The sequence below is a fragment of the Bos javanicus genome, chromosome 15, assembly GCF_032452875.1.
Source record: "Bos javanicus breed banteng chromosome 15, ARS-OSU_banteng_1.0, whole genome shotgun sequence".
NCBI lineage: Eukaryota > Metazoa > Chordata > Mammalia > Artiodactyla > Bovidae > Bos > Bos javanicus.
Window position 1 is genome coordinate 21,801,526 of NC_083882.1, and position 121,896 is coordinate 21,923,421.

Genomic DNA, 121,896 nt, shown 5'->3' on the forward strand with positions numbered 1-121,896 from the left:
ACAAGCCATAGACCCCTTGACTGGGGAACCTGGTCCCGTCATTGGCGCGCAAATGGACCCTTCCACCGGGGTTGTGGTGCCCATTGTCCAGGTGCTGGAGGCCTTACCCCGGGGAGTGAGAGACCCTGGTCTGGTATGTAGGAGGCATTTACCCTATTTCTTCGTTCACTCAGCAAATACACATCAAGAACCTCCTGTGTCCCAGGCACTGTGTTAGGTGCTGAGAAGCAGGCAGCTAGACGGGGCACTGGGCAGCCATAGGTGCCAGCCATGGCCATGGTTCACAAGGGTGTGAAGGGAGCACAGAGGAGGGGCATCTAAATCACAGGGTGAGAGTTCTAGGAAGGCTCCCCAAGGGGCAGCCCTGCTGAAACCTGAAGAAGGACTCAGAGAAGGGCCTCAGGGACCAGCAAGAGTAAAGGCACCGGTGTGAGACCATGAGTGTTCCAGGAGAATGAGGAAGGCAGAGGGGCAAAGGCAGCAGGTGAGGCCAATGGGGAAGGCAGGAAACGAAGCATAAGCAGCCTTGGGTGCTTGGCTGAAGCCAAGAAATGTGATTTAGCTTGAAAGCCATTGAAAGATTTGAAGTGGATATGATCAGAATCCAAGTGAAATGATCAGACATGCATGTTTTCAAGGCCGTTAAATTTGGAAATTTGGGGACAACACAAAAGGAAAACAAATTACTCAGAAACCTACTATTAATACATTGTTTAAAGTATCCAAATAAAGAAAGCGCTTCCTGCTCCCAGTTCCTCTCACTCCATCTGCCATCAACAACTCCCTCCCCCCAGTTTGCTCCTCTATCCAGACACTACACACTTCTCCTCCCGTCTCTCCCTCCAAATGCAGCCACTGTTAACAGGTTGGCACACCTCCTTCCAGACATTTTTATGCTTGATATGTGTATATATGGGACTTCCCAGCTGGCACTAGTAGTAAAGAACCCGCCTGCCAATGCAGGAGACATAAGAGATGTGGGTTCAGTCCCTGGGTTGGGAAGATCCCCTGGAAGAGGGCATGACAACTCACTCCAGTATTCTTGCCTGGAGATTCCCATGGACAGAGAAGCCTGGCGGGCTATAGTCCATATGGTCACAAAGAGTCAGACACGACTGAGGTGACTTAGCACGCTCGCACATGTGTACGTATGGTCAGCATTCTAGAAAGTTCCCTCTGGCAGCAGTGCAGAGAACAGATGGGAGCAGGGCCAGACTAGAGCAGGAGGTCCCTGCAGTAATTCAGCCTTTGGCAGGTTCTCCACTGAAATGAAAATTATTTAGGGTCCTCCCATGCATTCTCAACCTAGTTACACTTTCAGAAACAAAGATGGACAGTCATAAAAGATTCTGGTTAGAAGCCAAGAAATTTAATGCTAGCCCCGACTCCCAGGGTCACAGACGAGCATGAAGGGGCAATACAAGCATCCGAGAACAGTTTCCCGCTGCCTCCTGCCCATCCCTGGCTCCCCAGGAGACAGGTGGGCAGGGGACAGTGACCTGGGAGAGTCTAGGTGTTAGAAATAGGGACGGAAGGCCTGGGAGCTTGCAGAAGGTGCATGGTGATTATTTTTCCATCTCCCACGGAAGCAACTGCCTCACCAAGCTTAGTCATGGATGCCCAGAGGAGGGGGGAAGGCCAAGGCTTAAGAGGCTTTGAGGGGTCTGAAGCCAGACCCCAGGCTGGGAGGAGAGAAAGTGTCCGGGCCCTAAACAAGCTGAACGTTGTAGCTGGACACTCTGGAGAAGGAGCTGAGAGCGCGGGAGCAGTACTGGCGCTGCCAGGAGCAGGAAGAGGTTCGGCTGGCGGAACAGCTGGGCACCACGAGCCGGGGGCTGCTCTCCACGCCCGGCGAAAACCCGGGGCTGCAGGTGAGCCCAGAGGCCCCTCCTCCCGGCCCCAGACCATACGGGTTTCTCCTAAAAGCGGGGAGCCCTTTTCTCCAGCCAACTGCAGAAATGGAATCCATCTCAGGGCAAAAAATGTCCCCAGCTCCAAGCCCAGACTTTGGGGCTTTTGGTGGCTCAGACGGTAAAGCTTCTGCCCTCAATGCGGGAGACCGGGGTTCGATCCCTGAATCGGGAAGATCCCCTGGAGAAGGGAGTGGCAACCCACTCCAGTATTCTTGCCTGGAGAATCCCATGGATGGAGGAGCCTGGCGGGCTACAGTCCATGGGGTTGCAAAGAGTCGGATAGACTGAGCGACTTCACTTTCACTTTTCTTTCCTAAGTGTCTCAGCAGGATTGGCTGGGAGGGGGGTCGGGGAGGAGGGGAGCTGGCCCAGCCCCCAACTCCTGCCTTCCCCTCCTGGACCCATCGCTCTGTGCCCCTCATCTCCCCCTCTCTCAGCTGAGGGCCGCTGAGGAGGCCTGCGCAGCCCTGGAGGCCCGCTGCCTGCAGGAGACTCAGAGGAGAGCCGGAGCCCTGAGCGGCCAGAGCAGCCGGAGAGAGCGGGACCTGCTCGCTCAAGGTGGGGCGCCCATCCTCGATCGGAGCAAAGCCTCCCGGGAGGGGTGTCACCAACCCCAGGTCCCCAGCCGGGGTCCCTCCTGCCCTCTCATGTGCTTCTGGGCCTCCCAGGTATCCAGCCAGTACTGGGCTCTGACCCTGCAGGTTCCTTCCCTGGGCTCCAATAAACCACCGTGTCTTTCCTTCTCCTCCCTCCCTCCAGAGGGAGGCGCTGCCACGTGGTTCTTCTCTCTGCCCCTTGCAGCAGACAGAGAGGAGTGGGAGCAGGAGGCGCAGGTGATGCTGGGCCTGCAGCAAGTCCTGCAGAGTTTAGGGCAGGCGGCAGAAAAGCTCAGGCAAGCGGCAGGCCGGCTGTGGGCCCAGGAGGAGGAGATGCGGCTACAGTGCAGCAGGGATCAAAGCCCACAGGTCTGGAGCCGCTCCAGGAAGGTGAGACTCAGAGGCTGACCAGGGGATCGCGTGAGACAGCGCGTTCACCTGTGACATCAGATGTGGCTCTTCAGCGGTGGGCTGGGAGGGGAGCAGGGAGAAAAAGAAAGACTCTCCCTTCTACTCAGAGCACTTCACTTCCTGTGTCCTAGGTGGTCCAGCATCTCTCCGATGAGCTTCAGAAGGTGGTGAGGGAGCGGCAGAGCGCCCTGGATAGGGCCCTTGGTCAGCTGCAGTACCAGCGGGAGCTGAGCCGCCTCCAACTCTTGCACATCCAGGTACTGACCTCTGGCCTTGGCCAAGGAGATGTGTGTGTCCAACTTTTGTAGGCTCCCCAACAGAGAGAAGCTCCAGAGAAACCACATGGAGCCAAGCACAGGACTCGCTTCTGACTGTTTCATCCTAGATTGTTGCCTCGGGGACCCCTGTATGTTTGGAGAATTACCCTGGAGACAGGTTTTATGGAACCATCACCACTTCTCCCAGGGACCAGGCTGCTGCCTGCCCCCTGCTGATTCCCTTCCTGAAGAGCCTCACTGCAGCGCTAGTGGGAGATCAAGGCCACGGCCTAGGACTGGAGGACAGGGGACCAGGAACAGGTGAGGTGGATCATGGGGCCAGCGTTTCCTTTTGCTGCCAGTCCTGATCATGTGTCATAAAGCACTAACACTACAGTTAGAGCTTCGAGCTCCATAAGAGTGTGGCGATGGCAGGTTCTTTAAGACCTAAAAGAAACTCAATGTATTATTTATACGTTGCTGTGAAACAAACTGCCCCAAAGTTGTGTGGCTTGAAACAATGAACATTATCTCACAGTTTTTCTGTGGGTCAAGAAGCTTAGCTAGTGGCCTCTGGTTCAGGGTCTCATACCAGCTCCATCAAGGGATCAGGCCAGGCTGCCATCATCTCCAGGTTTGACTGCACAGTCCGAGTTCACTCTCATGGCTGTTGGCAGAACTCAAGTCCTCACTGACTTGTGTCCAGAGACATCAGTTCCTTGCCACAAGGACTTCATAAGGCATTCACAACATGGCAACTGGTTTCCTTCAGAGCCAGTGAGAGAGGCCCCCCAAAAAATTGAAACAACAGCCTTTTTGCATCCAGATCTCATCACTTTTGCCATATTCTATTCATTAGGAGTAAATCAGTAAATCCAACCCACACTCAAGGGGAGGAGATAACCCAAGGGCACAGATACACATAGGGGTGCATGGAGGCCACTGTAGAGCCCCCTGTCACACCCGATGCTCTTTTTGACTTTGGCCACAGTCCTCTGCCCTTACTCACAATAGCTACTTTCTTCTCCTCTGTTCAGATGCAGATAAAGTTGACTTTATATGGGCCTCACCACTCTTCTCTGCCCTGAGGAAAGTAGACATCAGGTCCCAAGCTCACAAGGATGAAGCTGAACTGCAAGGACAGGTGCATCACAAACCAGGTGACCTCCTTCCCCTGGGGGTCCTGGTTTATAATTACCATGACACACTGAAGGTGTTCAGTGGTATAACCCGCAGGACCAGAAGTACCAGAATCCCAACTTACCAATCATCCCTTTCTCCCCACCCCCATCCTAAGATCCAAGGAATTTTCCATATGAGGAATAATGAATAGAAATCAAAAGTCCCACTGTAATTAAAAACTTGGCCATTTCCCCAAAGAGAATTCCTAAAGGCCCTCTATCTACCCACTAAACACTGAATCTAAATCTTCAGATTCTGTCCCAGTCATGTGTTACAAGCAGTTAATGGAAGAGTGTGAGATACAGGGAGATGGAGGAGACAGAGAGAAAGAAGACCTTGCCCCAGAAAGGGACTCCAGATTACTTTACCAAAACCACCCCCTTAAAACTGGAAAGGGAACATGGCTGGCCTATCTGAACTGAAGACTCGAGTCTGTTTCAACTCACCTACATCCCAGGTGGGAGAGGATTAACGGGAAATGAGTGTATGTCTTTCAGCTGACTGTGATGCAGGCCACTAGTACGCACAGTTCCAAAAACATCTTCGAATCTGACTTCACGTCAGCAAACCATTGCCCACAGGCCAACTCCAGCTTGCTATCTGTTTTCATGTGGTCCATAAGCTTAGAATGGTTTTATATTTTTAAATGATTAGAAAGTGAAAGCCAAAGTGGCTCAGTCATGTCCGACTCTTTGCGACCCCATGGACTATACAGTCCATGGAATTCTCTAGACCAGAATACTGGAGTGGGTAGCCTTTCCCTTCTCCAGGGGATCTTCCCAACCCAGGGATTGAACCCAGGTCTCCCGCATTGCAGGCGATTCTTTACCAGCTGAGCCACAAGGGAAACCCAAGAATACTGGAGTGGGTAGCCTTTCCCTTCTCCAGGGGATCTTCCCAACCCAGGGATTGAACCCAGGTCTCCTGCATTGCAGGTGGACTCTTTACCAGCTGAGCCACAAGGGAAACCCGAGAATACTGGAGTGGGTAGCCTATCCCTTCTCCAGGGATTGGGGAAAATGTCAAAAGCATAACATTTCTACAGAGTGCTTTACAATATACCCTGTGGTATTCTAAATCTTTGGTTCTGTTAGCTCATTAAATCTTTACAACAACCCAGCCAAGTACGTGGTGCTAGCCATTTCATAGATAAGGAAACTGAAGCTTCTGAATAGGTCAAGTAAACAGTCAAAAATCATATTGCTGATGAGGAGTTCAGCTGGAATTCAAGCTCAGAGTCTCACCCCCGAGTCTGTGTTCTTAACCTCTTCCCCACATGAAAAATTATCCAACATTCTAAAGGCAGTGCTGCAAGGGAGATGAAGGCCGCAATTTCAGTGAGTGCTCAGGAGGGCAGATCTCCGTGTCAGAGAAGCAAGGGAAGGTTTTGTAAGGGAATAAAGCCACACTTCTACCGTGATGATCGGGAACACTAAATGTGAACCCCAATCTTGTCTCTTGGTTGTAGAAGCCTAAAATATTTACTTTTTGACCCTTTACAGAATTTGCTGTCCCCAGAACTTGATCATTCTCAGTATTAATTCTGCCTCCCCTTGGGGTAAACTAAGAAGAATACAGGCAGAGAGTGAGCCTTCCTTTGAGGGGTCCCACCACTGCTTCATCATTCATTGTCTTTATAATGAAGTCTATATTGACTTTATAATGTAGAAAGCAATTTGTATACATTGTCTTGTTTACACATGGTAACCCAAATTCTGATTCTATGAGACCGTGGAATATTTTTTTAACAGTGGAATTTTTGTATAGATGAGATAACTGATACTCAAAGTGGTTAAGTGACTTTCCCAGAGTCTTACCAAACCTGGACCAGAACCTCTGTTACTGCACAGAATAGTCAGTGAAGTCTTACTGTCTGCAGCCCTCAAAAGCTCTTTGCAACCTCTGGGGGTTCTGGTTCCAGAATGCTCCTTCAGCATTCTTTCCTATACCATGCTACTCAAGTCTTTTTTTTTAATTGTCCTCTCAAGAATAAAAAGAAAATAGAAATGTTTTAAGACCCAAGGCTCAATAGAGACAATTTTGTGGGGGGAAGTGAGACTGTTAATACAATTAACATTTACTGAGTGCTTACTGGGTACCAGACACTGTTCTGAGTACATTACATTTTAATGCTCCAAACAACCCTATGAAATAGAAGAAAATGTGTTGCCATCTTTTCTGGACCCTCACTCTGTTGTTCTGGTGCCTTTGTTCCTAATGACTGGGACTCAAGTTTCTTTTCCATGAAGACTGGCAGAGGGCCTGAGCCACAATGTACATATAGGAGGCTTTAGCACAGGAGGATGGATGGACGGATGGATGGATGGATAGATCTAAATACACCTTTTCCTAAGTTGAATTGCGTCGTTGTTGTTTAATTAGTGTATTGTTACTGCACAGAATAGTCAGTGAAGTCTTACTGTCTGCAGCCCTCAAAAGCTCTTTGCAAGATCTCCCCAAACCTCAGATAATGCAGAAGGAAGAGCTGATATCTGTGCCATCCACAGACCTCTCTGCCAGGGAGTTCATGGTTTACCAACATGGCCTGTCCATCCTACACCTCCTCAGCCCCCAGCTTCAGGTGAGTCTGGTTCTGGTCTCTGTAGAGCAGTCATCCATGGAGTTTAGAAGGGCAGGGTCACCAGGAAGGAGGTTTTGAGGTAGTAGATATTCCTTAGGCTGAAGCACCGAGGACAGAGAACATTCTAAGTCTCTCTTCTGAGTGAATCATTTTACCAATTGAAAGCCTAATCTCTCAAATGATAGGATAATGGGAAGAAGAATACAGGCAGAGAACAGACTCTCCTCTGATTTGAGAGATCCCACCACTGCTTCAACATTCATTGTCTTTAACATGAAGTCTGTATGGACTTTATAATGTAGAAAGCAACTTTGTATACTTTGTTTTGTTTACACCTAGTAACCTGAATTCTGATTCTATGAGACAGTGGAATGTTTTTTTGACAATGGAATTTTTTTATAGGTGAAATAACTGATACTCAAAGTGAATGACTTACATGACACAAAATGTTCTATTGCACATGCATACGCATGCTCAGTCACGTCCAACTCTTCTGAGACTCCGCAGACTGTATTCCACCAGACTCCTCTGTCCATGGGATTTCCCAGGCAAAAGTACTGGAGTCGGCTGCCATTTCACTGTTATATTAATCTGTCTGAATTAACTCACTTAATCTTCACAAAATCCAAATGGCATAGATACTATTTTTTTTTTCTCATTTTAAAGTTAGGGGAAAAAGATACAGAATGGGTGAGGAAACTTTTCCAAGAACACACAACCAAAAGGGTTAGAAGGCAGGCATCCTGTCCCGATGCCTTCATGCCTAATTGCTACTGAACCTCTGTTTAGAAAAGTGGCAAATCAAACCTTGTAGTTAGCATAAATTTCCATCACCAAGTTAATAAATACTCCTTCCACTTTCCTGTAGTCTACACTGAATCCACTTATCCTGTTATAATTTAAATTGATACCCCAGTTCATTTACTTCCCATTATTGGTTGGTGCTATGAGAATGTTTTAGCAGAGGGATAGGTTTCGTTTGTATTTGTTTTTATTCTTTTCAGGCTCCAAAAATCACCCTGCAGATTGCTTCTCGTCTTCCTGCCATGGGAGCCTCAGACAATGCCTTCCAAGGTTCCTTCTTCTATCAGGTATTTCAAATTCCCAATCCCAGGTGTGAGGTTTGTCAAATTCTAGGTTTAGTAAAGACAGGAGCAAAAAAGAACAAATGTTATAGAATATTTTTCTCTCTAAGTTCTCAGATGTTTTACTCCCTCTAGGTAATAAGTCATCTGGCTAAGGCATAATAAATGTCCCCATGTAAGAGCTTTCTCTAATTAGTGAAATGGCTATGTCCTGGCTTGTGCCCAGAGAATCACAATGGCTTTGTGCCCATTAATGAATCTGTCCATATCGAAGCCAGTGGTTCCAGACTGGTGTTTCCCATAAGAGGCATGGTTCCAAGCTCAGGAAATCCTGCACAGTCAGCATCTTTCTATGGAGAAGGATCTAAATGGTTCCTGTCCTGGTAGTTCCTCCAACATGTAGACTGGCAGTGCCATGGTGGTCCGCTCAGCTGGTGTATATGGACCTTAAACACTATGACAGAAAACAGTGATTGTGAGAGGGGACTGCTAACCAAGGATAGAAGACAAGCAAGTGGCTTATACTTGGCTAGCAAGTTGTTCAGTTCAGTTCAGTTCAGTCGCTCAGTCGTGTCCGACTCTTTGCGACCCCATGAATCGCAGCACGCCAGGCCTCCCTGTCCGTCACCAACTCCCAGAGTTCACTCAGACTCACGTCCATTGAGTCGGTGACGCCATCCAGCCATCTCATCCTCTGTCGTCCCCTTCTCCTCCTGCCCCCAATCCCTCCCAGAATCAGAGTCTTTTCCAATGAGTCAACTCTTTGCATGAGGTGGCCTAAGTACTGGAGTTTCAGCTTTAGCATCGTTCCTTCCAAAGAAATCCCAGGGCTGATCTCCTTCAGAATGGACTGGTTGGATCTCCTTGCAGTCCAAGGGACTCTCAAGAGTCTTCTCCAACACCACAGTTCAAAAGTATCAATTCTTCGGTGCTCAGCTTTCTTCACAGTCCAACTCTCACATCCATACATGACCACAGGAAAAACCATAGCCTTGACTAGACGGACCTTTGTTGGCAAAGTAATGTCTCTGCTTTTGAATATGCTATCTAGGTTGGTCATAACTTTCCTTCTAAGGAGTAAGCATCTTTTAATTTCATGGCAAGTTGTTAGGGGATTTAATAAGACCAAAAATTACCCATGTATGATATTCTCCAGGTATTATTTCACTTGATCCTCAAAGCATCTATGAAGTAAGCAATCTTGACTCCCATCTTACTGATGGGGACACAAACTCAGGAGTCATGGAGTGTCATGTGCCAGGAACTTGGCCATATGTCTCACATGCATTATCTCATTTATAATTTATAGCCACCTAACCCCAAGGGTTGGGGAAGGGTACTCCTATTGTTTCCATTTTATGCATTAGGAAATTGAGTCCCAGAGAGGCCAAGTTACTTGCCCAAGATCACAATGTGCCAAGAGTCAAAACTCAAGTCCAGATGAATTTTACACCAAACTCATTTTTTAACCATGCATCTGTGCTGACACCTGCAGCTAATTCCAGAAACTGATCTCAGACTATCTGATTCCAAATTATCTAAGGTTTTTCCATGCCAACCTATCACCTCTTAAGAGAATTAACAAGGAGTTATTTCAAATCAATTAGGCAAGACAAGAGATTTGAGAACTTGATTACAAAAAAGGCATGAAAGACAAAGAAAATCTGAGAGCCGCATAAGACAATGCTTCTCAAACTGTGGTCCTTGGACCCTCGTCTATCAATCACCTGGGGAGTTTGGTAAGATGGAAATGGCGAGTCCACCTAAAGCCCACAGAACCAGAAATCCTGGGATGGGTCCCCAAAACAGAATCACGCCAAATGATCCTTATTCACACTAAGTCTGAGGACCACTGAGTAAGGAAACAGTACTTGGAGTTCATGGATTAAAAATAAATAAATAAACAGAGATACATGAATAGGTTTTCTCTGAATTTGCAAGTTTGTTTTCTGTATTTCTGTAAGCCAGGGGTAGCAAAAAAAAAGATGGGAGATGATGGAGAAAATGACTTATTCAGACAGTTAAGCTAAAACAATTTTCCCTTGCCCTCTGAATCTTCCCTTCAATAAATTTGCACTTAACCCAGAGAGTCTCTAACTTTATGATTCCCAAAGTTGTTTTAGATCAGATAAAACTAGAAAAAGAGAGAGGCAGTGGAAATATTCCCTGAGGTTGACATACCCATGTTTGGGTATTTTCTCCACTCAGAGAGCTGAAAACACACTGTTTGTTGGGAGAGAGTGTTTGGCGTCGGTGGGAAGCTTTGTTCTGCTGTTGATCCACTGTCTGGCCCACATCGCTGCCGATGACCTCCACCAGGACTCCAACCCTGCCTTTCTGAGGTCATTTTACAAGGTATTTATAACATGCAGAGGGATTTTTGCTCCTCTTACTTTATAACTCTCACCCATTCCCCAAGATAGTAAATGCTATAAGCTTTGAAATATTTCGGATCTACTTAAGTCCCACCGGTGGCCCTTGGTTCCTACTGCCTGGCTAAGATTTTCCCAAACAAATTTCCCATGGCAGCATATGAAAAATGCATACAGCTCTCTAAGAATTCTGGAGAGAAGTGGCCTTCCTCTGAGAACAGCATCACCCCTTCCTGTGGATATTTCATTGACAGTATTTGAACCTCACCAGAATTACAAGCGGGCGAGTAAAGATGGTCCATCTCAAGCCCCATTTCTCTTTCAACTGTAATTTTAAAGCTTCACCTGCCATTTCCTAGATGCCAGACTGATCTGCCGCTCTCACTTTTCCCGACCAGGGGCTGAAGGCCTATTTCAGGGAAGCATTCTCTATCACTCTACGAATGTCGACAGTTTCCCAGGACAGTAAACTTGGCCAAAGCATAAGTGCTCTTCTGCTGGGAGAGCAGCCCATCTCTGAAAGAGGAAGAGACCTTCTCTCTAAACTCATTGTAAGAAAGCATGAGCCGCACTTGGAGCCAGAGTCGTCGGAGGAGGTAACTGACTTTAACTTGTGTAGCCCGTGGTTTTGTTTTTGTTTGTGCTTTTTGTTTACACTTTCTATTTTATATTGGAGCATAGCTGATTGACAATGTTGTGGTAGTCTTGGGTGCACACAGAGCGACTTAGCCATACATATACATGAATCCATTCTCCCCCAAGCTCCCTGCCCATCCAGGCTGCCACGTAACACTGAGCAAAGTTCCCTGGGTAGCACATGGTTTTAAAATTGACTCCTTCACAGATTAAATGCCTCCGTGAATGACCTATGCAGGTGTTTCTTGCCTCCCTAGATGGCACATTGCCTTGACATTCAGGCTGCTTCTCAAACCACATATGACAGTATTTTTTAAACCCTGTGTTCTACAGGGCAGACAGGGGGGACCTGGCTCATGGGGATTGCAAATATGGCTCCACAGTTCATTCATGTCCCATTAACATATTATCAATAAATAAGCAGAATTCCATCTATAAAACTTGCTGTGACTTAAAGACTACATTTAGATGCCCAAGTGGTAGCTTGTTTACCCAAACTTACTGTATGCTCTTTTCTGTGCAAGTTTGACAATGGCATTCTTAATACTTATTAAGTACTTTTATAACAATATTATCTCAGCTTTTTAACTATTAAAATATAAAATTTGAATCTACGATGTTAAAAAGACTATCTTCTATTCTTCCATTAAAGGTCAATTCATTGAGTTATAAATGAGCATATCTTTTTTTCCTTATGTATATAAAATTTCATACATTTTCAAGGCATATATATGTGTGTATACACACACACACATACATAGTCTCATTCAAGCCACCGAGCAATCTTGGTAGCCTACATATTTTTAGTCACATTTGTATTTAAAGGTAGATTAAGCAGTTTGCTCCAAACCATACAGCTATTTGTAGTGGTAGAATTGAGACTAGATTCTTTATCACCTAAATGCTAAGGAAATAGTCCATATACATCTCCCTGTAATTAAATCTCCATTAGTTACTGATTTATCTTGTGGCAGTTGATGGTGATAGTGACGTTGGTCATCCAGATTACAAAAGTGTTGCTGCTGCTGCTGCTGCTAAGTCACGTCAGTCGTGTCCAACTCTGTGCAACCCCATAGACGGCAGCCCACCAGGCTCCCCCGTCCCTGGGATTCTCCAGGCAAGAACACTGGAGTGGGTTGCCATTTCCTTCTCCAATGCATGAAAGTGAAAAGGGAAAGTGAAGTCGCTCAGTCATGTCCGACTCTTCGCAACCCCATGGACTGCAGCCTACTAGGCTCCTCCATCCATGGGATTTTCCGGGCAAGAGTACTGGAGTGGGGTGCCATCACCTTCTCCTACAAAATTGTTACTGCTGCTGCTGCTAAGTCGCTTCAGTTGTGTCTGACTCTGTGCAACCCCATAGACGGCAGCCCACCAGGCTCCGCCGTCCCTGGGATTCTCCAGGCAAGAACACTGGAGTGGGTTGCCATTTCCTTCTCCAGTGCATGAAAGTGAAAAGTGAAAGGGAAGTCGCTCAGTCGTGTCTGACTCTCCACGACCTCATGGACTGCAGCCTACCAGGCTCCTCCATCCATGGGATTTTCCAGGCAAGAGTACTGGAGTAGGGTGCCATTGCCTTCTCCTACAAAATTGTTACAGTCTAGCACAAATCTCAGAAAACAGTCAACGCTCTGTCCTCACCTAATAGCAGCATTTGACACACCTGATCACTTTCTCCAATTCGATCTACCTTCTTTACTTGAGTCCCAGGACACTGGCCGCCTCTAGTTTTCCTGCTCCTTCTCTGACTGTTCCTTCTCCGTCTCCTTTGCTGATACTTCCTCCTCTCCCTGGCCTCTTAATGTTCAAGGGACGGGATTCAGTCCTGTCCTCTTCTATATTCACTCCCCTTGGGGATCTCATCCAGTCTTCTTACTTTAAACCTCATCTAAATGAGATCTATATGTCATCTAAATCTCATCTATATGTCAACAACTCTCAAATTTTTTCTTCACCCTCAACCCAACTCTATCTCAGCTCATATATCCAACTGCTTACTAACCATCTGGGCTTCCCTGGTGGCTCAGTCAGTAAAGAATCTGCCTGCAATGCAGGAGACCCAGGTTCAATCCCTGGGTCAGAAAGATCTCCCGAAGAAGGAAATGGTAACTCACTCCAGTAGTCTTGCCTGGAGAATTCCATGGAGAGAGAAGCCTGGCTGGCTACAGTCCATAGGGTTACAAAGGGTCGGACACGACTGAGTGACTAACACCCACACTAACCATCTCCAGGGGAATGTCTTATAAGTAGCTCAGACTCAACGTGCCCAAAGCCAACCTTCTTTCCAAAGCTGCTCCACTTAAAGGGTTCCCCATCTCCACTGATGGCAACTGTGTTCTGATTTTTCAAGCCAAAGTCTTCTCTTCAGGCCAAACATCTCTGTTACATACACCCCACAACCAATCCATCAGGAAATTCTTCAGAAACTCATCCTTCACAAATTGTACATTCAAGTATATCTATAATTGATCACTTCTCATCACTTGCACTGCTGCCAACCTGATGCAAGGCATCTCTTGCTTGGACTACCATCAGACCTATAACTCATCTCCGAGCCCAGGCTCGTCTCTCTTCAGTCTATTCTCAGCACAGTAGTCATAATCATCCTTTGAAAATAAAAGTTGGGATTGCTCAAAGCCCTGCTGTGTTCTCTCAGTTCACTGGGGTAAAAATTAAGAAGTCAGGTCCCCTTTGTGTCTCACTCTGTCACTTTCTACTCTTCCCCTCATTCATTTACCTCCAACCACATTTTCCTCCTTGCTGTTCTTCAGACACTCCAGGGACAGTGATCTTAAGGGTTCTACCTGCAATGCTCGTTCCTCTAAGGCAGTAGCTCCCAACAGAAGCAATTTTATTCCTGACAGGACATTTGGCAACCTCTGAAGACACTTTTGATGGTCTGACTCAGAGGAGCTGGTGCTACTGACTATTAACTAGTGGCTAGAGGCCACGGATGCCCCTAAACAGCCTACAGTGGATAGGACAGCCCCACAACAAAAAGTCATCCATCCCCAAATGTCAGTAGCACTGAGTTTAAGAAACGCTGGTCTATGCCTGACTCCCTTGTCTTCTTCATGTCTTTGTTCAAATGTCACCTCAATGACTATCCTGACAAGCCTGTCTTACTCTGCCACCCTCTTTACCTTGTTCATCAGCCTCTCTCTGCTCTACTTTTCTTTATCCTATATCATGTCCTAACATAGTACAGAATTTACTTTTGCCTGCACGTGTGCTCAGTCGCTCAGTCATGTCCAACTCTTTGCAACCCCACGAACTGCAGTCCGCCAGGCTCCTCTGTCCATGGGATTCTCCAGGCAGGAATACTAGAGTAGGTTGCCATTTCCTCTTCCAGGGGATCTTCCCAACCCAGGGACTGAACCCATGTCTCCTTTGTCTCCTACATTGGGAGGCATATTCTTTACCACTGCACCACCTTGCAAACCCCTCAGGATTTACTTACATTTGCTTATTCCATTTTTCCCCTGCTAGAATATAAGCTCCATGAGGGCAGAGTTGTTTGCTTTATCTGATATAACCCACATCCCAGCCTCAGAGCAGGCTTTTAATATGTTTACTGTGCTAATGAATAGATTTATGTGGACACTGATGCTATGTCACAAAACTTTTCAATCTAGGAGGCAGATACTAGCAAACATTACACATTTGCCATGTGTCAGGTGTTCTGTTGAGAGTTTTACATACATTATCTCATTTAACCTTCCCCATGCGACTTCACTTTCACTTTCATGCATTGGAGAAGGAAATGGCAACCCACTCCGGTGTTCTTGCCTGGAGAACCCAGGGACGGGGGAGCCTGGTGGGCTGCCATCTATGGGGTCGCACAGAGTCGGACACTACTGAAGCAACTTAGCAGCATGCTCTTATAGGGTAGATGTTACTTTTATTCTTAACTTACAGATGAGAAATCTGAAGCTTAGAAGTATTAAAAGCCTCTTTTCCAAGACAGAGATAGTTGTGGAGCTTGTATTAATTAGTACTCTGCCAACTACCATTTATGAAGAGATCTCATTTTATTTTAAGAAAGCAGAACTGTATATAGTACTCTGAGGTACTGGCGAGAAGATTCAAGAGTACTTAGAATAAATGAGAGCAAAGATCTTAAGTTTATTATAATTCATCTTTCATACTCTCTACAGTATATTAAGAAAAACAAAGATCTTCTCCTTTTTACCCACATGGAACACTTCCTAAAAAGCATCCTTGCTGCAGAGCAAAAACTCCCAAAAGAAACAAGAGATCAGCTTGCAGATGAAGATAAGGTGAGATGTTCGGGTGACCTACAGCACTGAGACCATACTTTGCTATATACTTTGCAACATTTTTGTTGTAAAGTATTCTGTGGTACAGACATATCTTAATTTATTCACCATATAGTGATCTACAGGTGGGTATTTTCCAGCTTGGGGTTATGTAAATAGTTCTGTGCACCTTTTGATGACTCTACCTGGTCAGGTATTAACTTAGGACAAGCCCTGCATCTGAGGATATGGAGATGCTCAACGCTAGTACCTACTATCAACCGGAGTTCCGAAGTGATCACACATGGCCACCAGCCGTGGATCAAAGTTCGGACTGCTCTCCATCCTTATAAGAACTAGCATTTCCCGTCTTTTTTACTTTATCCATTCTCCTGGGTGTGTGTTTTTAATTTGCATTTTCCTAATGGCCAGTGGAATTGAGCATCTTTCATGTATTTATGCAGCATTTGAAAGTCCTCTCTCTAGAGATGCCTATTCAAGTCTTTTGCTGATTTGTCATTGGATCAACTCTTTTTAATTGATTTGCAGGAATTTTTTATTTTGCAACTATTTTTCCTCATTCTGTAGACTGCTTTTTTATAGAAATAACTACATGTTTCTTTTACTGTTTTGTTTTTATATCTAGAAAAATAAAAAATAAAAGTCTGCATTTTAAAAGTTGTTAAATATGTCAGTATGCCATCCAATGAAGTTGTTAAGAGAACATGAATGTAAAAATCACGTAAATATATATTATAATTTGGGGTACATATATAACATAATGGGCTAGTTCTTGACACAGAAGAAAAACATGCTATTTTCACTATGACTAAAAGATTAAATCATGTATATTATTATTATATTCACTTAAAGATATAGGCTAAACCTCTTTATAAAATGTAAAATTTGTATATATCATCAATTTTCAGGCTGACTAACTTACTTAAAATTGTTTGTTACCAAGTCACACAAAAGGAGATGGATGTATTTGGAAAACATTTGGTGATATGTACTGAGAATACATAAAATATAGCCTTTGTGGCATGTGCAAAATTCACTTTGGAGGCCCTGACTGGAAAATTTCAAAGAGATAAGCAGTTATCCAAAACTGAAGCTTCAGGGTAGATTTGAATACTAATTAGGAGATATACAACCATGACGAATTCAATGGAAGCCAAAAAAATTTTTATACAGACTCCAAACCTCAGATTACAAATCTGATGTCTGCAATTCAAGCTGTTTCTCACATGGATAAATTTCTCATTGTATTTCAAGATGAGTAGCAAAAGGGTTTTTTTTTTTAATATCTAAACTGTTACTGATACCTTCTTGTATAAGCACTGTGCTAAAATTACAGAAACCAAGATAGCCTTGGTTTTTGTAATAATGCTAGCAGAGTATTACACAAGAAGAAGAGGAACTGCACTAGATTGTAAAGACTGGGGTGGACCTCTTTCTTAATGTCCAGTGTCCTTTGTCTTAAGATTTGGTGCAATATGTCATTAGACCAATCTAATAAATGAGTTTTTAAAGAATGTATAAACTGTTACTGAGTCTCTGAAGCAATGTAAGGAAGGCAGACAAGTGCAGAATTAAGAGTCTAATTTAAACAAGCATTATATGGGTGGATTATTTAATTCAGTGACTATCTTATAGTCAATATTTTTAGTCCTACAGGTCTTTGTCCTAATTACAACATGTTCAGATATGGCTAAGGATTTAGCTCTAAATCTAACCAATCAAAACACTAATAGTAAATTACTTTAGAGAAAAATCAAATCACAGACAACATGACAAGAAAATTTATAATTAAGTTCTAAATCAAGCCATAAGGAACATCTGCTCAGAATCAACTCACTGTATGTAGCTTCTCCATTTCTTCCACCTTACACTATCATTGAGTTCTCATTATTGGTTGCTAGAGACTGGTCACTTAGGCTTCCTAAATGATTTTGTTTAAATCATTAGATTAACCATCAGGCAAAGTAAGTACAAAATTTGTCAGCCTTTAAAACTGTTTCATTAGTTACGATCTCAGTTAAAATTCCGTGCTCCCTTCATAGATCAGATAGCGATAAAATGATAGTCACCCTTAATAATGGACTATGTGGCAACTTTCCTGTCTCTTTCATGAACTGGGAATTCTTATGTAAAGCATACTCCCCAAATCATTGCATAGTAACTGCATAAAATTAAAGACTTCCCCAATACTTTGAGAAGGTAAATCTTATTTTGATATGATAAATATTCAGTATGTGTCAAGAACGTCATCTACTCACATAAATTATGAAATGTATTTCCCAGAAAACACAGTACACATTAATTAAGTCAGACATATAAGACTATTTAGAATAGTTAGGTTAAAAGTCCAAGTCTTCAGAGAGGTGGCAAAGAAAAAAGTCGTGAAGAAATTAAAGATCTTTTTCCTATGTTCTTCATTCTTTGCTGAACAAAGCACCTACTAAAACATGATTCTATTAGCTTCCTGGCTGACTTCTTGGGTCCTCCATTTGATTCTATTAGTATACTAACAGCTGGGGGTTTTACTAAGCACATGCTTTTTAATGGAAATGCCACAGATTATAAGGCAGGGATCATGTTCTCCTTCCTGCTGCATTATGCGTTTATTGCTGAATCAAATCAATAGTACATTTTTGAAGTTTTGAGACTCTAATTATCTTTAAGGAATTAGTTTGTGTGCACGCACATACACAGACACGCACAGCCCACTGATGAGAAAGAATAAGAAAACCTCAGTAGACAGAGAAGCCACATTTTACCAACTACCAACGAAAAGAATAGTTCCCCCAAAAATACAATGCTTAAAATAATTCTTTTTAAAACCATTTTTATTTCAAAAGTGGTACAGACTTCTGTTTCCAGAAGGATGAAACAGATAAACTTTTCCCTACTCCTCCCACCAAGAACAACTAAAGCCTCTGGACATTATTTATTAAAGCAAACAAGCGGATTCTGAAATGTGTAGAGAAGAAAATAGACCAGCTAGGGACTTCATAACTCAGGGTAGGATATGGTGGTGAACTTCACAGATTCCCTTTTCCCTTAATATTCCAGACTTGTAAATAAAGAAGTCAGCAACCCATAAATACCAATAAGCACTGACCAAAAAGCCCCCCAAAAACCTGCTCTCTCCAGCCAAAAGACTACAGAAGGGACAGCTTAGCAAGACAGAAAACTTTGAGACAGTAACTGCTTTACTCCAGTTAAATATCAGAAAAAAACTGACTCCACCCATGCCAGCAAAAGTTGAGTGGGGAGTCCAGACTTCTACTCTTGCTAGGCTGTAATGAAGTACCCCAGTCTCCTTCTGGGATAGTGCCAGAGAAGACAAAGCAGATAACTAGGAGGTTTTTTCATCCCCTCAAGGCAGTAACAAGCCCCTCTATACCCTATGTTATCAGTGGTGACCACATGGAGAATCTACATCTACCAACATATGGCACCACCTCCCTGCTGGAGTAGCATGGGTGGAGGCCAACTGGAGGACTGGAGACTCAAGACTTCTACCATTGCACATTATTAATGGGATCACCTTCATTAAAGTATTAAAGGATACCTCATGAGGAGCTGGAATTTATGAGAAACCCCTTCCCTGTGTGTCAGTGGAGACAAAATGGGGAACCTGGATCTCTGTCTCTCTAATCAGGCAGGAACAAGGCATCATCTTCTACCCATCCCCCACAGTGGGTGGAATGGTGTCAAAGGAAATCAGGTAAAACCAAGCTTAAATAATCTCTCAAACCTTATAATATCAAAAATGTACAGGTTTCAATCAGAGAACCAGAAAGATATAAAACTGAGTGAAAAAAAGACAACAGATGCCAAGACCAAAAGGGCAAAATATTAGCATTATATTTCAAAGAGTTTAAAGGAGCCATCATAAAATTCTTTAACAAGCAATTATGAACATTCTTGAAACAAACGAAAAAAAAAATGGAAGTCTCAGCAACGAACTATAAAGTTAGCAAAAGAAATAGAAGATGGAGAGGAATCAAATGAAAATTTTAGAACTGAAAAATAAAAGCCAATGAAAACCTCAATGGATAGGCTCAACAGTAAAGTGAAAGGGATAGAGGAAAAAATGTGAATTTTTAGACAGAATAATAGAAATGACCAAATGTGAACAACAGAGAGAAAAAACCTGAACAAATGAATTCGTCAGTGCCTCAGGGACCTATGTTACCATAACAAATAATCTAGCATTCAAGTCATCAAAGTCTCACAAGGAGAAGAGAAAGAAGACAAACTATAAAAGTATTCAAAGAAATAATGGCTAAAACTCCTCAAATCTGGAAAGAGATAGAAATCTACAGATCCAAACAGTTGAGTGAATTCCAAACAAGATAAATCCAAAGACATCCATACCAAGATGCACCATAATTAGACTTCTGAAAATTAAAAGCAGAGAAAGACTTTTGAAAGCAGCCAGAGAAAAACAATACCTTACCTATAGAGGGTAAAAAAAATTATATGACATTAGACTTCTCATTAAAACCATAAAAGCCAGAAAGAAGTGGCACCTTTTTCTAGCACTGAAATAAAAGAACTATCAACCCAGAGTTCTATACTTGGTGAACATATTCTTTAGGAAAGAAGAGAAAAAATCAATACATTCACAGATAAAGAAAAACTAACCCAAACCACCTTAAAAGAAAAGCTAAAGGAAATTCTCTAAAAATAAAGGAAACAAAAGAAAAGATGTTGGAACAGCAGGAAGAAAACACAGTAAGCAAAAATAAGGGTAAAAGCAATCTTTCTTTCCTTCTCCTTTAAGTTTTCTAAAATTATATTTGACAACAGGATAATGAAATGAAGGGGGTTCAGACTTCTGTACTTCATTTGAGTTGATAAAATAACAATGATAGACTATGACAAGTTATATGCTTATAAATGCAATACCTAAAGCAACAAATGAAAAAAGAAAGTGAGAAGACAAATGAAAACAGAAAAAACAGAAAACAAAAATTAAACAGCAGACTTAAGAACTACTTATAATTACAATAATGTAAACAGTCATTCAGTCATGTCTCATTCTTTGAGACCCCATGGACTGTAGCCCTCCAGGCTCCTCTGTCCATGGGGATTCTCCAGGCAACAGTACTAGAGTGGGTTGCCATGTCCTCCTCCACAGGATCTTCCCAACACAGGGATCAAAGCCAGGTCTCCAGCATTGCAGGTGGATTCCCTACCTTCTGAGCCACCAGAAAAGCCCCATACTACTGGAGTGTGGTTGCCATGCCCTCCTCCAGGGGATATTCCCAACCCAGGGATTGAACCCAGGTTTCCCACATTGCAGGCAGATTCTTTACTGACTGAGTCACCAGGGATGCCCAAGAATACTGGAGTGGGTAGCCTATCCCTTCTCCAGGGGATCCTCCTGACCCAGGAATTGAACCAGGGTTTCCTGCATTGCAGGAGGATTCTTTACTAGCTAAGCTACCAAGGAAGCCCAAGATATTAAGAAGACGTGGCAAGAATACACAAAAGAACCATACAAAAAAGGTCCTAATGACCCAGATAACCACAACGGAGTGATCACTTACCTAGAGCCAGACATCTTGGAGTATGAAGTCAAGTGAGACTTAGGAAACATCAATATGAACAAAGCTAGCAGAGGTGATGGAATTCCAGCTGAGCTATTTCAGTTCCTAAAAGATGAAGCTAGTAAAGTGCTGCACTCAATATGCCAGCAAATTTGGAAAACTCAGCAGTGGCCACAGGACTGGAAAAGGTCTGTTTTCATTCCAATCCCAAACAAGGGCAATGCCAAAGAATGCTCAAACTACCACACAACTGCAACCCACTCCAGTGTTCTTGCCTGGATAATCCCAGGGACGGTTGGGCCCTGTGGGCTGCCGTCTATGGGGTTGCACAGAGTCGGACACGACTGAAGCAACTTAGCAGCAGCAGTAGCAGCAGGTTGGTCATAGCTTTTCTCCCAAGGAGCAAGCATCTTTTAATTTCATGACTGCAGTCACCATCTGCAGTGACTTTGAAGCCCAAGAAAATAAAGTCTGTCACTGTTTCCATTGTTTCCCCATCTATTTGCCCTGAAGTGATGGGACTGGATGCCATGATCTTCATTTTTTGAATGATGAGTTTTAAGCCAACTTTTTTACTCTCCTCTTTAACTTTCATCAAGAGGCTCTTACTTCCTCTTCACTTTCTGCCATAAGGGTGGTGTCATCTGCATATCGGAGGTTATTGATATTTCTCCCAGCAAGCTTGATTCCAGCTTGTGCTTCATCCAGTCTGGCATTTCACATGATCTACTCTGCATAGAAGTTAAATAAGTAAGGTGACAATATACAGCCTTGACCTACTCCTTTCCCAATTTAGAAACCAATCCATTGTTCCATGTCCTGTTCTAACTGTTGCTTCTTGACCTGCATACAGATTTCTCAGAAGGCAGGTATGGTGGTCTGGTATTCCCCTTTAAGAATTTTCCAGTTTGTTGTGATCCACACAGTCAAAGGCTTTATTATAGTCAATGAAGCTGAAGTACATATTTTTCTGGAATTTTCTTGCTTTTTCTATGACCCAACAGATGTTGGCAATTTGATCTCTGGTTCCTCTGCCTTTTCTAAATCCAGTTGAACATCTGGGAGTTCTTGGTTCATGTCCTCTTGAAGCCAAGCTTGGAGAATTTTGAGCGTTACTTTGCTAGTGTGTGAGATGAGTGCAATTGTGTGATAGTTTGAACATTCTTTGGCATTGCCCTTGTTAGGGATTGGAATGAAAACAGACCTTTTCCAGTCCTGTGGCCACTGCTGAGTTTGCCAAATTTGCCAGCATAATGAGTGTAGCACTTTAATAGCATCATCTTTTAGGATTTTAAATAGCTCAGCTGGAATTCCATCACCTCCACTAGCTTTGTTTGTAGTGATGCTTGCTAAGGCCTGCTTGACTTCGCACTCCAAAGTATCTGGCTCTAGGTAAGCGATCACTCCATTGTGGTTATCTGGGTCATTAAGATCTTTCTTGAATAGTTCTTCTGTGTATTCTTGCCCCCTCTTAATATCATCTGCTTCTGTGAGGTCCATACCGTTTCTGTCCTTTATTGTGCCCATCTTTGCATGAAATGTTCCCTTGGTATCTCTAATTTTCTTGAAGAGATCTCTACTCTTGCCCGTTCTATTGTTTTCCTCTTTCTTTGATCACTTAGAAAGGCTTTCTTATCTCTCCTTCCTTTTCTTTGGAACTCTGCATTCAGATGGATATACCTTTCCTTTTCTCCTTTGCCTTTCACTTCTCTTTTCTCACTATTTGTAAGGCCTCTTCAGACACCCATTTTGCCTTTTTGCATGTCTTCTTCTTGAAGATAGTTTTGTTCACCCCCCTCCTGTACAGTGTTACAAACCTCCATCCATAGTTCTTCAGGCAATCTGTCAGATCTAATCCCTTGAATCTATTTGTCACTTCCACTATATAATCATAAGGGATTTGATTTAGGTCATACCTGAATAGTCTAGTGGTTTCCCCTACTTTCTTCAATTTAAGTCTAAATTTTGCAATAAGGAGTTCATGATCTGAGCCACAGTCATCTCCTGGTCTTGTTTTTGCTGACTATATAGAGCTTCTCCATCTTTGGCTGCAAAGAATATATCAATCCGATTTCGGTATTGACCATCTGGTGATGTCCATGTGTAGAGTCTTCTCTTGTGTTTTTGGAAGAGGGTGTTTGTTGTGACCAGTGCATTCTCTTAGCAAAATTCTGTTAGCCTTTGCCCTGCTTCATTTTGTACTCAGAGGCCAAACTTGTCTGTCACTCCAGGTATCTCTTGACTTCCTACTTTTGCATCCCAGTCCCCTATGATGAAAAGGAAATCTTTTTTGGTGTTAGTTCTAGGTCTTGTAGGTCTTCACAGACCATTCAACTTCAGTTTCTTCTGCATTAGTGGTTGGGGCATAGACTTGGATTACTGTGATATTGAATGGTTTGCCTTCTAAACAAACAGAAATCATTCTGAAAAACCTAGACAGCATATTAAAAGGCCAAGACATCACGTTGTCATCAAAGGTCCATATAGTCAAAGCCATGGTTTTTCCAGTAGTCATGTATGGATGTGAGAGTTGGACCATAAAGAAGAGTGAGTGCCAAAGAACTGATGCTTTTGAACTGTGGTGTTGGAGAAGACTCTTGAGAGTCCTTTGGACTGCAAGGAGATCAAACCAGTCAATCCTAAAGGAAATCAATCCTGACTATTCATTGGAAAGACTGATGATGAAGGTGAAGCTCCAATACTTTTTGGCCACCTGATGCAAACAGCTGACTCATTGGAAAAGACCCTGATGCTGGGAAAGACTGAAGGCAAAAGGAGAAGAGGGCAGGAGAGGAGGAGATGGTTGGATGGCATCACCTACCCGATGGACACGAATTTGAACCAACTCCAGGAAATAGGAAGGACAGAGAAGCCTGGTGTGCTGAAGTTCACGGGGTCACAAAGAGTTGAACATGACTTAGCAACTGAACAACATAGTGTCTATACATGTAATTATATATTTCTGTTACATTTATATATATATATATATAATAATAATTATTATTATTATTATTACCCTGATACCAAAACCGAAGACAGCACAAAAAAGAAAAACTGCAGACCAATATCCTTTATAGTATAAATGTAAAAATTCTAAAGATACTGTTAATATCTAGAATATACAGCATCTAGGAAATATAAATAACTCTCAAACTCAATAACTAAAAATTTAAAAAGCAACAATCCAATTAAAAATAGAAAATATGCACAGACATTTCACCAAAATGGAGATACAGATGCAAATAAGCACATGAAAAAAATTGTTCAACATCGCTAGCCATCAGGGAAATGTAAATTAAAATTACAATGAGATACCTTTTTAAAGCCATTCTGATATGTGTAGTGACAATACCACAGACTGGCACAGATGTGTGGAAAAACTGGTCACTCATGCATTGCTGGCATGAATATAAAATTGTACAGCCACTCTATAAACGGTAATTGCACTCTGTCACATTTATAAAAGAGAAATAAAAATTTAGGTTACACATTATGTACACAAATGTTTACAGCAGCTTTATTCATAATCCTCAAAACTAGAAACAACCCAGTTGTCATCCTTCAGAGGCAAATGGTTAATCAAATTATAGTACATCCATACCATGGAGTATGACTCAGCAATAACAAGGAATGAAGTACTGCTACACACAACAACCTGGATGAATTTCCAGAGAACTAAGCATAGTGAAAAACAGCCAGTTCCAAAATGTTACAGTATGATTCCACTTATAATATTTTTGAGACAACAAAATTATAGAAAGGAAGAACAGACTAGTGACGGCCGGGGGATAAGGGATGAATGTGGGAGGAAAGTGGGTGTGATGGTTGTGGTGATGGAAATGTTCTGCATCTTGACCACATCAATGTCAGTATCTGCTTGTGATGTTATAGTACAGTTTCATGAAATGGTATCATTGATGGAAAGGGGTAAAGGACACACAGGCTCTAACAGCAAGTGAATCTACAGTTCTCAAGAATTTTAATTTTTTAAGAGAAAAATGTAGTACATACTCAGTTCAGTTCAGTCGCTCAGTCATGTCCAACTCTTTGTGACCCCATGAACTGCACCACACCAGGCCTCCCTGTCCATCACCAACTCCTGGAGTTTACTCAAACTCATGTCCACTGAGTTGATGATGCCATCCAACCATCTCTGTCATCCCCTTCTCCTCCCGCCTTCAATCTTTCCCAGCATCAGGGTCTTTTCCAATGAGTCAGTTCTTCATACCAGGTGGCCAAAGTATTGGAGTTTCAGCTTCAACATCAGTCCTTCCAATGAACATTCAGGACTGATTTCCTTTAGGATGAACTGGTTGGATCTCCTTGCAATCCAAGGGACTCTCAAGAGTCTTCTCCAACACCACAGTTCAAAAGCATCAATTCTTCGGCACTCAGCTTTCTTTATAGTCCAACTCTCACATCCATACATGACCACTGGAAAAACCATAGCCTTGACTAGACGGACCTTTGTCGGCAAAGTAATGTCTCTGCTTTTTAATATACTGTCCAGGTCCATATTCAGAGAAATTCAAAATGAAGATTAGAAAGACCCAATCTGGTTATTATATACTGATATACCAATAGATGTATTCACTTATTTGGGAACTTGAACTATACGGACTACTTTTAATCACAGAAAAATATATGTTCCTTTTATTTTCCCCTATACATTTGCTTCAGGGCCACATGAGAAACTCTAGAGAATTTTATAGGGCTGGAAATCACAGATGGCTCATTCTGGGTCAAGTCCTAAAGTAGTGATGGGATTGATTCCTTCTTGAAGACTGACTTGGAACAATGCATTCAGTGGCTGTCTCTGGTACTGTGTTACACAGAACTGTGAGACAACTTCTGTAACCAAACTAGAACACTGTGGTTGATTAGCACATCTATCATGGGCAAGAGCTACAGGAGCAGCAATACATGTGATGGTAAATACAGAGATTTACCATCTCTGTTCACTACAAGAAGTTCTTTCAAAACAACCTCACGAATTTCAAGAGACAATTTGCTAGTAAAATTCTCTGTGTAAAGGTTCTTAGAAACCCATTCTCTGTCACAGCTACATATTATGTTTTAAATAGAGTAACTTTTACACAGTTTTCTTTCACTTATCAGTCCAACAAATTTTACATGTGAATAAAACCTACAGAAAAAATTGTTACATGAAATCCAAAATAACATTATGGAATGTATAAGATAGAAACAAGAAAGTCTAGACAGGACTGAGAATCAGATTAGTAGTAAGAAAGCTTAAAAAATCATGGTTTAAAAGGGAAAGATATGAAATCAAATAACAGTTATGACAAAGCAAGTGATCCAGCATAAAGAGTTGGTATCCCCGAAATGGACAAAGAAAGCATTCAAATATAGTATTGCAAAAGATTGCTTTAGATAAATTAAAATCTCCAGATCAGAAAGAGGCACAATGCTTCAGGAAAAGAACGATACAGAATGAATGACTGAGACATAGACTCCAAGTAAGAGAAAGAACTTTTCAGACTATCAGGCAAAGGGAGTCACCTACAAAAATAAATGCACATGTTTCTGTGAGTGGTGGGGAGTTGCAGAAATCAGGCAGCTCCCAGGTTTCTCCATGGTGGTGTATAATGCCACAATCATCAGATTGGAGTGATAGCTATGAAGCTACAAGGGAACGAAAACATGACCTAAGATTTTTTTTAAATTATGTATTTATATTTTGGTTGCACCGGGCCTTCATTGCTGCATGTGGGCTTTCTTTAGTTGTGGCAAGTGGGAGCTATTCTTGCTTGCACTTCATGGGCTTCTCATTGTGGTGACTTTTGTTGCAGAGCACAGGCTCTAGACACACAGGCTTCAGTAGCTGAAGCACACGGGCTCCAGAGCACAGGCTCAGTGATGGTGGCGCACAGACTTAGTTGGTCTGCAGCATGTGGGATCTTCCGGGACCAGGGATCAAATCCATGCCCCATGCATTGGCAGGCAGACTCCTATCCACTGTACCATCAAGGAAGTCCATGACCTAAGATTTTAATACTCAGACAAGTTGTCCTTCAAGTATAAAAGAACAAAGAACCTCAGGCATAAATAACCCCCCAAATAGAACACCTATGAGTCACCTGTGAAAAAGTTGCTTAACAATAAAATGCAGTTAATCAAAGATGAATCAAAAGAGATTTCACATATAGAAAAGACTGATGAGCATTTATTGAATCAGTTGAAATATACAACTAAGCAAAAACACCTGTGGAGAATAATTATTCCAGGAGAGAACATAAAGGTTAAATCTTGACATTAAAAAGTGTCATATTTGAAAGCTGCCAAGAGTAAAAAAAGTTCCCATTACAAGAAAAAAAAAAAAGTACTTAGGCTGACAGTTAACTAGACTTATTGTGATAGTCATTTCACAATGTATATAAATAGTAAATCATGTTGTACAAATGAAACTAATAATATTATATGTCAATTATACCTCAATTTTTAAAGTGACATGGAAAATAAGGGGCAAGGAAAAAATGAAGAATGCTAATTTCTGCAGCTTTCATAGCAACAAATAAGCAATACAATATTTTTTTTCGAAGTTTTAAAGACTATTCTGGCCTTCTGGTGTTTCTTTTTTTAAAACCATAATAGAAATCTTTCAAAAAATAAAATACTTTGTGGTAGACAATCATATGAATATTTCAACAGCTTCAGTTTCACTTTAGGTTTCGTTGTTTTTCTAAGATCAAGTAAAATTAAATCCAAATATCTAACAAATAGCTCATGTAGTATAGTTTTCTTGTTAAATTGTCTGTATATCAATTCTTACATTTATATGTATATTAAGAATGACTGGAAAGATGGTCATCATTTAATGTTAACAATGGTAATTTCTGGTTGGTGGGAGGGATTTTTATTTCCTTGGTATTTGTATTTCCTGCTTCACTTGAATTCTTCATAATGAGAGCACTCATTTATAGCACTCACAAAATGCCATAACTAAGGCTACTAAGAGGCTTAGTAATAAACCAAATGTTTTAAAGGGAGTTTTGTATTTTAAAATGTAATTTTCAAAGATGCTCTAATTGACCTTATGAAACAGAAGAGTTATGGCAGATAAAAGAGTAGAACCAGAATACTATTCACATATTGTGAGGATCACTCTTCCCTAAATGAAGGTCTACTTTTTTTTTAATAGCTAATGAAAAACAAGAACTTTTAAAAACTTTCTTGCAACAGACTCAACTAGGAAGGTATTAAAAACACAGCACATTTATTTAAACTGTTACTTTTGATAATTCATTGACTCTTATGACAGGTCAGTATCTTCATTCTATTACCTTATAGGGTACATTCATTAGTGTTACATAAAATTTCAAGTAAAATTAAACAATTAAAAGTACAGTTAAGAACATAGTCGATCTGCATGAGAGGATTCACCATCATGTACCCTAGTCCCTAATGCAGTTATTTTTTCTGTTTCCTGGGCCTCTCCAGCTTAGACTCATTTTCATTTCAGAGAATATAAAAGTGGCTCCACTGAGCTCTCGCCCATGAGGGCCCAGCCGCTGCATATCAGTGTGTGTTGACCCAGTGGTACCTGTCCACCCGGTGCCCAGCAGTAGGCCTGTGGCCTTTAGGGGTCTTATGCAACGCATGATAAGCATTTCCTAGGAGGCCCATCCGGCCATCCCTCATATTCTTTTTTCGGGGAATTCGGAACCAAGATTGAAAGGGCTGTTTCAAGTTTTCAACCTGGGGAGAAAATACAAAGGACCATGATGATTTGCTAATCATCTAATAAGCCAGCTTTAAGGATTAACTATAAATGCATAACTCACAGGTATTAAAACTTTTAAAAGCATAGCAAATACAAACATACAGAAATCAAGTTAATTATCATCTTTGGAAAATTGACTTGATGGAGGTTATGAAATAAGTCACTTCATGTCTTTTAACAAAATTCTTTACTCCAACTAAAACTTTTAAAAACACATGTATTCAAATTAGTATATATTCTGTATTCTCACCTATCCAACCCCCACCTCACTCAATCCAAACTGTTTAATCACAATCTCTGGGGCTGAGGTATAGAAACACCCATCTTAAACATTCCAGATGGCCAATACAAATGTTTTGCAGACCACACTTTGGAAGGACATTGCTCTGAAAGAATATAGCTGACTACAGATCTGATCCTTAGATGAAGATGATCTTTCTAAGGATCAGAATAGAATTAAGGGCAAATATTTCACTACATCATTTAAAACTTATATATTTATAGAGGCTTCCCACCTAGCTCAGTAGGTAAAGAATTTGCCTGCAACGCAGAAGACCCTGGTTCAATTCCTGGCTTGGGAAGATTCCCTAGAGAAGGGATAGGCTACCCACTCCAGTATTCCTGGACTTCCCTTGTAGCTTAGCTGGTAAAGAATCCGCCTGCAATGTGGGAGACCTGGGTTCGATCCCTGGGTTGGGAAGATCCCCTGGAGAAGGGAAAGGCTACCCACTCCAGTATTCTGGCCTGGATAATTCCATGGACTATGGAGTTGCAAAGAGTCAGACATGACTGAAAGACTTTCACTTTCACATATAGAACTAAATGCTATGCTATGCTAAGTCACTTCAGTCGTGTCCGACTCTGTGCGACCCCATAAATGGCAGCCCACCAGGCTCCCCGTCCCTGGGATTCTCCAGGCAAGAACACTGGAGTGGGTTGCCATTTCCTTCTCCAGTGCATGAAAGTGAAAAGTGAAAGTGAAGTCGCTCAGCCATGTCCGACTTCTAGCAACCCCATGGACTTCAGCCTACCAGGCTCCTCTGTCCTGGGATTTTCCAGGCAAGAGTACTGGAGTGGGGTGCCATTGCCTTCTCTGATAGAACTAAATACAAACAATATATATAATTTAGAAAACTAAACAAGCTAGGGGAAAAAAAAAATTGCCAGTAATATGACCAGGGGTTAGAGGGGTTGAACCTGTGTCTCTTATGTCCCCTGCATTAGCACTTTCTTATGTCTCCTTAATTAGCAGTTGGGTTCTTTACCACTAGCGCCAGCTGGGAAGCCCCAAAAATATTCCTAACCCTTGAAAAGCCTATAACAACACATTAGGACCTCAAATGATAAATGGGTGAAGAAAAAATTCATTAGATAGTACCTACAACATTTAGGTACATGGAGTTTTTGTTTTAATGTTTAATTAGTAATATAATCAATATTATAATAGTCAAAGCTATGTTTTTTTCATGTAGTCATGTATGGATGTGAGATCTGGACAATAAAAACAACTGAGCGCCAAAGAATTGATGCCTTCAAACGGTGGTGCTGGAGAAGACTCGAGAGTCCCTTGGACTGCGGGGAGATCCAACCAGTCAATCCTAAAGGAAATCAACCCCGAATATTCACTGGAAGGACAGATGCTGAAGCTAAAGCTCCAATACTTGTGGCCACCTAATGCAAAGAACTGACTCATTGGAAAAGACCCTGATGCTGGGAAAGACTGAAGACAGGAGGAGAAGGGGATGACAGAAGATGAGATGGTTGGATGGCATCACCGACTCAATAGACATGAGTTTGACCAAACTCAGGGAAATAGTGAAGGACAGGGAAGGTTGGCGTGCTTCAGTCCATGGGGTTGCAAAGAATCAGACATGACTGAGCGACGGAACAACATAATTAATAAAATGCTATTGTTCAAGGAGAATATCCAATCTTAGGGAAAATGATAAAACAAACACTTTCACATAGAGCTAGTGAGACTACAAATAAAGACATCTTTTTAGAAAGTACTTTGCCATGGGTTAACTTGTAAAATGCCCATACTCAATGACCTAATAATTCCATGTCTGAGAACCAAATCAAGAAACAACTTACGATTCAGACATCTCTGTAAAAATTAGCTTTTTTAATACCACAACAATGTGAAAGCAACCTAGATGTCTGCCAATAATGTGTTAGCTAAATAAACTATAAGGGAAGCAAGTGGTTTAAAGTGTTAAATAGTTAAATTGCTTTAACATGTCCACACATAAGTGGTTAAGAAAACAAATTACATACAAAGTGTCAGAGAGTCTCCCTAAATCAGTGTTTTTTCAACTGTAAGTTGTCACCATTAGTGGGTCATAAAATCAATTTAAATGGTTGATATTAATTTAATTTATCAAAGATTTGAGGCATTGTGCCTAGTAAGTATGTCATGAAACCTATTTCTAATATATAGATATGCATATCCTCCTATGATCATGATTGTGACTTAAAACATAAAAAATGTTTGTTGGGTTTTTTTTTTTTTGAAAACTGCTCTGGTGGTGGAGTCACAGCTCTTTGATCATCACTTAATATTCCAAATGTTCTACAGGTGGTATGTTATTTTCCATTGTCAAAAACTACTAATTTTAATATCTAATTCTGAAAGAATTTAGGTGAAAGGAAATTTGTGTTGTGTTGTGCTTAGTCGCTCAGTCATGTCTGACACTTTGTGACCTATGACTATAGCCTGCCAGGCTCCTCTGTCCGTGGGGATTCTCCAGGCAAGAATACTAGAGTGGGTTGCCATGCCCTCCTCCAGGGGATCCTCCCAACCCAGGGACTGAAGCCAGGTCTGTTTCATTGCAGGCAGATCCTTTACCGTCTGAACCACGAGTGAAACCCGAAAGAAAATTTACATATGTTCAAATACTATATGGAGAAATTCGACTAGAAAAGATGGTGTATATCCTGAGCACTCAGCCAAGTTGAGGGAATAAAAAGAGAGAAAGAAGAAAAAAATAGAAAAGTTTTGCAGCAAAAGAGACACTGATGTATAGAACAGTCTTATGGACTCTGTGGGAGAGGGAGAGGGTGGGAAGATTTGGGAGAATGACATTTAAACATGGAAAATATCATGTAAGAAACGAGTTGCCAGTCCAGGTTCGATGCACGATACTGGATGCTTGGGGCTGGTGCACTGAGATGACCCAGAGGGATGGTATGGGGAGGGAGGAGGGAGGAGGGTTCAGGATGGGGAACACATGTATACCTGTGGCGGATTCATTTTGATATTTGGCAAAACTAATACAATTATGTAAGGTTTTAAAATAAAATTTAAAAAAAAAGAAAAGTTTTGCCAGAATATCATTATTGTGATTTAAATCTTCATAATTTGTTTTTCCATGTTTTCCAATTATTTTGTTTCTTTGCTTTTACAGTGAGTGTACTCTTTTTTTTTTTTTTCCCTATTTTAATTCTAAAAAGTGGGCTTCCCTGGTGGCTCAGGGGTGAAGAATCTGCCTGCAGTGCAGGAGACACCCGTATGATCCCTGGTCTAAGAAGATTCCAGGTGCCTGGGGGAAGCTAAGCCCCTGCATCACAACTACTGAGCCTGTGCTCTAGAGCCTGGGAGCCGCAACTACTGAGCCCATGTGTGCAGCTACTGAAGCCCAAACACTCTCGAGAGTGTGCTCCAAAACAAGAGGAGTCACCGCAGTGAGAAGCCCGCGCACCACTCCCAGCACTAGAGAAAAACCTGCATGGCAACAAAGACCCAACACAAATAAATAAATACAATTATAGTTTAAAAGAAGGAAAAACTACAGAGGAGAAATGGAAACACTTTACCTGATAAATACTCTTTGGATTGCTGACTTTAGGAATTATCTGAGGTTCTTTGTTACAACTGTCTTCATCAGAGGAAGCGCCGGAGGAGTAGTCTAACGTGGCTCTATTAACAGCATCACTGATTTGTTGGGATAATTTCCATTCCTCCCATCTGCCTTTGAAAGAAGCAATTGTAAATGGATGATTTTTCTCACCATACCTAAGAAAGAAAGGAAAATAATGCATTCATTAGGGACTCAAATTCTCACAGGTTTTTATTTCTAATCTTTTCTGGAAACAGCTCAGTAACTTACAAGAAGAGTTACTTGAAAACAACAACAACAAATTGTGAGAATTAGGCCAAGAATTAGTAGCAAGACCCTGAGCTTACCTTCTCTCCTGAGCACACCAAGATTACAACTATTTAGACAGCAGTTATTGATGACACACTGAAATCTAGCAGAAAAGATCTTCTACAATTAAAGTGATAAAGAAGGAACCACAAAGAGACAGGTAAGAGGAGTGGAGTACAGTCCAGACGCATACCTGCAGGTGGGCAACACACAAACAGGGGGGGATAATGACAGCGGTTCTCCCAAAGAGCATTCAGTGGGTGAGCCCCACATCACACTCCCCAGACCAGGGAGCCGACCCCAGGAAGACGAGCCCCCAGAATGTTTGGCTTTGAAGGCCAGGGCGCTTACTTTCTGGAGAGCCAGATGGCTGTGGGAAACAGAGACACCACCCTCAAAAGGCCCACACAAAATTTCACATGCTCTGGGACCCAGCGCAGAGGCAGCAGTTTGAAAGGAACCTGCGTCAGACCCACCTGCTGATCTTGGAGAGCCTCCCGCAGAGGCAGGAGGCTGTGGAGCTCACCCTGGGGCCACAGAAACTAGCAGCAGCCATTCCAAGGCGCTCATTCCACCACACGAACACTGGTGCTGGCGAGGGCCGCTTTGAAGTCCTCCCTCTAGCTGACTAGATCTAGGACCCAGACCCGCCACTAGCCCATCAGCACCAGTGCTGAGCCTCAGCCCAAACACCTTGGCCAGGTGGGGAAACAGTCCCACCTACTGTCAGGCATAATGCCCAAAGACGAGCCCACAGCCACCCCAGAATACTACACTGTCCACCAGAGGGCGCAGCACCTGGCCCCACACACCAGGGCACCAGCACTAGCCCCAGGATCCCCAGGGCCCTGCAAGCAGAGACCTAGGACCCAGCTCTGCCTACCAGTGTTCTGGAACCAACCTCAAGACCTCCTGACCCCTGGGCCCACCTGACAATGAACCAGCACTAACCTGAGGGCCAACCTCACACACCAGTGGACATCAAGACCTCTGGGCCCTGGCCTTACCCACCAATGGGCAGACACCAGCTCTAGGACCACCACAGGCCCACAGCCTACCATGACAGGACCAAGCGCACCCACCAGCAGGCTAACACCAGCTCCAGGATCTCCTGGGTGGCCCAGGCCCCACCCTGGCTCTGAGACACCTTGGATCCCTCAGTCAGCCAATCAGATATCTACCCCACCCACCAATGAGCCAAATCAAGCTTTGGAACACCCTGGACCCTGTTGCTGGCTATCTCAGGGTGCCACCAGCAGACCTGCAGCAGCTAAATCCAGGACCCCCAGGGTCCTGCACCCAGAAATCTCAAGACATAGCTCCACCCACCAAATGAGCTAGCACTAGCCCCAGGGCACCCTGGGACCCTGGGACCCCCATCCCCACCTCCTAAACCCCCATCAACAGCCTGCCACCAGTTCTGAGTCCCTTGTAGCAAGAGAACTCAGGCCCTGGTTCTGCCTGACAGTAGGTCAGCACCAGCCCTAGGATCTGGCTACACTCTTCAGAGGATGGGCACCAGCCCCAGCATCCCTTGGGCCTTAATCCTGCCCACCAGCAGGTGGACACCACTTCTGGCATACCTTGGGACCCTCATCCAGCAGCCCCAAGATACAATCCCACTCTCAGTGGGCTAACACTAGCTTTGTGACCCCCAGGCCCTGCAGCCAGAGATCCCAAGACACAACTCTGCCCACCAGTGAACCAACACTAAGCCCCAGCACCCTCTCGACCATCCCCCACCCACTAGCAGGGCAATACCAGCTCTAGGACATCTTGAACCTCCTCAGCCAGCCACTGTGGGATCCAGCCTTACTCACCAATGAGCCAGCACCAGCTGTGGGACACTCCAGAACCCACAACCAGTTGTATCAGAAAGCAACCCCACCCACCAGCAGGCTGACATTAAAATTAGAAACCCCAGCCCTGCATCTCTACCACCTCCACCCCCCAGCCCCAGAACCCAGCTCTGCCCATCAGTGAGCCAGCACTAGCCCCGGGAGCCCCTTCCTCAGGGTTCCACAGACAACTGCCTCAACCCAGCCCTGAAAACCACCAGCTGGCAGCTCCATACAAGGCAGGGCCTGGCAACCAACCAGACCAGGGGCCAGCCACACCTACCAGACCACCCACAGTAGTCATCCCACCACAGCATAAGGGCCCACATAGGGGCCACCCCTAGAGCATACAGCACTGGTGACCAGAGGGGAGAGCACTGCTGCGATGCCCTGGATGTCTCCTACAAAAGGCTACTTCTCCAAAGTCAGGAAATACTACCAACCAACCAGGTACATAGAAATAAATACAAATTAGGCCACAAATGAGGGAACAAAGAAACATGTTCCAAATGAAGGAACAGGATAAAACCCCAGAAGGTAAGTGGGAAAAGGCAATCTACCCAATAAAAAGTTTAAGGTAGAGATCATAAAGATAAACATAAGAACTTGGGAGAAGAATGGAGGAAAATAGTGAAAAGTTAAGAGTTAGAAGATATACAGAAGAATCAAACAGAGCAGGAGAATACAGTTACTGAAATGAAAATATACTAGAGGGACTCAACAGTAGGTTGGGTGATACAGAGGAACAGATCAGTAAGCTGAAAGACAGAGTAATAGAAATCACTGAACCTGAACAGAAAAAAGGAATAAAAAGAAATGAGGATACTTTAAGAGATCTCTGGAACACCACCAAGCACACTAACATTTGCATTAGAGAAGAAAAGGGTCAGAGAACGTATTTGAAGACATAATAGCTGAAAACTTCCCTACTTGGGAGACGAAACAGACATCCAGGTCCAGGAAGCATAGAGAGTCTCAAATAGAATCAACCCAAGGAGGACCACACCAAGGTCCATTGTTATTAAAATGGAAAAGACAGAAAATATTAAAAGCAAGAGAAACGCAACAAGTTGCATGTAAGGGAATCCCCGTAAGGCTATCAGATTTTTCAGCAGAAACTGCAGGCCAGAAGAGTATCATGTAATATATTTAAAGTGATGAAATGGAGAAATTATGGCCAAGAATACACCACATGGCAAAGTTTACTATCACATTTGAAAAAGAGATCAAAAGTTTTACAGACAAGCAAAAGCTGAAAGAGTTCAGCACCACCAAACCAGTTTTGCAAGAAATGTTAAAAGGGATTCTCTAAGTGAAAAAGGAAAACCACAACTAGAAACAGGAAAATTACAAAAGGAAAAAGCTTATTGGTTAAAGGAAAATATACACTAAAAGCAGCAAGATGAACCACATACAAACCTAATAGGAAGACTAAAAGACAAAAGTAGTAAAATTGCCTAGACCTGCAGTAACTAATTAAAGGATACATGAAACAATTAGATGTAAAATATGATTTCAAAAACAGTAAGCATGAGAGAGGAGGAGTAAAAGTGAAGGATTGTTAAAATGCATTTAAAATTAAAGAGATCAGCAACTTAAATAATCACATTTATACACACACACTTTTTTTTAAAAAGCAATGGAATTCCAGAAAAACATCTACTTCTGTTTCATTGATTATGCTAAAGTCTTTGTGTGGATCACAACAAACTGGAATATTCTTAAAGAGATGGGAATACCAGATCAACTTACCTGTATCCTGAGAAACCTGTTGCAGGTCAAGAAACAACAGTTAGAACCTCACATGGAACAACTGACTGGTTCTAAATTGGGAAAGGAGTACGACAAGGCTGTATTATATGCAGGGTACATCATGTGAAATGCTGGGCTGGATGAGTTACAAGCTGGAATCAAGATTGCTGGGAGAAATAAACAACCTCAGATATGCAGATGATACCACCCTAACAGCAGCAAGTGAAGAGGATCTAGAGAGGCTCTTGATGAGGGTGAAGAGGAGAGTGAAAAAGCTGGCTTAAAACTCAACATTAAAAAACAAAGAGTATGGCATCTGGTCCCATCACTTCATGGCATACAGAAGGGGAAAAAGTGGGAGCAGTGATGGATTTTCTCTTCTTGGGTTCCAAAATCACTGCAGATGGTGACTGTAGCCATGAAAACAGAAGATGCTTGCTTCTTGGAAGCAATGCTATGCTAAGTCACTTCAGTCGTGTCCGACTCTGTGCGACCCCATAGACAACAGCCCACCAGGCTCCCCCATCCCTGGGATTCTCCAGGCAAGAACACTGGAGTGGGCTGCCATTTCCTTCTCCAATGCATGAAAGTGAAAAGTGAAAGTGAAGTCGCTCAGTTGTGTCCAACTCTTAGCGACCCCATGGACGGTAGCCTACCAGGCTCCTCCGTCCATGGGATTTTCCAAGCAAGAGTACTGGAGTGGGGTGCCATTGCCTTCTCCGTCTTGGAAGCAAGGCTAAGACAAATCTAAACAGCATATTAAAAAGCAAAGACATCATTTTGCCAACAAAGTTCTGTATAATCAAATCTATGGTTTTTCCAGTAGTCATGTATGGATGTGAGAGTTGGACCATAGGAAGGCTGAGCACCAAAGAATTGATACTTTTGAACTGTGGTGTTGGAGAAGACTCTTGAGAATCCCTTGGACACCAAGGAGATCAAACTAGTCAACCCTAAAGGAAATCAATCCTGACTATTCATTGGAAGGACTGATGATGAAGCTGAAGCTCCAATACTTTTTGGCCACCTGATGCAAACAGCTGACTCATTGGAAAATACTCTGATGCTAGGAAAAATTGAAAACTAAAGGAGAAGAGGGTGGCAGAGGATGAGATGGTTGGATAGCAGCACCAATTCACAAACCTGAACTTGGACATGAACTTGGGCAAATTCCAGGAGATGGTGAGGGAAATAAGGAGGCCTGGTTTGCAGCAGTCCATAGGGTCACAAAGAAACAGACACGACTCAGAGACTAAACAACAAAAATACATATAAAATACATATTGCTATATAAAAACCTCATGGTAACCAGAAATCAAAATATATCATAGATACACACACAAAAAGAGAATGAAGTGTAAACATCATCCAAACATAATTTGAAGATAGTTAAATAACAAGGAAAGAGAGCAAAAGAACAAAATGAATTACAAAAACACCAAAACAATTGATAAAATGACTGTAAGTACATACAAAGCAATAATTACTTTGACTGTAACAGGAGTAAGTGTTCTAAAGACAGAATGAAGATACAAAAATAATACCCATATATATGCTATCTATAAGAAACTCACTTTAGATCTAAAGACATATAGACTGAAAGTGAGAGGATATAAAGAAATATACCATGTAAATAGAAATGAAAAGAAAGCCATGGTGGCAATATTTACACCAGAAAAAGTAGACTCTAAGACAAAGTAGACTTTAAACAAAGACTGTCCTACTTGGTGATACCTATGAATGAGAACACAAGAGTATCAGCTAAAGGCAGGTGGAGTTATGCTCTTATAATGTGATGATCTGTTGTCTTTTTAATTAATATGTGTAAGCCAACATCCAATTTCTCTTATTACAATTAGATTTCTTATAGCTGCTTATGTTATTATGAAGAGGGAAAATATATTGGCCTATTTTTCTGATTTTTCCCTTAAAAGCAGAAAGCTGGGTTTTTTTGTTTTGTTTTGTTTTTTTTGCTTTAGTTAGAAAGAAGAGGGCATACATGATAAAGTAACAGTTTGATTTCTCTTTTATTGTACACTGCTTCTGAACATCTAATTGTTTTTAGTTGTCTCAATAAAATGGCTCTAAAACAAAACAAAAAAAAAAAGACTGTAACAACAGACAAAGGAGGACATTATGTAATGATCAAGGATCAATCCAAGAAACTAACAATTATAAATATATATGCACCCAACATAGGAGCATCTAAATATGTAAGCTAATATTAACAGAGATAAAGGGAGAAATTGACAGTAACACAATAATAGTAGGAGACTTTAACACCCCCACTTTATCAATGAACAGATCATACAGACAGAAAAATCAAGAAAGAAACACTAGCCTTAATTGACATAAGAGACCAAATGGACTTAATAGATATCTACAGGCCTTCCATGCAAAAGCCACAGAATACATGTTCAAGCGCATGTGGAACATTCTCTGGGACAGACCACATGCTAGGCCACAAATCAGTTCTCAGTACATTTAAGAAGATTGAAGTCATATTGAGCATCTCTTTTGATCACAATGCTATGAAACTAGAAGTTGCTATAAGAAAACTGCAAAAAACACAAATACATGAAGGCTAAACAATATACTTCTAAACAACCAATGGATCACTGAAGAAATCAAAGAGAAAATTCAAAAAATACCTATAGACAAATGGAAACAAAAAACACAGTGATCCAAAAATCTATGTGATGCAGAAAAAGTAGTCCTAAGGGAGAAATTTATAGTGATACAAGCCTACCTCAGGAAATAAGAAAAATCTCAAGCAACATAACCTTACACCTAAAGGAACTTTAAGAAAAACAAAGCCCAAAGTTAGTAGAAGGAAAGAAATATAAATATCAGAGCAGAAATGAAACAGAAACAAAAACAGTTTTTAAAAAAAAAATGAAACTAAGAGCTGGTTCCTTGAAAAAATAAATAAAATTGATAAACCTTTAGCCAAATTCATCAACAGAAAAGGAGACAACCTAAATCTATAAAATCAGAAATAAAAAGTTAACAACAATACCAAATTACAAAGATTGTAAAGAGAGATTACCATGACTATAGTAATCTATATGCAAATAAAACGGACAACCTAGAAGAAACAAATTCATAGAAACGTACAGTCTCCTAATACTGAACCAGAAGGAAATAGAAAATATGAACAGATCAATTACAAGTAATGAAATTGAATCACTAATGCAAAAAAATACTCCCAAGAAACAAAATTCCAGAACCAGACAGCTTTACAGGTGAGTTCTAACAAACATTTAGAGAAGAGTGAACATCTATTCTTCTCAAATTATTTCCAAAAATTTTCAGAGGAAAGAACACTTCCAAACTCATTTTATGAGGCCACATCACCCTGATACCAAAATCAGACAAAGATATCACAGGAAAAAAAATCACAGGGTCAGTATCATTGAAGGAAAGTTATGACCAACCTAGATAGCATATTCAAAAGCAGAGATATTACTTTGCCAACAAAGATCCATCTAGTCAAGGCTATGGTTTTTCCAGGTCATGTATGGATGTGAGAATTGGACTGTGAAGAAAGCTGAGCATCAAAGAATTGATGCTTTTGAACTGTGGTGTTGGAGAAGACTCTTGAGAGTCCCTTGGACTGCAAGGAGATCCAACCAGTCCATCCTGAAGGAGACCAGTCCTGGGTGTTCATTGAAAGGACTGATGCTGAGGCTGAAACTCCAATACTTTAGCCACCTCATGTGAAGAGTTGACTCATTGGAAAAGACTCTGATTCTGGGAGGGATTGGGGGCAGGAGGAGAAGGGGACGACAGAGGACGTGATGGCTGGATGGCATCACTGACTCGATGGACGTGAGTCTGAGTGAACTCTGGGAGTTGGTGATGGACAGGGAGGCCTGGCCTGCTGCAATTCAAGGGGTTGCAAAGAGTCAGACATGACTCAGTGTCTGAACTGATCATTGATGAACAGAGATGCAAATCAATGGAAGAGAATAGAGAGCCCAGAAATAAACCTATGAATCTATGGTTAATCAATCTATAACAAGGAGGCATGAATATCCAATAGGGAAAAGAGTCTTCAATAAGTGGTGCTGGGAAAATACAGCAGCTACTTGTAAAGAATGAAATTAGAAGGAGTTTCTCATGCTATTACAGAAATAAACTCAAAATGGATCATAAACCTATATGTAAGACTGCAAACCATAAAAACTCTTCAGAAGATAGCATAGGCAGAACTCTGATATAAATTGTAGCAATATTTTCTGGATGTCTCCTAAGGCAAAGAAAACAAAAACAAATTAACGTTAAAAGCTTTTGCACAGCAATGGAAACCATCAACAAAAAGATTACCTACTGAATGGAAGAAAATATTTGCAAGTATAACTGATAAGGGGTTACTATCCACAATATATAGACAGCTCATACAACTTAATATCAAAAATTTTTCATTTCAAATTTTAATTCAAAATTGATTTCAAATTTTAATATCAAAAAAATTTAATTTCCAACCTAAAAATGGATCTGAATAGACATTTTTCCAAACAAGACATACAAATAGCTCACGGGCACATAAAGAGATGCTCAATATTTTATATTATTTAAAGAAATGCAAATCAAAACAATGAGACATTACCTCACACTTGTCAGAATGGCTATCATTAAAATGTCTACAAATATCAAATGTTAGTGAGAACATGGAGAAAAAGGACCCCTTGTACACTATTGGTGGGAATATAAATTGGTGCAGCCACTATGGAATATGGAGATTCCTCAAACTAAAAGTAGGATTACCATATGATCCAGCAACTCAACTCCTGGGTATATATCCAGAAAAAATAAAATCATTAATTTGAAAAGATACATGTACCCCAGTATTCAGAGAAGCACTGTTTACAATAGCCAAGACTTGGAAGTAACACAGATGTCCATCAATAGATGAATGGATAAAGAAGATGTGGTATATGTACGTACACACTAGAGTACTACTCAGCCATAAAAAAGAATGAAATTCTGCCATTTGCAGCAACATGGAAAGACCCAGAGAATATTGTGGTTAGTGAAATAAATCAGAGAAAAGTCAAATACTGATGATATTATTTATAGGTAGAATCTAAAAAAATAAAATATATGTATATAGCAAAAAAACTGACTAAACGGATACAGAAAACTATTGGTTACCAGTAGAAAAGAGGGAAGTGAGAAGGGGCAAGGTAGGGGTAGGTACAGACTACTATGTATAAAATATAAGAATATATTGTACAACACAGGGAATATAGCCAATGTTTTACAATAAATTTAAATGGGGGTATAATCTGTAAAAATAATTGAATTACTATGATGTATACCTGAAACTAATATAATTTTGTAAACCAACTATAGTTTAAGAAAAAATTGAAATGGCTTGTCAGCAAAGCAAATTGAGAGACATTATGACCTTCTGCTACTATACTGTCATAATTGGTGGAGATCAAGGATTCTATAAAAGCTTTCTAGGAATTAGCTAAGGAAAAGACAAACTTTTTTTGATTCAACTAATGGACTGACTTGCTGATGACAGATAATTCCTCTTTCCCCTTGATACTGCCTAAAATGCTTGGACTTTATGCAATTGGAAATAGGATGCCATGTTTAAAGTCAAATTTCAAATACTATGGAAAAATCTTTGTGCTTCCCACCCCATCCACCCTAAAATGAAGTCTGTGTTGTCTGATATAGCTTGCATCTAGTCTTAATGGGCTTGTGCCCTCATTGCTAATCCAGGGATTGGTAGCATCACCTTTCACAAAGATGCATAGACTAAATAACCTAAGGTTCCCAAGGGTCACAGACCACACAAACTAGCTCCAATAAGATTACTCACCGGCAGCACACTTCAAAGGGATCTACCCATATGGTCATCTCCTTTGGAAGTCCCAGGTGAGAAAAATCCACGTTACTTTCAGCACAAGCCCTTTCTAGAATAGGATCTTTATTCTGATTATTGTTTATCCTGATACACCTTTAGAAACAAGAAAAGGGAAACGACGTGGTGATAGTTGGAGAATCAAGCAGCTGGCAAGGGTCTCCAATACACACAGCTCCCACCTCACTCCCATCTTCCTTCAACTGCTTCACCACCCCTCAGAAGTTTTACAGTAGGAGTGAAATATCAAATTTTTACACAATATGGATTCCATTACTAAATCACACAATTAGTTCACCAAATGTGCTCCCTCATGTTCAACTCTTTGCGGCTCCATGGATTGTAGCCACCATGCTCCTCTGTCCAAGGGATTTCCCAGGCAAGAATACTGGAGTGGGTTGACATTTCCTACTCCAGGGGATCTTCCTGACCCAGGGATCAAACCTCGTCTCTTGCGTCTCCTGCACTGGCAGGTGGATTCTTTACCAGGAGAGCCAGCTGGGGAGACTAAAGGTTCTCTGTATATCCTTCACAGTAAACTCAAGTTAGAAACTGTTTAATACACCTCGCACAAGGAGGTTTGCTCTATAGTTTTCAAATTGTGCTATAAACTACTACTCTCCTTTTTTCAAGCCCAAGTTCAAACAAATAAATTTTCATTATTTATAGGCGGCCAACAGTCATTGCAGGCGGTAGCTGCTGGCTTGTTACTGCCCTTTGCTATGCCTACCACATCCTAGCTCTCACCTGAAGGCTTGCCCTTTAGAAGGGTGGTCAGAGTGCCAGTGACTTCTGTATGTTTCAAACAAGATTGTCATCAGCTTTTCTGCAAAGTCTTCTATTTGCTCTTTATTCAGTTTATCATGTTTTTTCACTAATCTTGTCACAAAGAAGACTGTTGTTGCTATTTCATCTCTCATGATTCAAGAAGAGCCTACAAGGAGGTCTGAAACCATTGAAAGGAAGCAAGAAGAAATTAAACAGAAGCAAGAGTCTAACTTATTATCAACATGTAATTACCATTTGGAAATTTTATACACGTACCTTAAATTTAAAACAGAAGTCACTTGCTAATCCTTAATGAACTTAAAAAAGCACATCAATAGTATCAACAAAACAGCCAAGCAAACCAATTCCTCAACTAACCTTTAATGAGTCTCGAAGAAAAAAAAATTTTAAATACTGTAATATACTTAACAAATGATTATGCAAATTAAATGTTTTTAAAGTCCAGATCCAGGAGAGTAAGTTACACCAAGCACTACTGTTTGAAAACATAGTTACAAAGAGCAAAAACATTTCAGGATATAGTCATCCCTAAAATTGTGGCTCTCAGGTTGCACATTCAAAAGTTAAGATAAATCAAATATATTTTATTATACTTGCCAGCAAAAGATCTTTAGCCCAACAGGAAGGGGGCCAGAGTCAAAAGCCACTCTCACCACACCTGGTTTGTCAGTTCCAGGCTGCAGTTTATATAAACCTGGGTCCCGAGGCCGGATAGGTTTTTTACCTTACACAGGTGCTGCCCTTTAGGATAATTGACAGCTCTTTCCAGGTCCCCATCAAATTGCTCCTTGGCATATGTAGAGGATATTCATTACGTAAAGTGTTTAAAGATTTTCAATGTGGATTTCTATCTTCTGTTTTGCTATTTAAGTCCTATCTTTTATGACATAAATAAGAATCAATCCTTCTCCTTCCAAATCCTAAGAGCCTACATTCCAGTTATTTTTGTCTCTCATTTTATCTCTCAAAACTGTCAACATATTAAAGCATTTTGTCTTGGATCTTTTCTAAAATTAAACACAACTTTCTTTGAACAGTCATTGTGTTGACTCCACACATTTTTCACTGTAAAATCAATGGAAAAGACCTCAAAGTATATCTAGTCTTACTAGTTCTCAAAGGGTAGGTCACTGATCACCTGATTTGGATCCACTGAGCTGCTTGTTAAAAATGCAGATTCTACGACTTTATCCCAGATCCACTGAATCAATACCTCTAAAGGCAGGTCTGGGAATCAATATTTAACATGTTCCCCTGGGTGATTCTTATACCCACTAAATTTAAGAACCATTACACCCAGAATATGTCTTTAACACTCATGGTAAGTGGTCAGTCAGGTTCTTCGTCAGTGAAAAAGAAGTTTTCTCTTATGAGGAAGCCCATTTCTTTTCTAAAAAGCCCCAAATGCCAGGCAGTCCCTCTCCTTGAGAAGCTACAGGCAACTCTTTATTCTCTATCTGAAAAGCCTAGTTTTTCCCTCTGGAACCGTACAGATTTTATCTAATTTTCCACCACAGGAAGACACTTCAAATACTAGCTATTGAGCCTTCCCTGAGCCTCCTCTTTAGGAAGAGAGCTAACCATTCTTAGCTTTTCAGTTCTTCCCACAGACATGTTACTCAGACATGTCATCACTCACATCTGGATGAGTTTCAGGTGCGTCAGTAATCCTCTTTTAAAGGCTGGAGCCCAGCCTCCCACACAATGCTCCAAGTGTGCTCTGCCATGATGGAATAGAGTGGACTGTTACTTTGCTCTGAAAACTGTGTATCTGGAACACAGCCTCAGGTGGCATTTGCCTTAGTGGTAGCGCCATCACGTCTCTGCTTCATGCTGAACTATTAACAGCCAAGCAGTCTTTTTCACTAATGCTATTGTTTTGTCACATCTTTCCCTCCTACACAACATAATGTTTAAGAATATGAGCTTTGAGAAGAACTGAGTAGAAATTTCTATTCTGAGTAGAAATTTTTTCAAAGAGAGAATACAGATGGCCAACAGGTATACGAAAAGATGTTCAACATAGCTCATTGTCAGGGAAATGCAAATCGAAACTACAGTGAGTTATCATTTCACACCTATCAGAATGGCTATCATCAAAAAGAACACAAATAAATGTTGATGGGATGTGGAAAAAAGGGAACACTTGTATACTGTTGGTGGGAATGTAAATTGATTCAGCCACTGTGGAAAACAATATGGAGGTTTCTCAAAAAACTAAAAATATAACTACCATATGACCCAGAAATTCTGCTCCTGGCTATATTAAAAAAAATCAAAAACATTAATTTGAAGAGATAACATGCACCCCAATGTTCAAAGCAGCATTATTTACAATTGCCAAGATATGGAAGCCACTTAAGTGTCCATCAACTGACTAATGGATAAAGAAGATATCACACACACACACACACACACTGGAATATTACTCACTTATTTAAAAAAAAAGAAGCAGAACTTTGCTACTTGCAGCAACATGGGTAGACTTGGAGGGCAGATAAAGACAAGCACTGTATGATGTAACGTATATGTGGAATCTGAAAAATACAACAAACTAGTGAATACACAGAAAAATGCAGCAGACTAGTGAGGTGGGGGGAAGAGGCAATACAAGGGTGGGGGAGTTGGGGGGCACAAACCACTGGGTGTAAGACAGGCTCAAGGATGTATTGTACAACACAGGGAATCTAGCCAATGTTTTGTAATAACTGTAAATAGAAGGTAATCTTTTATAAATGTATTAAAATATTTTTAAATTTTTTTAAAATAAATTAAAAAAAATAATAATGGGCTTTGGAGTCGGACCTGGGTATAAACTGCAACTTTACAATATGCATGTAACCTTGGGCAACTGGTTTAACGTCTCAAACTTCCAGTTTCCTGAAAGGAACAACAGCGACCTCATAGGGTTGTTAGTGAGATCACAATTAATAATCTTGTTTTAAAGCATCTTGTCTAGGGCCTACCCAGCAGTTGTTAGAAGAAGGCAAAGCAGCAGAGTAGTTAAGAAATAAGCTATGAAATTAAGCATCATGAGATTGACTCCCAGCCCTCTAGCTGACTAGAAACCTAGAGCAGTTTCTCAACTTCTCTAATTTAAAAAAATCTTTATCTATAAAAAGGTGGGTAAGACATGTACCTAAGGCCTTGGAATCAGACTGCCAGATGTGGATCCTAGCTGAATTTACTGGATATAGTAAGTGCTCAAAAGTGCCTTTCTTATCATTAAATATGTTGATTTATTTATTAAATCATGTTAATCAACTTTATTTTTAAGAAGTTATTCCTTGCCAAAAGGGTGGCCTGCAATCATTGACTGGCTGGTATGAAGGAAAAAAACCTGGCCCTCCTGCCTCAATGAGCAACAACTCTGAAGAGCCATCTCATCTCCAGAGCTCCCATAAGATAGGGCAGAGGCCTCAGCAACAACCAGATCACTGGCCCTCCTCTCCCTCTCCCCAATCCTCTTTCTCACTCCCTTATGGGTATATCTCTCAACAAAACTCCCCAGTAAACCTTCTGCATGAAACTCCCTATCGCAGACTCTATTTCTAAGAAGCTCAGTCTAAGACAGTTTGTATCAGGAATGTTTAAGGAAGCAGACTCTAAAATGGGATTTGGGGAGTAGGTTACAAACCTACTGGCTGGAATAAAAATCTTATCCCTGGTGGTAGCAGAATATGGATATATTTGGCTCCAGGCATGCTGGAATGGTATGATTATTACAAACCTCGCCAGTGATGAACTGAGATGGAATACAGATAATAGGAGGTGCATTGGCTATTGTAGTATCTTTGATGCTGAAGAGGTATGTGAAATGATAATACAAGGACTGTGGAAACAGATGGTTAAACACCTTGATGTCTCATAACAACATGATTTAATAGGACTAGTTCAGTTCAATTCAGTGAGTATTTAAGTGGTGCTCGTGGTAAAGAACCCACCTGCCAACGCAGGAGACATAAGAGACATGGGTTCGATCCCTGGGTCGGGAAGTTCCCCTGGAGAAGAGAATGGCAAACCACTCCAGTATTCTTGCCTGGAGAATCCCATTGATACAGGATCCTGGTGGGCTACAGTCATGGGGTCGCAAAGAGTCGAACACAACTGAGTGACTAACACTTCATTTCACTATAAACTCAGAACATATAAAGGTGAGACTCGTCCTTCCATTTCTACAGTATATGACTTATTTCAGCTGCCATGATGTGTTACTCATCCCCCTTATTCAATGGCAGGAGTTTTCAACCTGCTGTACTTGGAATCACCTGAATATCTTTTTAAAAATACAGATGCCTAGCTCCTACCCCTAGATATTCTGATTTAATTGATATGGAGTACAGCCTGGGGCTTCGGGATTCTTTAAAAATCTCCAAGTGATTCTATCGGGCAGCCAAGTTGGAATATCATTAAGATAGATCTCCTCTAGCTATCAAGGAGATTTTAGCTTTATTTTACACTTTTGAATGCTTAGTAATGCCTTAAGTTTAACAAAAATTATTATGCCAAATTTGCATCATTTATTCTCATCTTTTCTAGCTTTTGCTGAGATAACTTTTGCAAAGTTTTTAGTTTTTTTAACTTAGAGGTAACAGAATTTAATATCAGGATGGTTATTCATACATATATTGCTAAAATAAAATTTGCTTCAGAACCAAAGGTAACCTGTGTATTAGCACATACTCAAATTTTTCCTTTTCAAATGGTTTGGTTTACATTCACAATATTAAAATGGTATTGAATAATTCTTCCATTATTTCACCTTCCCGGATGACAAGCCATTCTACTGCACACTGAGTTGGGGAAACACATTAGCTGATGAAGTTTTGAACCCTTTCCTTGCATTATTTTCTGCAACAGGTCCAGGCAGGCCTTGGAAGTTATGAATAGAACAGTAGAACAACAATGTACTTAGATTTCAGGAAAGAACAATCAAATAGAAACTAAACATCACACAAGATTTCCTTCAGTTACTTATTTATGATGATCTTAAACACCATATTTAAATCACCCCCTACGCATTAATGACAATTATCCTTTCTGTTATAACTAACATTTACAGTTTTCAGTAACTATCTACTGAACATCCACTACATATTAGCACTGCTACACTGCTGTGGGCTTAAAAAAATTTCAACTTTCAACAGGTTTGTTCTCTAGAGAAAGAAATCACCCAAGACCATTTGGATGCAGAGCTTGAGAAATGGAATACTCAAAAATTACTTCAAGTTTCAAGCATTAGTGACCAAGACAATAATGTTATCATTGAAATAACTGAGTTCAGCAGAATAGCCCAGAAAAAAGAACAATGGTTGTTTCAGAATGAGGTCTCCTGAGTTTCTTTACAGCAATTAAACACACAAATAGTAACGTCCATTCAAATCGTACTATAATTTAGCGGAAGGTTCAGCCTGGGCAAGCCTAAGTCAACTTCATATTTAAGTGGAATAGAAAATAGCTATTGAGTTTTGAAGACAAAAAAACTCAGCTCTCTCATTATTTTCGTGTAATATATAAAATTCCCACTATCAAATGTTCATTCCTTTGATTTAGATACTGTCTTTCCAGGATTTCCAGATGGGTTACCCATAGTAGAGGGGGCTTCCCAGGAAGCTCAAATGGTAAAGAATTTGCTTGCAATGCCGGACACCTGGGTTCGATCCCTGGGTCAGGAAGATCCCCTAGAGAAGGGCATGGCAACCCACTCCAGTATTCTTGCCTGGACAATCCCATGGACAGAGGAGCCTGGCGGGCTACAGTCCATGGACAAAGAGTCGGACACAACTGAGCAACAAACATACATTCATAGCAGAACAGAAGAATTGTGTTCCACCTGGCAAAGTTTGGGAGAGCAGAAAAAGTCTGGAGGAGACACCACAGAAAATGGCAGCTACATGAGGTTTCTGGTCATGCAGGATAAGGATGAAGAACAGAAGAAAAGAGAGCATCAAAGACAGATTTTACCTTATTAAACCTGAAACACAGATTCAAATAGTTTAAAACATGAAAATAACCCAAAAGATCTTCTAGAATAACAGTTTCCAGAATCACATTTCTTCATTTTAACATGAGGGAATTCAACTCGCTTCCTATACTATCTTCAAGCCCCAAGGTTCACCAACAAAGATTTATCTTGAAATGTCTTCCTAATTTTAGCTGAACTTCAGCTATACAATAAAACTATTTGTGCATGTAAGTTTTCAAATAGACAAAATAATTTTAAAATATCATCTAAATTGGACATAAAATTGATTGGACTTTTGATGTCATAGATAGTAGCCTTTTTAATCAGACCTCTGATTTCATTAGCTTCCCTTCCTTAAATTGAAAATTACATCCATAGACTCATCCAACTGTTTGCAAAGGCACATCATTGCTAACAAGGGAAAAAATACAGATGCTTTACCAAAACTCCCACTCAAGCAGAAAGTATATTTTTTATAAAGGCAACTAAATAGCACCATTTTTTAAAGCAGTGAACTAGCCTAGAAACCCACACAGCAAGTCACTCCTGTTATATTTGAATTACATACAAGGGAAGTCACATTAATTGTGGAAACGAAATTGCATATGCTAAAACGTTATCTAATAAAAATCTGCAGTCATGTAATGTTCATTTGAATCTCAAAGAAATTAAGTTTAGAGCTGCCTAATCCACTAATAAGTGAAACTCATTTGCTGATCAACTAAATGAACCTTAAACTATATGCTGCTTCTTTTTGATAAAGTTACCTGCAAGTGTTTTATTTACCACAAGCCTTTTTCCTACTTTACGTGTATTTTCCATGTGCATGATCAAGCACACATAATGGTTAAGTGGCATTGTCCTGGAGAGTACAAAAATGTCTGTAGCCCGCCAGGCTTCTCTGTCCATGGGAGTCTCTGTATCACGCATCAAGGTGGAAACCAAGTCAGCCCACTAAAAATAATTCAGGGTGTAAGAAATTCTATAGACAAGATTTTGTGCTAATATAATAAATCTGTGTTATACAGAACAGCATTCTCTAATACTGCGTCAGCCAAAAAGTTCCTTTGGGTTTTTTCATAAGATATTACAATAAACCGCTGCATTTCATTGCAATATTAATTGCAACATTATAATTACAGACTGATTTCAAAACTGAATTTGACTATTAAATAATAATATTATCTTACTAATGGAAGATACAAATCATAGAGTGAATATATTAAGTGCAAAGAGATAGAAAAGGGAAATACCAAAACTAGCTAAAAGCACCAGGAAAGATTTTACCCAGGAAGTAGAAGCTGAGCTTGAGATTTAAACCAGCAGTAGATGAGCTAAGCAGAGAAGGCAATGGAACCCCACTCCAATACTTTTGCCTGGAGAATCCCACGGACGGAGGAGCCTGGTAGGCTGCAGTCCATGGGATCACTAAGAGTTGGACACGACTGAGCGACTTCACTTTCACTTTTCACTTTCATGCATTGGAGAAGGCAATGACACCCCACTCCAGTACTTTTGCCTGGAAAATCCCAGGGACGGAGGAGCCTGGTGGGCTGCTGTCTATGGGGTCGCACAGAGTCAGATACGACTGACATGACTTAGCAGCAGCAGATGAGCTAAGAGAAGGACAATATGAACTTTACTAAATGTAAGCAAGATGAAATCCTTACGATATATTCCATGTTTGCAGAGGAAATAAAGATAATAAATGTTATGTAATTCTTAAAAACTAAAGGATATAAATTCTGCCTAGAAAAAAAGACTTAAGTACCAAAGGTAGGGAGTAGAAACAAAAATAAGAATAAGTCAACATAGAGTGATGCTTAAGAGAACTATACTTTAAACTATTTTCCTTCTTGTAAACCAATTAACAAGATAGCCAATTTCCTCCTTTTGGTTTCATAGAGCTCTTAAAGAGAATAGACTTTCTTCAGCTGTGCACTCTGTTTACTTGTTGGTTGTACTGAATCCCTAGAATTGTCAAGTTATTTCTAAAAATCTTGAAAATCTACCTGAGGTTTTTTTGTTTGTTTGTTTTTTGAGAGTTGACAGAGATCAATCAGTGGTGAAAAGCAGTCAGGAAAGTTAATCTGTTTAGTAATAGCCTAGAGAAGTTCATTGCCCCTTGAAAGTCCCACTGAATCAAGCCCTGAAGCAACCTTCTGGTAGAGCCAGTGAGGTCACCCTCTGCCCTCTGGCTAATTCCACTGATAAACTTTATCATGCAGTGGTGTCAAGGCAGCAGTTTCCTTTGAATTCATTTGTGTCTATCGGTTCAGTTCAGTCGCTCAGTTGTGTCCAACTCTTTGTGACCCCATGAATCGCAGCACTCCAGGCCTCCCTGTCCATCACGAGCTTCTGGAGTTCACTCAAACTCATGTCCATCGAGTCAGTGATGCCATCCAGCCATCTCATCCTCTGTCGTCCCCTTCTCCTCCTGCCCCCAATCCCTCCCAGCATCAGAGTCTTTTCCAATGAGTCAACTCTTCCCATGAGGTGGCCAAAGTACTGCAGTTTCAGCTTTAGCATCATTCCTTCCAAAGAAATCCCAGGGCTGATCTCCTTCAAAATGGACTGGTTGGATCTCCTTGCAGTCCAAGGGACTCTCAAGAGTCTTCTCCAACACCACAGTTCAAAAGCATCAATTCTTCGGCGCTCAGCCTTCTTCACAGTCCAACTCTCACATCCATACATGACCACAGGAAAAACCATAGCCTTGCCTAGATGGACCTTTGTTGGCAAAGTAATGTCTCTGCTTTTGAATATGCTATCTAGGTTGGTCATAACTTTTCTTCCAAGGAGTAAGCGTCTTTCAATTTCATGGCTGCAGTCACCATCTGCAGTGATTTTGGAGCCCAACAAAATAAAGTCTGACACTATTTCCACTGTTTCCCCATCTATTTCCCATGATGGGACCAGATGCCATGATCTTCGTTTTCTGAATGCTGAGCTTTAAGCCAACTTTTTCACTCTCCACTTTCACTTTGTGTCTATGACCCTATCTAAAATGGTTTGACTTTTGTTGAGAGTCCACTCTTCTGCTTCTCTTGTGGACCAACCCTCCTCAAGGTTTATTTCCACCTTCCAGCCCCTTAATAGGAAATAGATGCTCTCAAAGTTGGTCCTGAGCCTTTCACTTTTCTCACTCTATTCTCTATTCAAGAAAAGCACATTACTGGAACTTTCCAGGGGTCCAGTGGCTAAGACTCTGCACTCCCAATAACTGGCACAGCCAAGTTAAAAAAAAAAGAAGAAAACAATTTTAGCAAATTAAAAGGAAAAAAAAAGCACATTGCTGAAGTCACCTACTCCTGAGTGAACCACAGCATGTGCTGGAGGTTCAGTGAAAAATAAGACAACATACCTCTCTTGGCAATCTAATTTAGCCTCATGACTTCAACTACTACAGCTTCAGAAAAACTGCTAAATTTCTCCTTTCAGTTCTGGTCTTTTTCCAGAGTTCCACCTCCAAATAACCCAATTCCATCATAATGTCCTTCCATTACTTACAACTATACACACCTAAACCTAAAATACCTCATAATTCTCCTGTAAGTAGATCTGCCTGCCAACATCTCTACTTGTCATGGAAACCTGCAGGTTAATTCTGTCCTCTAACTAGTTACCAAAGCCCCGTGAAGCTCCCTTCACAAAGCCTCTCTCATTCAGACCGTATATTCTATGTGACTCTATGCCTGGGCTATTAAAATAATCTCCTAAATGGACCTTCAGTCTCCTCTGTCTCTCCCTCTTCTAATCTATGTCACTTCATTAATCTCCATAAAACAACATGTCATGTAAGTCACAGGTCCCTCAGACAGAAGAATAAGATTAAAATCCCCTGGCCTGACACCTAGAGTCCTCCAAGATCTATCTCCTACTTCACTGCCTCTCTGATCTTATTACTATTTCCCCAATGGGGATACATTCACTGCTCTCCCATCCACCATGTGTATTACAGTCTCCATGAATTTGCTTGTGTTTTTTCTTCATAAGTTGCTCCTACTACCAAGAGCAACCTCTCCATCTTCTCCCTTTATCTATATCCTACTTTTCCTTCTCAGACCCATATTTTCCACATAGCCTTCTCTGTGTGCCAGTCGTTGGTGTTTTTCTTCTTTCCTTTTTCCTAAATGCTTGACAACAACAAAGCTCACATTAGTATTCAGGAGTCTTGAAACACTTATTAATCTAACTATCTTAGTACTTAAGATAATTATATAAGTATATAAATAATACACAACTTATTATATTGTATATATTAATAAAATTAATATACTATCACTACCTTAATTATATATTGTAGAAATTGTCTATCTTTCTATTAATAGACCATAGATCCCTAGATTGTGTTCTCTAAAGATGATAAATATGCAACAAGCTTGCTCCTGCTGCTAAGTCATAACCAAGAGTTCAAGCAACTCTAATTATAAAGCTTATATTTTAGATTGTTTGATTTACTAAAAGATAAATCAATTTAACGTTTTCATATAGAAGGCAACACTATTGATTAATCAATAAATAGAAACTGAAGATAATCAAGAATCTGGTGCACTCTTACTAATGAGAGTACAATGAAATGGAATCAGAAGTATAAAATTAGAAAAGTTGCTGGCAGTTCATTTTAGCTCAAAAGAAAATCTCCTCTCATAATTAAACAGATTCATTGATTTTTAGTTCTTCAAAGGCACCATGCTGACTTCAATCTAGTCTTGCTTCAACAAATAAACTAGTTCTTATTTATAGTATCATGAATATTAATAAAATATTCTAATAGTTATTGATCTATATAAAAATCAAAACATGGTTTTATATTTCTTAAAAGAAAATGTACCCTTTAAAAAAACAGGTTTAAAAAGAAACTGCTAAACTCCAATCATTTCTCCTCAGTCTGATTGTTCACGTCTTCCTCCCTGACAAAAGCTATGGAGGACTTCCTTGGTGGTCCAGTAGTTAAGAATCCACCTGCCAATGCAGGGGACCCTGGTTCAATCCCTGGTCCAGGGAAATTCCACATGCCACGGGGCTACTGGCCATTGAGCCACAGATACTGAAGCCCACACGCCGTAAAGCCCATGCTCTGCAACAGGAGAAGCCATCACACTGCAACCTGAGAGCAGACCCCCGCTCACCACAGCTAGAGGAAACCTGAGTGCTGCAATGACAACCCAGCGCAGCCAAACATTTTTTAAAAATTAAATGAGAAAAAAAGCTATGGAAGTTAGAAAATGTCCAGACAGCAATTTGTGTATGTTGAAAGCAATGAATAAGCTTTCACCATCTTTTGTAATTCCCAACTCTCATCACTCTAGTTTTTATTTAGGAGTCGTAAGTTTAGCCAATATAATAAATTTGCTAAAGCAGGATGTATTTGTTTTCTACACTCTTCTTGCTTTCCTCCTAACAACCAATTTCACCTCCTTTCCTTAGTACACCATCCCCATCTCCCTAATCACCAAACGCCCAGAAATCAAATACAACAGTAAACAAGCCGCTGAATGGTACCTTCCTGGTGCTGTATAAAACAAATGCAATCTTCTGTTTGGGCGTTTAAAAACACCACAAGCATTCTTACTTAGATTAAATCATGGATCTCCCTGGTCTCCAGGCATGTCTAGACATGAACCATAAAGGGAATGAGATCCTTGGAGTTTCTCTAGTAACTGCAGGCCAAACCAACAGCAACCCTAAGAACAAGCATTCTTTATTTTTTTAAGCAAAACTATCCCACACACATTTTGTCTCGTTATTTTAATTTTTTAGTTGCACTACCTACAAAATAAACTGCATTTTAAATGTTTGATTTCAGTAGGCAATGCATATTGATGACTTTTATATATGAATTTTCTTTTTTTTTTTAATCATCTTTGAAGAAAAGTTTTTAAAATCTAAATTTCAAGGCATCTACCTGCAACCACTGCCTTGGATGGCAGCAATTCAGCTCAGGTAAGACATGTAAAATGCAGCTAATAATCATAAAATATCAATCAGGAGGAAGTATTAAATATTGTATTGGGTAAAAATGACTAACAATTTGAAAGAATTGCCTTTGTAACCACATCCTAACCAAGACTTATAAGATTGCATATGGTTAATGGAATGGAAGCTATTTTATTTATACATGTATATTTAACTAGAAAGTACAAATTGAACTCTACAGTTATCTCTAGAGAGTTTAGAGGTTAGCTAACTCTGATTACAGCATGTTGCCTGATAATGGCTTGGTATACTGTACATGTTAAAGGTTTACGAAGGATTTATGTAATGTATTCAACAACATCATGCTCTCCCAAAGATATGATGAATACAAATCACTGTTAGTTGTAAATAACCTGCCTTTTGCAATTTAACAAGTTAATTTTTACAATTAACATTTTCTGTATTGTACATTTTATACCTTGGTTTCTTACTCTTCACTTTGGTGTATACAGAGCAAATGATGCATTTAACAAAAAAAGTACTGTTTTTCATATTCAAAGATAATGCTATAACTTACTCAAATTCATCCTTGAGAAGATGTTCTGGTGTTTTAAGAATGTGAGTTTGGAATGTGTGTTGAATGATCTAGATCATCTGGGCCTATGCATGTTGAGTGGCATCTGTGAGACCACTTGCTGGGCAGGGAATCAGCCTATAGCTGGGGAGTTTTCCTTTGCGGACAATCATTTAGAATTAAGATATTTGGGTCAATAATGAGTACTCCATCCTGGGTGCATAAAGATCAAAGGGAGGGCTACTTCCAGTTGAGCCCTAGAAGGTGTGTAATCAAACAATGTTCTTTATTCTCTCCTGATTCATGCACTGAAGAAAACAAAGGGAAGGAGTAACTAAGGGAAAGAATTATTAGTAGAGGTCTCCCAGAAATCCTCACTCTCCTCTTTGCTCAATCTACTCCAAATGCACACATAAACACATGTACATCCTCAAATGTGGAACTGAGAGAATAAGACAATGCAACTGGTCACAAAACACTGTCTTTCTTCCACAGCCCTCACCGTGAACGTCCGAAACGACGCTTGCTTCTAGGACCTACTTAGAGTTCTCCTCCATGCCCCACCCCGCTCACTTCTATTTCTACCTGCCCTGGACATTTACTAGGCACTGTCTTGTATAGTAAATAATGTGTGTTCATTTTGTGTTACCATCTAGGTTGTACATAGAGAGGGTGGAACGACCCTAGGGGCTAAACATACAGCAGGGATTGAAATAAACAATGTACCAGAAGTAGGAATAGTTTTGCCTAAAGTTGACCCGGGCTCGATTCCTGGGTTGGGAAGATCCCCTGGAGAAGGAAATGGCAACCCACTCCAGTATTCATGCCTGGAGAATCGCATGGACTGTAGCCTGTCAGGCTCCTCTGTCCATGAGGTCGCAAGAGTTGGACGCAACTTAGCGACTAAAGCAGCAAAGCTGACCTAGAGGGTGCGAAACTTTGGCCTCGACCTTAAGAGGCCCACACTCCCATCTAACTAACGAGCTGGCCGGCTCCCTCTCTTGACTAAAAGAAGATCTGGCTCCCACCCCCACTGAATGGCCCTCCGACAATGGGAGAGCACCCAACGGGAACACAAGAGGGCAGACGGGACCTCAGAGGCACTCCTCCGGCATGTTACAGAAAACTGGAGCCAACCAGCTGATACTCCAGCGAGCTGTTTTCCCTGACGGGGATGGGTTTTGAAAACTGGCGGGAGGGCCTGGGGTTTTTTGGAGAGGGGGTCGGAGAGAAGGAGCTCTTCGTCCCTCCCGATAGATGAAGAAAAACAACTTCCCAAGATCCTTGCCTCCTCGTCCGGGGCCTCTTCCCGACAGGCGCCCGCCCCTCGCCCCTTCAGGCGGCGTCCTCCCCGCCCCCACCCCGCCCCTCCCCCACTGCCCCTCCCCGCCCCTCCCCCACCCGGCCCCCTCGCGCCTGCCCCGCCCCCTCCACCCGCGGGGTTCTGAGGGCGGTTGGTCGGCCACGGCCACGGTCACTTGGCCACTCGGAGCGGCGGGACACACGAGGTCGAAAGAGCCGGCTCGAAGGGTTGGGGCCCAGACCTGAAGAGAAGTTTCCTGGGTCTGACCCGGCCCGGCTGAGGGAGGTGGGAGCCGGCCCGAGGAGAGCGGAGGGGAAAGGGAAGGGAAGGAAGGGAACCTGAGAGGCAGAGCCCCGGGAGGCGGGGAGACCGCTGGCCGGGGACGCGGGGTCGGGGGCTCGGGGGCCCAGGTGGGGCCAGCCGGCCGGGCACCCCCGGGAGTCACCTGGGCCTGGGGTGGGGCCGAACCCTCGGGCGGCAGGTTCCCGCTGGAGCGCCGCCCGCGGGCCTCGCCAAGCGTGCGCGGCACGTCCGGCGCGGGCCCCGCGCAGCCCCACGGGCCGAGCGAGAGTCGCTGGGGGGCGGCCCGGAGGCGTCCTCTGGGGACCCGCATCCTGGGCCTCGCGCCCCGGCACTGTCGGGTGTCGCCCCCGGGGAAATGTGGGGTCGCGGCGGGCCTGATCCCTCCCGCGCGCCTGCTCTGGGACACCGCGTCGGCGCTGCGAACCGTCTGAGAGCGAGCCCGCGGGCGCCCGGTGCTCGGTTTGTAGGCAGTGTAATTAGCTGATTGTACTCTCATGCTTACAATCACTAGTTCCACTGCCATCAAAACAAGGCACAGCATCACCCGCCGCCCTGCCGGCAGGAAGACGCCACCCTCGGCGGCTAACCGCCGACCTCAAGCGTTCGAGTAGAGTGCCCAGGGCTTCGAGATCTGATGCGTCAGCGTTTAGCGCTGCTGGCGGAGCACGTTGTCAGCTTGCTAGTAACCCCCTTGCAAACTCCTTCAAGCTGCTGCTTCTAGATACTGTTAAAGTGTTAGCCATCTCTAGGACTAAAAGCAAAACGGTGCAATCCCATGTAAACAAAGCGAAATCCGTGGTGTTGAATGGCCTTAAGACTTTTTAACTGCTGGGTGGAGCCCCCACGTAGCGTTTAATGCTGTTTGTGCCTGTTTTTCATTATTTAGTTCAGTCGCTCAGTCGTGTCGGACTTTTTGTGACCCCATGGACTGCTGGCATGCCAGGCTTCCCTGTCCATCACCAACTCCCAGAGCTTTCTCAAACGTGTCCATCGAGTCGGTGATGCCATCCAACCAGCTCATCCTCTCATTATTTAGTAGGGTATTCACCAAGACACCAAGTGAGCTACTACTGAACTAGTACCTTGCCTATTACAACGTATGGAGCACCAACCTGAGACACAGTTTGTAATAAACGTAAACCTTTTTCCTGTGAGTCTAGTTACTAGGCAGTGTAGTTAGCTGATTGCTAATAATACCAATCACTAACCACACGGCCAGGTAAAAAGATTTGGGAATTCATCCAAATGAGCTGCATGTATATATCAATGTGGGGGGCTTGGCGAGGAGGATTGGAATTTGCTGCTATTGCCCATTGCTTATTTATCAATAGCTTAACCAAGAGAGAAGTCAACATTTTAGGTGCTAAATATACGATGTATATTTTATATGTGTGTATATATATATATATATGATTTTTCAATATTCCTTCAGTCTCTGAACCAAAAAATGTTCAGATATATCGGAGAATAGAATTTTTTTCCTTAGCTGTCATTGTATAGATTTGTAATTATCTACTTTTGAACTGTATTTTTGTGAGAGACTGTATTAATATCTTGAAAGAATAGTGTCATAAGGAAACGAAATTGTGGTTATTACCAATATGTTCATGTCCTTTCCTTAATTGGTTTTATGATTTCCATCTCAATTCCTCCCACAGTAATTACAACTTTCCTATCGCTGAAAGAGTTAAATTGTTCCTAGATTAACCAGATCGCTGGGGAAAGCTACACACATAACATTTGTAAACATTTTTGTAGAAACATATTAACAAAAATGTTCATAGTGTATTTTTCATCACACTTATCCGATATATTTAAGTAATCATTTACAACTCTTGCCGTAAAAGCAGCTTTTAGTGGGACTGACAATCTAAATCAAGCTTCTTTCCGTAAGATTGGCCTTACAGATTCAGGGGGGAAATGTGTAAAAAAGTATACACGTGGGTACCTATCAGCCCCGTTCCGACCTCTAGCTACCATAGGCTACGATGTTAGCTGCCCTGTTGAATTCATCAACCAATGCAGGCCCAGAACCTCCCCATAGAGGGTGCTGCGCTACAGCAATCTGGTGTGGAAAAGGGTTTGGGGCGGTGGAACTAAGGAACTGAAAGCTTTATTTGGGGTAAAGGAAGCTGGTGTGGCGGGGATACGAGGAAGGAGGCTGAGGATGAAAAAGCTGAAGTGCTCCCCCACTGACTCCAACAGGACAAGACGCCCCAAAGTGGATGCTTTGACTCCTATTTGCACCCCAAGACTTGGACAGGTCCCAAAGCCTGTGATCACTGCAGAAATGGGATTCAGGTGACCCACAAGCGCGCGCCAGACCCCATCATCTACCGAGCAAACCAAGGGCTTCCGGCCGTGGCGCTTGCCAACTTGGCGGGTTTCCGCGGTGAGGGCGGGGCGGGGCTGAGAGACCGGCAAAGGAGCTTGGAGAAGCGTCCTGAGTTGCCATGGAAACGAGGCCCAGCAGCAGTCTTAGCAGCCCAGAGGAGTCCTGTGAAGCTTTTCCCCAAGGATTGCTAGTGTTCACCGGCTCTTCGGATCGCGATGCCAACTTGGCCAAGCAGTTCTGGATCGGGGCGTCAATGTACCCCCACAACGAATCTCAGCTGGTGCTATCCAGAGGTAGCAGCCAGCGTCTGCCGGTGGCGCGGCCTTCCAGGAGCAGTGCACCGGGTGAGTAGCTCCTCTGTAACCCACGGGGAAGATACTAGAGCCCCGCCCAGGAGAAACTGCTGAACCTAGTTCTAAAGAACCTTTCAAATATCTAAACGTCTATACAAATAATTTTAAAATCGTCTCTGCAATTTTTCCACCCCAAAATGATCGGTGGTGTCTTTGTTATATCTAAAAGCACATCTGAAAATATCACCTGGGTTATGACATCTATTTGTCTAAACAGTGTAGAATAGTCTGGGCAAATGTTGGCTGAAAGAATATGAAAGACAGTCGTTTACAATTGAGTTCAAACATGAAAGCCCTAGAGAAGGTTGAAGGCAGAGTCAATATTAGGAAACAAGTTCCCTGACATGTAAGGCTTAAGATGGGGAAACTGCAATTTTTATAGGTATAGAAAACTTAAATACCTTTAATGCTATGGGTTTTCCAGATATCTCTTTACTTCCCTTTTGTATTTTTTAGAGAAAACTTACTTCCAGCCTTTTTTCCTTGAGGAAAGCAGTAAGTACAAAGTTTTATGCCTTTCAACATCCTGATTCCTAGATTCTTTAAAAAAAATCTAAGAATTTTTTTTTTAATTTTTAAAAATATAGATAATAAGTATAAGGATACAACTTCATACTTTGGCATAACTTTATGAAAGCATACCAGGACCCTGCCTCAGGGACCAATTCATTTATCCAGAGGAAAATGCCTAAATTCCTGTAACACTTTGAATAGGAACTGTAATATCTAATACTACAAGTTTGTTCTGTTTAGAGACATTTTCTTATCTCTGGACTCAGGCTACTCCTCTTCTAAAGAGATTAAAGCTTCCTTGCGATCAGAGCTAATTAATTCAGTCTCCAGTTATTTATGAATCTGGTTCATAAAGTTTCAAGACAGTACATATTTATGTTACCTTCCTACTCTATGTATTACCTTTTAACCTTTAACTTTTATCAACATTATTGTAAAATCATGATAAAATTATTTCAGATTGAATTTGACTGTTTTCTTTAGAGAGTAGAGATGTCACTGCTGAAACCCTAAAGATTCAGGAATCCGAGGAGAAAAAAAAGTATCTCCAAAAGGTAGGCCAATATTTCAGAAAATTATTTGATTTTCATTAAAATTTCATTATTATTTTCTGTGTGTGTTTTAGTTGCTCAGTCATGTCTGACTCTTTTTGACCCCATGGACTATAGCCTGCCAGGCTCCTCTGTTCATGGAGTTCTCCAGGCAAAAATACTGGAGTGTGTTGCCATGCCCTTCTCCATTATTTTCTAAATCATCCCAATATTCTTTTTTTTTAATATACATATATAGAAATTTTCTGCTTCTGGTATATCAGCTTGTGCATTGAAGAATCTTTATTAGAACTTTAATTAAAGATTAAGAAATTCTTTTAAACTTGGGCAGTTCTCAGTCTCTGCAAAAGCCCAAGGATGTATAAGAACAATGCAATCAGAGGGAAGTGGGGAAAAATGGATTCACATACTTTCCATCCAATAAGGCCCTAAATCATATACAAAGTTGTAAGAAGAGAAATAGTGTAAGAACAGGAAAAAGTGAAGAGACTTGACTGTCTTGCTGTGCTGCGCTGTGTCACTCAGTCCTGTTTGACTCTTTGATGAACCGACTATCTTAATAGGTCAAAATTAAATGATCAGAGGAATGAGTCTGTCATCTCGAACCATTTTGATTAAAGGCCACAATTCAGCACATTGGTGTTGTCAAATCAACTGAACATGTCTCTTCTTGGCAACCTCCCTTGTTGCTTTTCTTGTTGTAGGCACAGACTTTAACTCAATAATTAGTACAGTGATTTATAGAAACATTTTGTTTGGTTAATGGGGAGATTCCATTCCTGTAACTGTTCCTGTACTATAAAAGCAAAGATAGAGGATTTGTCTGACCGATGTCTTTAATCACCGAATCTATTGGCAAACTCCAAAAGACTTATTGGGAATTCTACATAAATTACAGAACAATCATTTGAGTTTGCTGATCACATTAGTTCCCTTTGTGGACTCTTGGTGATGCCTCCAAACAAATTAAGTGATTAGAAATAGTCAGCATTTTCTTCTCTCCTGGGGATACTATATACGTATATTTATACTAGAACTTAATGAGGGGGAAGAGAACTTAATTTTCAGTGAGGCGAAAATCATTAAAATTCCACCTCTTCAGCATATTTTAATTTCATTTTTGGAAGAGATTAGAAGTAAAATATTAAAGGCAAACTATTTACAATTTTTATTTTTTTGTCAAACAATTTAAGACAATTTGAGGAGTTACACGTGAATTTTCTGTTAACGGACTATTAGTAGTCTTAGAACTGATTTCCTTGCCTCAGGTTCTTCTATTATTTATTAATTAATACCCAGATATCTACTGAGAATCTGTCACGTGCCAAGTACTATCGTAGATGCCGGGAATATAAAGATGTATTCCCTGACTTCCAGGAATTTATAATCTGGTGTGGGAGAATACCAATTAAATAATGCATTATTATGATAGATTATGCACATAATACATTATTATGATAGAGATACACACGTAGAACTATAGGAATACATTGAAGGACATCAAAGTCAAGCTTAAGGATTCAAGAACTCTTCCCAAAGGAACTGCGTTTCAAAGAATGTATAGAGTTGACCAATCAAGTAATATCCTCCATGCTAAACTAGTTATCTTCCTAAAACCCAAGTCCTTTTATGCTGCTTTCTTACTGTATTCGTCTGCCAGGGTTGCCATAACAAAATACCACAGAACAGGTGGCTTAAATAACAGAATCTTATTTTCTCGCAGTTGTGGAGGCTGGAAGCCTGAGCTCAGGGTGCCTCCAGAGTTGGTTTCTGATGAGGCCTCATTCCCAGCTTCTGCAATAGATGGTCACTTTCTCAGTGCATTCTCACATGGTAGCAGGAGCTCTGGTGTCTCTTCATCATCTTATAAGGACATCAGTCCTGTTATATTAGAACCCCACCATTATGACCTCATTTAACTTGAACCACCTTCCTGAAAGATCTGTTTCCAAATAGAGTTACACTGAGAGTTAGGGCTTCAACACAGAAATTGCAGGAGTGGGGATGGGAATGATATATTTCAGTCTATATATCTGGTTTCATTTTTCTCCCTGGCTTTTCTGCAGCATGGAGACCAAACTCTCCAGCAAGGTATTCAAGTTCTTTCCCAGTCTGACCATAACCTGACTGTCTTCTACCACTCTCCTTCCTTCCCCTATTCAGCACCCCCTACCCCAAAAGCAGCGTCCTCTGTCCAGCTGGTGCTCAGCCACTAGGCTAGGGCACACTGTGTACCCTTTGCCATATGTGCTGCGATGGTAAATGGGTAAATGTTAATATATTTTTGCTAAACCTAAACACACACATTATCCTGTGATATCTGCCAAATTGTACATTAAGTCAAATGGGTTCTGCAAGGCAGTATAAACAAGACTCTATCTGTTGAGAGTAGAAGAGGCCTAACCAAGCAGCAAACCAGCAGGACAGAAAGAGAATATTAATGAAACTGCCTTGTGAGGATATAGGAGAGCTGAGTGAGCATGGTGCTAAAATTAAGAGAATCGTGTAATAATTGAATGCTCTTATAGATATCCTCTTTACCATCTGAGCCACTGGGGAGGCCAGTGGATGTGAACTTGGACAAAATCCAGGAGATGGTGAGGGACAGGGAGGCCTGGCATGCTACACTGCAGCATGGGGTCATGAGGAGTTGGACATGACTTGGCAACTGAACAACAGCAATAGATGTCCTCAGATACCATTGTGATCTAGTACTCATAACACCCAATTTAGTGAGTGCATACCATGTCTATGTATACTAAGCTAAGCACTGTATATGCATCAACTCATACTCTCCTTAAAATAACCTGATGATGATTATTCCCACTTAATCAAACAAGGCTTAAATGATCTTCCAAAGTTCGCACAACTGGAAAGTGGCTGAGTCTATATTGAAAGCCTGTATCCTAATTCCAAAGCCCATGAGTCTCATTTTGTTGTACTGATTGATGGCCATGCTGTTGTTCAAGTATGCTGCTGAAGATTCTAAAATTCAAAACTGTGGTATGAATACAAGTGTGAGAAACAGTGTTTCCAGCCCTGTGGAACGGTACACTCTCTTCAACCTGCAGTGCCCTTTTGTGTGTCTTCCTAAAACGCCGTCCCGCATTTACCTTCAAGTTTCAACTCAAATACAACTTCTCTCTGAAGCCTTCCCAGAGGTGACCTGGACACTACAGAATGAATAGCTCCCTTCTCTGTGCTCCCAGAGCAAGTCATGATCTGTGTTATAGCTGCATGTGGATGTTTCTGTCTCCCCTGCTGGATTCCAGGCACCATAGTGTCGTGGACTTCGGAGACAAGCTGGGTTTGGACGTCTGACTCTGCCACTTACTATCTCAATGACCTTGAGAAGCCTACTTAACCCCTGTAAGGCTCAGCTTCCTCAGACGGAGAAGCAGCAGTGATAAAAATATCCCCCTCATCCAGCTGGTATAAGACATGTAAAACACCTGGCCATCGTTTGCTCTCAACAAAGGCCAGTTCTCTTTTCCTCCATGAGGGCAGAAGTCATTTCCTATGTGCTTGACCCTGGTACTCATCTACCTATTGAAACTCAATAACTATTTGTTGATAGAATAAATAATTGCATAATTGAGTTAACGAATGAATGGACATATGCTCTATACAGTGATAATGTCATTTTGGTTAGCCTTTTGCACATGTATACACCTGACAAATTTTTCCAGGCTGACAGTTTTTGTAAGAATATTCTCCAAAGCTAGTCTATTTGCAAGTCTACTTTAGGATCAATTTAGCACATGCCCTCATTTCTTAGTTTTGCTTTTACCTCATGGGTCTATATATGATGGGAGGAAATGTGACTCCTTGTAATTACTAAAACTTAGACTCTATTTTTGGATGACATTGTTTTTTTAGGATTGTAGTACTCTCTCTACATTGCCGCCACCACAATTCTAGAATTTTCAGCTTGATGGCAGAAAATAAATGGGTTCTATTTAACACTAGTTAAATAGAACATTTATAATGATCTATTTAATTTGCAGATCTTCTACATATTTTGAACATATACATTTGTAAGTAAATTCCTGGTATAATTTTCATTCTAAAATGGTAAAAAATATTCCCCATCAAGTCACTTAAAGTTTTTTTTTTCTTTCACAGTCTCCTTAAAATTAAGGAAAATCTAAAAATTTATCTCTCTCTCTCCTAAAAATACCTTTATTGCTTTTCTCCCCAACTGATATTGATTGATTTTTTTCAGTTGTTGAACTTTAAAAAATTTTTAATGTTATCCTCCAGCTTGGAATATCTTCCAGATATACATTATAAATACTTTGGTTAGTAGAAAAAATGCTATTAATCACAAGTACTATTTCTGTGATGGATAGCCATGGCAGAAAATCAAGAACAATTTGAGTCCATCAAGATTAAATGGCTTACTCTGTCCATAAAGGAAACCTTATAGTTCTGTACTGGCCCATTATTCTTCCTTTGAGAGTTCTAAAGTAGTCTGAAAACATTATAATAAATGAATAGTCAGCTAATTCTTTGAAATCATAAAACTAATTTGCTTTTTAGTTTTGCCACCTTTAAGAAAGCTCTTTACCTGATTATCTCTTTATGAAAATGATTATAAATAATTCATTTTCTGGGAGGGGAAGTAAAGATCAGAGCAGTACTTTAAGGCATGTATATAGACAACATATTCATAAACATCCATCAGGAATCAGAGTTTAATGTGAGTAAATATAAACTAAAGGTTTTTAGAAGGAAAAGATCCCATCTGCGAATCAGCAATAAAGATATGCTCTTTATCAGGCTTCCCTGGTGGCTCAGACAATAAAGAGTGTGCCTCCAATGCAGGAAACCTGGGTTCAATCCCTGGGTCAGGAAGATCCCCTGAAGAAAGAAATGGCAACCCTCTCCAGTATTCTCACCTGGAGAACTCCATGGACAAAGGAGCCTGGTGGGCTATAGTCCATAGGGTTGCAGAATCGGACATGACTGAGCAACTAACATTTTATCAGGAATGGGGTTTAAATCTGTTCAGTCTCACAACCTGTACAACCAATGCTAACTATGGGGTAAGTCTTCCTCAAAAGTCAATTTGCAGGCTTCTCTGGTGGCTCAGTGGTAAAGAATCTACCTGCCAAGGCAGGAGACACAGGTTCAGTTCCTGATCCAGGAAAATCCCACACGTCATGGAGCAACTAAGCCTCTGTACCACAACTACTGAGTCTGTGCGCTAGAGCCTGGGAGCCACAAGTACTGAAGCCTGCGTACCCTAGAGCCTGTACAGCCACAGGAAAAGCCACTGCAGTGGAAAGCCCGCCCAGCAGCAGAGACCCAGCACAGCCTAAAATAAATACATAAATTTTAATATTTTTTAAGAAAAAGGAAATTCCTATTTCTTAAACAAAAAAAGTCAGCTTGCTATATGACACTTCAGTGAACCAGAAGCAAATCATTCTATGATGAGATCATGCTTAGAAGAAGAATCTAAGAAATTTCACAAAGATGCGTTTTTAGATACCAAATCACAAAAGTGGAAACATTTAACATTATCCTCCATTATCTTATACTTTTAAGGGACGCTCAGAATCACTGTTAATCAGTTTTGTAGAGCCAAACCAAAGATGTAAGGAATTTCCTCAGTGTCATTGCCCAGGATGTCCAGTTAAAAGAAAATCCTTTTTGGTATCAAATTGCCCAGGAATGGCTACCCAGACAAATCAAAATTTTCTCAGTCTCAGTGTTACCTGGCTTTGTTTTAATTTTGCTTTCTTGCCCTTCAGTTCAGTTCAGTCACTCCATCGTGTCTGACTCTTTGCAACCCCATGAATCGCAGCACGCCAGGCCTCCCTGTCCCTCACCAACTCCCGGAGTTCACTCAGACTCACGTCCATCGAGTCAGTGATGCCATCCAGCCATCTCATCCTCTGTCGTCCTCTTCTCCTCCTGCCCCCAATCCCTCCCAGCATCAGAGTCTTTTCCAATGAGTCAACTCTTCGCATGAGGTGGCCAAAGTATTGGAGTTTCAGCCTCAGCATCAGTTCTTCCAATGAACACCCCAGACTAGTCTCCTTCAGGATGGACTGGTTGGATCTCCTTGCAGTCCAAAGGACTCTCAAGAGTCTTCTCCAACACCACAGTTCAAAAGCATCAATTCTTTGGCTCTCAGCTTTCTTCACAGTCCAACTCTCACATCCATACATGACCACAGGAAAAACCATAGCCTTGACTAGACAGACCTTTGTGCCCTTATGTAGTATTAAAATTCCTTTTCCTCCATTAGGAAGTGGTGGGTTTCTCCTTCACCAACAAGATACTTATTTAAATTCTTGTTGTTGCAAATTTGTCAAAGGATTCAAGTGGAAGAATAATAAAAACAGACTGTGTATTCACCGTAGCAAGCAAATATTTTGGTAGCAAATGATAATTAAAAGATTGCATAAATATGAATTACTCTTTTATATCCTCTGTTGTACCACTTTGTCTTCAAACATTATTCAGTCTTGGGAAACATTTAAGGTTGACAGATAAGGTTTCCCTCTTAATCTTCTTTAGTAACATCTACAGTCCACCAAAGGCTTCCCAGGTGGTGCTAGTGGCAAAGAACCTGCCTGCCTGCCAATGCAGGAGACAGACACAGGTTTGATCCCTGAGTTGAGAAGATCCCCTGGAGGAGGGCATGGCAGTCCACTCCAGTATTCTTGCCTGGAGAATCCCATGGACGAGGAGCCTGGTGGGCTATAGTCCACAGGGTCACAAAGAATCAGACACAACTAAAGGGACTTAACACACTACACACACACACACACACACACACACACACACACACACACACACACACACACACACACACACACACGCAGTCCACCAAAAGATGCCTGGGGTGAGAAATGATATTTGAGATCAAATAGTTGATGAATTCATTACCGAAGACAGACCTATCCCCAGAGTTGGATAGGGTCATGCCCCAAATGCATCTCATCTTTTTTTCCAAAGATCTGTATATCTTTTCTTCTGTATATATTCACTTTAAGAACAAAATAAAAGCATTTTAAGCCCTATAGTACAATTAGGCAAGGACCCATACTATTGCCTGGTAAAACATGATTAAATGAAACTATTGAACACAGAACAAAGCAAAGAAGGTCATGTATTTTTAAAAATTAAGTCAGAACTATTTGATTCCAGCTACATGAAGCCTATTGTTCAAATTAGTAAACACCTTATAAGCAGTGAAAGTGAAGTCACTCAGTCGTGTCCGACTCTTTGCAACCCTGTGGACTGTAGCCTACCATGCTGCTCTGTCCATTGCATTTTGCAGGCAAGAGTACTGGAGTGGGTTGCCATTTCCTTCTCCAGAGGATCTTTCCGACCCAGGGATAGAACCCGGGTCTCCCGCATTATAGGCAGATGCTTTACCATCTGAGCCACCAGTAGGGTTAATCAAATAGAATTTTTTGAAGAACTGGGTAATTCTGTGGATCAGGTCACTCAGAAAATAATCACAACATACCTGAAATCAAAACCATAGTCTACCTTTTCCCTTTGCCTCTGCCAAAGGCAAGATAAAAAGAGCTGTAGGTAAAATATGTTGGAGCCAGATAAGAAAGTTTAAATTTTTCTGTATCTATATTTACTTCCTCATTTTATCATTTTCTGTGCTAAGGTGTTTTAGTCCCAGGAGGTATGGTCACGCATACTCTCAGAGCCTGATACAGCCGTTTGCCTATTTGGCTTCTGAGATTTTGTAGCTTCCCAAGCCACTGTGTTGGTGATGTAGTCAATCCTTCTTATTCACGATTCCATATTTGCAAATTCACTTACTATGCAACAGTTTATTTGTAACCCCAAAATCAATACTAGTAGCATCTTTATGGCCATTGGAGGTAACTCACAAAGCAGTGAAAATTTTGAGTTGCCCAACACACATGTTTCTAGCTGAAGCTAAACAAGACAATGTTCTGCCTTCTTGTTTCATCTCATACTGTAAATAGGTGTCCTTTTTGCAGTTTATTAAGTGCCATGTTTTTCACTTTTTTAAATGATTTCACTGATTTAAATAGCCTCCAAATGCTGAAGGACTGCATTGTGTTCCTAAGTGCAAGAAGGTTGTGACGTGCCTTACAGAAAAAATACATGCTTTAGATAAGCTTGAATCAGATATGAGTTACAAGTGCTATTAGCTATGAGTTCAATGTTGGTGAATCAACAAGCTATTTTAAATAAGGTGTCTGTAAAGAGAAACACATAAAACAAAGTGGTATATTGATGAAATGTGGTGAAACATTTCACATTGCTGAAATGTTGAGATCAAAGGCAGGCAGGAGCCTAGAAGACATGGTCACCTCTGTGCTGAGTCGACAGTTTCTTCTGCTTGGAAATTCCTTTCTCCGATTTCTCCCTTTAGCCAATGCCTACTTGTATTTAAAAACACTTCAAAAATAATCACAAGCAAGTCTTTCCTTACACTCGCTATTCCCCAAGTTGATACAAATGCCCTTTCCTTTGTGCTTCCCTCAACCCTGTACATTCCCTGGTCATAGTTCCTGACACATAGTAGTATGGTGGAGTTGAGCTGTTTCTCCTGCGGGCTCTAAATTCCTTAAGGAAAAAGATCATGACTTCCTTGACTTTATAACCACAGGAACTGACAAATATAAGAACATCTCCTAACCTACCAAATAAATGCTTATGAGTGAACAAATAGATTATTTAACTTGTCTGAACCAGACACGTGCATGATAGCCCAGTTCCTTGAGCTAGATAGCTTATGAGGTATTCATTTCATCAGAGGATGGCCCAAAATAGAATTGACCAAGACTCAGAGCCTCACAGGCTCAGAAATACTAAATAAACATGTAGGCAGTTGCAAAAAAGGATGTCCAAGCAATAGACAAGAGTGGAAATACAGTCTGTAAGCCACAGAATAAAGTCACAGTCAATGAGCATTATCTGTTCTCTGAAGGAACTGACACGAGGAAAAGGCAGTAGATAAACACTTAAGGTCCTGGTGCCAACAGCATGTAAGAGAAACCTTGATATGGGAATTAGAATGCAGCATCAAGACTAGAAAATAAGTCAAGGCCACTGTCCCCAACTGTCTGAGGGCAAAGATACAAGACAAAAACATGGGACATGACAATATATACTAGAACTTTGATACAGAGATAGACTTGGCTATAAAAATAGAAAGCAAATTCCTAGAAGCATGTATCTTTCACCCAAACTCCCATCACATTCCTAAACGTTTGTGTCATTCCCTACTGCCGTACCCAGATAGCTACTTTAGAGCCATCGCTGTATGAGACAAACAAATTCACCTAACTATAGTAATTCTTTCTTACAAAACCAAAAAAATATTGTTCAAAAGTCAGTTTACCAACAGTTGATTTTATTGTTGAGATAAAAATCTGTTAAATAACTTTTTAAGAAAGGCAGTGGCATATTTTCATTATAGCACTAATTCAGTAATTTATTTCAAAAAACTTACAATTTATCTAAACTTTGAAACTTGTATTATAAAGGATAAATTTTCAGAACAATGAATAAGTAAAAACATAAAGAAAAAAGAACATATAAAATACATTTAAAAGGTAATAGGAAACAGTAGGGAATTCCCTGGCAGCCCCGGTAGTTAGGACTTTACATTTTCATTGCTGTGGCCCAGTTGAAGAACTGAGATGCTGCAAGCCACATGGTACTGCCAAAAGAAAAAAAAAGAAAAAAAAACACTGTTGGCTATAAGTGTTCCAAACAGATATGATGTAGTTGTTGGTGTAGCTATAGACATTAGTCTTTATGTGTGAAGTTGAATTGGACATTATATGCATCTCGATTCATACATTAATACAGGTGAGGGCCATCCAGTGAAATGTGGGGTCATGCGGCCAAGCTGAAATTTACAGAATGTTTGCCAAAAGCAGCTGAAAACTTTGTACCCTTATAAAAAGATGTCGGCAAGGTAAGGGTCAAAACTTAAGAGGCAGTGTACAGCTCAGGCTTGAAAGGTCAGACAAAGCTATCAACAGGAGGATGAGTTCCAGAGTCAAAAGGTAGGAGAATCCAATTTGGAAAAGATAGGAGAATGCAATTTGGAAAAAATTGCACAAGATTCATTTGACAAATATTTGTTGAGAAACTATGTTAGTCTGGCATTGTGCTAGACACAGGAGTACAATGATGAACACCAACAAAAAAACAAGCATGAAAGTTACAAACTCTGCCCTTTTCTGAAACTTATCATCTAATCAATGAGAGAAATACTTATGAAAGAATTACATGTGATGTTAGGAGAACATCTAATCAGGCAGTATTGATCCAATCAATGGAGTCAGGGAGAATTTCTACAAAGATTCAGCTGAGATTTGAAGGAAGAATGGGCTTTAATTAGGCCAGAGATGGGGTGGAGGGAACATTAAGGGAACATTCTGGACAGCAGAAACAACTTAGTGCCTGTCTGAAGCTGAATGGCCAGTGTGGTGATGGAAAACTTAGGCCACAGTACTTAAACAATAAGAAGCCATTGTAGGGCTTTAATTTGGGGGAGGATAATAACAGATTTATTTGAAAAAATTTAGGAGAAATTGAAAGTTGAAAGTGGCCAGAAGTAAGGAAACCAGAGTGAAGGCTAGTGCAATCATTCAGTTGGGAGGTTATGATAGCTTGGATTAGGAAAAAGTAGATTGATTTAAGAGATATACTTAGGAAGAAAAATAATTAGGACTTGAATTGTATATTGAATATGGACAGTGAGGCATAGCAAGGTATAAAAGATAGTATCATGGTATCCTGGCTTGCAGAACATGATAGATGGTGCCATTCAATGAAACAAGGAACATTAAATAAAGATCAGGTTGTTGGGGTTTTGCAGGGATGGGGAAAGGGTTGTGGTTTAGTCGTTAAGTCATGTCTGACTCTTTGTGACCCCATGGACTGCAGCACACCAGGCTTCCCTGTCCTTCACTATCTCCAGGAGTTTGCTCAAATTCTTGTTCTTTGAGTCAGTGATGCTATGTAACCATCTCATCCTCTGCCACCCTCTTCTTTTGCTTTCAATCTTTCTCAGCAACAGGGTCTTTTCCAATGAGTTGGCGGTTCACATCAGGTAGCCAAAGTATTGGAGCTTCAGCTTTAGCATCAATCCTTCCAATGAATATTCAGGATTAATTTCCTGTAGGATTGACTGTTTGATCTCCTTGCAGACCAAGGTACTCTCAAGAGTCTTCTCCAGCTCCACAGTTTGAAAGCATCAGTTCTTTGGCACTCAGCTTCTTTATGGTCCAAATCACGCATCTATTCATGACTACTGGAGAAACCATTTCTTTGACTATACAGACCTTAGTTGGCAAAGTGATGTCTCTGTCTTTTAATATGTTATCTATATTTGTCATAGCTTTCCTTCCAGGGAGCAAATGACTTTTAATTTCATGTCTGTAGTCATTGTCCACAGTGATTTTGGAGCCCAAGATAATAAATTCTATCACTGTTCCTACTTTTCCCCCTTCTATTTACCATGAAGTGATAGGACCAGATGCCATGATCTTAGTTTTCAAATGTTGAGTTTTAAGCCAGTGTTTTCACTTTTCCTCTTTCACTCTCATCAAGAGGTTCTTTAGTTCCTCTTCACTTTCTGCCCTTACAGTGGTATCATCTGCATATCTGAGGTTGTTAATATTTCCCCTGGCAATCTGGATTCCAGCTTGTGATTCATCCAGCCCAGCATTTCTCATGATGTACTCTGCATAGAAGTTAAATAAGCAGGGTAACAATATGCAGCCTTGATGTACTCCTTTCCTAATTTTTAACCAGTCCATTGTTCCATGCCTGATTCTGACTATTACTTCTTGACCTGCATACACATTTCTCAAGAGACAGATAAGGTGGCTTGGTATTCCCATCACTTTAAGTAAAGTTAAAAAATAAAATAAAATTAAAAAAAAAAAAAGAATTTTCCACAGCTTGTGATCCACATAGTCAAAGACTTTAGCATGGACAATGAAGCAGAAGTAGATGTTTTTCTGGAATTCTCTTGCTTTTTCTATGCATCAACTAATGTTGGGCATTTGATCTCTAGTTACTCTGGCACTTCTAAACTAGCTTATACATCTGAAAGTTCTTGGTTCACTTACTACCGAAACTTAGTTTGAAGGATTTTAAGCATAACCTTGCTAGCATGTGAAATGACAGCAATTGTATAGTAGTTGGAACCTTCTTTGGCATCGCCCTTCTTTGGGATTGGAATGAAAACTGACCTTTTCCAGTCCTGTGGCCAAGCTGAGTTTTCCAAATTTGGTGGCATATTGAGTGCAGCTCTCTAACAGCATCATCTTTTAGGATTTGAAACAGTTCAACTGGAATTTTGTTACTTCCACTAGGTTTGTTTGTAGTAATGCTTCCTAAGGCCCATTTAACCTCATACTCCAGAATGTCTGGCTCTAGGTCCATGACCATACCGTCATCATTATCCAGGTCATTAAGACCGTATTTGTATAGTTCTTCTCTGTGTCCTTGCCACCTCTTCGTATCTCTTGTTTCTGTTAGGTTATCATCATTTCTATCCCTTATCGTGCCCATCCTTACATGAAATGTTCCGTTGATATCTCCAGTTTTCTTGAAGACATCGTTAGTCTTTCCCACTCTATTGTTTTCTTCTATTTCTTTGCATCGTTTATTTAAGAAGGCCTTCTTATCTCTCCTTGCCATTCTCTGGAACCCTGTACTCAGTTGGGTATATCTTTCCTTTTCTCCTCTGCCTTTCACTTCTCTTTTTTTCTCAGCTATTGTAAAGCCTCCTCAGGAAACTACTTTGCCTTCTTGCATTTCTCTTTCTTCAGGATGGTTCTGGTCACCACATCCTGTACAGTGTTATGAACTTCTGCCCATAGTTCTTCAGACACTGTCTACCAGATCTAATCCCTTGAATCTATTCATCACCTCCACTGTATAATCAAAAGGGATTTTATTTAGGTCATATCTAGTGGCCTAGTGGTTTTTCCTATTTTCTTCTATTTAAGCCTGAATTTTGCAAGAAAGAGCCCATGATCTGAGCCACAGTCAGCTCCTAGTCTTGTTTTTGCTGACTGTACAGAGCTTCTCCATCTTCAGCTGCAAAGAATATAATCAATCTGATTCAGTATTGACCATCTGGTGATGTCCATGTATACAGTTGTCTCTTGTATTGTTGGAAGAGGGTGTTTGCTATAAATGTGTTTTCTTGTCAAAACTCTGGTAGCCTTAGCTCTGCTTTATTTTGCACTCCAAAGACAAACTTGCCTGTTCCTCCAGGTATCTCTTGACTTCCTACTTTTGCATTCCAATCCCCAATGATGAAAAGGACGTCCCTTTTTGGTGTTAGTTCTAGAAGATCTTCTAGGTCTTCATAAAATCATTCAGCTTCTTCAGCATCAGTTATTGGGGTATAGACTTGGATTGCAGTGATGTTGAATGGTTTGCCTTGGAAAAGAACCAAAATCATTTTGTCATTTTTGAGATTACGTCCAAGTACTGCATTTCAGACTCTTCTGTTGACTATGAGAGCTACTCTATTTCTTCTAAGGGATTCTTACCCACAGTAGTAGATATAATGGTCACCTGAATTAAATTCACCCATTCTCATTTGCATTTTAGTTCACTGGTTCCTAAAATGTTGATGTTCACACTTGCCATCTCCTCCTTGACCACATCCAGTTTACCTTGCTTCACAGACCTAACATTCCAGGTTCCTATGCAATATTGTTCTTTACAGCACTGAGCTTTACTTTCACCACCAGCCACATCCACAACTGAGTGTCATTTCCCGTTTGGACTTATCCTCTTCATTCTTTCTGGAGCTGTTACTAATTGCCCTCTGTTCTTCTCTAGTAGCACATGGGACGCCTTCTGACCTGGGGGCTCATCTTCTGGTGTCATATCTTTTTGCCTTTTCATACTGTTCATGGAGTTCTGGAGGCAAAAGTACTGGAGCAGTTTGCCATTCCCCCTTCTAGTGGACCACATTTTGTCAGAACTCTCCACCATGACCTGTCAGTCTTGGGTGGCCCTTCACAGCATGGCTCAAAGCTTCACTGAGTTACGAAAGTCCATTCAGTTTAGACTCATGGAGTTTGAGGTGCCTTTGAGATAAGCAATGATAAGTCTGTCTGAGTGTCAAATAGGCCTGTAAATATGTGAGCTACAGAAGTATGGGCCAGAGATGAGATAGAATCATCTAGATGGGGAATCCCCCACCTGCTCCTTGTTAGAACATAGTGGACAGGACAGACATACCTGAATGATGAGGTCTGTCCCATTCATCCATTCATTGTATCTGTATAACCAGCAACATGATAAAAACCTTGAAGATTCAGTAGTTATTTGTTTGCTAAGGATGAGTCTTGGTGATTATTGTGGACCCAGTCAGCAATAATATATAATTCAATCACATATAGAAGTATCTTTAAAATTGTTGTTGCTGTTTAGTTGTTAATTCGTGCTCTACTCTTTGCAACCCCAATAACTGTAGCCCGCCAGGTTCCTCTGTTCATGGGATTTCCCAGGCAAGAATATTGGAATGGGTTGCCATTTCCTTCTCCAGGGGATCTTCCCAACCCAGGGATCAAACCAGAGCCTCCTGCATTGGCAGGCGGATTCTTTACTGATGAGCAACCAGGGAAGCCTGTAGAAGAGAGGTTTCCCTGACCAGGAATCGAGCCTGGGCTGCAGTGGTGAGAGCACTGAATCCTACCACTAGACCACCAAGGAACGTCAGGTTGTCGTTAATATATCTATACTTTACTGCATTTTAAGGGCTTCCCTGATAGCACAATTGGTAAAGAATCTGCCTGCAATGCAGGAGACCCTGGTTCAATTCCCGGATCAGGGATTTGCTGGAGGAGGGATAGGCTACCCACTCCAGTATTCTTCGGCTTCCCTTATGGCTCAGCTGGTAAAGAATCCTCCTGCAATGCGAAGTTTGATCCCTAGGTTGGGAAGATCACCTGGAGAAGGGAAAGGCTACCCACTCCAGTATTCTGGCCTAGAGAATTCCATGGACTGTATAGTCCATTGGGTCGCAAGGAGTCAGACAGGACTGAGCCACTTTCACTTATTGAATTTAAAAATGTAATATTCATTTTATGATCATAGTTTCCTCAACATTAAGATTCAAGTCTCACTTATTGCTTTTTAAAAAAAAATAAGTGCCTTTTAAAGCAATATTAAAGCAGTTTTTCACTTTGCTGTACACGTGAAACTAACATTACAAATCAACTATACTCCAATAAAAATCTTTTAAAATAGAAATAAAAAATAAAATAAGCTGGGGAAATTTTTTAAAAATAAATAAAGCAGTTTTAAAAATCATTTATGCTTATTTTTTCCTGCATTTGTTTCGTGTGACACTTAAAACAAGAGCTATGCTCTTCAGGTAATTACTATTGGTTTTCCATTAAAATATATATAACAAAATTAAGAAAAAATATGTAACAGAACCAAGAAAATACACATTTTCCTTCTTTAAAACAGATAAATTCATATTTTACCAAAATCTACATTTAAGAAAAATTGTGTTGACTCCTTTTTATGTAATGACTGATATGTTTTTCTCATTTTAGCAAGCCATTATTTTTCAAATGAAAATTATATATGCCAGAGCTGGGAATTGAGCCAGGATCAGGCAATTTCCAGGAGGTATGAAAAGGTGCTTAGACATGCATTTTTTTCCTACAAGTCAGCATTCTTCCTCCCTCCAATTAATAATCGTCTAGCACCTTCCATCCACTCCCATAGATGACTGCCTTTAGGTCTACCTTCTAAATATCAGATTAAAGCTGGAGAAAGCCTTTTCACTGATTATTCAGGCTATCTTTTAAAGTGCATGGTAGACAATTTAAGGTCCAACATTTCTGTATCTTATTATAGTAGATGTAAATTTACTGTATGAAATTTGGAGAATCTACATAGCAGGTTTCACTTAATAGACATAAGGGATGGTAGTAAATTAATAGTTGAAGCATTTTGTTATCAAAATTAAGAGGCACATACTGCCTTTTGGAATCAAGCCCAAGTGTGACACATCAGTTCAGTTCAGTTCAGTTCAGTCGCTCAGTCGTGTCCGACTCTTTGTGACCCCATGAATTGCAGCACGCCAGGCCTCCCTGTCCCTCACCAACTCCCAGAGTTCACCCAGACTCACGTCCATTGAGTCAGTGATGCCATCCAGCCATCTCATCCTCTGTCATCCCCTTCTCCTCTTGCCCCCAATCCCTCCCAGCATTAGAGTCTTTTCCAATGAGTCAACTCTTCCCATGAGGTGGCCAAAGTACTGGAGTTTCAGCTTTAGCATCATTCCTTCCAAAGAAATCCCAGGGCTGATCTCCTTCAGAGTGGACTGGTTGGAACTCCTTGCAGTCCAAGGGACTCTCAAGAGTCTTCTCCAACACCACAGTTCAAAAGCATCAATTCTTCGGCGTTCAGCCTTCTTCACAGTCCAACTCTTACATCCATACATGACTACTGGAAAAACCATAGCCTTGACTAGATGAACCTTTGTTGGCAAAGTAATGTCTCTGCTTTTTAATATGCTATCTAGGTTGGTCATAACTTTCCTTCCAAGGAGTAAGCGTCTTTTAATTTCATGGCTGCAGTCACCATCTGCAGTGATTTTGGAGCCCAGAAAAATAAAGTCTGTCACTGTTTCCACTGTTTCCCCATCTATTTCCCATGAAGTGATGGGACCAGATGCCATGATCTTCGTTTTCTGAATGTTGAGCTTTAAGCCCACTTTTTCACTCTCCACTTTCACTTTAGTTTTACCTTAAACCAATAGTAATTTTAACCTTCCTTAAATTGCATTTTGTAACAGAATAGAAATGGAACCTATTCAATATTAAGACCATGTAGACTAAGAACTAAGATTCCCTAGTGATCCCTTTGGGCATTTAACTTGAAATTCTTGGCATAGAAATAAAAATTAAATTCTAGAGCTGCAAGAAAAAATTTTGATAATGTTCTCTAATCTCTGTAAAACCACAGAACCTTGGTTCTGCTTAGATAGTATTCTAAAACTGGAATGTAATTCTCCTTGTATACTTAACTTATATCAAAAGTCCTATCATAAATATTTGCATGCATGCTCAGTCACTCAGTCATGTCTCACTCTTTTTGACCCCATGGATATAGCCCACCAGGCTCATGTCCATGGGATTATCCTAGCAAGAATACTGGAGTGGGTTGCCATTTTCTCCACCAGGGGATCTTACTGATCCTGGGATCAAACCTGAGTCTCCTGCTTGACAGGTGGATTCTTTACCACTGAGCCAGCTGGGAAGGCTTATCATAACTATTTAAAGTACATTAAATAAAATGTTAGAAAATTCATCAGTTTATAAGTACCCGTACAGTTCAACTATTCTTTCCCTTGGACCACTTTTTGCAAAGTGCTACATGATCCTATAAAATAAGTAAATTAGCTTTTTATTGGAATATAATTGTTTTACAATGTTGTATTAACTTCTGCTGTATAATGAAGTGAATCAGCCATATTCATACATAAATCCCCTCCCTCTTGAGCCTCCCTTCCACCCCTCCCATCCCATCTCTCTAAGTCATCAGAGAGCGCTGAGCTGAGCTCCCTGTGCTGTATAGCAGCTTCCCACTAGCTACCTATTTTATACATGACAGTGTCTATATGTCAATCCCAATCTCCCAGTTCGAGTCACTCTTTTCTTCCCCTCCTGTGTCCACATATCCATTCTCTGTATCTGCATCTCTATTTCTGCCTTGAAAATAGGTTCATCAGTACCATTTTTCTAAACTCCACATATATGCACTAACATACAATATTTTTCTCTTTCTGACTTACTTTGCTCTGTATGACAGACTCTAGATCCATCCACATCTCTTCAAATGATCCTATTTCACTCCTTTTAGTGGCTGAGTAATATTCCATTGTATATTTGTACCACATCTTCTTTATTCATTCACCTGTCATTGGACATTTAGATTGTTTCTATGTCCTGGTTATTGTAAACAGTGCTGCAATGAACATTGGGGTACATGTGTCCTTTTGAGTTATGATTTTCTCAGAGTATATGCCCAGTAGTGGGATTGCTGGGTCATATGGTAGTTCAATGTTTAGTTTTTTGAAAAATCCCACCATTGGTGGGATTGTATGTAGCAAACAGTATGGAGTAAGACACCTTTGATCAAGCAGACCTCACTCTGGATTAGCTCCCCTGCTGTGTATTCTCATAGCCCACATTTTCCACTAGAATGTAAATTGTTCTGTGAGAGCAGACTGTATTTGTCTCCTTCACCATGGTTAATCCTAATTAATTCTTCATTTTCATAATCAAGATTGATTAAAGAAACCCTTCTGTTACTGCATGTGTGTGTGTGTGTAAATGTACCACAGTCTCTAGTGTGTGTTTTAAGTATTAATATTTCAGCAAAAGAAGCCTGGAGGCAAACAACTGAGAATGAGTTTGAATCCTTTGCTCTGACAGTTACTAGTTACCTAATTAATTAATTACCTAATTTGAACTGAGGTGTTGGAGAAGACTCTTGAAAGTCCCTTGGACTGCAAGGAGATCCAACCAGTCCATTCTGAAGGAGATCAGCCCTGGGATTTCTTTGGAAGAAATGATGCTAAAGCTGAAACTCCAGTACTTTGGCCACCTCATGCAAAGAGTTGACTCATTGGAAAAGACTCTGAGCTGGGAGGGATTGGGGGCAGGAGGAGAAGGGGACAACAGAGGATGAGATGGCTGGATGGCATCACCGACTTGATGGACGTGAGTCTGAGTGAACTCCGGGAGTTGGTGATGGACAGGGAGGCCTGGCGTGCTGTGATTCATGGGGTTGTAAAGAGCCGGAGACGACTGAGCAACTGAACTGAACTGAACTGAACTGAATTAATTAGTTAAGTGACCCTGAGAAAAGTTGTTAATTTTTATGTTGATTGAGTTCCTTCTCTCTGTTAAAAGATAGTAATACCATCTACTTCAAGATTTAGATGAATTACATAAAGCCTGACATCCAGTAGGTGCCCAATGAAAGTTTGTTTTTATCTTTTCTGCTTCCCCTCTTTTTTAAACCCGTAATTAAAAAATAAAATTTTAGGAGGTACAAAATAAGCTTTAGTATTAAGTGAAATGGTTTGACCAAAGTGGTAAATCTCAGAAGATGAAGAGTAGATTATGAAAGGCATGGTCACCCAGGTATCCACATCCTAATTAAAAGACACAGTCAAGATTGACCTGCTCATACTGTTCAAGAGAGCCTCATGTATTTCTCTTAATCCTGTCTTTATTTATAATCTGCAAAAGGACAAATTACCACCAAAGATATATTTTGAAATTTCAATATGGAGCAAACTGTGTGGGCAAAGTTAATTTAAATATCACAGATAAATAAAATATAATTAAATTTATCTTAATGCCTCTCTCTACAAATACAGATTAAGAGGTAAATGTAATGATAATTCTGAAGGTCTGGATCAGTGGTTCTCAATCAGAACCCTGTCAAAAGCCAAGTAAGAAAAGAATATTACTATATTCCAACTATATACACCCTTTGCAACAGTTCTTGGAAACCTAGAAAGAGACTCTAGTGTAGAAGAAAAAGCCAAGGCTATTAGAAACGGTCGGCAGTACAGCAAGCAGACCGAACTCAATCCAAGGCAAACCCAAATTATCAGCTAAATATTGACTAAAATAATTACTTGAAATGATAACTATGACCTTAATATGCATATGTACTATAGGTTTAATTGGGTTGTTTTGTTTTTGAGTAAATAAGGCTTTTTTACCTTGAAATAATTTGGTAATTTTTTTTAATTTTATTTTATTTAACTTTACAATATTGTATTGGTTTTGCCATATATCAAAATGAATCTGCCACAGGTATACATGTGTTCCCCATCCTGAACCCTCCTCCCTCCTCCCTCCCCATACCATCCCTCTGGGTCGTCCCAGTGCACCAGCCCCAAGCATCCAGTATCGTGCATTGAACCTGGACTGGTGACTCATTTCATATATGATATTATACATGTTTCAATGCCATTCTCCCAAATCATCCCAGAATTGAAAGAGACATGTGTACCCCAATGTTTATCGCAGCACTGTTTATAATAGCCAGGACATGGAAGCAACCTAGATGTCCATCAGCAGATGAATGGTTAAGAAAGCTGTGGTACATATACACAATGGAGTATTACTCAGCCATTAAAAAGAATACATTTGAATCAGTTCTAATGAGGTGGATTAAACTGGAGCCTATTATACAGAGTGAAGTACACCAGAAAGAAAAACACCAATACAGTATACTAACGCATATATATGGAATTTAGAAAGATGGTAACAATAACCCTGTATACGAGACAGCAAAAGAGACACTGATATATAGAACAGTCTTTTGGACTCTGTGGGAGAGGGAGAGGGTGGGATGATTTGGGTAATTTTTTTTTTTAATCATGCATTTCATCTACATTTTCAAATTTATTGATATAAGGATTCACAGTGGTTTTAATCATCTTTGTAATCTCTGCTGTAGCTCTAGTTATTACTGCTTTTCATTTCTAATCATTCATATCTTTTTTTGTCAGTAATTATACCAAAGGATTATCTGTTTTAATAGTCTTTTCTAAAAACAACATTTGGTTTTATTATCCTCTGTAAAGTAGTTTTGTTTCCTATGTTATCAGTTCTTGATTTTAATTATTTCTCCCTTCAGTTTTGAATTAGTTCTTATTTTCATTCTAACTTCCTTCCCTTCTCACTTTGTTTCTTAATTTTCTACCTTATCTCTTTTCTAATACTAGTATTTACAGTTGTAAATATTCCTCAAAGTACTATTTTAGCTACAACTCACAAGCTATATAGGGTTTTCATTATTACTCCATTTTAAGTATTTTTAAATTTTTATTTCGATTTATAATTTGTCTCATGAATTATTTAAAAGTATGCCTTTTAATTTCCAAATCTATGAAGTCTTATCTGTTTTTTATTTCTAACTTAGTAATATTGAGGTCAGAAACATAGTTCCTGTCTTCTGCTAAGTAAATTTAAACAGAGCTATCTTTATGTCAAGGTCCTCAGCATGACGCCATTCAACTATCCCACCCTATGTACCTCTATTCCCCAAAACACACATCTTGACCCTGTCAGGCCAGGGTTATTAAGAAACTTTATGCTTATTCCAGCCTCCGTGTCTCCATTTATTTTTAATCGGGTGAACTGATATCCTCTTTTCATCAGTGAGCGTGTTTTTTGTATCATGATCATTAAGCTGCTTCCCTAGTTGCCTTTCTCCCTTTGATGTATTATTTTTAAATCCTTAGATTGTTTATTTTGGAGCTCCCTTAGGGTTCTTCTAAAATTTTTACATGTTTTAAAGTTTTAAACTTATGTTAAGATTTTAGAGTCAGCAATGGATTTATATAAATATAATTTTCCTCTATGTCTTTTTTTTCACATACTTTGATGTTTGTGTCATATTGCATTGATAGTCAATGGAAAGAATAAGTGTTTTTTTAAATCTGTATTTGAGTGAATATATTTCCCCCAGTGCTTCCTAAGCCTATTTTCTTCATGTTTTTTCCTTTTCCGACTATCTGCTCCTTTCACCAAAGAATAGTAATATTTTTGAGAACTAACTACATAACATATATACACTAAGTTCTTTACTCACATTCTTATTTAATCATCAGAAAAGCTCTGTCTGAGAAGCATTATAATTACCCTTATTGCAGATGAGGAAGCTGAAGCAGAAACCTGTAAGTGACTTTTTCAAGGTCACACAGTTAAAATATAGTAAAGACAGTTTGAACCTGGACCCATCTGACGATGTAGCCAAAGTGCTTAAGTACTACCCCACACTGATTTCAAGAGTTTATGGATTCTCTAAGCATTGGGATGGTTGCCAGGTAACTAAGCAAAGAGCATATTGAATTGGAACCAGTTCAGTACTCTCCTAAGATATTCTTAAGATTAAATTCAGTAATTAGACTCTTACACAATGATAGTCTAGAGAAAATTTCTTTTGGTAATGTAGATAGGTAATCAGTGAGATAAGCACTGCCATATGCTATCTTTGATGAATGTTTCAGTCAAAATGTTTAAGCATAGTACAAGGAAGAAATGCATTCTTCATATGAGAACAAGTTCTTGAGAAGAAAGGATTTTTCTTTTAGAGTTTAGTGCTTATTAATATCTTCTTTATAACTAAATTTAACTAAGAAGCAAGTTTATAATATACTGGAGACTTTGTAACAGAGGGATTTCTACTGCATAAAAGACAAGTAATACCTTAGATGTCCCTTCTTGTTTCTCCCTTCTTCCTTCCAACACTATTCACTAACTCATCTGAGGTTCAATCATCAGGAATCTTTCATGCCTGTACACAGAAGGCGGTACACCTCCTTCCCCTCTTTTTCCCACTTTTCACATTTTAAAAGCATTGAAAAATGTTTTTCCATACTAATAATAGCTGCCATTTAATAAATATCCACTATATGCCATGCATTGTTAAGCAATGTTTGATTATCTCCAGTTACCACACCTTTCCTTACAGATAAGAAATCAATACCCAGAGAAATGGTTCTTTGATTTACCCAAAGTCACAAACCTCTAACCAAATGGGATAGTGATTATAGTTAGAAGGATGATTAGTTAAGATATTAAAATCACACAGAATTGGGATTCACACCCAAATGTGTTTGGCAACTAATATATGTTGCCATCCAAACTGTTTGGCTCTGAAAAGCCAAAAATAGGAACTCAGCAACTTAATTCTTGAAGTGACACTAAAATTCATTAACCTTCTATGAGATATTAAATTTATATATTGTCAAATCCTAATTTCCTAAAATTTACTTTTTATTCTGTAATTTATTTTCTCAGGAGTAGTATATAAATATAAGTAATATAACTAAACTTTAGATTATAAGAAAACATCCAGTATTAAAATATTATGAATATAAGATATAAAGTCCTGGGGATGTAATATACAACATTATGGCTATAGTTTAAAAAAATACTGTATTGATATATTTGAAAGTTGCTAAGTGAGTCAATCTAAAAGCTTTCATCAAAAGGAAAAAATTTGTAATTATATAAGGTGATGGATGGTAACTAAACTCATGTGGTAATCATATCACAATATATACGCCAAGTAATTCTGCTGTACACCTTGAACTTATACAGTGTTGTATGTCAGTTATATTGCAACAAACCTGAAAAAAAGAAAAAAGATTGTAAATATAAATTCTGACCACCTCATGCTATCATTTTAAGAATAAATTAAATGATTTAAAAGCCTTATAAAATTCCATTTATGAGCACAACAAAAGCACTGTGGTTAGAAATGAGAATTCTTTTGTTATGAAATTAACAAGTAAATTATTTATTCCAACTAATACGGTAAACTGTAAGAATTTTCTCTTACCACTGAATTTATTTAATTATCCTGGCTGAGAGTTCTTAGAGTAGTTGGAAATGTTTTTGTTCTGATGACACAGTTGCCTACAATAGTTTTGTTATTTATTCCCAGGAAACATATCCAGGAAGCAAAAATCAAATCATATTTGAAAACTTTGTTTCTGGTGCATATTATATTATAAAACTGATTAGATATTAAAATCTATTATAATTAAAAAGGACATGAAATCAAAATTTAAATGAATGAATTTTACCTTACTATTATTTAGAATCTTATAACTAAATATTTGACCGTTTATACTAGAAGCATTATGACAGTATATTAATATCTTGCCTGTGACTAACCAATATTTTCTATTACACAGAAAATAATCATATTAGTTTTGTTTATAGGGGATTTTAAGAACTAAACGTCCTACTGTTTAATTTCAATCTCTAAGACTTTTTTTTTGCTTAGACTAGTAATTGTGTATTAGACAATGTAATGGTTTCATTCATTCATATGTCATGACTCAATCAATTCAGCAGAAATTCATTGAGTATCATTGACAAGGCACTGCTAAGCTTGAAGGAAGGATAAAAGGATGAGTAAGACTTTGAAAGAGACATGGTAGCAGCTATGAGATAAAGCAAGCAAAGTAAGATCAATACTGTAATAAAAGTATAAAGTGCTATGTAATCACAGTATGGGAGCATTTAATTCCCACTGATTACATGTGTAATGGAAAAGTTAGAAAAGAAAGTTAATATTGAATGTGCTCAGTCATTCAGTCATGTCTGACTCTTTTCAGCCCCCTGGAATGTAGCCTGCCAGGCTCCTCTGTCCATGGAATTTTCCAGGCAAGAATACTGGAGTGGTGTATCATTTCCTACTCCAGGGGATCTTCCTGACCCAGGGATCGAACCCACATCTCTCACCTCCCCTGCATTGGCCAGTGGATTCTTTATTACTAGTGCCACCTAATACCTACATTGAAAGTATCCCAGGTCTTTTTCTATAAATGCTATTTTATTCAATCCTTAGCAAATTGACAGACACTTTTAAATTATCTTAGTTTGTCAGAAACAGACTCACAGACTTAGAAAATAAAACTTATGGTTACCAAAGGGGAAAGGTGTTTGGGAATGACATATGCACACTTAAAATAGATAACTAGCAAGGGCTTCCCAGGTGGCGCAGTGGTAAAGGACGAGGGAGATGAGGGTTCAATCCCTGAATGGGGATGATCCCCTGGAGGAAATGGCACCCCACTCCAGTATTCTTGCCTGGGAAATCCCACGGACAGAGGAGCCTGGTGGGCTGCAGTCCATAGGGTCTCAAAGAGTGGGACACAACTGAGCGACTAAGCGTGTTAAGCGTGCAAGCAAGGGAATAGATAATAGCACAGGGATAATAGATAATAGCACAGTGCTCAATATTCTGTAGTAACCTAAATGGGAAAAGAATATGAAAAAGAATAGATACATATATATGTATAGCTGAAAAAATTAGCTTAGTTTTTGAAGGACTCTGAATTTTTTTCTTTTATTATCTGTCATATATGATGCCTTTTCTTCTTTCAATATCTGTGATATATGATGCCTTAAATTCAAGTGAAAAATAGAAATCTTGCCCCAAAATAAATAAAACTAAAACTTTGTAGGTTCTTAGAAAGCAAGATTAATACAACTTGAATGGAATGAAGCAGAGCCAAAGCAGCAATGTGCCCCGCTGATTACTCAGGCCCAGCACCCCTCCTCCCTTCCACATCTGGGTGCAGTCTGCCTAAATTTTGCAGCTTCTCTTGCATCTGGACTGAAGAACCACCTTGAGGAATTACTTAGCAATACACAGCTTCTAGGGCTTTGCACACCTGTCTCCTCTGTCAGAGAAGGCAATGGCACCCCACTCCAGTACTCTTGCCTGGAAAATCCCATGGATGGAGGAGCCTGGTGGGCTGCAGTCCATGGGGTCTCGAAGAGTCGGACACAACTGAGCGACTTCCCTTTCACTTTTCACTTTCATGCACTGGAGAAGGAAATGGCAACCCACTCCAGTGTTCTTGCCTGGAGAGTCCCAGGGAAGGCGGAGCCTGGTGGGCTGCCGTCTCTGGGGTCGCACAGAGTCGGACACGACTGAAGCAACTTAGCAGCAGCAGCAGCAGCTCCTCTGCCTAGACACTTTCTTCCCCATCCTGTCTGTTATTATCTGGTGACTATGCTTTCATGTCTAATCTTGGACATCACCTCCTCTGAGTCTCAGCCATAGATACACACCCTTGTCTGAATTAAGGGTCCCTCTTCAGTTCTCTATTTGCATCCTGTTCTAACCTCACTGTAGTCCTTTTGTCTACAAGTCTGCCACCACCTGGCAGGCAGGAATGGTATTTTATTTGGCCAGCCCCTGTAACTGTAACTGTAACTGTAAGTCACTTCAGTCGTGTCCGACTCTGTGCGACCCCATAGACGGCAGCCCACTAGGCTCCCCCATCCCTGGGATTCTCAAGGCAAGAACACTGGAGTGGGTTGCCATTTCCTTCTCCAATGCATGAAAGTGAAAAGTGAAAGTGAAATCGCTCAGTCGCGTCCGACTCTTAGTGACCTCATGGACTGCAGCCTACCAGGCTCCTCCGTCCATGGGATTTTCCAGGCATGAGTACTGGAGTGGGGTGCCATTGCACAGTAATATTATATCATAGGTGCTTATTATAGACTGAAGTGTTGTTCAGTTGCTAAATGTGTCCAATTCTTTGTGACCAATTCTTAGCAACGGATTGAAGTGTGACCTACTGAAACAAGAGATGTGTGGAAGTCCTAATCCCCAGTACCATCGAAATGTGACCTTATTTGGAAATAGAATCAAGGAGAAAAAGCAATGTGACAATGAAAGCAGAGATTAGAGTTACACAGCTGCAAGCCAAGGGATGCCACAGATTTCCAGCAAATGATCAGAAGCTAGAAAGAGGCAAAGAAGGATTCCCCTACAGGTTTCAGAGGGAGCACGGCCCTGCTACAGTTTGATTTTGGCCTTCTAGCCTTCAGAACTGTGTGACAATAAATATCTGTTGTTTTAAGCCACCTGACTTTTTATACTTTGTTACTGAGTCCTAAGAAAGCAGTGCAACACCTTTGAATGGATGACCTAGAATTTTTACCTGGCTGTGACAAATCTGTCCATTCTCAGTTTTATTTTCCTTCTAGCTTTGATCTAAGCTTCTCTCACTGTACTTGGCCATTTGAAGCTATGAGTTTCATTTGTCAGATTCTCAGGTTTCTTCTCTTGTTCTCAAGTATTCCAGATGCAATTTTCTGCCTGGCCATCTCCAACAGTGAACATATGTGGATTCTATGGGGAAAAAAATGTGTACCTATATTTGTCTCTTTGAATACAGTCTGAAAAAAGTGAAGTGAAAGTGCTAGTCTCTATGACCCTATGGACTATAGTCCATCAAGCTCTTCTGTCCATGGGATTTCCTAGGCAAGAATACTAGAATGGGTTGCCATTTCCTTCTCCAGGGCATCTTCCCAACCCAGGGATCAAACCTGGGTCTCCTGCATGGCAGGTGGATTCTTTACCACCTAAGCCACCAGGGAAGCACTGTATACTGTCTATATCTTGGTAAATCTTTGTGCCTGCACTTTTTTTTTTTACTTTTAAGAAAACTTACCTGAGCATATGCATGTCTCAATATCTAAGACAGAGGAGCAATGGGGTGTGAGGCTCTGTTCTGTATACAAGCTGCTCAAGAAAGCCTTCATGCCATCGCAACACATGCTGGCATGCTGTTTGAGCTGGCTGATGTGTCTTGCTACCTTTTAATGGCAATTTAGTGTAATGACTGATACCTTGAGTTTTGTTGTCAAGTAGAGCGGGTATCAAGTCCAATCCTGCCACTTTAAAGCTTAGGTAAATTATTCAACCTCAGTACTCTTCACATTCCTCATATATAAAGTAGATGACATTGGTGTCAAACTTCTAACTTATTATAAGAAAATAATGATATAATACATATATCAAGCTTTTAGCATGGTTCATGTAATAAAATCAGTGAAAGCTATTGTTATATGGGCAAGAAAAATTCCCTCCATTTATGATCGAAATCAAATTTATTTTGTAAAGCAGCACCTCTGGAATAAAACTGAATTGTATAGATGAAAAGTATAAATCTATCATGGAAAACAACTGTTTATTTCTGCCCCAAAACACAAGAAGGAAAATGGACAAAAACCCATGCCTCCTCCCATGGACACAAAGCTTTATTATCAAGTCAAAAGACTCACCCACTTCTTTTTCTTAACAGGCTAAAAAGAGAGATGAAATTATCCAACTCCTAAGAAAACAAAGAGAAGAAAGGATCTTGGTGAGACTGATAGTGAGGCATTCAGATAAATCTTTGGGGGGTGGCAAATTCTGAGAGGTTTTATAGCTTTATCCTTTAAATCTTGATGCCCATGGTCCAGAGTCTTCTATATGCTGGAGGTGGGGCAGGGCATAGACATCAGATAATTTGAGAATCCTTGATAAACCAAAGATATCTCCAGAGTGCGCAACTCTGCTGGCATGGAGATGGTGCTGTTGTCACTGGGCTTATTATCACCGGGCTTACTGTCACCTGTTATGAAGCTGTCAGATATTAACATGGGCTACTCCATTGCTAGTACATACAGACAAGTTCCATTCTGAGAGCACGTTTGTAAGTCCAGTTTGTAAGTCCAACAAAGTTAGCCTAGGTACCCAGTTAACACAATCAGCTATATAATACAGTACTGTAATGGGTTTATAAGACTTTTCACACAATACATTAAAAAAACAAAACTTAAGCATTTTTAATCCTACAGTACAGTTACCTTGAAAAGCACAGTAGTATAGTACAACAGCCTACAGGGGCTGGAGTTACTGACTGGAGGAGGGAGAGGAGGTGGGAGATGGTAGAGCTGAAGGATCGTCAGCCACAGGAGATGGAGGGCGAGCTGCAGTTTCACTCACACCTTCTGACTGAACATGCAAACACACATTTGTATCTTTGAAAGTTTGCAACTTGAAGGTTCACATGTAGGGGACTTACTGTATTTGTTTTATAATGATTGATCCTGCTTAGATCATACAAAAACAAATGCTAAATAAACAATATAAACAATAAAAGCAATAGCATCCCATAGTCTTATGGATGTACAAACACACTCTCCTGAATGAACCCCAAATGCCTTAATCTGGACCATTTCTAACACCATAGTCTCCAGGTTTAGGAAGGTAGTGATTATAAACTCTGTGACAGTTTTACTTCAGATTTTTCTTAAGTAAGTAAATTTCAGTCATTGCAAGAAGTAAACATTTTCCTTTTTGATGTTTTGTTTTAGAAAGAACTGATTTCCCTTCCGCATAAACCAAAAGGCAAAGTACACAAAGCAAAGTAAGTTTACCTCTGTCAAAAATAGTCTGACCTTTCTGTTCAGTTGCTAAGTTGTGTCCAACTTTTTATGACCCTGTGAATTGGAGCACACCAGGCTTGTCTGTCGATCACTGCTTCCCTGAGTTTGCTCAAACTTCTGTGCATTGAGTCAGTGATACCATCCAACTATCACATCGTCTGTAGGCCCCTTCTCCCCTCTCCCTCAATTTTTCCCAGCGTCAGGGTCTTTTCCAGTAAGTCAGTTCTTTGCATCAGGTAGCCAAAGTATTGGAGCTTCAGTTTCAGCATCAGTCTTTCTAATAAATATTCAGGGTTGGTTTCTTTTAGGATTGACTGGTTTGATCTCCTTGCTGTTCAAGAGACTGTCAAGAGCCTCCTCCAACACCACAGCTGGAAAGCATCAGTTCTTCAGCGCTCAGTCATCTTTATGGTCCAACTCTCACATCCATATATGACTGCTGGATAACCATAGCTTTGACTATATGGATCTTTGTTGGCAAAGTAATGTCTCTGCTCTTTTGAACACTGTCTAGGTTTGACATAGCTTTTCTTCCAAGGAGCAAGTGTCTTTTAATTTCGTGGCTGCAGTCCCTGTCCACATTGATTTTGGAGCCCAAGAAAATGAAATCTGACACTGTTTCCACATTTTCCCCATCTATTTGCCATGAAGTGATAGGACTGGATGCCATGACCTTAGTTTTTTGAATGTTGAGTTTTAAGCCAGCTTTTTCACTCTCCTCTTTCACCTTTGTCAAAAGGCTCTTTAGTTCCTCTTCACTTTCTGCCATTAAAGTGGTATCATCTGCATATCTGAGGTTGTTGATATTTCTCCCAGCAATATTGATTTCAGCTTGCAATTCATCTAACCCGGCATTTTGCATGGTGTACTCTGCTTAGAAATTAAATAAGCAGGGTTACAATATACAGCCTTGATGCACTCCTGTCCCAGTCTTGAACCAGTCCATTGTTCCATGTCTGGTTCTAACTGTTGCTTCTTGTCCTGTATACAGGTTGCTCAGGAGGCAGGTAAGGTAGTCTGGTATTCCCATCTCTTTAAGAATTTTCCAGTTTGTTGTCATCCTCACAGTCAAAGGCTTTAGCATTGTCAATGAACCAGAAGTAGATTTTTTTTTTAATTCCCTTGCTTTTTCTATGATCCAGCATTTGTTAGTAATTTGATCTCTGGTTCCTCTGCCTTTTCTAAATCCAACTTGTACATCTGGAAGTTCCTGGTTCATGAACTGCTAAAGCCTAGCTTGAAGGATTTTGAGCAAAATCTTGCTGGCATGTGAAATGAGTGCAATTGAATAGTAATTTGAACATTCTTTGGCATTGCTCTTCCTTAGGATTGGAATGCAAACTGACCTTTTCCAGTCCTGTGACCACTGCTGAGTTTTCCAAATTTGCTGGCATAATGAGTGCAGCATTTTAACAGCATCATCTTTTAAGATTTGAAATAGCTCAACTGAAATTCCATCACCTTTCTGGTTTCCCTGTGAAGAAGTGCTTCTTTTTTCCTTACTCAGTTTTCTCCCTAACTTCAAATCTTTATAAAAACCCACTCACCGTTTTAGAGATTTCTTGCTTTGAGAAAACTTTCTTCTTCTCATCTACATAGAAGTGTGTGTTCGCTTATCTGTGTAATACAAAAGCATAAGTAGATGCAAACAGGGGAATAGATCAGCCTTGAGCCTCTGTACACATTCCATTGCCCTCCCTTCTCACCCCAGGGAACTGTATCCACCTGCCCTCACACCCTCTCAGCTCCCCTCTCTCCCACCGACACTGAGCCCTCTCATTTTTGGCAAAACACCATGTCTTCTAGATTTTCAACTCTGATACAACCAAAGGCATACCTAAAATTGCTAAATCTTAATCCATGTAGCAAGGGCTAGCCTCACAGTTCAGGGTTAATCGCCTTATTCCCAGAATACTGCTGCAGCAGCACCAGGCACAGGGTCCAGACGAGTTTAAAGGAAACTGGCTATCACCTGTTAATGACTAAAGAATCCCTAATAAAAAATGTCTCCATCTTTGTATTATGACTGAAACCCAATGTGTCTAACTCAACATTAACTTGACAGATGTTTATTTGCATACTACATTCATGGATTAACAAGAAGTAATAGAATTTTTATTCTGATCTTATTGGTACTGAGGCCAACTTCCATTAATGTTATCAGATGTTATTAAAGAAAACATGAATATGTCTCCCCTGATTTTTTTAAAGTTCTGAAAAAAAAATTGGAAAAGTCACTTAATAACCTAATATTGTCTACACAATGTTTAGCAACTTAATTTCTTGCTTTTCAGTCAGATGATTTGATTTAATTTATAAGGGTGGAGCAAAGTTAGTTCAGTGAAAATTTCATTTACCTGATTCAAATAATAAAGATTGCTACTTGAATTATATCAGCAGATCTGTCTGGGTACCGCAGAGAAAGTAAAAGTGTTAGTTGCTCAGTCGTGTCTGACTCTTTGCCACCCCATGGACTATAGCCCGCCAGGCTCCTCTGTCCATGGGATTCTCCAGGCAAGAATACTGGAGTGGGTTGCCATTTCCTTCTCCAATGCATGCATGCATGCATGCTAAGTCTCTTCAGTTGTGTCTACTCTGTGATCCTATGGACAGCAGCCTACCAGGGTCCTCTGTCCATGGGATACTCCAGGCAAGAATACTGGAGTGGGTAACCATTCCCTTCTCCAGAGGACCTTCCCAACCCAGGGATAGAACTCAGGTCTCCTGCGTTGCAGGCAGATTCTTTACTGTCTGAGCCACCAGGCAAGCCCCGGGTACCTTAGATTTCTGTGCATATTTTTATAGGGATGATCAGAACAGTCCTGTTACTACCCATGTGGATTCACCTAAGAGTAAAACATTATTCCACAACTTGGACAGATAATTCCCTTAATGATATAAGTGCTAACCTAATTCCTTCTGTATACCTGCTTGGCCTCTCTCCTTTGTTCTAAAGCCTTGAATTTCATTCTGTTTCACTGCAACATTTTCTTCCTCTGAGCTTCTTACACAGAAGAATCTGTGTCTGCACCATTCTTTTGGCAATTAGTCATGCGCTTCTTTGTGCCCATATTTTATAATTATTCAACTCTTCTCTACTATGTTGTTATTTAACTTTTCACCTATTTTTTACTTGTCTGTGACTGTATTGTATGCTCCAAAAGAAATTGGGTCTAGCACAAAATGCCTAACACACTGCCTCCCTGTAGGAATTCAGAAAATATTTGTAAAAAACTAAAAAAAAATTTGGCCACACCACGTGGCTCTCGGGATGTTAATTCCCCAACCAGGGATTGAACCCGGACCCAGGCAGTGAAAAATGCCAAGTCGTAACCACTGGACCACCAGGGGATTCCATGTAACAAAAAGTTTTAGCCAAAAAAAATGTCATGTTGTTCAGCATTAGCTAATTCAGAAAGTATTATTTCTATACTGTACATTAGTTTGTGAACAATTTTAAATTTGTGAAATATCTTAAGATTTTATTGTAATTTATTTTAAAGTTTAATTTTATTTTAATTTTACCCCCTTTCCTCTCCCTCCATCCTTTCTTGTCTACCCAAAACTTCCCTACATAAGCAGATCTGCCTTTACCATCACTCCTTCACCAGATCTTAGAATACTCCAGGTCCCATTCCGTCAGAAAGAAAGAACTAAAAAAGTGTGTACACAGTAAGGTTTTAGTGGCATTATGTTTTTTATCCACCCAGGAATATTTTCACTTTAAAAGAGGGCTGAATAGAAGGAATACTGGGTAATCCAAAGAGATCAGTCACCAGTGATGAAATCTCAGCAGTTTGACTCTTAGGTGAGCACAGTATATCTAACTTTAGGAGGTCCACTCCCAAACCTTTCAAGTCACTTCACAGTGGAATGACTGTTCCTCCCACACAGAAATTTATACTCGGTTGCAAAATCTAACCCATAGTTAGAATCCAACACAGTAAATGTTTATTGGAGAAACTCTCAAAAGTTGTTTTCATGCCACATTGTGTTCATAACTAGAGAGTTCTGTACAGAGTTCTGAACTGATCCGTGTTACTGCCAACAGGAAAGTGATTTCAGAGTCAGACAAAGAAGACCAGGAAGAAGTCAAAGCCTTGGACTAATTTGATTGACACCTGGGAGAGGATGGCTCACTTAGACCTTCACTTTTGAAACAACCAGCTCTTACATCAGAATCACCGGAATCAATTAAATTAGACCAAGAAATAAAAGTTAAATATACAGCGCTTCTAGGAGTACCAGCTATTGAGTACTTGTGTCTGTTTTACTTACTGAAAACCACTGCATTTGATACCACACAGTTATCATCTGTCTCATTTTATATATTCTCAAGCTCCAACTTATCTTGCTTTCGTTTGAAGGGTATTTCCAGAACTGCTATATTTGATCTATATTATGAATATCAGATAAACAAGAAACAAGGACTTTATATGCCTCAACTTGTAGACCACCATAAAAACAAGGGCTTCCCAGGTGGTGCTAGTGGTAAAGAATCCACCTGCCAATGCAGCAGACGTGGGTTCTACCTCTGGGTCAGGAAGATCTCCTGGAGGAGGAAATGGCAACCTGCTCCAGTATTCTTGCCTGGGAAATCCCATGGGCAGAGGAGCCTGGCGGGCTACAGTCCATGAGGTTGCAAAGAGTCAGACACGACTGAGCGACAGCACAAAAGCACTACATACTCCACAAAAGTAAAAACAATAAGGAAATAGAGATGAAAGATCAGTCCTGAAAACTTTAAAGTTCTTCTTGCTATTAAAAAAAAAAAAATCCATTATCCAAAACTTGGTTTATTCAGCTTCTGGGACATGTCTGAAGTCAGAAGTGAATTACTTCCAGTTTTGTGAATAGCTGGCTCAACATCCCCATGTCTTATACACATGTCCATAATCCCAGTGCTAACCTACCTCACTTACAAAGGTGGGATACACTGGAAAAGAGAAGGTTAAGACTTTGTCCCTTCTGCATTGCCCAACTGGCAGGCCTACTCAGGATTGTACATGAGACTCCAGAGCTCACAGCTCTATTTAGAAGCACCATGCACTTTCCTGCTAGCCTCCACCTGCAACTCCTGAACATAAACTTCGCACAGTGCGGCTTCCATCCACAGGGCCAGCAGCAGAGCGGGTGACCCACTGGTCAGAACTTAATCATTAAGGGCACACCAGACTGCAAGGGAGGCTGGGAAACAGTCTTTAATGGGGGTGGATGAGGGGATACCTGCCTAGTTGGAGTTCAAGGACTCTATCACTAAAAGAAGTGGAGAATGGATATTAGCATTTCTGCTGTGACACTGTTTGGAGAAAAACGTTTTGAACAAAAAGAAAGGTAATCAGACCTAGAGAAGGGAAATTTAGAAAGTTACAAGTTGGCAATCTCATCTCAGCATTATCAAGATTAAAAATGACCCTGTCAGGATGATGTGTTTGTCTGCCGGACAGCTCTCTTATCGCGAAGATGGACATAGCTGGATATCAAAGCCTAAATTTCAAATCGTATAGCTGATTCCCTTTGTTCTGATGCCACACTCACTGAGAAATCTTTTCCCCCCAGAGGGTGAGTATGTGCTCAGAAGACTGTTTCTCAATGGGTGAATATATTATTCTCTTAGATTGGGCTTGAGCTTGTCAAACTAAGGATTGGAGCCTGGACCAAGACAATTTTACCAAGAAAAATTCCATTTTATGAGCTTTTTCAGCAACCAGCAGCATCGCTCTGTATTACCGGGTGTAATGGTCAGGTATTGCTGCAACAGCATTGCATAACAAAGTTATCTGAAACATTTATTACTGCTTATATATCTGGAGGTCAGCTGAGGATTTGACTAAGTCTGGCCAGATAGCTCAGCTTCTGGCTGCAGGGCAGCTCTGCTTCTCACTATATGTCTGTTGATTGACAGAGGCCGCTCTGCCCCAGGTGTCTTCTTTGGGTTCTACCTGGACAAGTGGGATATCTGAGCTCTCAAAGCGTGGCAGAGAAGCAAGAGAACAAACAAAACTATGTGAGGCCTTTTCCAGTCTAAGCTCGTTCTGTTGGTCGAACACAAGGACAAGGGAGGGGGCGATGTACTCTGCTCCTTTAGTAATGCTAATGCTAAGTCGCTTCAGTCGTGTCCGACTGTGCAACCCCATAGACGGCAGCCCACCAGGCTTCCCCGTCCCTGGGATTCTCCAGGCAAGAACACTGGAGTGGGCTGCCATTTCCTTCTCCAATGCATGAAAGTGAAAAGTGAAAGTGAAGTCGCTCAGTCGGGTCTGACTCTTAGTGACCCCATGGATTGCAGCCTAACACGCTCCTCCGTCCATGGGATTTTCCAAGCAAGAGTACTGAAGTGGGGTGCCATTGCCTTCTCCAGCTCCTTTAGTAAGAAGAACTGCAAATTCACCTAGTTAAAGGGTGTGGATATAAGGTGGGGTGAAGAATTGGGGTCACTGTTGTAATCTACATTAGATTGACTGCATACCTCAACAATGTCCATCTGGACCAAGGGCCAGGGTATCCAAGGGAGAACTCAAGGCACAATTCAATTATTTGGGCCAAGGTTAAACAGCTTCTCTAAGCTGTAATATATGCTGTAAGATTGGAAATAAATCCTTTGTAATTGCCATTAAGTGTCCAGCTATCTGCACACTTACATACCCAGTTGCCTTATCAAAACTTCACAAGTTAAAGTGATTTTTATTGTTACCAAGAGTTAACTTAAATGTAGGCAAAGAAACTTGCTGGAGTCTACAGAGACATTAAGTGGAAAAAAGCAGAACCAGAAACAATTTCAAATGCTGACTTGCCGAATCAAGTGCTTCTACTCACCATATCAGCCCACTCTTTGGATGTTTTGGTAATTGGGAATTTCTAGAAAGAATGTGTGCTGGACATGAAATATTCTAATTCAGGCATAAGGACAGGCTGTAAATGAACTTGCCTTAAAGGTCAGCCCTCCTCCTGCCAATGCTGTCCTTTCTGCAGTAGCAGAGCTTCCTAAAAGATCAGCTGATACTGAAAACAGATGCCCCAGCCTGTGATCAATCTGGCTTGAGACCAAAACTCAGAAGTCAGTGGACCAGACAGGGCTGGGGGGGCGGGGGGTAGTATGCAAATCAGACCCACCTTCCAGCACTTAGCACTTTAGTTTTTGGACAGGAGTCTTACTTTTATTATTTGAATATATTTGAAGACATTTTGTTTACAACAAGGTGCAAATGTAAAACAGGACTATTGTGAGAGTTTGGAAGAAGGAGTACACATTGAGGCTGGGTTCCTGAGGAAAGCTTTGCCACAGGAAACGAGGGTCACTCTTTCCTGGGGGGGATGGGGAGAGAGGGTCGCCTCCTTTCTACCACGAGACGGAACCATGACCCACACCCATGTGCTCTGCAGAAAGCGGTATTATTTCCTCGCTGGTCTCAAGGATGCTCTGGGAGAGCCACTCTTCTCTCAGCCAGAACTCCAACTTAGCCTCCGCTGGACGGTATCCACGCTGCGGCATAACTTGCCTGGCCAGTGGGCACCCCGCCTAGGTGCGCGTCTGTTCGCTACGTCCACCGCTTTTTTCTTAGACGTAGCCCCGAAGGCGGACAGCAGCCTCCTGAGTCCCGGCAGGTCTCGGAGTTTGCTTCTCCCGCTGGCCCGAAGGCGGAGCCGAGGACGCTGGGAGGAGGAGTTGGGGCGAGACACGGTTGGTTTTTAGCCAGTGCCGTCTTCATTGGATTTCGGAGAAGCCAGACCGGGATTTTCCTCGGCTCTGCGCCCCGAGCAAACGCAGGATGTCCCTGGGAAGCTCCGAGTGGGGCGGGCCGGGTGTCTGGCGCCGAGCGCGCTGGAGGAGGCTCTGGGGGGGCGGGCCCGCCGGCGGGGCTGCCCTCTCCGCAGTGACGTCCCCGGAGGCGGAGGGGCGACAGGCTGGCTCCTCGCCCTCCCCGCCTACTCCGGGTGCCGGGTCCGTCGGTGTTGGGGAGATGCTGCAGCTGACCGCCGTTGGCGTTGCGGAGCGCGCAGCTGCCGGTACCCCCGCTCCACCGCCGTAGCGCCCGGGGGTCCGAAGGCGCACCCGAGCCGGGCCATGCCGCGGGGAGCGGCGCCGCAGGCAGTGCTGCTGGCCGCGCTGCTGGCGGGGCTCCGGGGCGCGACGGGTCGCCTGCTCAGCGGTGAGTGCGCGCGCTGGGGCGGGGGCTGGTTCCCAGGCGCGCTCGGCTGCGGCACCCACGGCACCCCTGGTGCGGCTGACCGTCTTCAGGGCCACGGCGCCTCTTCTCTGGCCCTCGGAGGAGAGGGCGGAGGGGTGGCGCCCCAGCCCCACCAGTGGACTCAGCCCCACCGGCTCCTGCTGCTTCTAGAGGAGCAATCGCCGGGCGGCTGAGCCCAGCGTCGGTTCCCTGCGTGTCCTGGACAGCTCGACGTCCACTCCCCGCCCAGGGTTACCAGATACCGGGAGACGGAGGCTAGATGGAACAGTGAGCAAACTGCTCCAGGAGGCGCCCCTCGGTCCGCTCCACTGAGCGAGTCTCAGTAGTGCCCGGGACCCCCACACAGCGCTTGTCCTGCCCACCGAGGAGGTCTCCTGTCCCCGGGGACGGGGTGGGGGAGTGAGGGGTGCGTACAGTAGCGATTCTAGCTCAGCTGTGCTGTGGGAACCCAGCCTGTTACTCCTGGTCTCTTCTGATGGGGGGTAGGGAGGGCGGCGGAGAAGGCAATGGCACCCCACTCCAGTACTCTTGCCTGGAGAATCCCATGGATGGAGGAGCCTGGTAGGCTACAGTCCATGGGGTCGCTAAGAGTCGGACGCGACTGAGCGACTTCACTTTCATTTTTCACTATCATGGATTGTAAAAGGAAATGGCAACCCACTCCAGTATTCTTGCCTGGAGACTCCCATGGATGGAGGAGCCTGGTAGACTGACGCGACTTAGCAGCCCCAGCAGCAGGGAGGGCGGCTGGATCCCGCGCCTGGAATAAGAGCGCTTAGAAAAAGCAGCCTAGTTAGCGCGGGACAAGCCCCGCCTTACTCGGGGGGATGACTCTAGGCTTCCTTCCTCCTGTGACTGCAGCCGCGGACTTGGACTTCAGAGGAGGTACAGTGCTCTGGCTTCTTGCCTCTTGCATTTGTTCCACATGTCGTGGCGGGGGCCAGCGGGAGGGCGATGTCCATATCCCTTCTCGGGTTTCCTTCATGGCCTTTTTCAGGCAACAGATGGGCCACGAGGGATGGAGGAGAAAGAAAACCGCCGCTCAGTTATCTATGCTTCGGAAGTTGATTGAGAGACTCTAAAGTTGGTTTCAGGATGGGGTGGGGTGCCGAGCGGCAAAATGGGAGGGTAACCGAATTCAGCTGTTTGGGTGACCAATTCCCCGGGCTCTGTCCTCCATGGAGAGGAACAGAAGTCCCTCCCGCCCTTCCCTTTCCTGCAAGTGAGAGATGAGAGACACTTCCTGAAGGCAAGGGGACCAGATGAGCCCTGGGCCTTCTTCCAGCTCTGGGTCACTCTGGCATTCACTGGCTGACTGGGGATGTGTGGCCAGGCTGGGCCATACAGGAAACTCGTTTAGGGTGTTATGATGATCACCTTGATGATCCACCGATGGAAAAATGGAGGCTGCCAGTAAATTCACCTCCAGATTTGGGGTTCCTGGGACTCATTTGTTTTTCCTCTGCTTCCTCATTTGGAGCCACCTTTAAGGACCCATAGAAGCTGAGCTGGCCCAGCCTTCTCTCCCGTCTCCAGAATACCTCCTCAGTGAGAATGTTCCTCTTAGGAGGCCTCCTAATTTTCTGATGGAGCAGTCCTGCTAGAGTTTCTCTATTCAGCAACAGGAGAAAAATGGCAGAGAAAGGGAGAAGATGGAAAATGAAAAACCAACGTTTTTTATTTAAGAATTTAGTTACAAAAGCAATGAAAGAAGAAACTGAAAATAAGAATTCACAAGAGCTCTCTGGATTATCTGTATGGGCTCTGTTCCCATTTAAGCACTGAAAATGCAGTTCACTGTCTGCGGCCTTTTGCCCGGTACTCTGGGCAGTTTGGGGAATAACGAATGCTATCTGGCTCCCTGAACAGATGCAAAACAAGTTAGGAAAATGAGAACATTCTATGAGAGCTGGAAAGAGTTTTCCAAACACAAATCCTCAACTCCTCGCTCTGTGGCAGCAATTGACATCCAGAGTCCAAGAACCGGCTCTTCATTGCAAGGGATTCTCCTTGTTGAAGTCTGGTGTTCACTGTACAGCTGGATCCAGAAACACATGTTGTGTCTTCCTGTGGGCTCGGAAGCATATGTGTTTCTGTATTCCCAGCACCTAGCACAGCACCAGGCACCATGTGTACACTCAGTACATACTGACTGGACAAAGGAGCGACGAGGCTAATGTTTTGGGTGCAGAATTGCAATCGTGAAATTAAAAGACTCTTGCTCCTTGGAAGAAAAGTTATGACAAACTTAGTATATTGAAAAGCACAGACATTACTTTGCCAACAAAGGTCCGTATAGTCAAAGCTATGGTTTTTCCATTAGTCATATACAGGTGTGAGAGTTGGACCATAAGAAAGGATGACCACTGAAGAATTGATGCTTTTGAATTGTGGTGTTGGAGAAGACTCTAGAGAGTCCCTGGGACTGTAAGGAGATCAAAGCAGTCCATCCTAAAGGAAATCAACCCTGAATATTCATTGGAAGGACTGATGCTGAAGCTGAAGCTCCAATACTTTTGCCACCTGATGCGACGAGCTGACTCATTGGAAAAGACTCTGACGCTGGGAAAGACTGAAGGCAGGAGAAGGAGATGACAGAGGATGAGATGGCTGGATGGCATCATCAACTCGATGGACATGAGTTTGAGCAACTCATGCTTCAGGAGATAGTGATGAACAGGGAAGCCTGGCGTGCTGCAGTCCATGGGGTTGCAAAGAGTCCAACCTGAGTTAGTGACTGAACAGAACAGATCAGAAATGGCTTCAGGAGCCCAGACACAAGCTAGGGTGGTGTGTACTGGTGAAGGATTTGTAATCTGTCCTCAGTAGAGTCCCATCCATTTGTCTTTGTCTTCAGCCTTTCAGTGGTCAGTCAGATGAGACATATTACATAGGCTTCTGGTGCAACCTGAGCTTTCGTTGGCATGGGGGATGTCTCTTATGTCTCCTGCATTGGCAGGCAGGTTCTTTATGACTAGTACCACCTGGGAAGCCATATGTGACCTTAGCCAAGCAAATTTCTCTGAGCCTCAGTTTTCTCATCTGTAAAATGAGGCATAAACAACGTCTACAGCAGAGGATTACTATGAGTGTTTAGTGAGATAAGGTGTGTATGTAAATGTAAAAGCCCTTAGCGTAATGCATGACACACAGAAAGAGTTCACTAAACCTTAGCTGTTGTCTTTAAGCAAGACCAGTAGCAGAAATCCCCTTGGATCTGATGCTCATAGCTTCTGCTTATACCATAGACTGGGTGAATTCTCAGTCCTGCAACCTAGCCAGAGGGCTCCAGCGTTGAGAAGCTCACACCTGAGTTCAGAATGCCTCTTTTACCCGAAGGAAACCCCAAACAGAGGCAACTCACTTTAAACCACACTATCTCCTGAGACTCCCAAATGGCATGAAAGTGTTTGTGTGCCTTTAAGTGAAACAATAAATCTTCATCCACCGCTCTTATAGAGATTAATTTTAAATGTCTGCTTTTCAATCATCTGTAATGGAATAAACAAAGCATGGAGGTCCCACACAATTTAGCCATCAGAGTCTAAATCACTGCATCTCCGCACTGGAAGGGGTATTAATTTGCTCTGAGAGCCTAAATGACACTAAAACAGTCCACTGATGAGTAATCAGAATTCCTGCCCAGCTCCATTCAGATGTCTCCAAGCGTCTCTGCTCTGGTATATTTTAAGTGTTAGTTGCTCAATTGGGTCCGACTCTTTGTGACCCCACAGACTGGAGCCCGCCAGGCTCCTCTGTCCATGGAATTCTCCTGGTAAGAATACTGGAGTGGGTAGCCATTTCCTTCTCTAGGTCATCTTCCCTGTCCAGGAATTGAACCCAGGTCTCCTGCATTGCAGGCAGATTCTTTACCATCTGAGAGTGTGTTGGGGGGCATTAAAATAGGTAGGCTTCTTTTCTTCTCCAGGTCAGCCAGTCTGCCGGTTAGGAACCCAGAAGCCTTGTTATGAAGTCATTTACTTCCGTGATGCTTCTCGAAGACTGAACTTTGAGGAAGCCAGAGCAGCCTGCAGGAGAAATGGGGGCCAGCTAGTCAGCATTGAGTCTGAAGATGAACAGAGACTGATAGAAAAGTTCATTGAAAACCTCCTGGCTTCTGATGGCGATTTCTGGATTGGGCTCAGGAGGCGTGAGGACCAAAAAAGCAATGGCACAGCCTGCCAGGACCTTTATGCCTGGATCGATGGAAGCACAGCAGCATTTAGGTAAGTGTGCGGAACTCACAGCGGCTAACTCACTGGACATAGCTCAAGAAAGAGGCAGGCTAGATCCCCGATGCCAGTCAGGAAGGAAGAGAAGCCCAGCTGGGCAGAGCCCCAAGGGGATAGCAGCACTGGCACAGCCACAGACCGAAGCAGTGTGGCAAGGGTGATAAATCAGCCTTAACTTGGGCCCAGCTCATGTTCAGAGAGCTCTGCCCAGGAGGGTGGCCCAGAAGCTTTGCTTCAATAGGGCACAATGCATGATGTCAGCAGTTCTGGCTACCTGGCCTTTTGGACTAGAACCCTAATGAGAGATTTTTTAATTTTTATTAGAGTGTAGTTGATTTCCATTGTGTTACTACAGCAAAGTGAATGTATACATATACATATATCCACCCTTTTTTAAGACCTTTCCCTTACAAGCCATTACAGAGTACCGAGTAGATTCCCTGTGCCATACTGTAGGTCCCTGTTAGCTATCTATTTTATATATAGTAGTGTGTATATGTCGGAGAAGGCAATGGCACCCCACTCCAGTACTCCTGCCTGGAAAATTCCATGGACAGAGGAGCCTGGAAGGCTATAGTCCCTGGGGTCGATAGGAGTCGGACACGACTGATCGACTTCCCTTTCACTTTTCACTTTCATGCACTGGAGAAGGAAATGGCAACCCACTCCAGTGTTCTTGCCTGGAGAATCCCAGGGACCGGGAAGCCTGGTGGGCTGCCGTCTCTGGGGTCGCACAGAGTCAGACACGACTGAAACGACTTAGCAGCAGCAGCAGCAGCAGTGTGTATATGTCAATCCCAATCTCCCAATTTATCCCTCCCTCCACCCTCTTACACCTTGGTAACCATAAGTTGGTTTTCTACATCTGTGACTCTATTTATGTTTTGTAAATGAGTCCATTTGTACCATTTTTTTAGATTCCACATATAAATGATATCATATGATATTTGTTTTTCCCTGTCTGACTGAGTTCACTCAGTGTGACAATCTCTACGTTCATCCATGTTGCTGCAAATGACATTATTTTGTTCTTTTTATGGCTGAGTAATATTCCATTGCATATATGTACCACATCTTATATCCATTCCTCTGTTGATGGATGTTTAGGCTGCTTCCATATCTTGGCTACTGTAAACACTGCTGCGGTGAATATTGGGGTGCATGTATACTTTTGAATTATGGTTTTCTCTGAGTATATGCCCAAGAGTGTGATTGCAGGCCCAGTGAGAGACTAAAGGCCTAGAGGGCTGAAGGGCTTTAGACAACAAGGATTTATGCTGCTGCTGCTGCTGCTGCTAAGTCACTTCAGTTGTGTCCGACTCTGTGCGACCCCATAGATGGCAGCCCATCAGGCTCCCCCGTCCCTGGGATTCTCCAGGCAAGAACACTGGAGTGGGTTGCCATTTCCTTCTCCAATGCAGGAAAGTGAAAAGTGAAAGTGAAGTCGTTCAGTCATGTCCGACTCTTCTCGACCCCATGGACTGCAGCCTACCAGGCTCTTCTGTCCATGGGATTTTCCAGGCAAGAGTACTGGAGTGGGTTGCCATTGCCTTCTCTGGAATTATGACAGGCAAGAAATTAGAGCCAGATCTAATTCTCTGGATTGGCCAAGAGGGGACACAAAGAAGCCTGTGGTTTGCAGACCCCTTCTAAACCTCCAGTATTGGACTCACTTCACATACTCGCCCTGGCACCATGGCACTGCCATCATCTCTCCCTGAGGAAAGCAGTGACGTGGAAAAATGTCATCAAATATCAAAATGCAAAGGCAGACTTAAGACGGGAAACGTACTTTAACAAATTTAACAGTTACTATCTTTTTATAATAAATAGTATATATAAATCAGTAAAACGCTAAATGTTTAAATGTCAATAAAACCCATGAGCAAAAGACCTGAGCAAACAGTTCACAAAATAGACACTCTAACTGGTAAACAATCGTATGGGGAAAAAATTTAAACTCAGTTTCAATCAAAAGAATGAAGATAAGAATATCTCTTTTTACCTACTCCATTTAAGACAGCATGTCAGCATTTATCGAAGCCCACCCATTTGGCTATTCTGACCCTCACCTTCGTTTAATCCAGGAGTATCTCCTCCAAGATTCTCATGGACCTCTCCTCCCAGGAGAAACCTTTTTTTTTCGTCTGCTCTGGGTCTTCACTGCGGCACTCAGGCTTCCCTAGTTGTGGCACACAGGCTCTCTAGTTGCCAGGGGCAAGCTTACCTGCCCATGGCATGTGGGATCTTAGTTCTCCAACCAGGGATCAAACCTATGTCCCCTGCATTGGAAGGCATGATTCTTCACCACTGGGCTGCCAGGGAAGTACTCCTGGGAGAAATTTTAAAAAAGAAGATTAGCAGGAGGAACTACCCTCTCCACCAGTGCAGCTGGTCCCCAGAGCCATGACTTATACTTACTGAGACCCCCCTCACCTCCTCCATCCTGTCTAGGTTCCCCTCCCCTCTTCTCAGGGAGCCTCAGTGGCTTGCTTACCTTGTGGGAAGACCCAGACCCTTATCCCTGAGGAATGTGAAGCCCTAGTCAACTTGAATTTCTCAGTCTGGAGTGATTTCACTTTTCTATTTACCATCAAAATGGAGCGCATGAGTACCAACAGGTACCCAAGTAGATACCTGAGTGCCAAACATATGGCCCTGCCTATAACAGCAGAGATACCTTCATGATTAGGGTCAGTACCTCCTACAAAGACAATGACTCCTCCTCTTGCCTGCTCGTTCCTGGACACAAGGATCCCTTGGTGTCCAAGTGGCAGCCATTGGTTCAACAACATTCGTGGTATATCTTCTGGTGGAAGGATTTCTCCTGTGGGTACCAGGCCCTCTAAACCCACAGGCCTCAATATTGCAGAGACAAGAAGCACAAATTCCCCAAGTGGGTACTGCCAGGGATGGGAAGCAAGGGTTGTCCTCCTTTTGCAAGCTATAGCCTTGAGAAATGTATTTCTTAAAGAATAAAGCTTGAACATCAAAATTACTTCTTTATACATGGACTGCAGAATGGATGTTGTGTTACCAGGCATGAAAATCACAATAATCTCATTGTACATCTCCATCAGAGCGCTTGGGTGACTAGGTGCATCATCAAGGAGCAGTAATACTTGGAAAGGAATCGTTTTTCTGATAGTAGGTCTCAACAAAGGGCTTAAAATATTCAGTAAATCATGCTGTGAACAGTTGTGCTGTCATCCAGGCTTTGTTGTCCCATTTATACAGCAAAGGCCAAGTAGATTTAGCATATTTCTTAGGGGTCCTAGAATTTTCAAAATGATCTGTGAAAACTAGCTTCAACTTAAAGTCACGGGCTGTGTCAGCTTTTTTTTAAATTACTATTTATTTTTTATTGAAGGATAATTGCTTTACAGAATTTTGCTGTTTTCTGTCAAACCTCAACATGAATCACTTTCACTTTCATGCATTGGAGAAGGAAATGGCAACCCACTCCAGTGTTCTTGCCTGCAGAATCCCAGGGAAAGGGGAGCCTGGTGGGCTGCCGTCTATGGGGTTGCACAGAGTCGGACACGACTGAAGCGACTTAGCAGCAGCAGCAGCAGGTGCCATCAGTAGTAAAGAATCTGCCTGCCAATGCAGGAGATGCAAGAGAGTCAGGTTCGATCCATGGGTTGTAGAAAATGCGAACCCACCCTGTATTCTTGGTTAGAAAATTCCACAGGCAGTGGAGCCTGAGCAGATATTCACACATACATCCCCACCAGTCATCCTGCTCTTTGAAGCTTTGAAGCCAAACATTGATTTCTCCTGTCTAAATTATGAAAGTCCTAGATGGTATCTTCCAATAAAAGGCTGTTTCTTCTACTCTGAAAATCTGTTTAGTGAGGCCACCTTTGTAAGTTATCTTTAGCTAGATCTGGATAACTTGCTTCAGCCTCTAAGCAGCATCTACTGCTTCAGCATGCACTTTTATGTTATGGAGACAGTTTCTTTCCTTAACTTCATGAATCAACCTCTGTTAGCTTCCGATTTTTCTTCTACACCCCTTGGCTTCCAGACCCCAGAATACCCTTGCATGACACAAAGGTCGATGATTCAAAGTCTGCACTGCATCTGGGAGGATGTTGCCCCCTCCTCACAAGTATTGCCACTCAGTCAGTGCTTCAGGTGGATTTTCAACAAGCTTGTTCATCCTTCTGTCAGACTGGCAGCTTTAGGAGAGCGAAGCGTGTGGTCCGACTAGTAAATCCCCTGCCTACTCCCACATCTCCTTTGCTAGCAACTTGGTTTTTTGGTCTAATTAGATCTTATTTAGAATCCTGAGCTGGTAGATCAAAGACTGTGTAAGTATTTGGATAGTGATGCTAAGGCCCTGGGGTGGAAGAGGCAAACCAATGACCGGATTATCTCTTCCTATCAACATGAATCATTGCCCCTTTCAGGGTGAAAGGAGTCCAGTGGGGTCTAGTTGCCACCAAATGCTAGGCCAGTCTCTGTTTCTGGCAGGTTGGATTTGGCAGTAGCTCTATCAGCCTTGGCTAGTGGGAACAGCTACTGCTGAGCCCATGCATGGCCTCCCTCCTGCCACCACGGCCACTCTAGTATACGCCTATTACATCAGCACAGGGGCAGCTGCTCACAGGTTGAGCTGTTTTGTCTCCCTGGTTAGTCAGTGCCTCTTCTGTGCTAGAGGCTTCTTGCTGGGCTTTAACATATGGTAGATTTTCGTACTTTATACCTACTCCCATATGTCTGTTCACGTCACTCTATCCAAGAACTCCTTGTCCTCAGCCTCCCACTCTTTCTCCTTTTAGACTCCTGATCAGCTGACCAAGCTCTTTGCCTTAGTCTAACGTCCAATAACTTCTCTTTCCATACCAAGTGGTTAAGTAGGCACATCAACAAAGCTCTGGCCATTGGGAGGTTGCCTCTTCACCACTAAACCTTTCACAACCACCTCTGAGTGGGGCTGTAGTACAGCTGCTGCCCACTGGGAGTTGTCTCCCCATGCTTGGCAACCTAAGGCTACCTTTATCAGCTGGTCATAAGGGATTCCCTTATGCAGCTGTAGGTATAAGCTGAGGGATAGGCTCTGGTACAACAGAGGAAGATATCATGGCGGTCTGCTCTGTTTGTACATGCCCTTTGGTCCTAAATATACCTCTTCCATCTTATAATGAGTTGATTCCTGCCTAATCTTTTGACTAAGTGTGTCTGACAATATCTCACTTTGACCGAGCAAGTTGGATTGTATGGTCTCTTGGTACTCCTTGCCTAGTAGCAAGCCAGAGTTCCTTGCAAAAGGTGGTTTTTTCCCCTCAGCTACAGGTGATATGGCCTTGCTACAGAATCTCAAGGGTTTGCATTGTGATTCTCTCACTGGAGCTTGTACGGATGCTACATGACATTGTTTTTCTCACCACCGATGCCTCTAACAATAGGGTGTGATGGATCATATGGCTCAAGTGGGAAGTCTGCTTCAATCACAGCCTAGAACCACTTCAGAGTCCTTTTTGGCTCTGGATCCCACTCAAAGACAGCTGCCTTTCATGTCAACAGGTATATATACCAGAACAGTATTCCCAGGTATGAAATATGCCACCTCTAGAGCCCAAAGGGACCTACCACATGCTAGGCTTCCTTCTTCAAATGATTGCAAGATGCTTCATGTATTATGAGATGAAATAATTTAACCCTTAACTTGAAAGAGGTGTTGTGCCATTGCCTAGACTACAAAACACCTACACATTTTCATGAAGTAGCAGGCCCCTGAATCTTCATAGCATTTATCTCCAACCTTGGGGCTTCCCTGATAGCTCAGTTGGTAAAGAATCTGTCTGCAATGCAGGAGACCCCGGTTCAATTCCTGGGTCAGGGAGATCCCCTGGAGGAGGGATAGGCTACCCACTCCAGTATTCTTGGGCTTCCCTTGTGTCTCAGCTGGTAAAGAATCTGCCTGCAATGTGGGAGACCTGAGTTCAATCCCTGGGTTGGGAAGATCCCCTGGAGAAGGAAAAGGCTAACCATTCCAGTATTCTGGCCTGGAGAATTCCATGAACTGTATAGTCATGGGGTCACAAAGAGTGGGACTTGACTGAGAAACTTTTCGCTTTCACTTTCAACAATATGGTGATTTTGGAGAAGGCAAAATCACCAAGGTGATTTTGGAGAAGGCAATGGCACCCCACTCCAGTACTCTTGCCTGGAAAATCCCATGGGTGGAGGAGCCTGGTAGGCTGCAGTCCATGGGGTCGCTGAGGGTCGGACATGACTGAGCAACTTCACTTTCACTTTTCACTTTCATGCATTGGAGAAAGAAATGGCAACCCACTCCAGTGTTCTTGGAAGTCTCTCTTCATGTCATATTATGACAGAGGGTAGGAAAAGTAATATAGTCCTGGGGAAAGACCATAAATATATACTGATGTCTATCCCAAATGAAGGCAGACTGTTTCTGATTCTCTTTCTGATACAGATGAAAAGGAATGTACTCACCAAATCTTCATACTAGGTACCCAAGGACATGTTAACCAGCTCTAGCAAAGATGTCACATATGGCATAGCAGCTGCAATGGAGGCTTCTACTTGGTTGAGTCTGTGCTCCTCCAGTTTCATCCTTCAGAATCTGCCTGATTTTTGCAGGGGCCAGACTAGTGAATTATATAGAGATGTGGCGGGGAATACCGTCCTGGCATTTTCTAGGTCTTTGGAGGCAGCACTACTTTCTGTCATGTTTGCCTGGATAAGGTATTGTTTTCTGTTTACTATCTTGAAGAGGACAGGGAAGAATGCAGTTTTCAAGGCTTCCACTTGACCTTCTCCCTGTTATAACTCTTACCCCATAAGTTTTCAATTCATATATTTTGAAACTGGAGAATGACCACTGGATGGGTCCCACTGTGAGCTGGTCCTTATCTCAGAGAGACAGCACTGAGCAGTCCTGAAGAGAGATCTTAGTTCTCTACCCAGGAATAGGACCTGCATAGCCTGGATGAAAACCAGGAATCCTAGCCACTAGTCCACCAGGGATTAGAGGCTAAAAGCAAAGTTCCCCTGACCCATTGAAAAATACATTTCTCACAGAGGCAAAAACATAAAAACAGGTACAAAGTTTATTATTAGAAACACAGCAGTGGGAGAGCACATGGGTGCGTGCTCAGTCGCTCAGTCGTGTCCGACTCTTCGTGACCCTATGGACTATAGATCACCAGGCTCCTCTGTCCATGGCATTCTCCAGGCAAGAATATTGGAGTGGGTTGCTGTTTCCTCCTCCAGGGGATCTTCCCAACCCAGGGATCCAACCCAGATCTTCTGCATCTCCTGCCTTGCAGGCAGATTCTTTACCGCTGAGCCACCACGGAAGTGTGGGTAAACACACAGAGAAGCAATTTGTTTATTTAAGTCAGCAGTTAGGCAGAAATACACACCCGGAGAGAAAAGATACAGGAGTCCTCTCTAATGAGGAGGGGTGAAGTAAAAAGGTGATTTAAATCACTGATATAGGATAAACCTTCTGGGTCTTCATTTACCTTTGGGCAGTTATCTTGTTTCTTTTTTCATACCTGACAGGTCCAAGGACCTTCCCCAAGATGCATGCACAACTTTTTGTTAAGATGGATCTTACCACAGATGCCTGTAGGTGCATGTGGTCTCCCACGCACCTACTTATTATGCTCCCCCTCCCTTTTTGATCCCCCCAAAAAGCCTTCCATGGGCAGACAGGGAACTTTTCCTTGATCTCGAGTGGTCATCTTATCTCTTTATTCCAGCAGAGCGCAGCTTATGCCACTAGCTTTTTGCTTGGAGTGTCTGGGTGAGAACACAGCCTCAAGCAAACTTTGCTTGACAAACACCAGCTGTTCAGCCTGGAGGCCCATCTATCTCCTACCTCAGTCCTGAAACAGAACTCGATTTAATACTTGGCCTCAATATGCTCCCACTCAAATGGGTAACCTTAATGACACTTCAAGTCTTTGGGTAGCAGTGTTAACTTGCACACTCTGTCCACAATCTTTGTAATATCAGGGTATTCTTCCTTCCCCAGTGTATGGTTCCTTGAATAAATGGCCATAGGTCCCTTGGGGAGAATAGAGGAAAATACCATGTGTACCTGGGGCCTCCCAGGGGGTGCTGCTGCTTCTGCTGCTGCTGCTGCTGCTGCTGCTAAGTCGCATCAGTCATGTCCAACTCTGCGCAACCCCATAGATGGCAGCCCACCAGGCTCCTCCATCCCTGGGATTCTGCAGGCAAGAACACTGGAGTGGGTTGCCATTTCCTTCTCCAATGCACAAAAGTGAAAAGTGAAAGTGAAGTCGCTAAGTCGTGTCCGACTCTTAGCAACCCCATGGACTGCAGCCTACCAGGCTCCTCCGTGGTAAAGAACCCACCTGCCAGTGTAGGAAATGTAAGAGACTCAGGTTCAGTCCCTGGGTTGGGAAGATCCCCTGGAGGAGGTCACGGCAACCCACTGCAATCCACTCCAGCATTCTTGCCTGGAGAATCCCATGGACAGAGGAGCCTGGTGGGCTACCGTCCATAGGGTCCAGAGTTGGACATGACTGAGGCAACTTAGCTCACATGCACGAACCATGGGCATCTACTGGGGTGTCGCGGGGTCCTTCCTCTTTCTAGCAGTGAGTTCCAAGCCTAAAAGCTGGCTCAAGTCCAGAAACTAGATTCCAGGCATCATATTGGATGCCAGGCATCCATCCCATTATCTGTGAAATAAATTAACATAAAGCCATAAGGCCAGTGGGGAGGAAAACAGACAAGGGGAGGCCCATCAACAAGGTTGGAAAATTTCCTGGAGGTGACTGGTGAGGTGCAGAGCCCAGCCCCGGTCAGGAACCCCAGCTGTCCAGACAGTGTCCAAGCTGTGTTGCAAGTTCAGCTATCATCCAGGCAAATTCAATCCAATGAGTTCAGCAGAGAATTTTCCTTCTGCTGACCTGCAGCACCAGACTCAAGCAGAGCTCTCCTGGGGTAGTACACGGAGAGCTGTCTCTTAGGTGCCCATGAGGAGGGGCTGTGACGAGAGCTAGGCAGAGCAGCAGAGCTCATCTAAACAGTCTGAGCATCAGGGCAGAGCTGGGCCCTGGAAGCAACCTGCTTGGGTGAGTAATCAGGCAGAGTACAAAGCCCAGCCCTGAGTCAGCACACGGCCTGGGTGCTCACAGCATCTAAACTACGGAATCCAAGGCTTTAACCTGGCACCCACAGATCTAACTGGGCAGCCGCACCATTTAATTCCAAGTACCACTAGGGCTGCAGTGCACCCCATCCAGGAAACTGGGAGACAAAGACAAGAAATCAGGCAGCGGAGGCTAATAAAAGGTCTCAGCAGCCTGATGAAGTAGAAACAACTTAAACACTGAAAAAGACTAGCTGGGCCTCCTGCTTTTTCCCAAACTCTGGCTCCTGCTTTGAAGCCTCAGATGCTTGAATATTCTATCCACTCCTCAGAGTTCAGAAGGCAGCTGTGGCTACTGAAAAGCATGGGGAGATGGAAGCAGGGTGAGCTCTGGATGCAATAAGCCATGCCTCTCCTGGTACATCTGATTTCTTAAAAAAGAGAAACAAAACCCAGTTACCCAAAAGCAAAAAAAATAATAAGATTGTCCAGACTGGCCCTGCTGGCTGCTTTTTCTCATAATAACTTTGCAGACATCATATGGTAATATATTCCTCCCTGCAAAGAGGCTGTGGCAAATGTCAGATGATTGATTGTGATGTCCATATTCGAAAGCATGGTTCTCCTTATTGGCAGCACTTCAATTCCTCCCTCTCTCTTAAGTTCCTGGCTCAGTGGAATTTGATAGGAAAGCAAAGGCTTTGAAGTCTTGCGGGATCCTTCTCCAGTTGCCTCCACTGTTGACCCCTTTCCTACAGGAACTGGTATGTGGATGAGCCTTCCTGCGGCAGCGAGGTCTGCGTGGTCATGTACCATCAGCCGTCGGCCCCCGCCGGCATCGGGGGCCCTTACACGTTCCAGTGGAATGACGACCGATGTACCATGAAGAACAATTTCATCTGCAAATATTCTGATGGTAATGAATCCTCTCCCAAGTTATGTGGCTGCATTCTCAGCCTCCTCTCTCCTTTCATAATTAGCTGCTGGTTCTAAGAATTTGTCACGTAGTCTCTGAGAAAGCTTGTTGCAAATGCCAGCAGTGTTAAACTTTGGGAATTCTTGTAAAGGGAGATGACCTGATACCTCCTCGCTGAGGAGTAATTCTAGCAAAGAAGAGGGTATTAGATGCTAAGAGATGAAGAAATGAAAGGGTCTAATTTATGGATGATAAGGCAAGAATTATGAGAACTTCAAGAAATAAAAAGCCTTCCAGGTGGACAGTTACAATTCTTATTCTTTCCATATGTGAGGTTGTACACTGTAGGAGCTTCGAATAAGGAAGAAATATGAAAGGAAGCTGGCCATTTTTCTTGCCTGTCTCCTGCCAGCCATTTTCTGGGGCATTAAGGAAACAGGATAATGACCACAGGAGGTAGATGATAAAATATGCCAATTTTACTGATACTGGGCAGATAGCAGTCACTTTGATGAGCAGGCTTAAACTCCTTAGGCCACCGTCTATATATATGCCTTGCAAATTTAACTAGCTTTTTCTTCTAGATCTATTAAGGGTTTTGAATTGGCTACAAGCCCGTAATCTCACTGTGCTGGGCTTTCCCAAATTCCTCCATTTGATGGACTTCAATCTAAACATGAAGTGATTTTCTGTTACTGAAGCATTTCACCACCCTGAAGCCAACTGCTTGATCTCAATTCGGCATCTTTTCCTGACAGGAGTAGAATGACTTGTTAGTTACATCTAGCTGGGGACTAAACAATCCTGTCATTTAAAAACTGTTGGAGCTTGACTGTGCCTTTGCTGCTAAAGTTGTTTTTCCTCCCTCTTCACCCCTTCAGATGAATTCTTCTCTCCAGAGACCTGGTCTTCCCCACCATAGAGTTGTCTCAGGCAGGGAGGTTGCAAGGATCAAGGCTGACTTGCAGGGCACTTTTTCAGAGCAATTAAAGCAACTCACTTATGACAAACTGGCTGCCCATCACTTTTGTTCATTATATCCTATTATCACCATGATTTAAAATTTTGTACCTTAAACATTTTTTGAAATGTGAGATTTGGGCACTGGTTTTCATAGCCTTTTATTTTGGGGTTAGAACCAGTTAGTTTTTTAAAAAATAATTTTGTTTATTCATTGTGCTGTTGCCTGTATTAGACTGAGTCCTGGCAGGGTAAAGATGGCACACTCAAAGGGTTTAATGGGAGGAGTATAATAAAATGATATTTACCAAAGTGTGGACACAGAGCATGAGATGGTGACGTGCCCAGGGACCAGCTGCAACAGGAAACTATTACTACCCCTAGGCTTCAAGGAGCGAAGGGAGGGTACGGTTTTAGCAGAACCCAGAGAAATCTTGGAGTCATGCAAGAGGAGCCACCCAACAGGAGCTATAACCAGACAACACGGTACTGTCGAACCACCATGATGTGGGAGAGAGGTCTGGGGGGTCATAGGACCTGTCTCTTCTCCTACCCTCTAATCTCCTGCTTCTGCTCCTATTAGTTAAGTCCAATCAAGAACCAAAGGACAAGGGAGCCCCGGGACACATCCCCAGAGGTCAGCCTCCCAGGACACAGAGAAGGACCAAGAATAGATTGAGCAGAGGGATGTAGGCACAAGGAAGAAAACTAGCACGTTGCCTTTCTGTAGACTGCCCCCTCCTTCTCAGGATAAGCTCACATACCTCAGCACACCACGAAAGGATTGGCTTGATCAGACCCTTGCCTCTCTGCAGTCCCAGTTCTCACCGCTTTTATTCCCTCCCCCATCCAGTTCCCTTCTGCGTTTTGTGAAGTTCTCCATGGTCTCTTAACTGCTGTTTCCAGTGCTTGGAACATCCTTCCCTCTTTTCCAGTCAACTCATTTTCAGCCTTCAGGTTAAGCATCACCTTCTCTCATAACAACAATAGATGGTCCTGGATTGTATCTTTGATGATGACAATGGTAATTTTCCATAAAGGGCATTTTTAGGACAATTGGCATAACTTGAATAAGATCTGGAGATTGGATGATACCATACATAGCAAGGTTGATATTTTGGTTTCGATAATTGTACTATGGTTATGATAGAGTATGCCCCTCCCAGTCCTGTTTTAAATACACACTGAGGTATTTAGGGAGTAAAGGGTAACTATGACTACAACTTATTCTCCGAAAAAAAGTTATGCATGTATCTGTATGTGAATATATATATGTGTCTGTGTATATATAGAGATTTAGATATAGATACATAGATATAAATATATGGAGATATATATAAAGAGAGAGACAGAGAGAATAGTTACATAAATGAAATGTGATACAATGATAACATTTGGGTGAAGGATACATGGGAATTCTTTGCAATAGTCTTGCAAATTTTCATAAATTTTAAATTATTTCCAAATAAGTTTAAAAAAAAATCACTTCCTCTGGGAAGCATTCCAGGGCTTAACCTCAAAACTAGGTTAAGTGTTCCTCCTATGAGGCTCATAACACCTCACACACACAGTACATATACTGCCTGTTGGCAAGTTTGTCCACTTCACTATATGGTTGGCATGAAATCTGGAAATACACGTTTGACCCCGCACTTGATGGGCTAGGGGAAGGTCACCCGGTATGGCTCCAACATTATGGCACAATATCGTTTTATACCAGAGGGCAAGTGACCAGTTGAAAGACAGCGTCTAAAACTAAATTTGACAACATGACCACTTAGAGTAGGCAGCATGCCAGCCGGATTTGAACACTTGATTCCTTCCGGGGTGCTTCTGGATTCCTTCTGGAAGCACAGACACATTCAGTGGAAATCAGAGACAAATTATCTGAGGCAATGTCACGGGCCATTGCAGCCTCGATGGAAATGCTGCATTAATTTGCCACGTTCACTGCAGTTTTGCCCAGTGGATCGAACTATGGAGGGACAACAAAATGACTGCATCGTTTTCTGTAATGTCATTGAATATACGATGTATTGTAATATAACATCACAAAATTAATATGTATGAATATTCTCCTATAATTCTATATTTATTGCCATCCTGTAGAGTGTAAGTTCCTTAGACTGCTGGGATGGCTTTTTATTTGCTGGTGTGTCTCTAATACCTAGCATGGAGTTTGTCTCCTTGGGATCTTAAATTTTCATTTGAATTTTTAAAATTCAAATCCCAGTTCAGCTACTTATTAGCCATGAGATTTGAGTAAGTTGCTTAATTTCCCTGTACCTGAGTCTCCTTGTGAACAGATTCAAAATAGCACTTACTCACAAGGCTGTCATCAGGATAAATTGTGTTTGTTTTTATAAAAACATTTAGAACATAATAGTGTTTCTATCATATAGCAGACATTTTTAATAAATAAGTGGATTTGCATCACCTCTACACACACACACACACAGACATGATTAAAAGTTTCCCTTCTGAATAAAACTTCAGAATAACTTTGACATCCTGGCCTTGTGTGTGCATGTTACTCGCTCATGTCCAACTCTTTGCGACCCCACAGACTGTAGCCCACCAGGCTCCTCTGTCCATAAGATTCTCCAGGCAAGAATACTGGAATGGGTTGCCATTTCCTTCTCCAGGGAATCCTCCCAACCCAGGGATCGAACCCAGGTCACCTGCATTGCAGGCAGATTCTTTACCATCTTAGCCACCAGGGAAGCCCCTCCAGGCCTTAGGACTATAAAGTCTAAAATTTTGACCTTAAAGACTGACTCTATGATCCCAGAGTATCTGATCAGCATAAGAGTCCCTGCCAGTACAAAAGACTGATACAATTTCTGCCAGAAGTAAAATCATTACTGTAGGTTTTCTGTGTAGCCTGACTCTCCAGAGGCTCTTAGAATTAAATAGTTCAGGTTCTAGATCACAGCTCTGCTTTGGGGCGGCCCATAGTCTACTTAGTCCCCAGCCACCTCCACTGCTTGGAGATTGGTGTTCATTGCTCTAAAACATCCCTAGTAGGAACTGATTAAATGTCTTGGATTGCTTTAAACCAGTTCAGGGACCTCCCTGGATGTCCAGTGGCTAAGACTTCATGCTCCCAATGCAGAGGGCCCGGGTTTCATCTCTGGTCAGGGAAACTAGATCCCACATGCCACAACTAAGACCCAGTGCAGCCTAATAGAATAGAATAGAATAGAATATTCAGGCCTGGGTGTAGCCAGGGAGGAATAGGGATTATTGTTGAAACCAGATTAGCCGTATGTTGATAAGCATTGACACTGCATAGGGGTTCATTATACCAATCTTTCCACTTTTGTGTATATTTGGAAATTATCATATTTAAAAGTTTTCATGCTTTTTTTAAAAGTGTCCAAGCAAAGCTGGGGAAAGGCTAGTCTTTGTGCAGAAGGGATTCTTTGGACTTACTAACCAGGTTCTGGAGTCTGATAGCATGAAATGAAGTTTGTTGGAAGACTGAATGAGCAACTAAATGGAAGCTGTGCCCTGGCCAGTTTCACTCAGATGGTATGGCAATTTACATATTACTCTCATTCTTATCCCTTTCTGCTGCAGAGAAGCCAACAGTTCCTTCTACAAGGACTGGAGGTAAGACTGTCATTGGAGATTTGAGTTCATTTGGGCTGTTTTACACAGGTTTAGAACCTCTGGATAGGTTTAAAGTCACATGCTCTTTATACCAGATTATTCGATGGAAAGACACCAACTCTTTGGATGGGTATATGTCACACCGAGACACCACATGTGATTCATTAATCTCACTCTCTGCTGCTGCTGCTGCTGCTAAGTCGCTTCAGTCGAGTCCGACTCTGTGCGACCCCATAGATGGCAGCCCACCAGGCTCTGCCATCCCTGGGATTCTCCAGGCAAGAACACTGGAGTGGGTTGCCATTTCCTTCTCCAATGCATGAAAATGAAAATTGAAAGTCAAGTCGCTCAGTCGTGTCCGACTCTTCACGACAAGAATCTCACTCTCTAGGGTCGCCTTTCAACTATGTGAAAAGGAACAATTACAAATCAGTTTGGGATGTTACTTATCCTTATTGACAATATGAAAGGAGTAATTCAATCTAACGAGACAAGTGAGTCAAACTGATCATTCTGGTCCTAAAAGTGAGTCATCGGCCCTTCCTCCGTGTTCTGCAGCACTTTATGGGCCTTGATGTCAGCTGCCTGCTGGCTGTGTTCCTACTTGATTCTTGGCAGCAAGAGTCATACCAGAAAGATCACGAAAAGTAGACCTCTGGGTCAGCAAATTCAGTTCTTCACTTTCTGTGGTTATAAACTGCACTGGTCACTTTGCTAGTGCTTTTTGACATCCCCCCCAAAGCTGATAGGACCTCAGAGAATATCTGGATGTTAATGCTTTTCTCCGGGTTCTAAGTACATGTGTCTCTCTCCAGGTGAAGAGATAGAGCCAGCAACACCCATCCTTCCAGAAGACACAGAGAAAGCAGATGCCACAGAAATACTGAAAGAAAGCAAAGGTATACACAAAACTCTCCCAGGGAAAAATAGACAATGGGACTCTCCTGATTATAAATTCCCCATGGTTACATACCCTGCTTTGTTCGTCCCACGGCTGCTTAAAAATGAAAACAGACAGGGCACTCGGGCTTTGTCAAAACTGTATTAAATGTTAGAGTTTGTCAGTGAAATATACAAAGGGAATTTTCCTAAGACAATTAGGGCGATTAGATGAGACAAGAGGTAAAAAGTCTTCAGGAAGACAGTCGGAGACTTGAGAACCTCCCAGAAGTTGTTTGGGTCAGGGTGGGGGGAAGGGGTGGGAATTGAGAATGAATATTGAGAAATAAGAGCAGAAAGCCCCAGGCCATGATTAATATTTCTTTACAAGACAAATAGAGAAAATGGACATAAAAGATAAAAGAAAATGGGGTGATAAACTGGAGTGCTAATGGACTTTCAACCTCAACTCTCACCTTGAGTTTCAAGAGGAAGATATGGGCTGGTAGCTAGACTTAATAATGTGGGTAAATGTCAAATCAATATAGGATACATCTGAAACTAACATGATATTGTACGTCAACTATATTTCAATTAAAACAAAAAAAGAGAAAGATCTGAGATTTTGTCACTGGGTAACTTTAAGAAACAAACACTTAATTTTTCAGTTTAGTTATTTACATAATAGAAGTAACAGTATTTTTCTCACCTACCTAAGAGCATCTACTGTGTCCATATAATGAAATAGGATACTGAAGTACTGAAATTCAGCCGTGACACTAGCCACCCCAAATTAACACAGACCTTACAGGTTAAGGGCTCAGTCCCCACACAGACTGCCCTTGCTTCAGATATCAGCCACAAGATTGGGGGTCCCCAGGCCACCCGCACTTCTAATCAACTGACTGCAATTCCAATGAGTCACTTTCAGTAATTCACTAGAACAACTCATAGAACTCAGAAAAACACCATACCCATAACTACATTTTATCTGCGCTTTTCTTTTCAGAAGCTGCCTTGAATCTTGCCTACATCCTAATCCCCAGCATTCTCGTTCTCCTCCTTGTGGTCACCACAGGTGTATGTTGGGTTTGGATCTGTAGAAGGAGGCAAGTAAAACGTTGATCCTGTAAACCTTTGTGTTTTCTGAACTTGGACTTCATTAAAAGGCAAGGCAGCTCCAAGAGAATCTCTTCTGCAGATTTGAGAATAAATCTTCTGATGGGTTCGGGGCACTCAGAAGTACTAAGCATTTGTACTCAGCTGTAATTAACAGAGTGATCTTACATTCTTTAATTTTTTAGTGTGGAAGATTTTAAATGACTTGAGGGGTGAGACTGCATTATTCACCTGTGTATCCACACATCACTCAGCAAAGTTTTCTCATGCCTGTACATTCTCACTCCAGAAATGTTTTTTGGGTGAGTAAAGGAGTAAATAGTGAGCCATATGAAAATAACTGTCCCAAAGCCTCCTGGCAAACATCTGAAACTAAACCACGTCATTCAAAATAAAATAGCCATATTCTTTTAATTGACTTTTACTTGAATACACAAGTATAGACGGCTACAAAATAGCTACCTTAAGTAGCTTAGAGCACCTCTGTTACAATGGAGCCACCATTTTGGAGGTACCCAGAGCTCTTCTCAGCTACCTTTTTATTCCCCATCATCATGGTATATATAGAAGAAGGTGGGCTTCACAACAGGAAAGCAAAGGTACATTTTAAGACTTGACTCCCTTTGATGACCAATTTAAGATAAACTAATAAGATTTCAATGTAGAACCTACTTCATTTAATAATAATTCCTTAGGGACTTCCCTGGTGGTCCAGCAATTAAGACTCTGTGCTGTCGGTACAGAGGGTAGGGGTTCAATCCCTGGTCAGGAAACTAACATCCCACATGCCATGCAGCGTGGCCAAAAGATTAAGAAAATAGTAACTCCCTTATAGAATTATTAGAATTAAATCAGTTAATACATGCAGAGTGAGTATATTATAAGCACTCAGGAATATCTCTTCCTATGATCATTTTTATTAGTTAATTCCTTTTAATCCAAAATATCGACAGAATTCAGTTCATAGGAGGTGGTAGGGAGGTTCAAGAAGGAGGGGACATAGGTATACCTGACTGATTCATGTTGATTTATGGCAGAAACCAACACAATATTGTAATGCAATTATCTTCCAATTAAAAATAAATAATAAATTTTTAAAATGTTGGTATGGCCAAAAAACCAGAATTCAGTTTAAAAAATTGCTAATATGTTTTCTAACTGCTTACTCTGTGCTTGGTTCTTGATTTCCCTTCCTTATCTACCCATTGAGCAGCTCACCCCAATCTGGGAATTGTAACTTTAAACTGGAGTCTACTCACGGTTTTAATCATTTTGTGCCACAGACACAAAAATACTAGCAAAATATTTCCAAAAATGTATGTGAAACAGTAATACATGAGCTTCTTTATTAATGCTTCTTTAGGTATAATTATTGAATTATAATTCAACATCATAATATTGAAGCAGAGATGAGCATAAAATATTTAAGGCATCTTAAACAATAACTGTGATATGAAAATATCTATGATTTCCGTTGGTGAGTACGTCAGACATTACTAATTCTACTCAGCTTGATTGCCCACATTCAGAATTGAAGGACAGTTTCCCTTAGAGATGGATTTGTTTTAATGTGGCATTTTTTCTCCCATGCAGTTCTCTCCATAGACCCTCTGGGGGCTCTGGGGACCCTAGGGTCACCCGTTCTGCTCTGTGCTCAGGCCATGGTGAATGACAGATAGAATACTTTCCTCGTTCATTCCTGCCCCACCCAAAACCCTGCCCTGTAGGTTGACACAGATGAGAAGTGCAGCGTAGTGACCGCGCAGGGATGACCCTCTCCTGCCTGGACAGGGGCCCGGGGACATTCTCAGGCCCCTTGTCTGTTCAGCCCTGGTTCTCCCTCTTCCTAGGAAACGGGGGCAGCCAGACCCCAGCACTAAGGAGCAGCGCCCCACCTGGCCGGCTCCTCAGCCCGGGAACAGCCCGGACCTGGAGGTTTACAACGTCATACGAAAGCAGAGCGAAGCTGATCTGGCCGAGACCCGCCCGGACCTAAAGAACATCTCGTTCAGAGCGCGCTCAGGAGAGGCCTCGCCGGACGCCGTGTCTTGTGACTACGAAAACGTGGCCGTGAACCCGTCTGAGAGCGGGTTCGTGACGCTGGTGAGCATGGAGAGTGGCTTCGTCACCAACGACGTCTACGAGTTCTCCCCGGGCCGAGCAGGGAGGAGCAAGGAGTCCGGATGGGTGGAAAATGAAATCTACGGTTATTAGGAGGCTCAAAGAAACCCTGAACTGACAAGAATGGGAAGGGAGAGAGAAGCAATTTTCCTATCAGGGAAACACTCAGAAGGTCTCCGAAGGGGCTCAGATCAGGTCCTGGGGGTGAGCATGAGACGGTTTGAGCCCCCGCTGGAGCCCTGGTTTGGGCTGTGTCCCTTAACCCAGCCCCTCACCCGGCATTGCCCAGGGGCTGGCACGTGGTAGAAAATAAATACCTGATTGTTATAACTGACTTTCAAGAGAGAGTGCTTTCCTTGGCGGGCGTGCTGTGGAGCTTGGGAAACCAACATCTGGGTTCTGTCCCTCTTCTTCAGTACAGCCGCAAACATCATTACAAGGAGACAGAAATCCCAGAAGCTTTTCAAAGGCGGCGTATGCTGGCATCGGGCTGGCCTACACATAGCAATTCTTATATCTGTTTTTTGTTTTGTTTTGTTTTTCCCAGAGAATCAAATCAAACCAAAAGCAGGAAGCAGAATGTTAGTCAGTTTGTGTCTACAGTCCCTCCTCTGCGTGTGGCCTCGGGGGACCTTTTTTCTTTCTCCTGACATCCAAACTTGGAAATATGTAACTTGGAAACAATTTAGAAACTAAAAATGAAGTTTGAATCTAGGCTTCTCCGCTTAACTGTGTTCCCGATCCTGATTGCACACTGTCCTGTTTGTGTGTTTGTCTCACTGCAGCCTCAACATTAATATTAGAAATAATGCTAATGATTTTACCTTTTTTTTGTTTGGGGGAGCTGACTATCTCAAACACTTTAAGACTCAAATGCAGAGAAATGTGGCCTAACACCAGTCATAATTACCATATGAAATTCTGAAGGCCATTATTTAAAACACCAGCAACATCCTGCTGCTGCTACTGCTGCTAAATCACTTCAGTCGTGTCCGACTCTGTGGGACCCCATAGACAGTAGCCCACCAGGCTCCCCCGTCCCTGGGATTCTCCAGGCAAGAATACTGGAGTGGGTTGCCATTTCCTTCTCCGATGCATGAAAGTGAAAAGTGAAAGGGAAGTCGCTCAGTCATGTCTGA

General features: G+C 41.8%; 3 protein-coding genes and 1 non-coding gene across 11 annotated transcripts; 3 read left to right on the forward strand and 1 right to left on the reverse strand.

The window, feature by feature from the left end:
• The first annotated feature begins 16,615 nt into the window (after positions 1 to 16,615).
• LOC133227198 (small nucleolar RNA SNORA81) lies at positions 16,616 to 16,792 on the forward strand. The gene has a single exon (XR_009729756.1). It is a non-coding gene; the product is annotated as a small nucleolar RNA SNORA81 (small nucleolar RNA).
• Positions 16,793 to 28,069: 11,277 nt separating this feature from the next.
• On the reverse strand, positions 28,070 to 62,761 carry BTG4 (BTG anti-proliferation factor 4). Of its 2 annotated transcripts, XM_061440250.1 has the most exons (6): positions 62,546 to 62,761; positions 45,442 to 45,545; positions 42,967 to 43,165; positions 42,178 to 42,315; positions 32,417 to 32,615; positions 28,070 to 28,575 (listed from the first exon to the last, which is right to left on the reverse strand). In XM_061440250.1, the coding sequence occupies exons 3-6, from the start codon at positions 43,137 to 43,139 to the stop codon at positions 28,396 to 28,398; spliced, it is 690 nt and encodes a 229-aa protein (XP_061296234.1). In that variant the 5' UTR covers positions 43,140 to 43,165; positions 45,442 to 45,545; positions 62,546 to 62,761; the 3' UTR covers positions 28,070 to 28,395. The 2 variants fall into 2 exon arrangements, with proteins under 2 accessions (XP_061296234.1, XP_061296235.1); XM_061440251.1 differs by lacking the exon at positions 62,546 to 62,761 and having other exon boundaries at positions 45,442 to 49,179.
• Positions 54,536 to 93,870, forward strand: HOATZ (HOATZ cilia and flagella associated protein). 4 transcript variants are annotated; one of them, XM_061440253.1, is made up of 7 exons: positions 54,536 to 54,919; positions 59,278 to 59,751; positions 60,217 to 60,255; positions 60,757 to 60,827; positions 88,495 to 88,554; positions 89,552 to 89,604; positions 93,675 to 93,870. In XM_061440253.1, the coding sequence occupies exons 2-7, from the start codon at positions 59,526 to 59,528 to the stop codon at positions 93,730 to 93,732; spliced, it is 507 nt and encodes a 168-aa protein (XP_061296237.1). In that variant the 5' UTR covers positions 54,536 to 54,919; positions 59,278 to 59,525; the 3' UTR covers positions 93,733 to 93,870. The 4 variants fall into 4 exon arrangements, with proteins under 4 accessions (XP_061296237.1, XP_061296236.1, XP_061296238.1 ...); XM_061440252.1 differs by lacking the exon at positions 54,536 to 54,919 and adding an exon at positions 56,906 to 57,054; XM_061440254.1 differs by lacking the exons at positions 54,536 to 54,919; positions 93,675 to 93,870 and adding exons at positions 56,906 to 57,054; positions 93,334 to 93,662.
• A 3,634-nt stretch (positions 93,871 to 97,504) lies between these two features.
• On the forward strand, positions 97,505 to 121,091 carry LAYN (layilin). Of its 4 annotated transcripts, none has more exons than XM_061440256.1 (7): positions 97,505 to 97,773; positions 101,741 to 102,038; positions 111,906 to 112,063; positions 116,606 to 116,638; positions 117,454 to 117,537; positions 118,527 to 118,626; positions 120,487 to 121,091. In XM_061440256.1, the coding sequence occupies exons 1-7, from the start codon at positions 97,689 to 97,691 to the stop codon at positions 120,848 to 120,850; spliced, it is 1,122 nt and encodes a 373-aa protein (XP_061296240.1). In that variant the 5' UTR covers positions 97,505 to 97,688; the 3' UTR covers positions 120,851 to 121,091. The 4 variants fall into 4 exon arrangements, with proteins under 4 accessions (XP_061296240.1, XP_061296242.1, XP_061296241.1 ...); XM_061440257.1 differs by lacking the exon at positions 97,505 to 97,773 and adding an exon at positions 98,612 to 98,697; XM_061440258.1 differs by lacking the exon at positions 116,606 to 116,638 and having other exon boundaries at positions 97,574 to 97,773.
• Positions 121,092 to 121,896: the final 805 nt, after the last annotated feature.

Bases quoted from the DNA above. Each gene is read 5' to 3' on its own strand.
- HOATZ (XM_061440253.1), top strand. From the start codon at position 59,526: ATGGAAACGAGGCCCAGCAGCAGTCTTAGCAGCCCAGAGGAGTCCTGT. The intron at 60,256-60,756 runs GTAAGTACAAAG...TGTTTTCTTTAG, and splicing joins TTTTTTCCTTGAGGAAAGCA to AGAGTAGAGATGTCACTGCT. The intron at 89,605-93,674 runs GTAAGTTTACCT...TACTGCCAACAG, and splicing joins GGCAAAGTACACAAAGCAAA to GAAAGTGATTTCAGAGTCAG.
- LAYN (XM_061440256.1), top strand. From the start codon at position 97,689: ATGCCGCGGGGAGCGGCGCCGCAGGCAGTGCTGCTGGCCGCGCTGCTG. The intron at 112,064-116,605 runs GTAATGAATCCT...TTTCTGCTGCAG, and splicing joins CATCTGCAAATATTCTGATG to AGAAGCCAACAGTTCCTTCT. The intron at 116,639-117,453 runs GTAAGACTGTCA...GTCTCTCTCCAG, and splicing joins TCCTTCTACAAGGACTGGAG to GTGAAGAGATAGAGCCAGCA.
- BTG4 (XM_061440250.1), bottom strand. From the start codon at position 43,139: ATGAGAGATGAAATAGCAACAACAGTCTTCTTTGTGACAAGATTAGTG. The intron at 42,316-42,966 runs GTGAGAGCTAGG...TTGTTTCTAAAG, and splicing joins TCTAAAGGGCAAGCCTTCAG to GTGTATCAGGATAAACAATA. The intron at 32,616-42,177 runs GTGAGTAATCTT...TTTCTTTCTTAG, and splicing joins CCCTTTGAAGTGTGCTGCCG to GTATGGTGAGAAAAATCATC.